At 49.5% G+C, this 106,068-nt stretch overlaps 1 protein-coding gene across 5 annotated transcripts; it reads left to right on the top strand.

Moving 5' to 3' along the window:
• The first annotated feature begins 42,557 nt into the window (after positions 1 to 42,557).
• On the top strand, positions 42,558 to 101,282 carry CDCP1 (CUB domain containing protein 1). 5 transcript variants are annotated; one of them, XM_073901749.1, is made up of 10 exons: positions 42,558 to 42,710; positions 71,881 to 72,090; positions 76,068 to 76,430; positions 77,358 to 77,726; positions 89,274 to 89,495; positions 90,498 to 90,878; positions 93,513 to 93,820; positions 95,597 to 95,781; positions 95,917 to 96,004; positions 98,015 to 98,262. In XM_073901749.1, exons 1-10 carry the CDS (start codon positions 42,629 to 42,631, stop codon positions 98,120 to 98,122), a joined length of 2,316 nt encoding a protein of 771 aa, XP_073757850.1. In that variant the 5' UTR covers positions 42,558 to 42,628; the 3' UTR covers positions 98,123 to 98,262. The 5 variants fall into 5 exon arrangements, with proteins under 5 accessions (XP_073757850.1, XP_073757851.1, XP_025741548.2 ...); XM_073901750.1 differs by having other exon boundaries at positions 98,012 to 98,147; XM_025885763.2 differs by lacking the exon at positions 95,597 to 95,781 and having other exon boundaries at positions 93,513 to 93,878; positions 98,015 to 101,282.
• The last annotated feature ends 4,786 nt before the right edge of the window (positions 101,283 to 106,068 follow it).

Below are 106,068 nucleotides of genomic sequence, written 5' to 3'. Positions count from 1 at the left end.
AGAGCACAAGTAGGCAGGCAGGCAGGCAGAGGCAGAGGGAGAAGCAGGCTCCCCGCGGAGCAGGGAGCCCGATGTGGGGCTCGATCCCAGGACCCTGGGATCATGACCTGAGCCGAAGGCAGACGCTTAACGACTGAGGCACCCAGGCGCCCCCGGTCCCCGGTCTTTGATTCGAAGGTGTTTGTTTTTCTCGGAATCCAGGGCGCCCCCACCTCTGCCCCCACCCTGTGATGCAGGAGACCCCAGCAGGACGAGCAGTGCGGCGTGGTTATGAGCTCCCGAGGAGACCCGGGCCAGTCCCTTCCTCTCTCTCTGCCTGGTTTTCTGTAGCTGGACAGAGGCTGACTTCCACACGCGCTACCTGGGGTGGGACACAGGTAGAATGGGGTGCAGTGGCCCATCCAATGTCCCCGACCTGTGAAAAATCTGGGGAGAGAGGATGATTATAAGGACTGTGGAATGGGGTGACTGTTGCTGAATGCCACAGGCTGAGGGCAAGTCATCATCAGTTCAAAACGTGAAAGCCAGAGGGCCTCCTCCCCTGTGGCCAAAGGGTGGAGGGAGCCAGGGGGGAAGCTGAGGACCTCACTGTACGAGCAGCAGGACTTCAGCCTAGAGAGACTCGGGATGGGATTCTGCAGGCAGACAGATGCGCTGCCAAGACTTGACCTGTGATTCTCCTGAAAGCCCGGTGCCTGCAAGAGTGGGTCACCACCCCCTCGTTAGAGGATGCTCCTCCGCCTCATGAGGGGGTGCAGAGCCTCCCAGGAGACAGAGACCTTAGGAGGAAGGGCTTGCCCTCCTTCCAATCTGTCCCACCTGCCCTCCGGCCACCAGACCTACAAGGAGGGTCAAGAGTCAGCTTAGCTTGAATGTTAGCAGAGCTGCTTTGTTTGCGCTGGGCAGTGAGGAGAGGGATTGTGGGTTGGGGAGCTACAGGTCTCTGCTGAGACACACGCCAATCTGGAAGATTGTGCCTGGAAGGAGATCCTCATGGTGCTGGATCAAGACTGTCAGAATATAAGCCCAAGAAGGAAGAGTTTTGTCAATGTGAGCATGGGATGTAACACCCAGAGAAGGTCCTCGGGGCTTGAACTGATACCCTGCCAAGATGACTCTTGGAAGCTTGGAAAAAGCAATGCCCACATTAAGTGAAACTGACATGCCAAAACTGCTGTGGAAGATTCTAGAGAAATGGATCAAAGGAAGTGAGCAGCTAGAATGGATCTGATATATGAGACCTTACCCCACTCCCCCCGTCCCCAGCTGATTATGTTCCTTGGGAAGGCGTGCAGATCACTCCCTTTACCAACGCAGTAAGAAATGCTCTGGCAGAGGCACCGGAATTGACGCTTAGTGCTGGCTGTCCACAGGAGGCAGGGGAGAGATGTAAGAGGTACCATTACAGAACTGGGCTCCCTAGTAACAGTGGGGATGATGGGATCTGGGGATGACAGAGGTCAGGTAATAGCACTCAGCCATCAGAATCAAGGTGGGAGTGATTACCATCATGGATGATGAATTTGGAAGGGCAACCAGGAGTGCCTGACTATGGATAGGCATAGTGAGGATAATACTCCTATGCATAATGAAGATGTATGGGCAGCTAACGAGGGTATTGCTTTATATATATATATATAATCAGAAGTGACCATGGATGAGCAGAAGGCCAAGGTCAGCCACTTCACATACAGTCACGATCCCTTGCTCAGCTTCCAGACTGGAGCCAGTTCTTAGACTCAGAACCCATCCGGGGATCAGGCATAAACAGGGCCAGAGGGCACAAGGGAGCCTCATGCGCAGGTGGCACAGACCTCAAGCTCCTCATCTCTGCTGTGCTGTGTCTCAGCTGACAGAAGAGGAAAGGCCTGAGCCTGGATCACGCGTGGGCTTGCTCGGAGTGTGGGGGCTGTTGCACTGCAGCCCCACGGAGGCGTGAAAGACACCAGCGGAAGATCTTCCTGATGGGCGGGGCTTGTGCAGAGTGGGCGGGTCATCCACCACATGTGGACCGAGAACACACACAGGTGTGTGAGCTGTGCCAACTGGCATCGCTGGTTGATCGGGTGTCTGCGAGGAGCGGGATTGGAAGATCGGGGACGAGGAGGTCCAGGGAGGAGGCATATGATGGGCCTATGGGTGTAGGCACCATTGTGAGGATTTCTGTGCCACACGTTCATGCCCGTCAGAGAACATCTGCCACAGGAGAGGCACCAATAATTAAGGTGGCAGAATGGCTCAGCCAGGAGATGTCCTTTAGTCCCTGTCCCCAACCACCCAGGGTTTGCACCGTGGGCTCATGAACACATAGCCACATGGCAGAAATGGGGTCTGTGTGGGCCGATAGCATGGCCTTCCGCTTCCCAAAGCTCATCCAGCACTTGCCGCGGCAGAGGTCTACCTGCCAGCAACAGGCGCCAACTGAGACCCCAAGGCGGTACTAGCCCTGAGGAAGGGCAGGCAGCCACCTGGGGGAAGTTAATTACCCTCCAGGGGGCAGTGACCCACCCCATCCAGGATGGACGTCTCAGCAAGCACCCCGGCTACACACAGCCCTTGACAATGTCCATCACAGGAAACCCAGGAAGGTTCTAACTCAGTTCCAAGGATTCACTTCAGGGGTATCTAGGGGACAAGAAATCAAGGAAGTGGAGAATTGAGATCCCAGGGGATCTTAGTACTGATTCCAGACCCTCCTGAAAGATACAAACTCTGGGGCGCCTGGGTGGCTCATTCATTAAGCGTCTGCCTTCGGCTCAGGTCATAATCCCAGGGTCCTGGGATCGAGCCCCGCATCGGGCTCCCTGCTCAGCCGTGAGTCTGCTTCTCCCTCTCCCTCTGCCCTTCCCCCCTGCTCATGCTCTCTCTCTCTCTCTCTCTCACCCTCTCTATAAAATAAATAAATAAAATTCTCAAAAAAAAAAAAGTGCTCAATGCCTACCCATGCATACGTATATACAGTGTTTGTAAAGTTACAGCATTGAAACTTGGCTGGACAGGACTGACACTGACTTTGGGGTGGTGGTTACCTCCGGGCCGGAAGGGACAGAAAGGGGTGTGTTGTGTACTTCTTATTTCCTAAATATAAATAACATCTGCAGCAAAGGTGGCACTATCTTAACTTCTGGGAAACCTGAGTAGCTGGTACATCATTTTCTGTATGTTGGAAATATTTTGTGATTTAAAATGTGTTTTTAAAAATATATCAAAACTCGCAGATGGATATTATGAAAATAGGGAGTCTTTCTGGTGGATGGGTAGAGCAGGACCCTTAATGAGGATTTCTTTCTCTATTCAACAGCTGTTGGTGGCTTGCTCACAGCATCTAGGGCTGTCTTTCTTTAATGCAAATCTGACCACATTAATTCCCTGCTTAACAACCTTCCATGGCTCCCGAAAGTCCTCAGGATAAGCTGATGCAGCCCTCGACCATGGCCCCCTGACCTCAGGAATGTCCCCTCTCACCACGATGCACACACACTGCGTGCTCCCCAAAGGCTGGCGCTCCCTGAGTGCGCTCTGGCTTGCCTCTGAGACCCGCTTGTGCTTCTCTCACCAGTCGGTCTCACCACCATTACCCAAGTCTTTCTCTCCATTCTTCAGCTTAGACATCCCCTCCTCCAGGATTTCCCCTATCACACAGGATTGTCCCCTGGGGAACCCTGCCTGGGAAGCCTCCCTGAGCTCAAGCCCTCTAAGCTTAATGCCCAGGCTCCGGTCACCTCACCAGCTGCTCCCCTCTCCCGACTAGGGAGCTGGCCTAGACCCTGGTGTGTGTGTGTGTGTGCGTGTGTGTGTGTGTGTATGTGTGTGTATGGAGGCAGATGGTTGTTGGTTTTTTGGTGTGGAGGGTTTTTTTTGAGATGAAATTTACATAATATAAAATTAACCATTTTTAAATGAACAACTCAGTGGCATTTAGTACATTCACAACGTTGTTCACCATCACCTCTATCTAGTTCCAGAACGTTTTCAAAACCCCAAAATAAAACCTGTACCCATTACGCATTCACTCTACCCACCCCCCACCCCACCCCACCCCCGGCAACCATGGTCTGGTTTTTGTCTCTGCAGATTTGCCTGTCCTGGACATTTCATATAAATGGAATCATATCAGACGTGGGGCCTTTCGCGACTGGCTTTTCTCACTCAGCACGATGTTCTCGAGGTTCACCCACCTTGTAACCTAGCGAAAGTCAGAGCCTCATTCCTTTCTATAGCCAAGTGATAGTCTGTTGTCGGGATATGCCACTTTGCGATCCTTTCATCCACCGATGGAGGTAGATGGAGTTTTGGGGGGTCAAAAACTGTCTCTGCCATTTCTTTAAGTGGCCTCCCAGCATTTGCGCGTCCCACGATGTCATCTAGAGGTCCAGCTACGCTTGGGAAAACCAGAGCTTGCAACCTGGGGCCCAACCGATGGCCAGGACAATCCTCGGGATCTGAGCAGCGTTCTCCAGCCCCTCCCTGCCAGGGCCCGCCTTCCTGGCTCTCATTCACAGTCCCCTGCCAGGGACCCCCTACAACCTGGCCCAACCCTTAGGGCACAGACCCAGGTCTTTGGGGAGAGAGACCAAAGGGGAAAGGCTTTTTCTTTCTTCTTTCCTTGCGAGGGGAAGACACAATTGCTATCTCCATGGAAGGCGGCCCAGCCTCCAAGCCACAAAAGCAACCCGCAGCTGGGCCCACAGTCCAGTCACCAGCCTCTCTTCCCCAAGGTAGGGGCTCTGTGGGGGCAGGGATTGCCCCACCCAAGCCTGGCCAGGGGGTCAGCCGTGTCCACATCCGTTCTGTCAACCGTGTCTTGTCCCCACAGCAGGTGGCACCCAGGTGTGGCCCTGCACTGGCTTCCGCGGGCCCCCAGCACCCCCCAGCACATTACGATTTCCACACTCCTGCTCTGCTCAATTCGGAGGAACGGAATAGGAAGGTCACCTTGTGGGTGGGGGCCCTTGCCCACCCCACCCCGCCCTTCCTTGGGGCCTCTCCCTTCATGTGCCCCCCCCCACACACACACACTGCTTTTCACACAGGCCTCCCTCCCTGCACCAGGTTTGGCATCACCTTTTCCCAGCTGGGGGCCGGGAAGGGAAGAATGTGCCCATATTATTAAGATAAAAGGTTGTTGACTGCTCTTCTTCTTCAAGAGGGAGGAGGCACGGAAGGAACTGGAAATCAGAGCTCTGCAGCTCAGGTCCTGATTCCAGCCGCAAGCCCTCATTGTGAAGTGAGCTCATTAACGGAGATCCCAGGAAAATCGGGCCAGCCCCTGGGAAGGGCTGGGCTGCCCCCCTCTAGGGGGAGGGGCTCGGTCCCCCTGCAGGCCCCTGACAAGCCCCTTCACCCATCCATCTCTTCCCTCCCCCAGACAACCAGGACCACACTTAGCAGCCCCCAAGGGCATCGGGCATTAGCTAATTAATGTGTTCACCAGCCAGAGATTTTCCACTCAGCAGTCTCTACAGCCCAGGGGGGATGTTTCTACAGAGACCCACTCAGAGCAGCTCACTTTTTAAATAAGAGCAGGAAATCGTCTGCCCTTCAGGGGTGGAGCTATGCCTGGAAAAAATAACCAGCACCGTAGAATTAGGGGTCCTTTCGTACTACCATGTTCTGAAATGGTACCTTTGGAGGAGGACTTGTGTATCTGTGACTTAATTTCCCAAAATGCACCCAGCAGGACCCCACAGAGCTCTTTATCCCCCTCCAGAATGGAGTCCCAAGATCCTGATCTTCACCTTCCTGGAGGCAGAGGGTAGCCAATCCCAGTGAGAGCCTGAGGACCTGGTAGCTGGCATACTCACCCCTGTACTGCCTGAGCTCTTGGGCCAACTTCTCTGAAGACAATGTCCCTACATTACTGGGAGGATGGAGGCTCAAAGATGGCCAGCAACTTGCCCAGGGTCTTGCAGCTGCTCCAAGTGAGAATCTGCCCCGTCCCCCCATCTACAGAGCCAACTGGTCCAGCTTGCAGGTGTCAGCCGTAGCCCCCAGCCACCTTTGGTTTGGGCATAAAAACTCATCTGCATTTTCACTAACTTTGTGTCTCATCTGGAAGCCTGGGATTTGCACTTGTGTCTTTTTCTTTCAGCAGGTGGATCCCCGTGCAAAGCCCCTCTGGGCAGATGGACCAAATATACCTGCTCAGAACTGAGCCTCTACTTCCCAGCCCCTTCCTTAGATCTGGAGATCCATTAAAAAAAAAAAAGTTCATGGCTATAGGGCTATAGGGTATAAGAACAGGGGCTTAGGGATTTCCGTAATGGAGGGCACGGGTCCTGATGCGACGGAGATGCTTCGGGCTCCTAGGCGAGCAGGATCACTCTGGCCTCAGCCCTGCCCGGCCTGTTATCCCATGCTGGGGGTGGCTCTGAGCCAGCAGCCCAGGGCTGAGGGCTCGGAGAGATGCCTGGACCGGGCTTCTATCCCTACCAGGCTGCCATCAGCATGTCCAACCAGCGCACTGCTAGGGCAGAAGCCACGGATGCCAGCACACAGGAGGGAAGACACTGGGACGCAGAGCCCCCTGCCCTCCACCCCAGCCCCATGCACCCATTCTCCAGATGGAGCCCAAATAACCCGCCCCACGTCACCTAGCCGAGGCTGAAGAGCAGGGGCTTGAAGCCCCCTGGGAAAATGGGAGGAAGGAGGCCAGATTCTTTCAACCTCAGGCAAATGTCCTATAAGACAGATCCTAAAATAAGGACTGGTGGCCTGGGTGTCTGGAGTGGCAGTTATCCCGATGGCCCCAAATCCAGTGCCTCGTGCAGGGCTATACTTCTCGGGTCTTCTGTAAGTGGCTGGTGGTAGACAGTCAGAAGGAAAGAGGCTGTGATCACTTGTGGCCGGGACACCTGTCCCCACAGGCTTCAGATGAAGCTCCATTGTCCATCTTTTTCTTTCCAGATTCCCCCGCCCCCGGGGCAGCCCTCCACCTGAAGAGAAACTGAGACATGGATGAGTCAGGACATTCCTTCCTTGCCCACTCACCCAGCCTGCCTGGGATCAGAATCAGCCAACACCCATTCTGAACAGACTGGTTACACCACCCAGCACCACCCTCCCGCTGATTCCCACCCAGCTCTGCCTTTAAGGGTGCCACCTGCCCGCCCTGCTGCTCCTCAGGGGCCCACACTCTCTCCACGGTTTCACGGTCCACTTCAACCCTCCCACAGAAGCTCAGCTCAGATGATCCTGGCCCCTGGAGAGCATCTCCAGTTCTCAGGAGTCAGGTAAGGGAGTTCTGGTTTCTACTCCATTTAATTCCAAAAGGACCAAAGTCGGCTGTCTACAATTATTACAGAACCTGGACTGGATCGCCTGAGGGAAGAAAAGAACCAAGTGGAGATCTTGGAGGATCCGAGGTTTATTTAACACGGGCGGGCTTGGAGGAGAGTGATCTCCAAAGGTCTGAGCCCCAAGCACAACCAAAGGGGGCAATTTATACACTTCTACTTCTGCATACTTGGCACTTATGGCGCATGCGCGAAGCGGGGCAGGGAGAAGGACCCGGATTGGTGCGCGCAGGAAGCAGAGCAGGGAGAAGAACCCAGAAGAGCCCCAGGGCAGGGAATGGGACTCTCCTGCTGGCTCCATCGGCCATCTTAGGACAAAGATTTTCCTTATCGTTCCCCCCTTTGATGCCCCTTGTGGAAAGCTAAACACCTAGTTTAGAGGGCATCATCTTCATCTTCTCTGGGGCAAGAGTGAGTAAGGAGTAACTGGAGTCTGATTTTAGCAATTTGAGCAGTGATAAACCTAGTAAGGGCATTAAGAATACAAGGACCAAATGCTACTATGAGGAGAAGCAATAGGAGGGGACCAACGAGGGGAGCGAACCAAGGCAACCATTGTGAGAGGGAATCCCACCAAGTTGTCCGCTGGAGAGATTCCCACTGGCGATGTACTCATTCCTGTAATTAGGTCAGAGTTTCTTGGACCACCCCGGACTCACTAGCATAGAAACAACGTTCCTCCTGTAAGAAGAGGCACAGCGCCCCCCTGCGCGGCCATAAGTCGAGCCCGTGCTTGTTTTGGAGGACCACTGAGGCCAGTGAATTGAGTTGGCGCTGCAGGGCCAGGGCCAACTGAGTGAGGGTGGAAAAGTCCACCGTGAGTTGTTGAGTTAACCCCTGGTACTAAACCTGGGACATCCCGACGCCAGTGGTGCCGAGGGCAACACCTGATGTGGCCAGCAGGCTCACGATAAGAGGGATGGCCATGGGGGAGCGTTGGGGGCATCTAGGAGGTCTCCATATGAGTGGGGCATTGCTCCCAGGGAGGACTGAAAGATCGGGTAAGAGACTGACAAGCGTGCATGATTGATTGCGCAGGGTGATGCAGATGTATACACCTTGATCACAAGCCAGAAATGCGTTGTTAGGTGCACAGACCCGACTGTGGCCCGTGATGGGAGAGGAAGAGTTGCCATACAGCGTGACCGGAGCCAGAAAGGGATAATCTGAGGTCCCCAGTGCCAGTGTGGGAGGTGACACGGTAGACTGGTTGAGGATAACACCTAGGTATTGGACGGGACTGGGCTTGACACAGATCCAGCAGTCAGATGCCAGGGGTGGATTTGAGCGGTTAAGCGCTTGGTGGGAGGCGTTAATCATACCTAACAGTTGTGCTATAGATGCTTGCTGCATGTGGATGGGGACCCAGGGATGCGCCAGGGCGGGTTATTTTCTGTCTGACTCTAGGGGTTGACTGTAAGGCTTGGAGTGAACATGGACTTAATCATAAATTTGGCCATGGGGTCAGTTCCCATAGGGTGATATTGGCCCAACAGGAGAGTGATTCCTGTAGTCCATGATGTGGCATTGGGTTCTAAGACTGCGAGGGTGAGCGGTATACAGTGATAGAGCAAGAGGATGGGGAGGCGTTGCATGCCAAGGAAATCTGGATGTCACTGCGCTGTTTGAGGTGCCACCACCTAGTGGACCATCGTTCCATTCCCGGCCAAGTCGCCACCCATGACTCACATCCCCAGGCTTGCGAACAGAACTGAGGGCAGGTGTTTGGCTGTTGAGGCGTAGGGCCCCCACAGATGTAGATATCTACCAGCCGGTAACCAGAGTTAGGGCCATGGTAGGAACACCGTCTGTGAGGTTCCCAGGAGGTATCAAGAAGCTGGCATCCACCAAAATGGAGGCTAACCTTTGGTGTGTGCCCATCCCAGGTGGAAGAAGTCAGTGGGGGCGCTGGTGCGGGATTGAGGGGGATAAGCTGGAAAGTCCATTTGCCAGTAATGGTGATACGAGAGTTTGCCCCCCTTGCCTGGCCGGGCAAGCTAGAGGCAATGAGGAGGAACCGCAAACCAGGTAGCAAAAGACCGGGAGTGACTGGGGTCAGGAAGACCATGGTGAAATGCGCTCAGGAGTAGACAGCAGAGGGCCAGTAAAAGTGGGATCTATGACCTTAGGTAGAGGGAGCCATCACGGCTAACCTGTCAGCAGATGAAACCTGTGGACAAGTAAGTGCAGTAATACACCCTAGGGACACCCAATAAGCAATGACAATAGTAAGCCTCTGGGGGAAAGTCCAGTCAGGAGGGGCAACAGTGTAGAGTCTGACTCCCAAGATGAGGGAAATCACGCCGATGAGGGCCAGGGACCACGGTGAGCAGGTGTCCATCAGTCGAAGTTGAAGCCAGAGTGCGTTCATGAAGTCTGGCTGGACTCTCCACTGGCGCAGCTCCTCGTCTGAATGATGAGCTTTCTTCACTCTGGAGTGGTGGACCCACGGGGTGACACCTGAGACCTTGAGGGCAGTAGGGGCGGTTAGAACAACAGTGTGGGGCCCTGTCCACTGTGGTTTAAGGGGGTCTTTCTTCCAATCTTTGACCCAAACTGAATCCCCTGTCTGGAAGGAGTGTACCTATGACCCTAAGGAGATTGGGGCCCTCCCGATGGTGTACTTTTAAAATTTATTCAGGGTGGCCCCCAGGCCCTAAAGCTGCTCCTGTGTCCCTTTATCTCCAACCTGATGCAAGTTTCCTGGAAGGCTTCCCAAGCATGGGGGAGGCCGTCCATATATTAATTCGAACGGGGAGAAACCTGATGTCCCGGGCGTGCAGTGAGCACACAGGAGAGCTAGGGGTAGCAGATCTGGCCATGGGAGGGTAGTCTCCTGACAAAACTTTGCTAAGGTTCCCTTGAGGGTGTGATTCATTTGCTCTACTTTCCCTGAACTTTGGGGCCGGTAAGTGGCATGGAGTCTCCAGGTGATGTTGAGAGATTTGGTCAAGACCTGTACAATGTCTGCTACAAATGCGGGTCCATTGTCACTATGGATTGTTAATGGCAGGCCGACCGGGGCATGATCTCCCACAAGAGGACTTTAGCTACTTCCCAGCTTTGCTCTGTCCTTGTTGGGAAGGCTTTGACCCACCCAGAGTATGTGCATACTATTACTAGGAGATATCTGAACCCCCTACTTGGCTGCACATCTGTGAAGTCTACCTCTAGATCTTTGAAGGGGGTTGCTCCCATCCTCTGGACACCTGGTGGGGGCTGTGGTGCAGACTGAGCATTATTTTTAGCACATGTTAGGCATCGTTCACTCGTTGCTCGGCATAGTTCTGGCCGCTGACTGATGTAGTAGTGCTTCTTGAGAAGGGCTCTAATGCAGTTTTCCCCAGATGAGTGAGTTGGTAGTGTTCCTTGACTAGATGCCCTCCAGTTGCTGTTGGAACAAAGATGTGCCCATCTGGCATTATCCACCATCCCTTTTCAGTCAGGGTGGCCTCCTCAGCCATGGCCCATTCCTTTTCCTTTTTAGGGTAACTGGGTGGAGGGACTTCTTCCGGGGGTGTGAGGGCCATGGTGAGGGAAGGGGCTCTGTCCATGTCCTCACTGGCTGCAGTCTTGGCTGCCTCATCTGCCAGATGATTTCTCCACGCTATGGGGTCGTCTCCTTTCTGGTGTCCCTTACAGTGTAGGATTGCTACTTCCTTTGGAAGCCAGATGGCTTTGAGGAGTCTCAGTATCTCCTCTTTGTTCTTGATAGCTTTTCCTGCTGTGGTTAGGAGGCCCCTTTCCTTGTAAATGGCTCCATGTATATGTACAGTAGCAAAGGCATACCGAGAGTCAGTGTAGATGTTGACTCGCTTGCCTTCACTGAGGGTGAGGGTGAGGACTAAGGCATATAATTCAGCCCACTGAGCTGACCATCCAGCTGGTAATGCCTTAGCTTCTAAGACTTCAGTGGTTGTGGTTACTGCATAACCCACTTCCGGGCACCCTCTTGTAGGTAACTGCTGCCATTGCTGAACAGTGTGAGCTCTGGATTCTTTATGGTTTGATCCCACAGATCTGGACAGCTCGCATAGACTTCATCAGTCACCTCGGAGCAGTCACGGTCTGGTTCCCTCTTCCATGGGGAGAAAGGTTGCTGGATTTAATGTCCTTACTATTTCGAGGGTGACCCGCGGGTTTTCACAGAGGAGCCCTTGGTATTGTGCTAGCCGAGAGTTGGAAAGGAAGCTGTATCCCTGTGTGTTCATGAGGGACACAACTGCGTGAGGGATCTTGACATTAAGTTCTTGCCCCAGGGTAAGTTTGTCCACCTCCTTGATGAGTAGGACTGTGGCTCCCAGCACTCTGAGGCATGGTGGCCATCCCACTGCCACGAGGTCCAGCTTCTTTGACAGGTAGGCAACTGGCCGTTGCCAGGGTCCAACAGTCTGGGTGAGTACCCCAAGCGCTATTTTTTCCTTTTCATGCACAAAGAGATTGAAGGGTTTTTCTACATCTGGTAGGCCCAGGGCTGGAGCCCGCCCAGGGCAGTCTTTATCTCTTTGAAAGTGGCTTCTGATTCCTCAGTCCAGGCAGAGGGTTCTCGATCTGGTCCCCCTAAGAGATTGTAAAGGGGTCTTGCTATTGCCAAGAACCCAGGGATCCAGATGCAGCAGAATCCTGCAGCCCCCAGGAATTCTCGTAGGCCCCTTTTAGTCTGGGGCTGTGGCAGGCAGATGTTGACCCTTTTCCTCTCCGGCCCTAGTTCTCTTTTCCCTCGGGTGAGGAGGAAACCAAGGTATCGGACCTGTTGTTGGCAGAGTGTGCCTTCTTCCATGAGGCTCGGTATCCCGAGTCTGACAGGAGCTGTAGGAGGGCCTTTGTGCCTTTTGTGCAGTCTTTTTGTGTGTCACTGGCAAGGAGGAAGTCATCCACATACTGGAGGAGGGTGCACCATGTGGCCTCTTTTGGGAAGCTGGCGAGGTCCGTGGCCAGCGCTTCCCCAAAGAGGGCTGGTGAGTTTTTAAACCCCTGTGGGAGGTGCATCCAAATCAGTTGCATCTGGCGCCCTGTATCAGGTTTAGACCATTCAAAGGCAAATAGTGGCTGGCTCCAGGGAGCTAAGCAGAGGCAGAAGAAGGCATCCTTCAAATCTAGACAAGTGAACCATCTGGCTGACCCTGGGATTTGGCCGAGGAGGGTGTATGGATTCGGGACCACTGGGTGCAGATAGATGGTCACCTTGTTGATGGCCCGCAGGTCTTGAACTGGTCGGTATCCCCCTCCTGGCTTCTTGACTGGCAAGAGTGGGGTATTCCAGGCCGACTGGCACTCAACTAGAATACCTGCTTCTTTGAGTTTGGTCATTTGTTCTTGGATGCCGATCTTAGCTTCTTGTGGAAGGGGGTATTGCCTTTGCCTCTGAGGTTGGGCTCCTGAGATCAGTTCAACAATGATAGGTGCCTGATTCTAGGCTAGTCCAGGTGGGTTGTTTTCAGCCCATACTGAAGGGAAGGTGAGTCTGAACTCTGGCAGGCTGCTTGGTTGGGCCTGGGCCCAGAATAGCCTCCATTCTTCTTCCCTTGGTGTGGTAATTGCTAGTATTAGAGACCCTGTCTCCTTTTGCCTTGGGTTCAATTAGAGACTAGTGTGTCCAGTGGGCTCAAAGGCTATCTGAGTCCTGAGCTTGGAGAGTGTGTCTCAGCCCGGGAGAGGGATGGGGCAATTGGGCAGATAAAGGAAATCATATCAGACCTTGTAGCCCCCAAGTTTGCACTGGTGAGCCTGGCAAAAGGGTTGTTGTATTGCCCACATCCCAGTGGCCCTGAGGATGGTCGCAGTCCTTTTGCTGAAAGATGCCACTGGGGAGGTGACAACAGAGTGCTCGGCCCCAGTATCAACAACCATAAAAGTCACTGGTTGGCCCCCCACCTTCATTTTGACCGTGGGCTCATGGGGGCCAAGGAGGACAGAGCCCGGTCCCCCTCAATCTGAGTCCATTCCCACAAGGCCTATGAGGTACTCCTCTCGGGGTTCTTCCTTGTAGGGGTTGGGCTTTTGAGCCTTTCCCCAGTTGGGACATTTGTTTTTCCAATGCCCTTTCTCTTTACAGTAGGCACATTGATCCCTTGCCAAGGGGGTTCTGGGCTTCCCCCTCTGGAGTGTATAACCTGTAGGCTTCACATAATCTTTTGTAGTGGTCCCCGGGGGACTCCCCTGGTTGTTGAGTGACCAAGGATACCTTAGTCAAGTTCAGGGGTTTCTTAGGTCCTGCCCAGATTCCCTGGAGGAGGACTTCCTGGTACCGGCGGATGTGAGCCTCTCCCTTGGTTGTGGTGAAGTCCCATGCTGGGCGCTTTTCGGGTGCGGCCGTGTTAGCCCAGGCAGCAGGGTTGATGACTCCCGCTGGTGCGTGCTCTTCCAGGTACTGCCGTGCCCCTTTCATTATTTTCCTCCTTTCCTCTGGGTTAAACAGGGTGAGGAGAAACTGTTGGCAGTCTTCCCAAGTTGGCCGATGAGTCTGGAAGAGGGATTCTGTGAGGTCTACCATGGCCTGTGGTTTCTCAGAGTAGGATGGGGTGTTATGTTTCCAGTTGAGGAGGTCGGTGGTGGTGAAGGGCTGATACTACATCATGAAACGGCCAGGTTGGACTATCTCGTCTTCATTGTGCCTCTTCGGTTCCCGCATCTCTCATACCGGCATTTAGAGGGTGCCTGCACTCAGCCTGGGGCACAGCCTGGCTGCTGGTCCTGGAGAAAGTGAATCTTTTGGGTCTGGGGGTGCCGGTCGATCCTCTGGGCCTGGGGGGTGCCAGTGAAACCAATGGCAGTGGAGTGTCTGGAGCTGAAGGGCCAGGTGTAGGCGGTCCTGGGGGTACGTGGGGCGGGGGCAGGGTCGGTTCATCCTCGGGATCTCTGGCTAGGATTTGTGGAGACTGGGGCTTTTGCTGATTTTCTTTAGGTCGCTTGGATGAGACGATTAAGACCCTGGCCTGTCCCTGCCTATAGCAAGCGAATTGCACCCAGCAGGGAAGGGTCCTGAGCAATTCCTAGCCAGGAGTCAATGTACAGAAACGGGCCAGGGTGTCCTGGTTCTCCTGTTACGATTCTCCATACTCAACGAATCGTTGGGACATCCAGTGTCCCTTCTGAAGGCCACCCGACATCAAAGGTGGGCCATTCCAATTCACATAGGGTTCTCAACTTGCCGGGGTTCATCCTGACTCCATAGTCTCCTGAAAACCCCTTCTTGAAATTTTTGATCATGGTCTCTAGAACTGTAGGTTTACTCTGCCCTGACCCCATGGTGATGTCCCCGTGTGTGGTGGCACAGAGACAGATAAAGGGGGGTGCCTCCTGAGATGAGGAGACCAATTAGATGCCCATCTGGCCATGTCCCGAAGGAGCTTAGGTGAGGCTTAGCCGTAGCGGTTTCAGCATTGTGACTTACGATCAGAATCTCTTCTGATGCCACCATACACCGTATGCTGTTCACCATGGAATCGCAGACAGGCCCACTCAGACTCCTTAGGCTTCTGGGACCTTAAGGTTGCCCGCCCATGGAGTCACAGAATCAGTCTGCTTGAGCAAGCCAGGTCGGACTGCACATTCACTCACACATTTACTCTCCAGAAGTTATTACATTCCCTCCCTGGGAATCCCTTCCTGTAAGACCTCTAAGAGGTCTCTGGGGGGTGATCAGGCTCCCCTTCCACCCCAATGGGGATGGGCCTGTCTGGGTCCTGGGGCCCCAGGTCTTACCAGAATCCAATGTCGGGACCAGGTCCTCACCTGCCAAGTCTCCTCCAGTCCGGCGGGAACAGCAGAGCAGGACCGGCCCAAAGGACCAGGGTGGGAGACTGCCGAAAATTAAGCAGGGCATGCCTTCTCCATTACGATCTCTCGTTCTGGCACCACCCCGCCATTGCCCCAAACCGGTGGCAACAATGGGCCAGCGCAGTTGGGTTTCCCAGTCAGGGAACCAAGTGTTACAGAACCTGGACTGGATCGCCCAACAGAAGAACCAAGTGGCACCCAGAGATCTTGGAGGATCGGAGGTTTATTTAACACCAGCGGGCTCAGAGGAGAGTGATCTCCAAAGGTCTGAGCCCCAAGCACAAAGGGGGCAATTTATACATGTGTACTTCCGCATATTTGGCACTTTTGGCATGTGCAGGAAGCAGGGCAGGGAGAAGGACCCTGATTGGTGCACGCGCGAAGCAGAGCAAGGAGAAGAACCTGAAAGAGCCCCAGGGCAGGGACTGGGACTCTCTCTCTGGCTTGGTCGACCATCTTAGGACACAGATTTTCCTTATCACAGTAAGAAACAAAGAGACCATCCACTATCAAGGCCAGGAATGAAACAACAATACCAATGTAGTGAAGTCCATCAGTGTTTGCTTGGCAGGAGGCAGGAATTTCTTGTATCAGAAATCCTGATTTAGAAAGAGCACTGCAACTTACAGGAAATCTTGCTCTGAGCCTCCTAGCAGGCAAGGTGAAAAGCGATTTGTGTTGCTTTCATTATCAAATTAAAAAAAAAAGTGTGCCCTATCTTCTCAAGGACCCAAACTCCTAGCAAATTTTTCTAACCCAGAAAGAGACTTCAAGAAAGTAAGGGGGGAGAGGAAGAAAGGAAAGCATACTTACTCCCAGCTTTGATGCCATGAGTTCAAAATTCTGACTACTACTAGATTAATAAGCATAAGCAGCTGCATTTGTGGGAAGTTTTATGAAATAAGCCAAGTTACTTTCCCTGTGCAGTTTCAAAATCAAGTCTGGAGCCTGGGAAAATGCAAATTGCTGACCCCAACCCTAGACCTCTAGAATTGGGAGATCTGGAGAGAGGGACCCACGAATCTACATTTTCCCTTGTATTCCCCCGTGGAACTCTCAGGCACCCTAAAATTATAGAACTGATTTAAAACTTCCTTTCCCTTAGAAACTGCCTTCTAAGTCGGACTCAGGGAGAGGAGCTCCCCTCCCCCCCACCCCACTACTGTGGCTTTGAGCAGCAAAAGAGGACCCCATTCCCAGGACCATGCCCGCTGTAAGGAAACCAGAACTTTTTAAGTCAAGCTGGCCCATACTGGGCTCCCCACCCCTAACCCCGCCCTGCTGTGTTAGTCCCCGCCCTCTGAGAAGTAGATGCCAAGAAGGAATTAAATGTGCAAAGATTTTATTAGAGGAATTGCATGTGGGGCAGAAAACAGAGACCAGAGGAGTCTGCAAGGTGAGTTGGACCCCAAGTAGGGTCACCAGATTCAGCAAATAGTCAGCAGGCACAGGCAAACATGAATTTCAGACAAACAGCAAATGCTTTTTTAGAATAAGCCTGTCCCATGAACTATTTGGGACATACTTATGCTAAGAATTGGCTGTCGTTTATCTGAGATGCACATTTAGCTGGGTGACCCGTATTGTTTCTGGCCACCCTAACTCCGAGTGAAGGAGAAATGTAGGTGGAGCAGCTTAGACCACTGTGCTGTCTACAGGATGTTCCCCAAAGCCATCTGGGAGTCCTTGAGCCAAAGTTAAGGGGCATCCAAGGAATCCGTGGGCCGGCCTTAGTATCCCTTTTGCACTCAGTATTGATGGGCACATGGGAAGCCTCGTGGCTTCGGCACAAATGAGGAGGTAGATTCAAGATCCAGGAGCTGGGGCCCTTGGTCAGTTAACCCCCCTGTGGTTGGAGGTCTTCCAAGGGCTGGCTCACAGCTGCCACAGCCCTGCACAAAGGACAGAGTGGCTTAAGGGTCAGCAGCAGCTGCCTCGGGACATCTGTCTTCTAGCCTCAGCTTGACCTCCTTGAGGGCCCCACCTCACAAGTACTCTAGAAAGAGAAATGGGTGATGTGGCTGAGTACTTCTTCACCCTCGGGTCAAAGAGTAGGTGTGCGCTGAGTTGATCAGCCTTGCCCAGAACCAAGTCTCTCCCGTGGACTAGATCTTCTGGGCAGGGATGCTGTCTCGGCCCTCAGCCCTTCAGAGACTTCCCCTCCCCCAGCATCCTTGGCAGATGTGACCACACACAGAGGTGAAACCCCAGGTCTGCAAGCCCTCACCTCCGTCTCTGGGAACTTAGATGCCCAAGGAAGCAGAGAAGAGATCCAGAGAGCAGAGCTGGTAGTGTTCCAGGCCTGAGGAAGGGTGGGGGCAGCAACAGCTGTTCTCTCCCGGGGCAGGGGTGAGGGGTGGGGGGTGGCAGAATGACACAGGGGGCCTTAGCCAACCAGGGAGGGGGTCGAGGGAAGCACTCTTCAAACACCTGCAGGTGGGGAGCAGCTGTACTGCACTGTGGTGGTTTTAAAATATGTCCCTTTAGGGGACATATACTTTAGTATTTGATATTTCTCCCTTTTAAAGGTACTTCTGGGGTGCCTGGGTGGCTCAGTCGTTAAGTGTCTGCCTTCGGCTCAGGTCATGATCTCAGGGTCCTGGGATTGAGCCCCACATCGGGCTCCCTGCTCTGTGGGGAGCCTGCTTCTCCCTCTCCCACCCCCCTGCTTGTGTGCCTTCTCTTGCTGTCTCTCTCTGTCAAATAAATAAATAAAATCTTTTTTTAAAAAATGGTTCTCCCCCTTCCCTAAAGTATGGCATACCTAGTAACTCTCTCCTAATAAGAGGTGGCAGGGGTGCCTGGGCGGCTCAGTCAGTTGAGCATCCTTTGGCTCGGGTCATGATTGCGGGGTCATGAGATACAGCCCAGTATCAGGCTCCATGCTCAGCGGGGCATCTCTCTCTCTCTCTCTCTCTCTCTCTCTCTCTCTCTCTGCCCCTCCCCCCTCTAAAATAAATAAATAAATCTAAAAAAAAAAAGAAGACGAAGTGATACTGTGTGAGGGCCAAGATTGGGGATAAAAGGCATTATGGCTTCCTCCTTGCTTTCTCTCTTGGATCGCTTGCCCAAGGGGACACCAGCAGCCATACCAGGGACATACTCAAGCAGCCCTGTGAAAAGCCCGGTGGAAGGGAACTGAGACCTCCAGTTGCCCCTGGCCTGAGTGAGCCAGCTTGATATTGCCTCCTCCAGCCCCAGTCAAGCCTTCAGATGACTGCAGCCCCAGCCGTCCAGTGTGAGAACAACCTCATGGGAGACCCTGAGCCAGAACTACCCAGGGAAGCTGCTCCCAGAGTCCTGGCCCACAGAAACTGTCATAATAAATGTTTGTTGCTCTAAGCCACTGGGTTTTGGGATGATGTGTTATGCAGCATTATATAACACATATCAGTACTATGGTCCCAAGTTCAAATCCCAGCTCTACTTGGCAGCTCTGTGCCCTAGAATGAGGTAGCTAACCCCTTATTTCCCTCTGGCTATCACCAAACAGCAGAGGGAAGCCACCATCTGATCCTCACGTCCTGGAGAGAGCACCAACCTGGAGGCAGAGCTGGCCAACTCGGATGCCCTGAGGGCAGGCGTCCCCCCAGAGACCGGCCAGTTCTCTTAGGGAAAGAAAAGAGATCTCATCTCTCTCCAAGTATCTTCCATCTTACAGCTGACAAAGTCTTTCAAACTTGAAAGTCAAAATGTTGTCAACTCTATTCTCTGATGAGGCAACGGGTCCGGGGCCCAGCTGCCTGGGCCTGGGGATGGTCGTTAGAACACAAGCGAGGCAATTCAAGTTCATGCAGGTCTCATCCAATCCTTTCATCAGCTCTGTGCCTCCTTCCCCTAGCTGCTGCATGCTTTGTTACTAGCCGCTGACCGCGACTCTCAGAAGATTGTCCCCAGCCCCAGGGCCACTGTGTCCTTACTCAGAGCGCGAGGAGCCTTCCTGGGTTCTCCTGAGAACACTCCCTTAATAAACTGCTGCCACACAAATCCTTAGCCTAGGTTCTGGAAGAATGTGACCTGAGACTGTGGGAATGCACTGGTCCAGACCTCCCAGGTGTCATGCCAAGACTTACCATCATTGGACACATGCTTAGGAGTTGGGCTGTGCCCTCCACCTTTACAGCCGAAGGTCAATGGGGTACCAGGCCACATCTGGAGAAACTGGGCATTCCAGGGTTTACGAGACCAGCCCAAGGCCCCACGGCAAAGCCAAGTGCAAGGACTCTGTCTCAGATCTGTTCCCCCAGAGCCACACTCCTGGCTGCACCTCGCCGTCTCCCCCACCTAGGCTGGTTGGGAGGTATTTCTACTCACTTGCTTTTTTAACCCAGAAGAAACACAGGCCCGCTTATCCGGTTGCCACTAAGACCACATACATTCCAAGAAAGAGGCAGCCCTCAAAGCTCAGCCCATTCGTAGCACTGCTGGGATCTCAGAGGGCGGGTTCCATCCCCAGCAGAGCGCTACCTGCAATGTGGTCACCGGCCCCCTCCGCAGCGGAGCCTGGTGTTAAATGTGGCTGCTGGGGATGGTGGGCACGCCAACACTGGGCCCCAAAAGGCCCTGGCTGGGCAGAGACGTGCGCTTTCGAATGAAGCAACAAATCCCAGCACCAGACTCCCTAGGGAGATGTTCTCAGCTGGAGGCGGCCCCCTCGGGCCCTGGAAATGTGTCAGGGGAGGGGCTGAGCCTTCTCTCCTTCACTGAGTTTCCCCTGGTAAGCTTGGCGCCCCCATGCTCATCTCCGTGATCCCCCTCCAGTGACTCGGCACACAGCACAGCCCTGCGTTCCCCTCTGCGGGCCTTTGGTGGGGCTGTTCCCCTTGCCTGCAGGGTCCTCTCCCGTGCCTCCCTCTGTAAACACCTCCTGAGCTGTTTATTATGCTCATGGTACTACGGTGTAGTGGTTGAGGGCTTGGGATCAGGCTGTGAAATCCTGTGGCCTGGTCTCTGTTGCAGACAAATGTGACTGTGGTTAAGTTCTTCAGTTTATCTACAGCGCTGTCCTGGGTCAGACGTGATGTGGGCAGGGCACTCGAGACACAAAGCAGGTCCTTAACGTTTAATTTTAATTGATATGAACTGACTCGCGTGTACCTCACCTCCAGTGGTGGAATGTGGTTTGTCAGATCAACAGATAATGTGTTGGAGTTAACAGTTCCAGCTGAGTGAGAGCTTCTCGGGGGGGGGGGGGGGCTGGGTTCAAATCCCGGCTCCTCCCTCTCCAACTGAGTGACTTGGGACAAATCTCTGATTTACTTTCCAAGGCAGTGGCAAGGACCGATATTGCTTTGGAAAACATAAAGCAAGTGCTATACACATGGGAAACGTAAGTGGCAAAGGAAAAAAGAGGCAAAGGAATTTAGCTGTCTAATGGTGCAATTTCAGGCACCTGCCAGTCAGAAGAGGCACAGCTTTGGGAAGTAGGGGTCTTCCCAGTGTGCTGGAAATCAAGTCCTGGATGATTCAACCTGGGGGGGGGGGTGTCTCACATAAAGCAGATTCTGGGCTCAGCCAAAGCTCTTCCAGTCCATCGACAAGGAATTCCATGGAACCTGGGCATTCAGAGTGAAGAATTCTTTTTTTTTTTTTAAGATTTTATTTATTTGACAGAGAGAGACACAGCGAGAGAGGAAACACAAGCAGGGGGAGTGGGAGAGGGAGAAGCAGGCTTCCCGCAGAGCAGGGAGCCCGATGCAGGGCTCAATTCCTGGACCCTGGGATCATGACCTGAGCCGAAGGCAGACGCTTAACGACTGAGCCACCCACGCGCCCCCAGAGTGAAGAATTCTTGAGAAAATAAAGCTTCCATTCAGGCAAAGCTGTATGGGGGAATATGCCAGGCACTTCCATGACATGTACAACTCTGCAAAGCAGATGCCATTATACCCATTTTACAGATGAGGGAACTGAAGCACAGAGGCGTGGGCTCCTGCCCAAGGATATGCACTCTGCTCCTGGCGGTGCCAGGACTCCAACCCAGAGTAGATGTTCCCAGGGTGAAAACTAACAACTGTGACTTAGAGCATGTTACAAATCTTCCTCTCCTGTGTCATCTTGTTTGATCTTAACAGCAACCTCTGAGGAAACACATGAATCCCTGACCTAGTGGATCCGTGAGGTCCAGCCCTGGAGCCAACTGGTGGTCATTTCATTAGCCCCCAAATGAATGACGTGAGTGGATATACTTGGGAGTAAGAGCCCTCATGGGTGCCCTGGCCTGGGGGGTGGGAGTTAACATGAAGGGAAAGGCCAAACGGAAGCCCCAGAAAGTGCCCCCCCACCCTCATCACATCCCCACGAGAGTCGCAGACTTGTTCTGCTCTTAACATCATAAAGGATGCAAGGATGGAGGTCCCCTACAAAAGCCAGATAAACCCTGGAAGATGACAGTAAACTTCCCCAAACTCAACCAAGTAATAGCCCTGACTGCTGTTGCCAAATGCAGGGTCTTGCTAGAGCATGTTAAGAAGAACTTACGTATGTGATGCAGCATTAATCTGGTAAATGCATTTTCTTTCTTTCCCTCCCCCGACCCCATCCTTATCAGAAACAATTCACTTTCACTTGGGATGGACAGCAGAACACATGATGCTCCCAAGGGCCACACGACCTCCCCCACCCTCTGTCATAATATACTCCAAAGGGACCTGCCTCACTGCATATCGCACAGAACAGTCCACTGCCTTGACGAGATCACGTAATAGGAACAGAGGATCGAGAAGCGACAAAGAGGTTGGAGACATTAATAAGGCACATGCACTCAGAGGGCGGGAGATCAATCCCATGAGGACTCAGGCCCCTACCAACCTGGGTCTTCCTGCCAACAGCCCCAGCTAGGGTGCTAGCCAGCAGCCAGTGTCAAGCCCCAGCCATGGGAGAGAGTAGGTGTCAGATAATTCCTGCCCGGGTCTTCTGACTGCCCCAGCTGTGGCCATAAAGGTAAGCAAAATAAAGATGGCGGTTGCTTTCCCCTCTGGGCTTTGGGATGGTTGGTTATGCAGTGAGAGGTAACCAGGGCACAAAGACGCAGCCCCGGTTCTGGGAGGATAGACTAACCCACCTTCTGACCACATGCAGCCGAGTAGAGTATCTGACACAGCCTACATGCTGCTTGGCTGTCAGATGTTTACTCTGTTTTCAGATGGAACAAGTCGGTTCCGAACTGGGTGTCAGGCTCCGAGCTGTGGGCACAAAGCCCAGGCAGGGCAGTGAAGGGAGACCTCCCAGAAGTGGAGGCATTTATTTGGGCCCCGTGTTGGAAGATGAGGAAGAGAATTTCAAGAGCAAAGGGCAGCCCAGATCACAGCCCCTGGGAACTGGAAAGGACCTCAGAGCCTGCTGCTCAGTCCCAGCATCCTCAGTTCGGTGTTGGCGGCAAGAGCCGGAGAACCCAATCTCTGGGGTCCGATCCTGGGGACCTCCCCTCCCCGGGCCACCTGGATGCTGCCTCGGGGGTCTACAACGGTGGCTTTTCTCTCCCTGGCTGATAGGCGGGATTTGACATTTGTCCACTGGAACTCATCTGTTGGCTGATTTTTTCAAACTGTGTGCTCTGCACTGCTTATCTCTCCATTCCCCACCTTGACGTTTGCAGGGTCCAGCAATTTCTTTTTACCTCCTCAAAGCAGAATCAGCCCTACAGTTAATTACTCAGATGTCTTCAGGCTTCCATTGAGGAACACTTCCCTCTTGCTCCACAGCCAACATCCAGCATTCCCTGTGGACCGTGGCTTAGGGTTTAGAACCAGCTTTCCAGATGAACAGCTACTTATTATGTTTTTTTAAGTCATAAAAGCGAGATAAGCACATTACAGAAAATGTTGGAAAATCAAGAAAAAATCACCAACCCCGTCATACCAGCTCATTCTGCTCATCTTAATGTATTTTTTTCCAAAACCTACAGCCTTTTAAAAACCTGTTGTAGGGGCGCCTGGGTGGCTCAGTCGTTGAGTGTCTGCCTTCGGCTCAGGTCATGATCCCAGGGTCCTGGGATTGAGCCCCGCATCCGGCTCCCTGCTCCGCGGGAAGCCTGCTTCTCCCTCTCCCACTCCCCCTGCTTGTGTTCCCTCTCTCTCTGTGTGTGTCTCTCTCTGTCAAATAAACAAATAAAATCTTAAAAAAAAAAAAAACCCGTTGTAGTCATCCTTTACATTTCAGTGTGAATCCTGAGTTTTCCCTTTTAATGGTGGAGTGCACGTTTTTGTCCTAATTTTCTTTCTTAATGGCATCAAGAGGCTGAGCCACGTTTTCTGTAATGTGCTTGCGCCACTGTTTGCCACTCGGGTGGTTGCCAGTTTCTGCCTGCAGTAAACTTCTTCCTGCCTAGAACTTTTTCCGAAAGCAGAATGACTTTCTCGGGCCCGACTCCTGGAAGAGAAATGACTGGTCAGAAGTTATGGGTATCTTTATGGCTCTGGATATTCGTCCCTTGTCAAATGATCAGAGACTTTATTTTGAATTGGGATTGTTGTAATGGAGGCCATTATATTTTTTTAAGATTTTATTTATTCATGTGAGAGAGAGAGAGAGAGAGCATGAGGAGTAGGAGGAGAGGCAGAGGGAGAGGGAGAAGCAGACTCCCTGCTGAGCAAGGAGCGAGACATGGGGCTCTCCATCCCAGGACCCTGGAATCATGAACTGGGCCAAAGGCAGACACGTAACCATCTGAGCCACCCAGGCGCCCAGGTGATGCCCTTATTGTTATGAAAGTACAGAGCAAATAAAAATCACCCATATTTCCCCCATCTAAAAATAACCACTATCAGTAACAGGTTGGTTTCTTCTCTTCCTGTGTCTATTTTTCTTTCTGTAAGTTTCAGGGTTTATTTCAGTGCATGCGTGAATTAACATTTAATTATAGTGATACTCTAAATAAATTGGAGATCACAATTTTCCTTGAGCGTTACAGCTGATCATTTTCCATTTATTGCAAACTCTTCGTCAACACCAAGTTTAAGAAATAGATAATTTCCCACTGGGAGACAAATCCTCATTTACTTGCTAATTATCTTATTTGGGGCACTTAAACTGATACCAAATTTTTGCTTTTAAAAATATTTCCTATGAACACATTTGCAAGTTATGACTTAAAAGGCAATTTGTAAGTTGGGTAAATAGAAACACTATGGAAACTCATAATAGAAGAGTTCACTAATTGGTCTTGATTGTGGAAAAGATTAAAACCTCTTTCTTTAGACTCACGAGTGGAATTTGAATAACTGAGGGTGGGGTTGTTTTTTAGGGGTTTTTTTTTTTTGTCTTATCTCATTTTTTGACAATCAAAGCAAAGCACTGATGGGGAGTCAGGACACCTAGTCTCCCCAGTGGCTGCACCTCCGGCTATATGACCTTGGGCAAGTCACAAGGCCCCCGGTGACCTGAGCAAGTGAGCAGATGAGATGGTGCTGGCCCTGAGACCTCGGCACACTCTCTGGCACACTCTCTCTCCTGTGGTCACACCTCCATAGACAGCACCTTCATGAAGCTCTCCTGGATGGCCACGTTTGAGCTGCCATCTGCTTCTGACCCCCTGGGACTCAGACAGCAGGCTGGGGACACAGGTGCCCCAGTCTGCAGGCCTGGGGCCAGATGGCGGTGGCGCCCCAGAGCAGAAAGCACACTTGATGCGCAAGTCATTAAAAATGATTCATGCTTCTTCCTCTTTACAGACGTGGAAAGATAAGCCAGAATCTTGTTATGCTGAAAGAAAGGAAAAACCCGAGGGGCAGAACAGGTGATAGCGTGCGATCCTTTGTATAAAAATAAAATAGAGCCGGGCGCCTGGGTGGCTCAGTCGTTAAGCGTCTGCCTTCGGCTCAGGTCATGATCCCAGGGTCCCGGGATCGAGTCCCACATCGGGCTCCCTGCTCCGCGGGAAGCCTGCTTCTCCCTCTCCCACTCCCCCTGCTTGTGTTCCTGCTCTTGCTGTCTCTCTCTGTCAAATAAATAAATAAAATCTTTTAAAATAAATAAATAAATAAAATAAAATAAAATAGAGCCGAAGGCACACATGTTCTTAAAAATGAGGAGCTCAGGACTAGGAAAGCAGCAGGGTGACACGTCACCAGCGACAATCACAAAAAGTGTGGGTACTCGTTCCCCAGGTAATGGCTTTATTTTACACATGGATGAGAGTGTGCTCACTGAAGGGGTCCCCTGGGAAATGACAGGCATGGTTTAAAACAAAAAACCCTACAATCAAAAAGAGCTGGAAGGAGGGAGAATGAGGAACAGGGACGGGGAGAGAAGGAATGGGTATGCGGAGGAAGGAGTGAGAAAAAGAGAGATGCCGGCCATCCTTTGAACAACCAGGAAGATCTTGATAAAGCTTCAATGATGTGTCATTTAGGATGAGCTTGTTACAGTTATATTCTTCTATTTTAAAGATTTATTTATTTATTATTTGAGGGGGGTGGGGAGCCGATCTTTTTTTTTTTAAGATTTTATTTATTTATTTGACAGAGAGGACACAGCGAGAGAGGGAACACAAGCAGGGGGAGTGGGAGAGGGAGAAGCAGGCTCCCCGCCGAGCAGGGAGCCCGATGTGGGGCTCGATCCCCGGACCCTGGGATCATGACCTGAGCTGAAGGCAGACGCTTAACGACTGAGCCACCCAGGTGCCCCAGGGAGAGAATCTCAAGCAGACTCTGCACTCAGTGCAGAGCCCGACACAGGCCTCAATCTCACAACCCTGAGATCATGACCTGAGCTGAAATCAACAGTCAGACCCTCAACCGAGTCACCCAGGTGCCTCTTAAAGTTATATTCTGTAAAGGCAACCTGCCCCTTGGGATGTCTTTCTATCTCTTAGCAGCTCAGTAAAGGCAGGGAATGTTCCTGGCTAGGATGGGACCAGAGGCCTCCAGGCCTGGTCCCTGTCCCTCCAACACAGCAACAGGGGGGCTGGCCCTGCCAGCAATTCAGCCTTGGGGAGAGCTCCACACGAGACCCCAGTTAGCTCACCTGCCCAAAGGAGCCGCTCCAAAAACCTCACAAAGCTTTAGAACAAAGCCACTGAAAATGCTAAGGCTCCCAGGGGGAAGATAAGAAGTAACAGAGTCAATATTCTCCAGATGTTTTTTTCTTATCGGCTGGGACTAAGCTCTGATGACAGAGCAATTAAACTGGACAGAACACGTGGGGCAATGAATATAAAGCAGCCGTCCTGGGGCGCCTGGGTGGCTCAGTTGTTAAGCGTCTGCCTTCGGCTCAGGTCATGGTCCCGGGGTCCTGGGATCGAGCCCCGCATCGGGCTCCCTGCTCGGTGGGAAGCCTGCTTCTTCCTCTCCAGCTCCCCCTGCTTGTGTTCCCTCTCTCTCTGTGTCTCTCTCTCTCTCTGTCAAATAAATAAATAAAATCTTAAAAAAATAAAAAAATAAAGCAGCCGTCCTGAATAATAAGGGCAGGAGGTGGGAACTGAGGGGAGAGTGTGTGTGGACAGAGTCCTGCCCTGGGCAGCACACCCCCAACAGGGACCCCGAAGAAAACCATTCTCTTGGGGCCTGAAAGGCACTACTTTTGAATCTTCTGGCTGCCATTTTTAAAAAAACTTTTTTTTTATATTTAAAGTTTTGTTGTTGTTGTTGGTTTTTTTTTTTTTTTTTTTGAGACAGAGAGGGCATGTGCAGAGGGTGGGGCAGAGGGAGAGGGAGAAGCAGACTCTTAACTGAGCAGGGAGCCCAGTGCGAGACTCGATCCCAGGACTCTGAGATCATGACCTGAGCCGAAGGCAGACGCTTAATGACTGAGCCACCCAGGCGCCCCTCTTCTGGCTGCCATTTTGACAGCCTCTTCCATTCAAGAGAATGGAGAATCACTTTCTTGCTTTCTCCCTTCACTTTCTGGCTAGGGTCAACTCGGCTGGGTGGTCCAGTGGGCCCAGGGTGAGAACCCCCAGCAAGGAAACGTTGTGTACCTCCTAGCTTGCTTGGGAGTTGGCCCCAACTGGCCATCCTGTCACTGAGTTGCTGCAGCTTGGAGTCAGAAGCAACGAGTGTGGCCTCAGGTGACGGACACCCTGCTGACGTTTCATATCCTTGGGAGATGGCCCTCTCCACTCTTGATTACCTCTCTTGACAGACAGGTCTTCCTTGAACGAAGCTAAAAGCCTCCTTCCTACAACATTCGAACCATGCCCAGAACTCTGCTCTGGAGAGGTACAAACAAGAATTCTAGTCTTGTCTCAAGAAAACGGCCCTTCAGACAATTAAACCAATCCTCACACATCCCAAACCTGCACTGATCTGGTCTAAAGCCCCTCGTTTTCCCAAGTGCTGCCTATGTCGCCTGCTCCATCCTCTCATTACCCTTTTTGGGTTCCTCCATGGATGATCATTACGCCACCACATACCAGAGTGACAGCCATGTGTCCACTGGCCCAGAGTTCTGTCTCTACCCCATAATGATTCTCTCAAGTCCTCACTATAACACTGAAAAACAGACATTGTGATGACCATATAAGGAAGCTAAAGCTCAGAACTATAGAGCAACTTGTCCAGAGCCACACAGCAGTGTGTCAGTGGAACTGGGATTCAGACCCAGGTCTACCTGACGCCAGGACTCAGGCTCATCTCACCAAACTTTCCCTGCCGATCCTTCCTGGGGCTTTCCGGACAGCAGACACTCTGAGTGTCCCAGGAACAGTGGAACCTCCCTTGGCCTAGAGACCCTCCTAACCTAATCAAACATGGGATTGGCATAATCGTTTCTATGATGGCTGACCTCATGAAACCCCAGAAGGCCCAGCCAGATAAATACGCCCAGAAGAAATTTTTCTTTTTAAAGATTATTTATTTATTTATTTATTTATTTGAGAGAGAGAAAGCGCATGAGTGGTGGGGCGGGGGGAAGAGGGAGTAACAGACTTCCTGCTGAGCAGGGAGCCTGACCACACAAGGTTCCATCCCAGGACCCTGAGATTATGACCTGAGCCAAAGACAGATGCTCAATCAACAGAGCCACCCAGGGACCCCACTCCCAGAAGAAATTAACACTGCCACCTATTGCCCCCATCTCCCCCACTCTACCTTGGGGGTTGTAAGGATTGTCTGAGTTTCCTCCCCAACACTTTCCTGTTTTTGCCACTTCTTTTTCCCGCACTTCCCTTGGAACTAGCCTCGGATCCTTCGAATATATTTTATTATTTGGAAAATGCAAGCCACAGCCCTAGAAAGAAAAACTAAAGCAGCCCCTAAAATGATGAAAATATTCTGGAATCAGATAGTGATAATTGATGCATAGCTTTGTGAAAATACACACACAGGAAAAACCAAAACAAGACCAAAACAAAAAAAGCCACTGAACTGTACATTTTTTTAAAAAGATTTATTTACTTATTTGAGAGAGAGAAAGTGAGGGACAGAGCACAAGTGAAGGGGGAGGGGCAAAGGGAGAGGGAGAAGCAGACTCCCCACTGAGCAGAGAGCCCAACGAGGAGCATGATCCCAGGACCCTGTGATCACCGACTGAGCCACCCAGGCGTCCCTGAGTTGTACATTTTTTTTTAAAGATTTTATTTATTTATTTGACAGAGAGACACAGCGAGAGAGGGAACACAAGCAGGGGGAGTGGGAGAGGGAGAAGCAGGCTTCCTGAGGAGCAAGGAGCCTGATGCAGGGCTCGATCCCAGGACTCTGAGATCATGACCCGAGCCAAAGGCAGACACTTAATGACTGAGCCACCCAGGCACCCCTGAGTTATACATTTTAAAAGGACATTAAAAAGGGTTATACATTTTAAATTACATTTATGTGAATTATATCTCATACTCTATGGTATATGAACTATATCTCAAAAGAGTTATTAGTCTGGTGTCTTTTTTTTTTAATAGCCCATTTTTTAAGGGATTAGAGTGAATTTGGAAAGGTCTGGAAGGAATGAATGAATATAAGCCTTGTGAAAGCCTTAAATACGGTTACACGGTAGACATGTTCTATTTGTAGAAGTTGACACTGCAAAGCTTGCCATCCTTAACATTCTCTCATTACACAAAGGAATGTTCGTTCCGGTCATTGTGTGAAGTAGAGCAGGCTGGGGCAGCATGCTCTGTGAATCTGGGCTCATTACTAAGCTCGGGAATACCTGAAACCAGGGAGGCAGAGCATCCAAGTAGGAAGAGGCGGGGTCTGAGGACCTGGCAGGCTGAGTTTCTTAATACAGTTTCCACTTCTCACTGGTCTGAAGAATATCCATAAATGTGCCGTGAATACTGCATTCTCAGGGTGCCTGGGTGGCTCAGTTGGTTAAGTGTCCGACTCTTGATCTCAGATCAGGTCTTGATCTTAGGGTTGTGAGTTCAAGCCCTGTGTTGGGCCCCACAAAAAAAAAAAAAATCGCGTTTCCTCAAATCTCAAATACTATGGATGTATCTGACACCATGATTGCAGGAACTTCTAAGAAAGAAAAAACATTGTTTTCTTATCTAATCAGCTGTAAGATGCATCCCAATTTCAGAAATGTTAACATGTGAGGAGAAACATGTATGTCTTTGAATCAATGGAATATAATAAAAGGCCTCAAGGTGAAATACATTTGGGAAACCTTTGAGTTAAATAGGTCTCCTTATTGTAGGACTTGTCAGAGCTTTTAGTAAGCTCACATGCACTGTGAGTCTCTACAGAAAGGTGAGGAATGAGCTAGTTTCTGCATGCATTGGTCCACAGAACCCTTTCCACCAGAGCATCCCAGAGAAGGGGCACTCTGTAAGGTCAACCCAGAAAAATCCTGCTTTAAGGAAAAGAGGAGTATATAGGGACTCAGCCAAAAACTTGAGAGTATTTATATCTGAAGAGAAAAACAATCAAACGTATGTTGGAAGAACAACTTCAGAAACAAGACTTTTGGAGGGCAAGGGAAGAAAGAAAAGATGGAGAGAAACACAGGAGACTGATACTTAAAAAGAAATCCAAGCTCCACCCTAAATGAGAGGGAGCATAACTCCCCATTTCCTAAGTGCAGGCCGAGCATAGAGCCTTCCTCCCAGAGAGTACTGCATGGGAAGGGTTGGGGCACGGAGAGAAACCTGACACACACCACCTCAGCCAGGCAGTCAAGATTAATAATATTAACAGTGCTAAGTCATGTTGACCACTTAGACCCTTGATAAGATGTGACGCAAATGTCATTTTACCGCTATGATCTTCCTCCCCCAAACTCACGAAGCCGATCTAATCCTTAGGGGGAGAAAACCAAACAAATCCCACCATAACTGTTCAGATTGTGTCACCCCGGAATGAATGACAGGTTGGTTCTGCATTTATGGAGTTTAATTACCATTGAAAATCACATCCTAGGGGCGTCTGGGTGGCTCAGTCGTTAAGCATCTGCCTTCGGCTCGGGTCGTGATCCCAGAGTCCTGGGATGGAGCCTCGCATCTGGCTCTCTGCTCAGCAGGAAGCCTGCTTTTCCCTCTCCGCCCCCCCCCCCTGTTTTTCCCCCCTCCCTGTGTCTCTTTCAAAAAAAAACTTTAAAAAAAAAAATCACATCCTAGCAGTGCCTGGATAGCTCCATCAGTTAAGTGTCTGACTCTCTTGATCTTAGTTCAGGTCTCCATCTCAGGGTCGTGAGTTCAAACCCCACATTGGGTTCCACACTGGGTGTGGAGCCTACTTAAAAAATAAAATAAAATAACATCCAAAAAATCACCACTTGATTCAGTACAGAAACAAAAAGTTGGTTATAAGCACAGAAAGGCATGGAAACAAGGCAGTGGGCCACAAGTTAAACAGCAGAGTAGCAAATATTTGTCTTTACAGGAATGACCACAATTCCTAATTTTCTTGTGGTGCTATTTTCTTTTTTTTTTTATTTTTTATTGTTATGTTAATTGTGGTGCTATTTTTCTAAGTGCTATGAGTCTTAAGAAACGGACCTAGAAGAAACAGAATGAGATTAGGCTGTTTTGTCACCAAGAAGTGTGCAAACGGAGAGCAGAACACACACCAACAAGGCGAGGGTGGGCAGAGGGAGAACTGACTCCGCTGGGATGGTGAAGGAACCATCAACTGAACACAACGAAGGCAGGAGCGAATGATGCCCCTGCAGCTCAGGTCACGTCAGATGATAAGCACGTCAGACATCCAGCTGTCAGAGGCCGCCTGCTGACTTTGACCGAACTCCCAGCAAATGCAAGCTCAACTGAGCACAGAGTAAACCTCTGGGTCAGTGAAAAGGAAAATGCTAACTTGACCTTGGTATTCTTCCACTTGCCTCAAAATTATACTGACGATGGAGAAGTTCCGAGCAGTAAGAAGCACAGCGCCGTAGATTACTTCTCAGTGGTTTTACCTTAGCTGTGTGTAAGATAGTGGTGTTTCAGGCCATGGATGGAGCCTTTGGTTTGCTGAGATCTGCGATGTGTGATGGGGCAGAAAACAAGCTGTCTTCATTTAGGAAATACCTTGATAGGGTAAGTCTTAAGAATCTAAAGGCATTGGTGCCAAGGTAACACAGTGAACACCAACAGCAGATAACGTCACAAAAAGGAGACAACTGGTGGCTCCTGACAGAAGTCCCATCCCCACCTGTAAGTCCCCATCCCCACCCCATCCTGCTGAGAAAACCAGCGGCGAATCAGGTCAGGCCCCTAGATCCAAATACCCATTTACAGCAGCTATCCAAAGCACAGGAAATGCTAAGACCCTGAGAAATGTTACTGGAGAAAGACCTGGTTTCTTCAAAAATAAATTTTGAGGAAAAAAAAACAAGAAAGATGGGGTAATTGATTGACTAAAATGGATTTTTTTTTTTTAAGATTTTATTTATGGGGCACCTGGGTGGCTCAGTCATTAAGCGTCTGCCTTCGGCTGGGGTCGTGATCCCAGGGTCCTGGGATGGAGCCCCGCATCCGGCTCTCTGCTCAGCAGGAAGGCTGCTTCTCCCTCTCCCACTCCCCCTGCTGACAAAGAGAGACACAGCGAGAGAGGGAACACAAGCAGGGGGAGTGGGAGAGGGAGAAGCAGGCCTCCCACAGAGCCGGATGCGATGCGAGACTCCATCCCAGGACCTTGGGATCATGACCTGAGCCGAAGGCAGATGCTTAACGACTGAGCCGCCCAGGCGCCCCTAAAATGGATTTAAAAGACACATCATGGACTTAGTGATTTGCTTTCAAGGAACAGAGCAGGGAAAGGGGAAGATAGTAACTTTTTGGTGGAGGAGTCTAGAGATGCCGTGTAGCCAAGCGATGAAGGGAAGCACCACTGGTGATGTCGTGTGGATGCCACCATCACCCCCCCATAGGGAATGATGAGAAGGGGGTTCCACCTCTGTGGTGTTCTTACCAAACATCCACATCCCCTGTCTAATCTTGAGACAGTCGTCAAACTCAGATTGGGGGACATTCTGCAAGATGCCTGGCCAGCACTCAAGGCTGCCAAGGCATGAAGAACGAGCAAAGACTCAAAACCACTCACAGATCAGAGGAGACTAAGGAGATGTAAGGACTAAATGCAATGTGGGATCCAAGATGGAATCTTGGGACAGAGAAAGGATATTAGTGGAAAACCCAGTTGAAATCCAAATAAAGTCAAGAGTATAGCTAATTGTAAAGTATTGGTGTTAATTTCTCAGTTTTGACAAAAGTATCATGGTTTGCAAGATGTTCACATGAGAAGAATCTGGGTGAAGAGTACATGGCATTTCTCTGTGCGATTTTGGCAACTTTTCTGTAAATATAAAATTATTCCAAAATAAACGGTTTATTTAAAAAAAAAAACATACCAACCAACTGCGATACAAAAAAGTGGGTTGTTGGGTGAAAACAGGACAGGAACTGGGCAGGAGTTGGAGACTTGAAGTTGGATGATGAGTGCATGGGGGTTCATAGTCCTGTTTTCCCTATTTTTGCATATTTTTAAACTTCTACGTAAGACAAAAAATTATAGTGACAAAGACAATGAGGCCAGTCTCAGTTTCCCCACTGGCAGATCAAAGAGGGACAGAGCCCGTGTGTGCATGAGACGGAGTAGAAGAGTCTTCCCAGGGGAGTGCACACGGATTGGATTCTTAGCCCATTCAGTAGCTGGGGGTGGGAAGGGACCGCAGGCAAGGACGTTGACTAATGGCTTCCGTGTTGTTTGGTTAACCCTGTCTTAGCCTGTTCTAGCCCAATCAGCCCAGTCTTAGCCCCTCGCAGCTCCTGAACTAGTCCTGGACGGGGCAGCAGGAACCTCAGAGCCCCAGCCACAACCCTTCCCCACCCCCTCATCCTTCTGAAGCCGTCTTCCTATCCTCAGACCTGGCGGGGACCAGGGGGAGGGGCTTGGGCCATTCTGGGGAGGAAAGTTTCTGCCCAGCAGTGGGGGATGGAAGCCAAACTGCTAGGCGCTGAGTGTCAGGGGCAGGGGGCGCCACGGTGAGTGCAGGCAGAGGGCAGAGGGATGCTGGCCAGCCCCAAGTGCCGGCAGAGCTGGACCAGGATTATTTGGAAAGAACTCATGGGCTCCTGGATGGACATCTGGCTTCTCTGCTGGGAAGGTCACTTGCCGGGTGACTTGTGGCATACCCCTCTCTGAGACTCCAGCCAGCAGGAGGTGAGAACCAGATGAGCTCCAAGGCCTCCAGCTCAGGGATTATATGACTCAGTCCCCTCTCCAAGGGGAAGAAAATCCCTGAAAGCATTTAGAAGGGCCCTTCCCCTCTGAAACTCCAAGCAGAAACGTAGAAAAGAAAGAAGCAAGCCTGGCAAGCACAGGCTTGACGGGGGTATGGGTCATATCCGAGGGTGGTGCTCTCCAAGGAAGGGCAGGGTGCCTTCTTGGCCCTGCAGGCAACTGACTTACAAGGAACCACTTGCACAAACTTGAAGAAGGGAGTAGAGGGGAGCACAGGCTCCAGGTCCACACTCCTCTCTTTCTGCCACCTGACGTTCACCTTAACCTCCTAGGTGCTACAATGGGGGGAGGTGATAGAATTATGTATCCCCGGGCTTCAGGTAACTCCAGGGTGAGCGCAACAGTGCTCCTCGCTGCCTGCTTGTGAGTCCCTGAGTCACGGCCCGGTCCACAGCCCCGTGACTACCTGCTCCTGCTCGAGGATTTTTCCTTCTTTGTCTTACTCATCCCAGGACTGAAGTTGTACCACGTGGTTTCCCTCAGGCAAATTACTTGGCCGGCTAAGTCATCCCCCCACCCCCGCCCCCCACTCCCGCCCACGAAACACCCCTCTCATCCCGGGACCACAGCAGACTCCTCTGTTTCAAGACTCACAAAGGGGCTTCTGCCCAAACTGTGCCTGGACGGTTTTCTCCCTGAAACAGTAGTCGGTGTTGCAATGATAGTTAAGGGTCGTTTGTGCCGCGGAAGAATCTCCACTTTGTTAACTGGCTTCATCGCCTGGAAAGCAAAGTCTCAGAGAAACTGCCTAATTCAGACAGATGTTCCTCCCACCCTCTGTTCACACCAGATGAAGTCCTGGCACACCAGACCCTGGCCAATCCCACAAGGCCAGACACCTGGCGTGAGCCACAATGGCCTCATTCTGGAAGCCAGGGACCCTGCCCCTTTTCCCCATGAACTGTGCATTCATCCTTTCAGGGTCCCAGTTTCCAGGAGCTCCCCCCCAGGCTCAGCTGGCTGGGTTCCTGGGGCAATCCATGCATTCACTGGCTTGACGAATCCATTCATTCCTCAGCTATTTGTTGAGCGCTGATTAAGTACCAAGCGCTGTTTTGGGGGGCACCGGGAACATCCAGATGAGTAAAGCAGAGACACCTTCCTGCCTTGGGGAGCTGACACTTTCATGCTTGAATAAGACCGGAAGATGTTGGTCTCCAGACCTCTCTTTCCAGAACTCTCTCTTCCACCCCCATAGCTTCCACTACCACCAAGCAGAAACTCACTTTCCTGCCAAACCCCAAAGCAAAGGCAATCTCAGCCAGCTTCATTATGCATTTACCACGTGCCAAAGACTGTGCTGGACACATATTACAGGCACTGTCTCACGAATCTTTACAACACCCTAGGAAGGACACCCCCTCATAGCCCCAGTGTACAGATAAGGAAACTGAAGCACACAGAGTGGCACATGCTGGTGAGGAGCAAAGCCTGTATTTGAACCCAGGACACCTGACTGCAGAATCCACACTGGTAGTCGCTGAGTCATTGAACTTCACCCGCTTAGGTCAGGTTCTTTTTTGGAGCGAATCGCTTGGGTCTGCTCTCCCTTAAACATGCCACAGCACCAGAAAAATCTGCTATGCTTGCCTTAGGATGGGGTTCAGTTACAAGAGACTGGAAGCCCAAACTCACAGAAACTTTAAAACGAAAAGTTGATTCCTCTCTTGTGTAAAAACCCTGGTCAGTGTCCCGGGCTGGTGGGTCACTCCGTGGTACTGGCTCCTTGTCTCTTGTTGCTCAGTTGTCTGTGGATCGGGTGCCCCTGGAAAGCACAGGTACGCCGAGGTGTGAGGTGTACACGTCTCGGCCAAACACCATTAGTATTTGAGGATCTCATCCATAAAAGTAATGCTCCATTTGACTCCATTCTGTCCATCTGTTCCCTTGGGAGTGACCCCCACTATCCTTGGCCATGCATTTTACAACCTGACTCAGTCTGAACTCAACTCTGTGTTCTCTAAGCCTGGGGCACATCACCCTGGGGATTTCTTGCCTCTCCTTCCCATTGGGTATTGTGCTTCCTGTGTCCTGAGGCAAATAGACCACAAGCGAGGAAAGCTCAAAGGTCACTGTGCAGCCCCTTCCAAGGGCCTGTGAACCTGGTCAGAGGTTTCCTGTATGATTTGCAAAGGCACATATCTCAACCTCAAAAAAGTTCTCCCCACCTCCCCTTCATCACACTTCCCCTGATGCAGTGCAGCACTGAATAGCTGTGGACATCTGGGGATCTGGCTAAGGAGAAGTTGAATCAGAGATACACTTAATTGGGGTTTGGTGAGATATACTGTAACTGATTCAAAGTCACTTCCCTGTATAGTTAAATCATTACTTACCCTCATGTAGCAGTGACTTCCAGGAATACTCCCACATACTTGGCTGACTCAACAGGTGAGGTGACCAAAAGGAATAAGGTCAGAGTTGGTGTCCCATGATGAACCTGGCCTGCAGTGCCCAACAGGAAGTATGTGGATGGGGAGGAGGAGTCAAGTTTGACAAGCACAGAGCTGGAAGCCTGTGGAAAATTCTTCCAATTATCAAAACCAAAATTTTAAGCAGAATATTCAATTCTCATTATGCCTTATCAAAAAATTAAAAAAGAGGGGCACCTGGGTGGCTCAGTCATTAAGCATCTGCCTTTGGCTCAGGTCATGGTCTCAGGGTCCTGAGATCGAGTCCCACATCGGGCTCCCTGCTCCTCGGGAAGTCTGCCTGTCCCTCCCCCACTTCCCCTGCTTGTGCTCCCTCTCTCACTGTGTCTGTCTCTGTCAAATAAATAAATAAAATCTTTAAAAAAATGAAAAGGTTTTTTTTTTTCTGTCAAGAAAAAATGGTTTCTGCAGCAGGTAAACTTATAAATGCACCATACTACTTTGTTCTTTATATTTAATAGAAATCACACAAATAGAATTTGTAAGAATTCCTGTATTTGTAGGGCACCACAGTGTAGAGCTTCTATGAACAGTGAGCATTTCTGTGTGAATTCAACACAATACACCAAGATGGTATCTTAGCTGATGCATCTTGTGATGAAGTCTGGCCGTTCCAGAAGAAAGAACACAAGTATCGCATTGAGGAAGCAAAAGGATTTGAAGAAACGAATGATATCAGGCTGTACCTGTGAGTTCATTGTAAAGACACCAGGTTATTTTGCTTGATCTTGTGATGTTGGTGGTATTTTTCCATTTTTTTTTTCAAGTTTGTAATTTGTGGTGATTTCTTCCCTCGTTCTAAATAAATAGTCATTTTTCACCCCTGATTTGCTGGTAACTCTGTATTCTCTTTCTTAGGGTGATTAAGCTCAGCTCCACAAACCTATATCTACTCCTCTCTCTATTTTATGCATTTCTTCTCTTTAAAAAAAAAGATTTGATTTATTTATTTGAGAGAGAGAGAGAGAGAGCAAGAGAGAGCACAAGCAGGGGCAGAGGGAGAGGGAGGGAGAAACAGACTCCCCTGCTGAGCAGGGCGACCGACGAAGGGCTCAATCCCGGGACCTGGGATCATGACCTGAGCCGAAGGCAGACAACCAACTGAGCCTGTGTTTCTTCTTTTAATGGAACACAGCCTCAAGTATTCTCCTGACAAAAGGTGTGTGGGAGGGGCACCTGGCTGGCTCAGTCAGGGGAGCGTGTGACTCTTGATCTTGGGGTTGTGAATTCGAGCCCCATATTGGCTGTAGAAATTACTTAAAAATAATAGAATCTTTTATTTTTTTGTAAAAAAAAAAAGGTGTGTGGGAGTTTGATGTTTGGGGTTGTTTGTTTATTTTGTTTGTCTTAGATCTTGAATATCTAAAAGTGCCCTTTTTCTACCTTATACTTAATTGGGAGCATAGCTGGGTATAGAATTCTTGATTGGAATTTATTAAACCTTCAGCATTTGGAAGGTATTGCTTCATTATCTTCTAGCTTCCAGGGCTGCTGTTAAGAAATCCAAACCCATTTTGATTTCTGCTCCTTTGCATGAGACCCATATCTTGCCTCTGGAAGCTATAGAATCTTCTCTTTGTTCATAGGTTTCTGTGCCTTGATGTGAGCCTATTTTATCCATTGTGCTGGACACTCCATAATCTTTAAATCTAGAAACTCAAGTCATGCAGGCTTGGGGGATTTCTTGAATTATATCACTGATAATGTCTTCTCTGTTTCATTTGCTCTCTCTTCTTAGAGAAAGAGCATTATCATTATTCAGATGTTGGGTCTCCTGAACTGGATCTCTACTTTCTTAATTTTTCTCTTCTATTTTTTTGTTGTCCTTTTGTTTTACTTTCTGGGAAATCTTCCAATGCTTCTCTTTATTTGTTAATATCAAATATCATTTTGGGGGGCTAATTTCCAAGAACTCTTTTGTGAATCCCTGAATCTTCATGTTTCATAACATCCTATTACCAGTTCATAGATACAATGTTGCCTGCTATCTCTCTAAGGAAGTTAGTAATTGTTTTTGTTTTGCTTTATTTTCTTCTCCTTATATAGTTGCTTTCCTCTAAGTTGCTTTTTTTGTGTTTGGCTAGCTGGTTGACTTTGACTCTATCATGTTAGAAGCTTTCCTCAGATGTCTGGAAATCCTAATTGGTCATATTTGAAAGAGAGTTTAAAAAGCTGAGTTGGTGGGGGTTATCCACTGGGAGCCTCATACCTGTGCTCTGGTTATCCTGCTGTTGGGGACAAATGTCCCCATATTTAGCTCTCTCCTCTTGGGCTGCTCAGAGTCTCCAGGAGAAGACTCCATCTCCAGTATGGATGATAAAGCCCTCTATGCTGCATTCTGGGAGGCAAGTTGGGGCCAGGCAGCTGGGGAATTCAGCATTTAGAATGCATATGCTCCTTTTATCTACCTGTTTTTCAGAATGATTCCTAGGCCTTCAGCTATGCCTGGCACTCGCGACCCAGATTCCTTGGGTTTTGGGGGGTTTTTTTTGTTTTGTTTTTTTATTTTAAAGATTTTATTTATTTATTTGACAGAGAGAGAGAGAGACAGCGAGAGAGGGAACACAAGCAGGGGTAGTGGAGGAAGGAGAAGCAGGCTTCCCGCCGAGCAGGGAGCCCGATGCTGGGCTCAATCCCAGGACCCCGGGACCATGACCTGAGCCAAAGGCAGACACTTAACGACTGAGCCACCCAGGCACCCCCCAGATCCCTTGGTTTTTAACCTCTCCAGAAAACAACACTTCAGACTTCTACTGGTACAGAAGGGCAGTGGCCCAGCCAGGAGGAATGGAGGAAAGGTTCCAATGATCCAACTATAGCACTTCTCAGATAGTTTTCTCCCAGTGTTCCTTGCTTTAACCCTTCCTTTACAGTCCCATTCCATACCTTGTGCTACCAGTTCCTAAGTTGTTTTTTTTTTAATGGTTTTTTTAGGTTTTTTGCTTTGTTTTATTTTTTAGTTTTGAGAATTCCATGGTATAAATCATGCTATTTCTCACTACCCCCCCGACCCGGCTTAGGGTTCTCCTGCCTCCAGGCTCCTAAGGCAGTTAGTGCTTGTCTCGCCTTCCAGCTTCCGAGAGGATCTTGCTGTTGTCTTCTCTCTGTTCTCCCTGTCTTTGTGCACTTACGTCTTTTTAAAAAGCTCTATTTCGTAGCTTTTGTAGGGTTTCCAGAGGGTCAAAATTAGATGGAATAGTTTGTTTTAAAATTCACCCTTCCATCTGTCATTTGTCTCCGACAACAGACGGTGACTGCTTGCATTTCTTTCCAGCTCAGAAATAACTTTTTTAAAACTGACTCCTTCCATTCAGCCACGTTCATAAGACAAACCATATCCATACCTTGACACTGCTTTGCTCACATTCCACTCCAAGAACCAAGACATCACCTCAAGGCATCTTGACTTCAACTATGTAGTTGGGTTGTCACGCAGAGGATGGAGGAGTGCCTTCTGCTTTGCTTACCTCTTTCCCTTTGCTGCTGCTGCTGCTGCTGTCTGGGACCATTGCCAACTCTTCACATCTGAGCATTACTGACTTGCACATCATTTATAGAAAGTTGGTGTCAAGATCCCAGGGAAGACAGGTAAGCAAACTTCAGAGAAATAAGACCGTAATGAAATAACTTGTTCCTTAGGCTTAAACGTGTCAAGCAGTAATTCTGATATTTGGAATTCAACACACTGCCATTCTATTATTATTATTATCATTATTATTATTATTATTATTATATGTGGGTAACAATGGTGTTATGGATGCTAGGAAAAGATGCTGGGGTATATATCCTCACTTAGAATTAGAAAAACAGACAAAATCTGCTTTTAACTCTCTGGGTCAGCATAAACCTTTTTTTTTTAAGATTTTATTCATTTATTTGAAAGAGAGTGACACTGAGAGAGGGAACACAAGCAGGGGAAGTGGGAGAGGGAGAAGCAGGCTTCCCGCGGAGCAGGGAGCCCGATGTAGGGCTCGATCCCAGGACCCTGGGATCATGACCTGAGCCGAAGGCAGACGCCCAATGACTGAGCCACCCAGGCGTCCCAAACATAAACATTTTAAAAGGGTGTTGGGGCACCTGGGTGGCTCAGTCGGTTGAGTGTCAGACTCTTGGTTATAGCTCGGGTTATGATCTCACGGTCATGATATCAAGCCCTCTGTGGGGCTCCTCACTCAATAGAGTCCCCTTCAGATTCTTCCCCCCGCCCCTCCCTGTTTGTGCCCACGCGTGCATGCATGCACTCTTTCTCTCTCTCAAATAAATAAATAAAATCTTTAAAAAACAAACTAGGGGCACCTGGGTGGCTCAGTCGGTTAAGCGTCTGCCTTCGGCTCAGATCATGGTCCCAGGGTCCTGGGATCAAGCCCTGCATCGGGCTTTCTGCTCAACAGGAAGCCTGGTTCTCCCTCTCCCACTCCCCCTGCTTGTTTTCCCTCTATCGCTGTCTCTCCCTCTCTGTCAAATAAATAAATAAAATCTTTTAAAAAATAAATAAGTAAATAAATAAATAAAAATAACAAACTAGAGGTACGCCTGGGTGGCTCAGTCAGTTAAGCATCTGCCTTCGGCTCAGGTCATGATCCCAGGGTCCTAGGATCGAGTCCCGCATCGGGCTCCCTGCTCAGCAGGGAGTCTGCTTCTCCCTCTCCCTCTGCTGCTCCCCCTGCTTGTGCTCTCTCTCTCTCACACACACACAAGTAAAATCTTTAAAAAAATAAAAAAACTACAAGGGTGTTTAGATTTTTCTCAAGATTTCTTTCTCTCGATGAGCTTGCCCTCAGTTCAGTGGGGAGAACCAAGCCCCTCCCTACTTTTCTCATCTTCCTCCTTCTCTCTAGGCCTCAGTTTCCCCACCTATCTGCCTGATGAGGAAAGTGGAGCAGAAGATGAGCTCACAGTTCAGGCCTTTCTAAGGCCTTCTAGGGAAAGGGTGGGTCCTGCCCTCAGTCTGGACATCTCTGCCTCCCTTGTGGACCATGGGCTCCCGAGTGCAGAGTTTGCTTTATTCTCATCAGGGAAGACACAAAGAAGGAAGGGCAGGAAGCTCCTAAGAGACGACTTCTCACCTGGTGCACAAGGAGCTCAGGGGCTACTGGGAGATGTTCAGTGCCCCCCAAGAATTAGACAGAAGTTGGGGCTGGACAGCAGGCTGATGCTCGTGCATGAGCTCCGGTTCCTGTCCCAGCCCTCCTAGGCTGCTCTGGGTGACCCTGACCCAGTCTCTGGCTGCCCCACAGGCACAGGTAGCCCCAGGGGGCCCCAGGGAGTCATTCTGGCAGACCCCTAGTCTGCCAGCTGAGTCCCCGAGCCATCTACTATCTTTCCCTGTGGCCCTGTTGCCCTAGGCTTGGTGTGTGGCCTATAGGGTGGAAAGAGAACCCACAGGAGCACCCAAGCCAGACACACAAAGCACAGAGGCGGCTGGGAGGAGGCAAAGAGCCCAAGCCGTGGATTTTTACAGCCCCAGACTGGCTTGGATGCTACATGTCCAGACCACACATACTACTCCACACACAAGGAAGGCGCGCTTGTGGACATGTTTGGATTTCCAGGCTCTTGCGTTCATTCACTCATTCATGGATTCTTCAAAGCAACTCTGCTGGAGGGAAACCCTTCCTGCGCTGTGAAACCCTGCCTCTGTGAATTCCTAACTGGCCTTGGGCAGTGTGTCTCCTCTGTAATGTGGAAGGGATGCCTTGAGCATTAGAAATGCTGCAGATAGGGGCGCCTGGGTGGCTCAGTCGTTAAGCGTCTGCCTTCGGTTCAGGTCATGATCCCAGGGTCCTGGGATGGAGCCCCGCATCGAGCCCTGCATCGTGCCGGGCATTAAGCCCCATATCGAGCCCCACACCGAGCCCCGCATCCGGCTCACCGCTCGGCGGGAAGCCTGCTTCTCCCTCTCCCACTCCCCCTGCTTGTGTTCCCTCTCTCTCTCTGTCAAATAAATAAATAAATAAGCAAGCAAGCAAGCAAGCAAGCAAGCAAGCTGCAGGTAAAGTGCCTGAGGCTGCAGACACACAGTTCTCGCGGCCCAATCAGGTAGGAGTCGAGCGAGCCCACGAGAAATCAGGGCTTGGCTGATCCACAAATATGATTCCCTTGCAAAATAGGGCTCACATGGGCTTTCTTGTCGCCCGGACGGTGAAGAGAAAGCTGATCGGCTTCCCCAAGGGCGACCTTCGCGCCTGTAGGCACAAAGGTTTGATCACTGTCCGGCTGGAGAGGGAAGACTAGCCCGGGAAAGCGGCGACAAGTCCCAGCACCCTGGGAGGGAGGGGCGGGCGCTGCGGCAGGAAGGGGGGGAGGAGACAGAGGAGCGGACAGGCAGGGCCAGCTCTGGCTCCCGGGCGCAGGGCGGAGTCCGGGGCGGCCCGCCCGCACGCAGGTGAGCTAGCCGGGGCGGAGCGCAGCGCAGCGCAGCGGGTGCCAGGCTCGGGCGCCCGCGGCCGCCGCTCGGAGCCACCGGCCACAGCCGATTTCCCCAGCGAGGCCGAGGCGCCCCGGAGCCATGGCCGGCCAGAACTGCGGGGTCACAACCGCGCTGCTCGGGGTCCTGCTGCTGGGTGCCGTGCGCCTGCCGCGCGGAGCGGGTGAGTGCGGTGCGGCGGTAGCGGGTGGCGCGGAGTGGTGTTGGTGGCCCGCGAGCAGGGTCCCGGCGGAGGGTGCGGAGGCGCCGAGGGTCGCCGGGTGCGGTGGTTGCTGAGTCGGGACGGGGGCGATGCAGTTGGGATGCACCAACGGCGCGGAGTCCCCGGGACCGCCCGGCTCCAGGGCGCGCGGCGTTGGGCGAGGTGGCCGTGCCCTCCTGGGTTCCAAGCGACCTCGTCCTGGGCGCAGGCCGTGGCACCTAGGAGTGTCCCCGGAGCGGGGGGCCCGGCGGTCGGGGGATGAGCCCCGCGCCGACGGCGCAGGAGGAAGTAAGAGCGTGCCCCGACCGATTCCCGGGGACCTGCGGCGCCCTGGGGGCCTCCCGCGGGTGCTTGGGGGCGCCGGGGCTGGGCGTGGGGAAGGAGCTATGCCCTCCTGGCCCACCCTCTACCTCCTCGCCGGGCCAGGGAGAAGGCGCAAGAGTACAGTGGTTTGGCGCTCGACAGCTCATCGGATCACCCTTGTCCCGGTCCGCACGCTGCATTCTAGCTCTCCCGAAGTTCCGGAACATTAATTTGAAAATGAAAGCGCCGGGCGGGAGAAGGCCGGTAGGATACCTCACCGCCAGGCATCTGCGCCGCGGAGGCGCAGCAGTCCGGCTCCTCGCGCCTCTGGGTAGAGTCTGCACTCGGGCCGCCGAAGGGGGTCGGCGAGGGGGCGTTCCAGAGAAGTGTGTGAATTTCCAGTTGTTCCGGTTGTGGGGAGGGACTGCCACCTCCCCGCTGCCTCTGCGCTGCGGGTGCCTGCGGGGAGGTGCCCTGCGGATCCTGCAACTATCAAAACACAGAAATAAGCAGGTGTACGAACCTGACTGGAGGCCTTTCCCGAAACTAGCACAGGTTTTGTGATTTTTTAAAAGAGCTATCCAGGAAGCGATTTGATTATTCTTTGCTGCAGCTGGAGGGCGGGGAGTTGTATTTGGCAGGTAGGTAGATTGTGTGAATTAAGTTAAGGAATAAAGCCAAGCGGGTGCGTTGAACTTTGGCGTTGTGGCAAATGCCACCATTACAAACCCACAGGAAAGCTTCCTTGTTCCTTCCTCCAACAGTGTCCGGTAACATTGCTGCACAGTTCATAGAACATTTTAAGACTTCATTTAAAACCTTGTACACGTATGCATATTTACTGTAGAACACATTCACTGTCAGACTGAATTTTCCAGATTTCCTTTGGGGAAGAAAAAAGTTTAAGAATAGAGTGATTTCGTGAGCAAAAATGTGTGTAAATGTGTGTGAGAAAAATGCGTGTCCAATCACACTTGGGAGCTGTCTGGAAATTGGAATTGTTTGAGATGTTTTGCATTGTCTGTGATACCCAGAACAACTCCAGTAAGAATACAGTGTCAGTCAAGGCATTAGTCATGACAAGGATGACAGGCTGGCCTGAACTGGCCTCTGTTAATGCGTCTGATTTCACCCGGTGGCTGCCATTTTGGTTCCTGGTAGCTCCAGCAGAGTCCCTTCCTTCCAGGAAGTGCCTGACTCTGGGAGCCATGTCTCATGGTACAGATATAAGTATGGGGAAGCCTAGCAACTTCCCATCTCACTTTCTTAAATCCTTCCTGTGGTCCTCAGAACTGGCTCTGTCCGGCCACATCTCTGGCCTGAACTGAGGACCGTGTCTTGGAGGTTAGAGCTGTTACGGAGTAAAGCTGCTTTGCCTGAAGTCTTGGGGGTGGCCTAACGGGTATGGGCCTTTGAAGAGTTACTAGAGTCTGTCCAGAAAAGATGGAGACACAGTGAACTTGTTTTTTAAATCTCTGAACTCGGGCTGGGGTGCCTGGGTGGCTCAGTCCTTAAGCGCCTGCTTTCGGCTCAGGTCATGATCCCACAGTCCTGAGATCGAGTCCCGCATCGGGCTCCTTGCTTCTCCCTCTCCCTCTGCCCCTCCCCCTGCTCATGCTCACTCTGTCTGACAAATAAATAAATAAAATCTTTTAAAAAATAAATCTCTGAACTCTGTTAACAAAGACTCGGTAGCGTGAAGGTGAGGTTGGCATCTCTGCAGAACTGAACTGTAAAGGGAAGTTTGTGTCTTAGTGTGGTGTGTTGGGTGGGTTTGATGTAACCACCCGCCCTCCCACTTCCAAGAGTGAGGGACTACTTAAGTTGGAATCATAACTTTGTTAAAACCTCAACTTGGTGACTTTTTAAGAACTGCTGAGATACCAGAGTCTGGGTCAGTGACCCCATTCTTGCTGCCATTGTTTTTTTGCCAGAACTGTGAGCAGTCATCAAACAATGTGTTCACTCACCCTCGATGAGTGTGTGTGTTCATCGTTCTTCAGATTCAAATGAGGAGCTGGCGGCTGTTGTCTGGAATGTGTAACTGGCAGGACTGAGGATTCTTCCTCACCCCCACAGATTTTCATGACTTAGGGTCAGAGAGGGGTGCTCTGCTGACTGTAGGGAGCTGCTCTGGTGCTGGCCCATCAGCCTCAGTGTTCACCTCAGATGCTGCCATTTTGTCTGTGAAATCTGTACCCTGCCTGCACACACGCTCTTCTGGGGGTTCTCCCAGGCTCTCAAGGTAGGGGAAGGAAGTGGAAAACATCAATTAAAATGTTTCAAGTAATATATAGTTATTGTAGAAAAATTGGTAATAAATATAACCAACATGAAAAAAATTAATCTGTGAGCAAAGCACCTTGGTCATTTTGGTGCAGTCTTATCTCGGGTGTGTGTGTGTGTGTGTGTGTAAAACCAAATATGGGACCATCCATTGTATGGCTTTCACCAGTCCCATTGGACATTTAAGTTGCTTTCCACTTTTCCTGCTAAAAAACAGAACATGTCCGACAATAGGGGACTGCTTATATCAATTCTGATAGGTCCGTTCAGTGAAAAGTAATTACATAGCACAGGGACACCTGGGTGGCTCAGTCGGTTAAGCGTCTGCCTTCGGCTCAGGTAGTGATCCTGGGTGGGACTGAGTCCCGAGTCGGGCTCTCTGCTCAGCGGCGAGTCTCTTCTCCCTCTGACTCTCCCTCTGTACTCTCCCTCCCTCTCTCTCTCTCTCAAATAAATAAATAAAATCTTTTTAAAAAATCTTTAAAAATATTACATAGCACAGATTCTATACTGACATAAAATGATGTTATCTTTGTGTTGTCGAGGTTATAAAATAGTATAAGCTGGATTAGCTCATTTGGATATATCTGAGAATGTGTTCTTGTTCACTGTATTGTTCTGCACTTTCTTGACGATTCTGTCTGACTAAAACTCTGGAAATAGAATTGCTGGCATGAAGAATAGAGAAAATGTTCGGGCGGTGGATCTGTCCTCCCCCGTGGCCCCGTGGAGGGCTCATCCTGTGGTCCTGGTGTACATTCCAGCCGTCATGTGTAAGCAGCTGGTTCCCACACTCGCAGGCTGTCCTCGCTGTTTCAGTAACATCTAGGGAAGAAGGTTTTTCCTCCCTCTAGTTCAGCAAGTAGGGTCTAAACAGTGTTCTAAGAATCTTAGGAACACCCCAGCTAGATGGTACTAATAGTCCAACAATGATTTTTTTTTTTTTTGGCCAAAAACCAACCAACCAAACAAAACAAAACAAAACCCAGGGGGCACCTAGGTGGCTCAGTCAGTTAAGCATCTGCCTTCGGTGAGGGTCATGATCTCGGGGTCGGGAATCTAGCCCTGCAGTAGCGGACTCCCTGCTCAGTGGGGGTCTGCTTCTCCCTCTCCCTCTGCCCCTCGCCCCCACTTGTGCATAAATAAAATCTTAAAAAAAAAAAACCCAGAACTGAATCACTTTGCTTACAACACAAGCCTCACCTGGGATTCTGCACAGCAGTGCTGACTTGGGTTTGGATAGGGGAGGGAGTGGAGTTTGCTGGTTGGAGGGATTCACGATTGAGCTCAAGGTGGGTGGGGCAGAGGGGGATGACGAGACCCCTGCTCTCGGAGACCCGGTGGCTAAGGCTCTCCACCTGACTGATTAAGAAAAGTTCATACCCTTTAATTATGATTCTAAATTATAAAAATTATCCCACAATCAAATTATTTCAAACCACTTCCGACAGCCTTGTAATTAGCCCTTCACCTTCTCCCAGGCAGCTGGCAATGTTCTTGACAACCAGGCCAGGAAAGCCAAGTTTCCTACCTCACCTCCTTGTAGCCTTGAGTTTGTATTCAGTACATCATTCTTAAAAATCACTAATTACTTCTTGTCATAGTTAACACATATGGAGCATCTGCTCTGGACCAGCCACTCTTCTGAGTATTTTATATGTAAGCATGTCTCACTTACCATCAGTAATTCATTCTTTAATTTTTTTTAAGATTTTACTTATTTATTCATGAGAGACAGAGAGAAAGGGAGGCAGAGACAGAGGGAGAAGCAGGCTCCCTGTGGAGCAGGGAGCCTGACGCCGGGCTCGATCCCAGGACCCTGGGATCATGACCTGAGCCAAAGGCAGACGCCTAACTGACTGAACTACCCAGGCGCCCCTAATTCATTCTTTAAAACCAGACATTCTGCATGAAACACAAACTGATGCCCTACGTCTCATTATTTCATATGGGAAAAACTGTAACAACCCAAACCCCCAACCATTTCCAAAAGCATAAACACAGAAAGACACCCATCTGTAATTAACCGATTCTATTCAGTGTGAAAGACATAGGATGTCACTTCCAGATTGCCAAACCGTTTATGTGGTTCTTGGCGGACAGCTGCTTTGTGTGTAGTAACTTGCTGAACCCCCCCCTTGTCGACACTCGGGGCATCTCCACCAGATCCTGACACTCCACCTATTGTATTTGCAACTTAAGTCGAGACCTTCTATTATTTTGTTTAAAATGTTGTGTTATGTTTGGAGCTGTAAATATTCCTGTTTCCTCCCTTTCCCCCAGAAAGAACTATGATAGGTGAAACAAGGTTTGAGTCATAAAAACTAAGCTAGGGGCGCCTGGGTGGCTCAGTAGGTTGGGCAGCTGCTTTAGGCTCAAGTCATGATCCCAGGGTCCTGGGATTGAGCCCTTCATCGGGCTCCCTGCTCAGCGGAGAGCTTGCTTCTCCCTCTCCCTCTGCTGCACCCCCTGCTTGTGCTCTCTCTCTCTCTGTCAAATAAATTAATAAAATCTTTTTAAAAAATAAAATAAATAAAAACTAAGCTGCTTTCTCCTAAGAAAATGTAAATTGAGGAGGTGTCTTTGAGGAAACCTGCTAGCATTTTACCTGTCCATCCTTAAGCAAGTACCCCCACGAAGACCCCTGTGTTGAGGGGCACAGGCAGGTGAAGTCACTTGCCCAGGGTTACCCAGCTGGTAGGGAATGATGCTAAGATGGCGGCCCAGGTAGCCTGACCGCAGAGCCCGGCTCCTGTCACCAGTGCCCAGTAATAACCCCGGTGCGCAGTGGGACTCCTGAAGACTGCGTTTGCTAGTCCTCTCAGAGACAATGTCTGTGCTCCAAACATGTCCTTTCATTTAAAACAAAACAAGCAACACTTAGTGCTGTGCTCATATTTGTTCTCTATGTGCTTTTAATATTCAAAGAATTTCAAGACTGCGCTTCGAAAACACCTGGACGCGGTAACAAAAATTCAAAGAGTAGGAAAGGGTGTGTGGGAGGAAGCATGCCCCTGTCCACCTCTGACCCCAGGTTTTCTCCCAGAGGCAGCCATGGTTTCTTAGGCATTGTTCCTGAGCTGTTCTACACATGTCCAAGTTTATAAACGTATGTACCTTCCTTCTTTACACAGCAGGAGCGTAACCATAGTATACAGGATAGGATGTTTCTCACACGTGTCTTGATTTTGTTCACTTCTTGTGATTTTATCCATCTGGGGCTCACTCCAGATTGGAACATATGGGGGCTGTCATTCTTTTTGACGGCTGCCTGATATTCCTTGCTGTGGGCACAACATGTTACATTTCACCAGCCCCTTACTGGTGGATTGTTTCCAGTCTCTTGTCTTTATTTATTTTATTTTATTTTTATAGGATTTTACTGATTTATTTGAGAGTGAGAGAGAGAGCATGAGCAGGGGGAGGGGCAGCGGGAGAGGGAGAAGCAAGCTCCCCGCTGAGCAAGGAGCCTGATGTGGGACTCGATTCCAGGACCCTGAGATCGTGACCTGAGCCAAAGTCAGACCCCTTAACCCACTGAGCCAGCCAGGCACCCTGGTCTTTTATTTTTATAAACAGAGCCTCAGTGACCATATTTGCAGTTGACTTCATTAAGCATATAGGCAAGTTTACCTGTGGGTTAAAATTCCTGGAGGAGGGAATTACTGGATCAAAGGATTTGTACAGAAAGTAACAAAGAACAGATGGAGCAAAGTGAGTGACAGAAGTGAGACAACTTGCCCAAGGTCACAGCTAATGAGCGGTGGTGCTTATCTGTGAATCCGGGCAGACCCGTTTCAGAGTGCAGGCTCTGCACCTCCCCACACTGCGGTTTACTCCTTCCTTTCATCTTTCCAGCTGAAACTAACCATACATTTTCAGCAAGAGAAACGTTTTGAACTTCCTTTTAAATATTTACTTTTGGCTAAGGGCTCAGTGTGCCTGGAGTCCTGGGTGTCAGGAAGACTGAGGCCAGGCATGGGTTCTGGTGGCACCTCACGTTGATAGTGAGGAGTCATTTGTTCTTACTGACTTTTTACATAGGTGAGTCTCATGGTTAAGGTGTAACACACTCTAAGGTGCTGTAGCACACAGACTCAAGTGTGGGTCATGGCTCAAACACAACAGATGCATATTTCATGCTTATGTAAGCTCCCAAACAGGGGATCCCCTCCAAGCAGTGATGAGGACCCAGGCTCCTTCCGCTTTCTTGCTCTGACATCTTCAGTGTGTGGTCATCCACATCAAACTGACAGAAGACTGAAGAACACAAAGGGACTCACGTGGGAGGTTTTTATGGCCCGAGCATAGGAGTCATTTCAAATCATTTGTGCTGCCATTCTTTTGGCTAAAACTCAGTGGCATGGCCCCAACCCACTGAAAGGGAAACTGAAATGTAGTCTAGATGTGACCTTGGAAGAAGTTAGCATTGTCCAGTTGGCAAGGCAGTGGGCAGAGTGGGCAGAGCACCAGACTTAAGAGTCAGGACACGTGGTGGTAACCTCAAGTCTCATCAACCATGAGCTTTAGGACGTGGGAAAGTTGCCTCGCCTCTCTGGGCCTCGGTTTTTCCAATCTTTAATGTAGGGGCTTGGACCATGCAGAGGAAGCACCAGCCCTCATGTTTTATGAGCTGATTTTAAACCAAAGATGATCTGCGGGCTTCCTGGAGACCCCTGAGCTAGGAGAACAGCTCAGGCAGGTTCATATCCAATTCCCATGAGCTTGGTGGCCAGAACGGACCCTGGCACTTAGGTAGCATGTAATAAATTATACGTGGAATGAACAGATGGGGACTCCAGGTCAAGCCTCGAGCCGAGTCTTTTTAGGAGGGAACGAGCTCAGAGGAGGTAGGTGACTTCTTTGAGTCACACTGTTGGAAGGGGCTGAGGGCCCGAAGTTCTAAACCTCAGGTCTTCTGGCTCCAGATCTGATGCCGATCAGACAGAAGAGGAGGGAGAGGAAAGCTCAGTCCTGGAAAGTAGAAAAAAAGAGAATGTGGATTGACAGAGGGGACCACGGCTTTCTGCTCCTGCAGAGGGTGGAGGAGACCTCTCTGACGGTCCAGGTTCTAGGCGTCACACCAGGACCTGGGAGCGTCACCGCATAGAAGACGAGCTCAGTCTCTGCTGGTCCCCTGAACGTGGGTTCAAGAGGCAGTGGGTGGGGGTGGGAGTGGGTCCACAGGAATGCAACCCCACTGCTGGAAACTTTCAAGGGAATCACCAGAAAATGATGAGGACTTGCTTGAGATACAGCGAAGGAAGCAGGGAGTAAAGCCATGTGTGCGCGTGCGTGTGCGCATGTTCAGCTGGGCAGCACGACTCTTGTCATCCTGCTATCTTTGTGACTCACATGAGCTCAGGAAAAGAGGCTAGAAGAAAGGAAGTCCCACTGCAAGCACCCAGCCTTGCAGGTGCTCAGCAGAGTCCCCCTGTGTGGAGGACTGTTTCTTGGTGGCAGGAATGATCGTGACAAGGACTCTGTATTGTCCTGCGTGATCTCCCCCATTTGAACCACATTGCCCCCACAGCATCCTGACCGGGTTGGCATGGTTTGGTTTGGTTTTCTCTAAATAGTGATGCTGAATCTGTGAGAGAACACAATAGAAAATCAGATTTTGCTTTACAGACATTCACTTTACAACTTGTATGAAATGAAAAGTTCTTTCTTCAACTACTGGACTTAAAAAAGTAATCGGCGCTTCTCAAGTCTCTCCTGAGCAGAGGAACCCAAGACCAGGGCACCAGTGAGAGCCTAGCTGGTCTGACTTTGCTGGGGCGGGTCTGTCCTCTCGGACCAGCCGTCCATGCCGCCTGATGCCAACACACCTCAGCAATATGACTCCAACACCAGTAAACGCCTCACTTCAGAGTGGGAGCATCTTTAAGTAATGAGTTGGGAAATATCTCAAAAGAATGAATTAAAACTGTTCCATAAGCACAGATGATGTAGCTTTCTTTAAGTTTTAAGTGAAATGCCGATACTCCTGACCCTCCATGACAGAAGACCAGAAGATTCTGGGTGAAATGTGCCATTTCTGCAAAAACATACAAAGTACCGATCTGCTGTCTCTGTCTGGGATGATAAAAGATAGTCTCCAGAAATGAGTTTCATCAAAGTCTAATGAGTCCCCAAATTACGTGGAGTTTAAGCTGTCGTTTGGGGGGTGGGGTCCACCATGTGGCCACGCACGATGCCACACAATGCTTGGAGCCCTGAGGAGCCTTCTGTAGCCCTTGACGATGTGTGGTCCAGCTGGGAGCTGGGCAAGGATGGTGTCCATCCTGGCACACACCGATCCATCCAAACAGATGCCTTATCTTCCGGTACTCGTCTGGGGGCAGGAACATCAGGCAGTTTCAAACAAAAATGTTTGGCTAAAGCAGTGTTGAGCCTGAAAACAACTCACAGATGTTTGGTGAGAGGTCCGGGGACACCATGAGGGCTGCGGAGATAAAGCCCCTGAGTGTGAAGGGCTCGGGGCATCTCCTGGACCCAGACAGACATCTGGCTCTTATGCAGAGTGGCACGCCACAGTGGGGGAGAGGCCAAGAGCCAGAAGCATGGAGGTAGGCACTACGGTATGCCGCTGCTCCCGCTGGAGGCCCCGGGCAGCTGGGAACACTGTCTTCGGGAAGATTCAGCAGCGGTGATGGGCTATCCTCCTTGCTGAGCTCCAGGGAGGGGGGCGCAGAGAAATGGAAGGAGTTGAGCCAGAGGTCTAACTGGGCTCACGGTTACCTGCTAGCTTTTTGGAAGCAGTCTCATTCAGACAAGCGTTGGGATAGGGCAGAGCTTGGTTCAAGTCCTGACTCCCCCACCTCTTAACTAGACGACTTGGGCTAGTTACTTAGCCTCCCTACGACTCAGTGTCCTCAGTTCCAAATGGGGACATGGCAGCACCTCATGGGTAGCTGGAGGTCTGTATGAAATCGCGTCTGTAAACCACTCAGCACCCGGTCTGGCCGAGAACAGATTCCTCAGTTAATGAGAATTGCTATTTCTTTGATTATTTGAGTTGAGCCCACGAAGAACTTGGAGATTTTCAAGAGCAGATGGTCTGGATGGAGGTGCCAGGTCATGGTCTGCATAACCAGGTTGCTCGTGGGAGACAGAGGTTGTTCTCCGGTCTCTGCTACCACACGCTGTGCTTCAGTTACTGTCCCCGTGCAGGTGACTTTGGGCAGGTGTGAGGACATCTCATGGGAAGTTTCTAGAAGTGAAGCTGCTGGATTAAAAATGGCAAGAAGTCGGGGTGCCTGGGTGGCTCAGTCAGTTAAGCGTCTGCCTTCAGCTCAGGTCACGATCCCAGGGTCCTGGGAACAAGCCCCACGTCAGGCTCCCTGCTCAGTGGGAAGCCTGCTTCTCCCTCTACATCCCCCCACCCTGCTCGTGCTCTCTCTCTCGCTCTCTCTCAAGTAAATGAATAAAATCTTAAAAAAAAAAATGGCAAGAAGTCATTCTCAATGACACTAGAACAAATTTTTAAAAATTGTTTGCAAGTGAGTCCCTATGCGCGCGCGCACACACACACACATATTTTCTGTTAGCCAAGAAACTGACTAGACCAGTTTTATGTAACTTTAATGCCATGCCCAATTTATCTGCGAAATGAATGAGAACACCCAGTAGGTTTCTGAGGGTTATAGTATTCTTGTGAGCAGGTGTCATACACCAAGACTAAGCTAGAATGTGCCAAGCCGTGGAAACAGAGCTGGACCCCTGCCTTTAATCCTCCCCCTCCACCCAGAGCTGAAGAAGGATTACCCAACCGGCCCAGAAGTTGCTGACAATCTTATCAGGCACTTCAGCCTTGGGCTAAATCTGTGGGGAGCAAGTTCTCAACTTGTCAGAACATAGAAGACGTTTTTCAAATTGTAAACAGTAGGGCGCCTGGGTGGCTCAGATGGTTAAGCGTCTGCCTTCGGCTCAGGTCATGATCCCAGAGTCCTGGGATCGAGTCCCGCATCGGGCTCCCTGCTCCTTGGGAGCCTGCTTCTCCCTCTGCCTCTCTCTCTCTCTCTCTTTCTGTGTGTGTCTCTCATGAATAAATAAATAAAATCTTAAAAAAAAAATTGTAAACAGTGCTTGGGTCATCTTGCAGAAGCCCATCACCACCCAATGCAGCCGAACACTGCCATCCAAATCTTCCAGCCTCCCTGGTCTGTGCCTGACCTGTGTGGGGAATACGATACAAGTTCTAGCCAGGGACCTGGGACCCAAGGAAGGTGTGTCCCACTGGCACCTGGAAGCTCTAGATAAGCATCTTCTGCTCCTTGTCCTGGTAGTTGGAGACTGGAAACAACCCAAATGTCCTTCATTAGAAGCCTGGTTAAGTAGATGATGATACATCCCAACAGTAGAATGCTACATAGCCATTTAAGGCAATTGGGTAGCTTTCAGTGTACTGATATGGAGTAACCCCCAAGATATATTACGGACAGGAAAGTGTGAAGTTCAGAACAGTGAGTATAGCGCATTGCCTGTTGGCAAAAGGAACTGAAATAAAATCAGGGTGGCATACAGATATATACTTACATATTCAGAGAGTACCTGTGTGAGGACACACAAGCGGACATCACTGGTTGCCCCTGACAAAAACCCCAGATGCAAGATAAAAGTAAGACTTTTTACTGATCAAAACTCTTTTTTTTTTTTGCTTTGTGCTTCATGTATTACTTATCTAAATGTAAAATATATTTTTCAGCTCTATTATGCTATAATATACAGAGCACAAGATTCACCAATCTCAATGGCACTGTTCAACGAGTCTTGTCAAATGCATGATTCAACATTCCCACCACCCTGCAAAGTTCCTCCAGACCCCTTTGCAGTCAATCCCCAGGCAACCGTTGATTTGCCTTTTGCCTTCTAGCACCAAAGTTTTGCCTTAAAAATAGTCTTAAATTTAAAAAAAATTTTTTTTCAAAGCCAGGTATGAGGATAGCAATCAATACTTTTGTTAAAAAACAGATTTTGAGGGGCGCCTGGGTGGCTCAGTCATTAAGCGTCTGCCTTCGGCTCAGGTCATGATCCCGGGGTCCTGGGATCGAGCCCCACATCGGGCTCCCTGCTCCACAGGAAGCCTGCTTCTCCTCTCCCACTCCCCCTGCTTGTGTTCCCTCTCTCGGTGTCTCTCTCTCTCTCTGTCAAATAAATAAATCTTAAAAAAAAAAAACAACAACAGATTTTGTGAATGTAAATACTGTCTTCAAAAAGTCTACAGTTGGTTCCTGCAAGAATTTGGTTGTGTAGAAGGAACGGAGTAGAAGGATCAAGTCCCTAGGAATTGGAGAACTCATGACCAAAGCTGCCTTCTCCACGTGGAGTAACTTTTCTTGAAGAGGAAATTGCTGCATTTCTCGCCCTATCCACTCTTAGAGCCTAGCACTGAGCAGGCCTAGAGAATCTGATTTTTGGCTAGGAAGTCTTTGAAAGATCTAGCGCAGTCTTAAGCCATTAGGTAATAAATCCCATCCATTCCACAGATCTTGGAGGCCCCCTGTGCTAGACGGTCAACATACAGAGGTAGGAAACCCCAGTCCCTTGCTCTCCAGGGACTCACCATCCAGAAGGGATTCAAACAGGTACACTGAGGGCTACAAATTAGAGGCCTAGAGGCCTTGACCCAGTTCTGTTTGGTGTGTTTTGAAAAAAGAAAAAGCTGAATCACAAAGTGTTTAGTAAAGCATGCACTTCGGGTTCAGCAAATACCCTCTGTTGGCCTTTCTCGTTTACATTGCCTGCTTGGGCCCCAAAAGCATGAGTTTGAGACACTGTCCAATGTGATAAATACACTTAAAAGATACATGTATAAAAACTGCGGTTGGAGATGATGGAGACTAGCTTTTGTAGGCAGGAAAAGAGGAGGAGCAGCACAAGGTGTTCTCCCGGTGTCTGATGTCCGTGGGACATCGTAACGAACCATGAGGTTGACTCTGGGGTGGAAATGTGGCTCTGTCATTCATTACCAATAATCCCACAGTGTTGTTCTGATATTTCCAGAGCATTTTCCCATCACCTCTGAAAGGACAACTTGCTAAGTGATCCACTATCCGGAAAAATGTAATTAAGGGTGATCCTTCAACTCCAGATGGCCAACACAAAAAGATGCTCAGCATCGCTCATCGTCAGGGAAATGCAAATCAAAACCACAATGAGATATCACCTCACACCAGTCAGAATGGCTAAAATCAACAACACAAGAAACAAAAGGTGTTGGCGAGGATGTGGAGAAAGGGGAGCCCTCTTGCCCTGTTGGTGGGAATGCAAACTGGTGCAACTGCTCTGGAAAACAGTATGGAGGTTCCTCAAAATGTTAAAAATAGAACTACCCTAGGATCCAGCAATCATACTACTAGGTATTTACCCAAAGAATACAAAAGTACTAATTCAAAGGGGTACGTGCACCCTGATGTTTATAGCAGCATAATCTACAACAGCCAAATTATGGAAGCAGTTCAAGCATCCATCAATTGATGAATGGATAAAGATGTGGTATATACATATACACATATACATATTTATACTACATCTTATTTATCTATATATGATACATATATATCATAGACACACATGCACACGCATACAATGAAATATTAGTCATAAAAATGAATGAAATCTTGCCGTTTGCAACAACATTGATGGAGCTAGAGAATACTATGCTGAGTGAAATAAGTCAATCAGAGAAAGACAAATACCATATGATTTCACTCATATGTGGAATTTAAGAAACAAAACAAGCAAGCAAAAGGGGGGGGGGGGAGAGAGAGAGAGAAACCAAGAGAGAGAATAAACTGCTGGTCACCAGAGGGGAGATAGGTGGGGGATGGGGGAAATAGGTGATGGGGATTAAGGAGCGCACTTGTCGTGATGAGCACGGGGTATAGTATGAAAGTGTGGAATCACTCTATTGTACACCTGAAACTAATATTACACTGTATGTTAACTAACCGGAATTTAAATAAAAACTTTTAAAAAATAATGATCCTTCGATATACGGTTTATAACTGGAGATGGGCTATAGGAGCAAAACAGAACGTAGTTGAATGAGGATTAAATGCCTCCTTGCTCTGGGGTTTTCTAGCTGGTTTTGTTCCCATCCTCCTCTTTCCTTGATAATAGCACTTAGCAGTAGGACCAGCTCCTGCTGTAAGGAAGGAATATGGTTCATGAAAAGGAAATTGCTCTGAACTACAGTCTCCTCTGTCCCTTTCGGGAATAACCATCTGCTGTTTTCTTCCACCTGCCAACACCATGTGCTTTGGGGCCAGGCTCCTCAAAACCCTCGTCTTAGCATTCTTGGTTCCCCAACCTTGTTTTTTATCTCCCTGAATTTTTAGCATAATGACCTTGAGATCACCGGCTGGTCCCAATACTGGCACTGTCCAGGTGCCAACATGACCATCCTTGTTGATGGAATTTGTTCCGTGATGGTTGAACCCCCTATAATATCCATTCTTGTTGATTTAAGACCCTCCATGTCAATATCTTCTGCAACATCCATCCTCATGGACATAACACCTTCCGTAACAACCGTTCTTCTCTAGTGGCCCTCCTCAGTGAGGAGACATCTTCCATAACGGTTGATCTTGTTGACATAACACCTCCCATAATCACCATGCTCTAGTGTAACGTATTCTTTAATGGCCCCCCTCATTGACGTAACACCTCTTGGGAACTGTCCTAGCCCCTGTGGGTGAGGAAAGCATGTGTCTGTCTGGCCCCAGAGATTTCCTGAAGTGTGCAGCCTTCCTTTGCTGACCTGTTTTGCCCTAGGTTTGCCAGAGAAATCACTTTGTTGACCTGGCCTGTGGTTGTTTGAGAGAGCTTCATTTGGAGACTTGTTGTCCGAGCCAGGCTGTGTGGGTTGACACCCCCCTGCCCTTTAAGAATGCTGGAAACATCGATAACAGCAAGAGGTACTGATCCCTAATCCCTAAAACAAGAGATTCAAACAGTTGGCTGTCTTGGCTCCTGCGAAGGTGATATACCCACCCTCCCCCGTTATGTCCCCCCAAGTAACCAAGAGTTTGGGTCTTTGCAGTCAAGAAACTGGCAGCCCTAAGGCCCCCCACAAAGACGCATTTTGCCCCTCTTTCGGCCGCCACTTGGTGAAGGCTGATCCCCTGGCTGCAAATGCTGCCATCTGTCCTTCTGGTTGCAGCAAGGCTGGAGTGAGGGGTGAGTCATCCGGTGGTCATCCTCCAGACAGAGTATCAGGAACAAAGTTATGGAGGGAGTGGGGGAAGATGTCAGAGGTGACAGCAGGAGCGGACGTCATCCCTTGCCCAGGACTTGTCGTTCATGAGGAGAGTTGGGATCAGGGCTCTGAGGCGGGCAAGATGACAGGCCAAGAGAGGGGCTCAAACTAGGCAAACAGGCTTGTTTTGGATGGCTAGGCTCCCTGCCTCCCTACCGAACACAGTGTACCGTCACAGGGGCCTCTGTCTGCACTAGGGCGAAGGGCAGCGTTGATACTCAGAGTGGGTGTTGGAAAAGCAAACAGGATACTTTCTCTCTGCATTGATGTTGAGTGCTACACACTGAAGCGGGTCCCTCCCTAGCTGTGGCTGGGGCAAACGCTTGGGCCCCGGCTGGCTGCCCAGCAGCCTGTGACCTTGAGGGTGGACATCTTGGAGCAGCAACCATGCGTGGGCTTTGGAGTCAGGCAGTCCTGGGTTTGGATCTCAGCCATGCATCTTCCCAGCTGTGAATGTGAACAGTTTACCTAAAGGATGTGTATAGGAAGTACCTGGCACGTGGCAGACGCCGAACACATCGGGGTGGTAGGTTATGGCCATCATTCCCAGAGGCCACCTCCCACCAGCCCCCAGCTTTGGCCAGCCCCTACACAGCCTAACACTTCTGGACTCTTGGGGTGTTAAGGCCAGGCTTCCCACTGGCTCTCTCCCTGACGTCTGGTTTTCATCCGAGGACCCACTTTTTACTCTCGCTCTGCCCACAGGGCCAGGTGAGATGACCAGCCATGAGCTCTCTCGACCACGGCATGAGCTTCCTTCTGATGCCCTCCTCCACCTCCCTCCCCGTCACCTTCCAGCATCTGGGCACTGAAGTTTTACAGTAAATACAATGAGGTTAGATATCCTCGTGGATGTATACTTCCAGAAAAGCTGTCCACTTGACATAACACCATAATGGTAACTCAGCTCAGAAGCGAAGGCTCCGGAGCGCCTGGGTGGCTCAGTCAGTTAAGCATCTGGCTCTTGATTTCCACTTAAGTCATGATCTCAGAGTCGTGAGATCAAGCCCCACGTTGGGCTCCGTGCTTAGCAGAGTCTGCTTCTCTCCCTCTGCCCCTCCCAGCACACTGTCTCTCTCTCTCTCTGTTAAATAAATAAATCTTTAAAAAAGAAGGGAAGGATCCATGTCCTAGACAATACCATATACTCACCCAAACCCCTTTCCTTGAGCAGCTCAGCAGGTCCTGCCTGGTACCCCATCTGGTTACAAGTTCTATACTAGTTTTCTACTGCTGCATTACAAATTAGCACAAATTTAGTGGCTTCCAACAGCACCCATTAATTCGCTCATAGTTCTGTAGGTCAGGAGTCCTGATATGATGTGGATGGGTTCTCTGCTCATTCTCCCTAGGCTAAAATCAAGACATTGGCCAGGCTGTGTTCTTATCTAGAGTTCGGGTCCTCCTGTAAGCTCATAGGGTGGTAACAGAATTCAGTTCTTTGTGGCCATATGTCTGGGGTCCCCCTTTCCTCAGTAGCTGAAAACTGAGCCTGCTCACAGCAATTAGCTTCCCACACCCACACTCCCTGCCACCTGGCCCCCTCCATCTTCAAAACCAGCTACAGAGAATCCACCTCTACCAGTCGAATTCCTTTCACACTTCAGTTCTCTTTCTCCAGGAAAAGCCCAGACTTTTTTAGGTTGCTCAACTGATTAGGTCAGGCCCACCAGGATAGTGTTGACCTGGCCCTACAACACCATCTAATCACATGAGTGATATCCCATAATATTCAGAGTCCTTCCCACACTCAAGGGGAAGAGAACACACACAGCACATGTCTTTGGGGCCATCTTGAAATTCTGCCCACCAGAGGGTTCAGAGGCTCAGGGGCTTTGTCCCCTCTCGGGGGGGATGGAGGCGATGGTGGCCATCTCTAGAGGAGGGCCTACCACCAGCACAGCCTTGTTCTTTGCACTTTACACATATAGTATCACTGCAACACTTGTAGAAGTCCCGCGTAGTCAATGTTTGGGGCCAAATAGTACAGATGAGAACCCTACAGTTTAAAGAAGTAAGATGGCTTTTCCCAAGCAGAGCAGCCAAGCATGGCCCCAGGGATGACTGGAGAGACTTGGCTCATGAGACAGAGAGTGTTACGCACATCAGGCTGAGTGGTGGAGGCAAGACTCGAGTGGCCCCGAGCACAGGTCAGGCCTTAATAGAACCTTCCCTCCTGCTGCCCCTCCCTGCTCCCCCAGGATCGGCTCTTCAAAGCTGCAGGCTGAACTAAATCAAATGTGGATGTCTTAATAATGAAGCATTTCCCCATTGCCCTCCCGACCCCATCTCTTAACATTAGCTTTGAGGGATGGTGAATAATAAGGTAGAAATGGGCTCATACAACCTTCTGGAAAAACCCATTTGAAACTAAATTTATTTTTAGTTTAACCAATTCATGGTTTATGTTCAGACAAGAGAGTTTTCTTGTCTATTGTTCCTAATCGCCAAGGAATGCAGGCCTGTTAGAACGCTGGTCATGGTAGCCCATCATTGGGTCTGCAGCACCGAGAAGGTCAAGGTCACTGAGCGCTGATGGCTAGCAGGCTGAGTGACTTTCTGACCAGCTGCTCACTTTGCAGAGAAATGCCCCTGCTTCTTTTTCATACCCTTCTGCCATCTTTTGAGTTTTCTAGTTATTGACATCATTTTTCGCTTAAAGAAAAATTTCTCCCCCTTCTCAAAAGCAAGTATTGTGTGTATGTATGAATTGAAGACTATGTGCCATTTTGCTCAATTTTTTGGTTGATGTTCAAATCAGTGGTTAGCAATTCTCGGGTTTAGAAGTAAAGCACACCGACGTGATGCTCCATGAAATAAGCAAGACACGAAAGAACAAATACTGAATACCTTGTATGAGGTCCCCAGAGGAGCCACATACATAGAGACAGAATGGTGGGTGCCAGGGGCTGAGGGAGGGAAACAGGGAGCTGGTATTTAATGGGGACAGAGTTTGGGAAGATGGGAAAGTTCTGGAGATGGATGATGGCAGTGTTAGCAGAATAACGTAATTATACCTAATGTCACTGAACTGTACACTTAAAAATGGTTACTGTGGTAAAGTTTCTGTTATGTATACTTTACCACAATTTTTAAAATGGGAAAAAAATATTTGTGGGGTTTATTTGTGGGTAGTGGAAGGATGAGTAGTCTCTTCTCTTTTTTCTTTTTTATCACAAGAAAAAAAATCAGTGAAGCGCCTTTTGATCCCAAGGCTTGCTTTGTAAATGTCCTTACCAGTGGATCTGCTTCTAACCCTATCCTCAGAAGAAGCCTTGCCACACCCCACAGGGTCCCTCGGGCAGGGTCCCACAAGCCTAACTCACCGCACGCCTGGTTCAGACCCCTCAGGCTTCAATCCGAGGCCAACAGGATTTTGTCTGGGCAAACACAGTTGGTTGTAGCCAGAAGTGTGAGGCTCTGCAAGAGTCTAGGACCTGGAGGGCAGAGATTTTTGAATCGTTTGTGAATGAGACCCTGTGCCCAGCACTCTGCAGGCACAAAGTGGGACTCAGGATGGGTTCGGTGCATGCCCAGAAGGACAGAGAAGGGGGGTTGAGCCTCTCATCAGGGCAAGTTTCAAGTAAACTTTTTTTTTTGAGTTTTAAAAATTGTTTTATTGAGGCATACAAGAAAATATATAAATGTTAAGTATACAGCTTGATACATTTTCCATATGTATATACCTACACATATATACGTGTGCATGTGTGTATATCCTTCTAGTACCCCAGAGTTGTTCCTCTTACCCCTTCCTAGTTAATACCTGTCTCCCTGAGGATCACTGTTCTGACATGTAAGCACAGATTGGTTTTGTCTTCTGGAACTTGGTACAAATGGAATCCTACAACATATAGTCTTTTGTGTATGGATTCTTATGCAACCATCTCCCTGCCAACTTTGTATCCAAAGGACCTGAACAGCTAATCTCTACTGGCAAGGTGGGGGCCATTGGAACAAAGTGCTCTAGGGCTGAAACACTGAAGAAATTGGAGATCCAGCGGCTTCTAAATGTGAGCACACATACAGAGGGGTTTTTCGATCTGCTCCTCTGATTCTTCCCCCACCCATCCTTGTGATCTTTAGTGACTTTCACGGTCCTGGTAACTCACACTTCAGGGTCTGACAAAATGAATCCTTTTAACATTTCATAAAATGTAAATGTGATTTAAGCCGGCCTTATAGCATGTTAGCATATCATGAATTATTCACAGCGGTCATCAGCTGAGTTATGTTGTTGTTTAATTCTGCAATTTCCACGTTCAGTCCGTTATGATGCAACTTTTTCTCCCTCTGTGGCCCTCTTTGAAATCATTCCTTCATCTGGTGCAGTTTGATTCGATCTGAAGTGAAATGTGAAAGTCCGCATTTTGGGTTGGCCACAGTCCCAGAGATTTATACAACAATGTATCCATTTGCTCCAGACTCTGGCCCTGACAGTTGGAAGCCTGGTTGTGGGTCTCTAACTTGCATTTCTAATAGGGTGTGTTTTCTTTGATCATAAAAGGGAAGGATACAGCAGAAAGGTTTGGATTTGCACACGCATCACCACTTTAGAGAAATAATTCAAAACACAAGCCCTGCAGACAGTTGCTTGCTAGTGTCCCCTTCAGAGGATCATTCAGTTTCTTTAGAAAATAAACAACTTGCATCAGTGAGCATCAATTTCTTTCCTAAAGAGTTTGGGGATTTAGAGTAGGAAGTGAATGGGTGGACCTAACAGTCCCCTGTTTTGATAAACTGTTCCAGCAAGTTGGATTGACTAGGAAGACCCGTGGGGTTGCTTTTAACATTGCCCTTTGAACTTTAGGTTACCATGTCCTCTAGGATTGCTCTCAGAGCCATGGAAATGGTAAACTATTTTAAAGAGAACTATGGGTCTCTTTCACCCAGGGGGTGGAACGTGACTTCCTTGGAACCCTGAAATCCCAGGATGTGACTCAGGAAGGCGGGCCCAGCCTTGTTCTTCTTTGTAGACTGGCATCTGCTGGACAGCAGCTCATCATTACCTTGCGTCCTGTGGCCGGAATCCGCCTTCTTCCCTGCCCTGACCTCCCCGGTGCGGTCCTGTGTCTCAGTTCCACCCTTTCCCTGGTGGGAAGTGGCACGTATTCATCCCCAGTCCTTTTATTTTTAACTGTTGTCAATGTCCAGGTAGGCTAGCTGATCACTGCAGCATTTAGCGCATGAGGTTGAAGTGTGACCCTTACCTTTGGAGAACCCATAAACTCTAATGGGAGCATGGTGGGCAAGTTCTTGTGGCTACCCGTGGTCCAGCATCCTCAGTTGGGAGGTGCCCGTGCTATTTGGAGCTGGAGAATGGCCACCTGTCCCGTTACCCACCTCTTCCTCCAGACTTCCCACAGTAGCCTGAAGCACCCCCCCAGCCTGGCCCCGACCACCACCCTTGCCCCAGCGTCTTCATGGGGCTGCCTCGTGGGCGGCCATCATTCCACATCCCTTTGTCCTGCAGCAGGCTGCTTTGTCCCAGCCAGGCTGGGGAGGGAGGCCGGAGGCGTGGAAAGGGAGACAAGGTGGTGGTGGGCAGTGTTGGTGTGCCTTATCAGGTCCTGCTTGATTTCTACACCACTGAAGAATGGGCCAGAGTCTCTACCCAGGAGCATTCATTCCCTGCCACGCCAAACTGGAGGCCTGGGTTGAGATTCATCCACTCCAACTAAACGAGAAGGAAGTTCAGTAGATGGGGATTTGGGAGCTTCTCCTCAACTGAGGTCTGATTTTTGCCTCTTGAGTCTCACTGACAGTGGTCTCAGGAAGTGAGCCCACAGGTCAGGACTTCTGCAGGTGCTTTCCCTAAAGACCTGGCATTAGCCCTTTATTCCCGGTGCTCTCTACCAGAATCATGGCCGCTCTTCCTTTGCCCCCAGCTTGGCCACGTGCCTCCCATCCCACAAGCCCCAGGCAGACCCCCCCAAAGCAGCAGAAGAACCGTTAGCACCTAAACGTGCCAATTTCCCTTCCTCGCATCCTTGTGCTGGGACCTGTCCAGAAAGATGCACAAAAAAGGAACCACACCCCAAACATTTCGAGTTCCAGGGAACTTTAAATCTTAAGTTTAAATTCAGGCGACGGTTGCCAATTATTTTGACATGACAAATGATTTCGGTTACTGCAGAGTGCCTATTTAGCCATTTTAAACAAACATCTTTCTTTGCCTGTTGACATCCCGGAGATCCCTGGAGAGCCAGCATCTGGGACATGCTTTATTCCGTCCTGATGGACCGGCGGTGAGAACAAACCATTCTCATCACGAAGTTCGTGGCTGAGTGTGGAATTCCTCGGGCAGGGCCAGCTCTGCGGAGTGGTCAGCGGTCCGACTGCTCGGACACAGGACCTGGCCCTGTCTCTTATTAACCATATACGCCTGGACAGATCGCTTAAGCTCTCAGCCTCAGCTCCTTTGTTTGCAAAATGGGCATTGATATTAGAACCCACTCTGTGGTGTGGTGGTGGTGTTTAGAAATACTTTTACCGAATACAAGAATGGAGACTGCACATGGCAGATCATTCATTTGGTGTTCATTGTAATTATGATGGAGGCATGCCCAGTGCCTAGACTCCAGAGGCTTCTCAGCCAAGCGAGATGGATTAGTTCCTGAAACAGCAACTTGTGTCTTGTTCTGTTTTGTGTGAATGTGAGCAATTAATTCTTCCCAGGGAGGCAGATGGGCGACTCCCTGCCATTGTAAGACTTTCCCTTCAGTTCACCAGGATGTAAATAAACCTGGCCAAGTCGATGCCAGATGGGCTTAGGGTGTCTAAACTAGGTGTCCCGCCTCTGCCTGCAGGCTTCACTGCCCCAGGCCCATGAGATGAGTAAGACTCTGAATTCGGTGGTACGACAGTCTGGCACCCCATCCCCACAGCAGACCCCACTGAATGGGTTGTGTTGGTGGTGATGCCCAGGTGTAAATCAGGAACTCCATGCACCTCCTAAAAACAGGGGCACTTCCTCCCTTCCTGCTGGCTCACTTGACCTTGGCAACTTTTTAGAGGGCAGCCTAGTGTGGGACCTAGGAGAGTGGCCAGAGCAGGGGTGCTGGGGTCAAACCAGAATGTCCCCTCTGCTTCCTGTGCTCAGCAAACGTGGGGAAGTGAGGTCACATCTCTGAGCCGCAAAGGGTTGCTGGAGTCCCATGAGTCAACACAAATAGAAAGGCTTTGATAAGCAGTGAATAGGGCCAGGCCAGGGCAGGGAAGCCTTGGAAGCGCTAAGGAGGCCTCCAAGCTTGCACAACCCTGAGAGTAAAGGCCTCCTTCAAGTTTGCCCCAGGGGAGCCTTACCTGCCTCCCCCTCATCCCTGCCCAGCCCTGGGCTTTACACGATCAACACTACTAACAGCTAACCTTGATCGCTACCTGGCACCATTCTAAGCAACTTCATAGGTGTTAACTCTTTCAGTCCTTACAACAACAACGCCAGTATTATCCCCGTTTGCAGACGAGGGAAGGGAGGCACAGAGAAGCTAAGGAATTTGCCCAAGGAGACGTAGCTGGTGAGTGGTCCAGCCAGAATTTGATCCCAAACAGATTCTAGAATCTAAGCTCTTAACCATTATGCAAAGCTGCTAAGTTATGCTTGTTCCCCGGGGAGGGGGGCCAACTCCAGGGCCGTGACCACACCCCTTCCCAGCCCGTCCCCTGCCTCTGTCTCCCGCCTCTTCTACTGCATGTTCCTTGCCCTCCAGCCAAAACACCGCCATGGAGTGGCTCCGAGGGAGCCATGTTCTTCATACCTCTGTGTCTTTACACTTGCTGTTCCCTCCACCTATCCACCCTGAAACCCATCTCACTAGCCCTGGCTGGCAAACTCCTATTTATTTTTCGAGACCCATCTTAAGTTAGGCCTCCTATGCGAAGCCTTCCTTGACCACCACCCCTAGACAGTAAATAGCAGACCCTCAGTGCCTTCAGAGGACCTTGACTTTCCTTGGTGCCTTCAAGTTGCTGACTCTCAGGTGGGGTCTGGTGGGGCAGACCGGCAAATGTATACTGAGCTTACATGAATTCAGCAACTGCTCTCTGCAAAGACTAAAAGCAGAGGAGATCGTATAAGCGGCATGAGTGTCCCCCCAGGGTGGACGTGACTTGGACAGGTGAAGCGCCGTCCCTTGTGTCACTTCCTCAGGCTCTCATGGTCTGAGCATGCCATGCTCTGAGGGATCACCCACAATTTAACAAAATGTATTTTGCAAACCTGGCACCTAAAATTGAATCACTGCTTTGTCTGGTGCTCAACCTGAGAAGCAGGGATCCACTCCACGGATGAGCAAACAAAACTACTGTAGCCAGTAGACTTGAGAGAGGGATGTTGATGTGCAGTGAGACATCTTCCTAAGAGAGGACGGGCCTGTTTTGGCGAGAAGGACTCTTCCCCTTAAAGATGTGCTTTGGAATCTGACTCCCACCCAGGCAGTGACTGATCAGCCATGCTGATTCACGATTATACCACTCGGCTTCTGCGTTCTGTCTCCCTCGACATCCTGGGCTCTCCTGCAGGGCATCATCCGTCTTAATAGGTGTCTCCGGGTGCCCAGGCTGGGCCCAGGCCCTGCTGGGAACTGTTTGGTCCATTTTTGGTGGACAGAGAGTGCCTGGAAGCCAAGCCCCCCGGGGAACCACACCCAGAATTGAGGCAGCTAGTTCTGACCCATCTAAAAATGTTTAAATCCTGTGTGTCGGTCTTTTAAACTGTACTTGGCAAATCTGAGAGCAAATGTGTATCTGGTGGAATCCCCTTCTTTGAGTTTCTTTTCCTTGCATGTGCTTCCCTTGCAAAGAAATAGGATGGCAGGGAGAAGAAATAACAGGGCTATTTGTATAATATCCTGTGCTATGGTGATTAATGAATGGTGAATAATGAATGGTGATTAAAACAATTGGAAATTCCCGCCACTGGTGAGGCAGAAACTAGCAAAGTTGTCCTAATAAGGAGAGGTCGGAAGGCAGGAGAATGAAGAAGAGAGGTGTGATTCATGAGCACCAGCTTGGTGCCTGGGAGCCTGCCCGAACACTCAGAGCCTGGGAGCCCACGCGCTGCTTCCACAAGGCTTGGCTTGGATTTCTTTCCACCTGGAAGACCTCAAAATCACACCAGAATCTGGAGCTTTGTCTGAGTTTCTGGGAACCCGGGTAACGGATCTTCCAAAATACGACACCAGAGAAATACCAAGTTCCTGGGGAGGCAAAAGCAAGAGATGCTAAAGGAGAAAACACCCAACCACTTTCTTTAAATTACAGTGCATTTGTCAAGCCCTCACCTGCGCTGACTCGGTTGGGGGTGGCTGTGGTGGGCAACTGAGATTTATTCCAGTGTTGGGATTTCCAGTTTCAAGGTATGATTAATGATGGTGAGTGTACAAGAGGGAGATGTGCAAGCAACATGTTCGTTCTCAACCTCAGAACATCTGCGATGAGTTACAAGTTATTTTACTCAAGCAATGAGGGTCTCTCTGCTACTGAGTGCTAGAGCTGGGGGGAGGTGGGGAAGGGGAGTCCAGAAATCAAGCATGTCCATGGTTGGGTCATTAGCCTCTCACCCCCCATCCACCCGCTCTGCTAGTATATACATCATTGAGGATGAGGGGGGCAGTCCTGTGGGTGATGTGTCCTTGGCTGTGACCCCAGGAAACAGCCCATCATGTAAATCATCCCCTCCTGCTGCAAAGGTGGGTGGGCTTGGGCTTTACTGCGCATGTGTCTCCTCTGGACAATGAGCTGGGAAGCTGGGTGGGGATTCTCTGGTGCCGGGTACCGAAGGAGACCTGTGAACTGTGTGGCTGGGCAGTGGAACGTCCTGGGTTGGCTACCTGGGAGCGGAACAACGGAACATGGTGAGATGATAAAAGTATGCTCACCTGAAGTGAGCCATCGCTCCCTTTCAAACATTCATTTTCTTGGTTTGCAAAATGAGTTAGAATGAAAATCTGGGTTATTTTGACCCAAAATAAAAAATATAAATAACAGGTAGCATTAGCGATGCGTGAAGGAAGGATTGGTATGTTCAATCACCAGAGTTGGGACAGTTGACTTTCCATATAGGAGAAAATAGTAAAAGTGAATCCCTACCTCCCACCAGAGACGAAACAAAGTGTTTCCAATACAGATTCCCAGATCTCATGGTGGGCATCCTGGACCTTGGGACCTCATCATTCCGGAAGCCCTCCAGAGACCATTTAGAAACTCCTTGCCTGGGGGCACCTGGGTTGCTCAGTCAGTTGAACATCTGACTCTTGGTTTTGGCTCAGGTCATGATCTCAGGGTCCTGGGATCAAGCCCCTCTTCGGACTCCGCCCTCGGCGGGGAATCTGCTTGAGATTCTCTCTCTGTCCCTCTGCCCCTCCCCCTGCTCTCTCTCTCTGTCTCTCTCTCAAGTAAATAAATAAATAAATCTTTAAAAAATGAAAAAACAAGAAGAAACCCCTCGTCTGGACTATTAACTCCCTGGGGGCTGGGACCCCAGCGATTTTTGTCATTAAATCATTTGCACCAGGTATGGTCCCCTAGAACACATTATGAACCCTGACAGTGTTTATGAAATGAATACACGATTTCAAAAATTCTAAAAGAAAAAAATATTCTAAAAAAGATCATCCATTTTTTCTTTGACTGTCATCAAGAATAGAATAGATTGTTTGGGGGGTACCGACCTGCCTGCAAGCAGGAGGGAAAGCTGAGCGGAGGCATCGTGGTGAGATCAGCCTTGTTCCCGAAATCTAATTTAAAGATATCTGAAAATATTACACACACCATGAGAGAAACAAGGCCCACCCCAAATATTAAGCCATATTTTAACTATGGTCGTGACAACTCCTGTTTCATTTATTAAGTGCCTACTTTGTGTAGAAACACAATCTTCCTAACACGAGTCCTTCCCTCTTTTTTGTTTATTAAGGCATAACTTACATTTAATCAACTTCACCAATTTTAAGTGTACAGTTTGATAAATTGTGGCATCTGTGTACAATGTGTAATCACCTCCACGGTCAAGATACGGAAGGTTCCCTGGTCCTACAAAGGCTCCTCCACCCCCCCCCCCCCCCCCCCCCCCCATCCCCTGCCCCCACCTCCCCCACAGGCAACCACTGATCTGCTTAGGGTCTAACACTTAATTAAAATAACAATAATCGGGGCGCCTGAGTGGCTCAGATGGTTAAGCGGCTGCCTTCAGCTCAGGTCATGATCCCAGGGTCCTGGGATCGAGTCCCGCATCGGGCTCCCTACTCGGCGGGGAGCCTGCTTCTCCCTCTGCCTCTCTCTCTCTCTCTCTCTCTCTCTCTCTCTCTCTCTCATGAATAAATAAATAAAATCTTAAAAAATAAAATAACAATAATCATCATTGTAGAGTCAGGAATTTTTTAATTTATTTTATTTTTTTATTTTGAGAGAGCCATTTATGCACATGGGGGAGGATGGGGGGAAGGGGCAGAGGGAGAGGGAGAGAGAATCCCAAGCAAAATCCCCGCTCACTTGGAGCCTGATGTGGGCTCCATCTCAAGACTGAGATCATGACCTGAGCTGAAATCAAGAGTCCGACGCTTAATTGACTGAACCCACCCAAGTGCCCCCTGAGTCAGGAATTTTTAAAAAAACGCTGTGGCCAATGGGTGTAAACACAGAGGAGCAGTAAGAATGGGGAAGAAACTGATAACCTAGCTAGCCGGGCTGCAGCCCTGAGACTGGATGCAGCTTCCCTTGACCGTGAATTAGCCCCACTGGAGCCCCAGGGTTGGAGGCCACGAGGGAGCGTGCCACACTTTCCGAGACTGGGTGTTCCAAGAATTTTATAGCACAGTAAGACATTTTGACGATTGCAGAAAGAGAACATAAGGTTGACATAGACTGCTTGGCTAGCAGTCTGACAACTGGGTTTCTGAACACGCAGCTAGATTCTTTTTTAATCTGTTGTCTTCAAGAACCCCCGGGCCTCCAGCTCTCTCTCTCTCTGAAGATTTTTAAATGGCTACACTGCTTGAAGATGAAGCACTGGAATAAATAAGCTTCTGCCTGGGAGAGTGTTTTCTCTCTCTGAAGCTGTTAATTGAGAAGCTCGGAGCCCCTGGTTCCCACCAAGATTGATTAGCCCAAACTGAAATCCGGGGGTGGTGGTATGTCAGTGAGATATATCCAAAGGCAGCTGAGGCAAGAATATGGGGAGGAGAGTTTTCCTGGAGCCACTGAGAGGCTTGTGACTTCTGCCTCCACACAGGCACCAGGCACTGTCTAGATCCCGAGGCTACCACTGAAAAAGGCAAGCAAATTTCCTGCTGCCTTACGGTAGGAATTCTGATCATGGGCAGCAAGAACAAATGAACAAGGAAGACGATGCGCTCAGGCAAGGACTAGAGCAGGGAGGGACACAAAGCAGGAAGACTGGGGGTGGGAAGTGAGGGGAGCACTTTAGGGGGCTGCTCAGGGAAGGCTGCTCTGAGGAGATGACCTTTGAGCTGAGACTGGAATGACAAAAAGGACTCAGCTCTTGCTAGAGAAAGAGCGTTTTTAGAAATCAGGACCAGCATGTGCAAAGGCCCTGGGGATGGGAAGGAGGTTAGTGTGTTCAAGAAGGAAGGCAAAGGAGGCCTGAGCATAGTGACCAAAGCAGAGAGGGGTACAAGCTGAAGTTGGAGAGATAGGACATTTTGCTCCAAAAATGCAAACTTAAGCCAGCTTGAAAGCCAAATTGGGAAGGCAACTAAGCGGGTATCCCAGTGTGTCACTGCTGGGCGGTAGTTGGGAATGCTGATAGTTGCAAAGTCACTTCTTCCTCAGTCAGGTACTGATCATAGACTGGGAGCTGGCAGGAAATGTAGAATTATTCTAGCCCAACCCCCTCATTTTACAAACGATGGAACAGAGGCCCAAAGAGGGTAAAGGTCTCACTGATAAAATGGAGAAAATATTTGCAGTTCATTATCACAGACTGACGGATCAATTTCCACTACTATATAAAGAGCTGCTGGCTGGTCAGCCTAGAGCAGAGCGAACAAGGGGAGAGAGAGGTTCAAGAAGAGGTTGACAAAAATCCCAACATATGATCACACACAGCTGCTGGCCCGGGGAACGCAGGTGCGCCCATACCTTCCTGTGGCGGGGGTGCGGGAATGCACAGAACTTTCATGCCAGCTAGCAGTTTTGATAAAATTAAAGCACATGGCTGGTCAAAAACTAGAAGGCACTCAGATGTCACTCAACAGGTGCGTGGATAAATAAAGCGGAGTTTATACAGACAATGGAATACTACTTAGCAGTAAAAAGAAACGCATTACTAATCCCTGAAGGAACATGGATTAAACTCACAAACATGCTGAGCAAAGAAACCAGGTACAAAAGAGAATATGCTGTAGGATTCTGTCTATATGAAGTTCTGGATCAGGCAACGGATAGTTTTCTGGGACCAGAAGCCGAGGTTGACTGTAAAGGGACATTAAAGGAACATTTAGGGGTGATGAAAATTTCTTATATCTTGACTGTTGTGGTAGTCATGTGTATATCTTAAAAGGAGTGGGTCCTTTTTAATGTATGTAAATTATCTCAATAAAGTTGATTTTAAAAAATAAATTGTTAGGGGCGCCTGGGTGGCCCAATCAGTTAAGCGTCTGCCTTCGGCTCAGGTCGTGATCCCAGGGTCCTGGGATCCAGCCCCGCGTGGGGCTCCCTGCTCAGCGGGGAGTCTGCTTCTCCCTCTCCCTCTACCCTTCCCCCCTGCTCGTGCACGCACTCTCTCTCTCTCTCTCTCAAATAAATAATATCTTTAAAAAAATTTTTTTTCCCCAGCCTCCACTATTGTATATATGTATATACTGGGCATGTGAAGTGCTCAGGGGAAAAGACAGCAGCTCTTTGCAAACAAATACGTCCCTGTAGAGAGAGACGGTTTCTGTATGTGGACTTTTGTCTACAGTCATATTGAAAAGGTGTGGCAGTTTCTCTGATTGCTATTTAATGCTGCACAGGTGGGGTACAAACACATACTGCTCAAAGCATCTAGGCTGTGGTCTAGTGGTTTTAAGTTTTAGAAAAATTAATACAACCGACGCAACACTTGTCAGCACCCATCAGCAATAGGCTGCTTCTTTCCCATTGGTAAGAACAACACTGTCATGTTAACTTCACACCCCCTGCCCCCCCCCAGACCAAGGAGGGACAGAACAAAGGTGTCAAAGAGGGCATCGTTCCTGGCCCAGCAGAGGGGACGGCAGCAAGTTTGGAGACCTAAATAAATCATCTTGCTCACTCTGTTTTTCCTCCTTCCTCCAGAAGCTTCTGAGATTGCCCTGCCACATGGAAGTGGCATCACGGTTTTCATAAAGCCTGGGACCCCACCTCTGCCAGTGAAGCCCTGTTACATCATCAGTTCTAAAAGATATAAAACCTCGTTGACCATCAAACCTGGAGAAAAAGAAGTCTTTTCCTTCAGCTGCCACAACCCAGAGAATCACTTTGTCGTTGAGATCCAGAAGAATATTGGTAAGTACACGCTCACGAATGTTTGGCCTCCCTGCTTCTCTTTCTGGTGCTAAACCAGCCTCTAACGCCGAAACCCCACACTCTGTTTAGCTGTGATGTGGCTGTTCGTGGTTGTCAACGCTTTACACAGGTTACGTTGTTGACTCTCCAAAACAGCCCTATGAGAAACTCGCAAAGACGGTGACTTGCCTAAGATAGCATAGCTAATAAGTAGCAGCAGGACAAAAACCCAGGTGCTCTGCCTCCAGGCATTGCCTGCCAACCACTGTGCCACACTGTTTCTTGACGGAGCTATGGATCTTCCTTCAGGTCTGGGATGCTCCAGCTGATGTGCTAAGTTTTTAAACTGAAGTTTAAAGTTTTTAAATTAAAACTTGAAAGCTCATTTAATTCAAATTTAAGCTAATTAAATTTTAAGCTAAAATGTTGCTGATGAGGAGCAAAAAGCAAGGGAGTCGGAAGACAAAGAAATTGGAGGAACACCTAGGTGGCTCAGTCGGTGGAGTGCACGGCTCTTGACCTCGGGGTTGTAGGGTCGAGTCTCACATTGGGTATAGAGATTACTTAAAAAAATGCTTGGAAGGAAGGAAATTGGATGGTTGACGACATAAAGGTGGGGAAGTGGGTCCAGGAGGTATAGTGGTGAAAACAGCAGCTTTGAGGCTGAGGGAGCTGGGTCTGGCTTCAAGCTCCAGGCTCCTGATCATGTAAGCTCATCATGTGGCTTTAACTGAGTCACTTAACTGCTTTGCGACTTGGTTTTTTTCTTCTGTACAATAAGAGTCATTGTACCAACCAACAGGGCTCTCTTGAGGGTGATATAAACTAATGGACTAATGTTTGACACACAAGGTAACAAACTATGGTTATTTGGGATTAGTGTTATTCCTCATAATTTTGAATTTGGGATAGGAGATTGACATAAGATATAATCACCAGGCAGAAAGAATTAAACGTAGAATATCCCAATTGCTTTTAGGTGGGCATGCCAACTAGTAGCCTGGATATAGTAACAACGAGGAGAACACGATCTGGGATCCAATCAAAGCCATACCCAGAAAATTCTTTTGCCTTTCATTGAAAATAAATGAATTGGGCAATAGATAAGCAAGAAAAGGGAGTAAAATGAACCTTAGGAAGAAGTTCAGAAAAACAAAAGGAGGGTGCCTGGGTGGCTTATTTGGTTAAGTGTCTGCCTTTGGCTCAGGTCATGATCCCAGGGTCCTGGGATCAAGTCCCGCATCGGGCTCCCTGCTCTGCGGGAAGCCTGCTTCTCCCTCTGCCACTCCCCCTGCTTGTGTTCTCTCTCTCTCTTTCGCTCTCACTGTCTCTCAAATAAATAAATAAATAAATAAAATCTTTTAAAAAAGAGAGAAATTAAAGTACTTATCAGCAGCTTTAAAACTACATCTGATAACTAAAGCTAAGGCATGGTTCTCTATAAAGACAAATTAAATAGACAAATCTCTGACTAGTCCCCTGGAAAAAAAGAAAGAGAACATACAGATATACAGCATTGAAAGGATAAATGTTGATTGAATGACATTTACAGAGGCAATTTCCTTTTTTTTTTTAAAGACTTTATTTATTTGACAGAGAGAGACACAGCGAGAGCGGGAACACAAGCAGGGGGAGTGGGCGAGGGAGAAGCAGGCTTCCCGCAGAGCAGGGAGCCCGATGTGGGGCTCGATCCCAGGACCCTGGGACCATGACCTGAGCCGAAGGCAGACAGACGCTTAACAACTGAGCCACCCAGGCGCCCCTTACAGAGGCAATTTCTAAAATAGACTATGTACAATATTATGATAATAAGTGTGAAAATCTGAATAAAAGGAATAATTTTCAGGGAAAATGTAATGAGCCAGATTGACTCCTAGAAAGTTAGGAGACCTGAATAAATAACCAAGGAGGCGATTGGAAACCATGTCCAAGATGGAGGCAAGCAGGGTTTGGGTTAATTAGACATGGTTTCATAGAGGATCCTATAAAACTTCACGGAGAAGAGAAGTTCTTATATTTAAACCATTCCAGAGGAGGGTTGGGAAACCTTTTCCGTGAAAGTCTGGGTAGTAAATATCTCAGATTGTCTCTCTCCCAACCACTGATCTGCTGTTACAGGATGAAATCAGCCACAGATAGTAGGGAAACATCTGGGCAGTGATGTCCCACATGTTTATGCTTGGTGGCAGGGATTGGGCTGGACTGGGCCCATTCGCTGTGATTTGCTGACCCCTGTTCTAGAGCACCAAAGGAGGTGGATTTACATAGTTCATATAATAAGGCTCTTACAACCCTAATATCAAAATGTACCAGAACATTAAAAAAAAAAAACAAACCCCACTGTCTAAAGAGGGTTAAGAGATCCCACGGGAGCCCAGCAAGAGCTAAACCATATGGCCCTGGGCACATTGGAGGTGTGGCTAGAAAGCCCTGGCAGGGGTGGCTTTTTTTTTTTTTTTAAGATTTTATTCATTTGAGAGAGAGAGAGCATAAGCAGGGAGAGGAATACTGAGAGAGGGAGAAGCAGACTCCCCAGCTGAGCAGGGAGCCCGATGCGGGACTCGATCCCCGGACCCCGGGATCATGACCTGAGCCAAAGGCAGACGCTTAACCGACTGAGCCACCCAGGCACCCCAGAGGTGGCTTGATATAATGAAGTTTTTGTGAGCTCCTACAAATAGGTCCTATCTTTACCCACCCACAAACTCTAACTTTAACCACTTTTGTCACCTTATCATCTGACCCCATTTCATGGATTAATCAGCACGACGTGTTGGCAAGAACTCTGATGGACCAAACACAGCCTGGGCTTTCGTCCTGGGATTGCAGGCACTGCAAACACACTTGTCACCCAGACTCCAGGACCGCCTTGCAAAATTGAGAGCTCGGGTGGGAATGACCTTGGAGGTCCCAGCCAGCTCCAAAATTCTCCCATGATCCCACTTTGCGTTGGTGGTCCTTCCAGACCCCCCACTGGAGCAGCACTAGGGGTGAGAAGATTTCCTATCCAGTGGCCAGAAGGCACTGCACATTCAGATTCCCTGCCTGTATACAACAAAGTGTCCCTGTTCTGTCTGCCTTCTATCACTTCTTCCACAGGCTCATTTCCTCCTTGAGAGCAACGTTTTGTGCTTTGTTTTAAAAGGCTTAGGAAACAAAACACATCAAAGGATGTCATTAGCTGTTTGTCTTTAAAAAAAAAATTTTTTTTTAACTGCACTGGTCATAAAACAGCAACATTACAGCCCCGAGGCAGAACGATAACTGCCTCCGGGTTCCAGCCATGAAGGGGGTTGTAAGTTCAGAGTACTAGGTATGTTGATGGGTACGTTGATGGAAAAACCAGTCTTGAAAGGCGGAGCTGGGCACCGTGCCTTCGCAATTGTGAAACCGTGACTGTCTCAGACCCCGGGGTGGGGGGGAACGTGGGGTATCCTACAACCTGGGTTCCACTGCAAAGGGCATCCATCTGGCTTACTCCAGTCTGGAAAACACAGTAGTTAGGAGGTGTCTTGCGTCTGGTTCCCTGGAAGCAGAGCCTGACATGGGGATTTTTTAGTCGTTTGTCCAGAGGGTGCCCTTGGAACGAGGAAGCCATGAAAAAATAGAGCCAAGGGAGGAAGTAAGAGAAGGTGTGGTCTTAGCTGAAGTGTAGCCACAGGCCGATGCGGACAAATGAGCGGCATCACCAGGTTGTGTCCCTTGAAACAAGGAGGTCAGACTTGTTCACCCCTGCCTTGGGGAGCAATGATTGGCTGTGGGCTGCTACCCAGCCTGGGAGGGGAGGAGGTGCAGTTGGACCCTTCAGGCTCTCTGGGCCAAGGGGGCTCCCCCTAGCCCCCCAGTTCCCCTTAAACACCCACACTGCCAGGAGATCATGCCTCGGGTGGGGGCAGCATCTCCTCCAGGGGTCAGGAGAGGCCCCGAGTGGCCTGGTGGCATTTGTGACCAAGCTTGCTTTTGTGACTGTGTTTCAGACTGCATGTCAGGCCCCTGTCCGTTTGGGGAGGTCCAGCTTCAGCCCTCCACATCGGCGCTGCCCACCCTCAACAGAACCTTCATCTGGGACGTCAAAGCTCACAAGAGCATTGGTCTAGAGCTGCAGTTCGCCATCCCTCGCCTGAGGCAGATCGGGCCAGGGGAGAGCTGTCCGGACGGAGTCACCCACTCCATCAGCGGCCGCATTGATGCCACCGCGGTCAAGATTGGGACCTTCTGCAGCAACGGCACTGTGTCCCGCATCAAAATGCAAGAAGGGGTGAAAATGGCATTACACTTGCCCTGGTTCCACAACCGAAACGTCTCCGGCTTCAGCATCGCAAACCGATCTTCTATAAAACGTGAGCACGCCCCTCCATCCCCACTATTGGCCGAGGCTGAAACCTACAAACCCCACCCCCTGCTCTAGGTCAGAAATGGGCAGATGTCCACACTATTGTATGATTCAACCTGAATACCTCGAAGGAAGATCCCACTCTTCCGGAGGTGGTGCGGATCTTCTGGTGTGAACCCACCCTTCTCTATTAAATGAACTGTGTGGCCACTCTCTTTCCTCGGTCCTCTGTGCCCGTGAGGTTTGTTTTCAGAACACGAATCGGCGTTGGCTCTACAGACCTCCCTTGATTACCCCGTTGCTGACGACTTTGTCCCGTCTTCTAGCCCTTTCACATTTCTAGTAATTGTATCCTTGGTGTGCCGAAGCTGGTTCACACCCGTTCATGACAGCTGATGGTTGAATGTTCCAGAATTTTGTGGGCTGCCGCTAAACATTCATAGAAATCAAATGATGTAAACTTACAGTTAAGATAAATTCATTTAGAAACAAAGGTAATAGACACTTCAAAACTCATCACTCCCTAATTATTTCGCTACATTTACTGTTATCTGTGCTCTTGAGGTTATTGATGTCGGTAGTACCTCTGTAGTGGGAAATGCCATACAACCGGGGACTACTGCCCATCTGCTCCAAACTCCACATTCATATCATGTTGGTGGCTTGAAATCAGCCATGTTGGGTGTATTTACAGCAAGGAAATGGGCAGACACTACAAATTAGGGCTCTGTTTTCCCCCTGCTGGGTGGGTCATTCAACATTTAGTCCACCCACCACTGATGTATCCTTATCGGGGGTAAGACCACACCCAGAGCTCAGGACCTGAGCATTGCTCTCAGGTTCCTCTCTAAGCCTGCTGCCTCTCAGCCATGGACAGCAGGGGCAGGGTCTAATCACCTCTTCTTCTTTCTCATTCGGGTCCTACTACCGACAGGACTGTGCATCATCGAATCTGTGTTTGAGGGTGAAGGCTCGGCAACTCTAATGTCTGCCAACTACCCAGATGGCTTCCCGGAGGACGAGCTCATGACGTGGCAGTTTGTCATTCCTGCGCACCTGCGGGCGAGCGTCTCCTTCCTTCACTTCAATGTGTCCAACTGCGAGAAGAAGGAGGAGCGGGTTGAGTACTACATCCCAGGCTCCACCACCAACCCCGAGGTGTTCAGGCTGCAGGACAAGCAGCCCGGGAACATGGCTGGGAACTTCAACCTCTCTCTGCAGGGCTGTGACCAAGATGCCCAAAATCCAGGGATCCTCCGGCTGCAATTTCAAGTTTTGGTCCAACATCCACAAAATGAAAGCAGTAAGTGAACCCCACTTTCCTTTCCCCTCCTCCTCCAGCTCCTTCTTTCCTTCCTGGGTAGTTGGCTCGGCGTGAGGTTCCCCTCCTATTCCTCATCTGTGGCTTCGGGAACACTTGGACTCTGGACTCTCTTAAGACTTTCAGGAAGTGCGTTGCCAGAGAGTAAGACAGGCTTATTGGTGAAGGCCTGGCATGCCGCTCCATTTCAACACAGTAAGAAGCAAATGGGAACTTGCATTCAGGCTGTTGTTTTTAACAAAGGTGTTGGAAGGTTACTTTCTTTCTTTCTTTTCTTTTCTTTTTTTTTTTTTTTTTTGAGAGAGAGAGAGAGAGCATGAGCAGAGGGGGTAGGTGGTGCACAGAGGGAAAGAGAGAGAATCTTAAGCAGGTTCCACGCCCAGCACAGAGCCTGATGCGGGGCTCCATCTCACCACCCTGAGATCATGCCCTGAGCCAAAATCAAGTGTTGGACGCTTAACTGACTGACTGAGCCACCCAGGCATTCCCCAGAAGGTTACTTTCTAGATCACATGTCTTGACCCTCAGTGTGAATCAGAATGGCACCAGCACCGTCATCGATAATGACAATGAACCCTGTTTAACTGGCCGAGTGCCCCACACCATGCACACACGCTCCATGCCAAGCCCTGACCTAGCATGCCACTTAGCTTCAGCTAATCCTTATTACAACCCTATAGGGGAGGCAGGAGGCAGGAATTATCCTCAATTGCTGGTGAAAAACCAGGAGGTTCAGAGAGCTTTTAGAACTAGCCCAACGTCACATAGCTTGTCAGGAGCAGAGCAAGCTCAGAACCCAGAGCCTGTGCTCTGGACCATTCTGAACCCCAGGTGGGTTATGAGAATGTGGTTGCACGTCACTCTACACACATTTACTGAGATGCCATGAACCCAGAAAAGGTGAGTCAGGGCCAGGACTCGGGCAAAGTGCCCAGCATGCAACACTGAAGGAGGCACCCCCTCTGAGGCGCTTGCTCTTCTGGAGGTGCTCACCCTCAGGGTCGTGTGAGTACAAGGTCAGCCCCTGAGGGTGAGTGCCTCCTTGAACTTTGCTCCGTGGGGACCGGTGTGGATCTTGAAATCAATGGTACGAGATGAGTTCAGAGTGGCTGTTCCTGGGGCCCATCTGTAAACTGGAGTGTGCGAAGGAGCAAGTGTGTGACTAGTGGTCTTGAACCCGTCACATGGGCTCAGGATGAGTTCTGTCCCGAGGACTGATTCTCAGCCTTGGTTTGGTTAGTATTTACTTATGGGAAGTAGGTGGGGCCAGGCAGACATGGTTAAGTGGAAACATGACGTTTATTTAAGTAGAGCTGATAAACATCTAGAAATCGACAGTGTGGGACCCGCCCCAGGGGTTGCCCAGCTGGTGCTGCCTCGGGAATACTTTCTGGGTTTTTACAGAAGCTGCAGCCCCAGCATAACCAGACTAAGACGCCTTTTGATTTACAATAACCCTGTAGCAGGTGTCAGTCTGTGTGTGTGTGTGTGTGTGTGTGTGTGTGTGTGTGTGTGTGTGTCCGCTGACACATTTTTATGATTCTGCTGTCACAATTGCATCATTACAATGTTGAAAACAGCCACGCAAGCATCCGGAGATGGTGTGGGTTTGAGTTTAGGAGACCGAGGGATTTGTTTCTCATCTCCCCTATGGTGAGTGCTGCCAATGTATTGCATCTCCTGGAATAAGAGCTGAGTTCATTTCTGCAACTCATCAAATTGTTAAACAGGCTTTAACCAGTGTCAGAAAGGGTCTGGCTTTAGTTGCCAGGTAAGTAAAGAGCGGTTAACTGTGTTTAATGCTGTTTGGTGGTATCACGGCTTCACATAAAGTGTAGGGTCTGCCCGCGGGGATTTGAATCCCGGTTCCCCTACTTACCAAGTGACTGTGGGCAAGGCACCTAACCTTTGTGTGACTCGGTTCCTCATCTTAAAATAGAGAGGATAGGCCCACCCTCATAGGGGTGTTTTAAGGAAGAAATGAGGTACACGGTGCCTGGCAGGTTTGTAAGCGCTCTTTGAGTGTTATCCAGCAGGGTTCTAGATCAAGGAAGGGATACAGGGTTGAAAATGACACAGTGGGGGCGCCTGGGTGGCTCAGTTGTTAAGCGTCTGCCTTCGGCTCAGGTCATGATCCCAGGGTCCTGGGATCGAGCCCTGCATCGGGCTCCCTGCTTGGCCAGAAGCCTGCTTCTCCCTCTCCCACTCCCCCTGCTTGTGTTCCCTCTCTCGCTGTGTCTCTCTCTGTCAAATAAATAAATAAAATCTTTAAAAAAAAAAATGACACAGCACTTGTCCTTCAAGGTGGACTACAACCCAGAGAGAGAGGCAGGGGATCACTCCCCAGGAGTTTCACTGGTGTGGTATGGGACTTCAAGGCAGGGAATGCACAGCAGGCTGACAGGGATTCCAGGGGGAGACTCTTGGCAGAGTCTGGCGCTTTCCAACCTACCTGGGAGGCCCGGATGGTTGATGCCCCTCATTGCCACAGTCAGAGGCTCTGTGTCCTGTTTCTGCTCTTTCTTGGCCTTGGAAATGAGAAAGAAGATGCTTTGGAGTGGGGGGGGGAGGTGCTTCAAGAGACTGAGTCCCTCAGGTAGGAGCCTCTGCCCTTCCTTCCCCCAAGAGTGTGGAGGCAAACTCCTGCAGCTGGTTCCCCATGGAGGCCTCCCTCCTGCTGTGCCTCCCTGAGCAGGGAGGGCCTCTTGCCCCTCGCTTACCCCTTTGCCCCCAGCAGAGGAACAACTGCCCAAACCAAAGCCACTACTCCGAGAGCGCACTTGGGGGCAGGGTTTGCATTCATCACACACCATGTTGTATTTATCCGTCTGCAGGTCTGTGTCCCGCCAAATTCCTCCCAATCAGGAATCTGTCTTATTCCTCTCTCTTCCCACACCCACCAGTTTCTGGCACATTTCAGGCCTTTTGTAAATCCTTATCCTAATCTCAGGGGGCAGCCTCTTGCCCAAAGTGGCTCAAGAACCAGATGCACCATCCAATGGCACAGCCCATTAGAAGGGGCAGGTGGCTACGCCTCAGTGGGGGCACCCAGGAGAGTGGCTGTTCCAAGAAGTCAGATGAGGGGAAGAGCATGAGAAAGAAGAGCAGGAGACCTTCTCAAGCCTAGAGATTGGCTGTCAACAGCAACCATGCAAAGCCAAAGCCCCGGCAAGGGTGGAGGCAGCCATCAGAGCCCCAGCCAGTGCCCAACACCCTCATCATCCACAGCAGGACCTGACGACAGTGGGCCCACACTGCAGAAAAAAACAAAATAAAAACAATCTCTGAAGGTGAGACACAGTCAGGGGTTACCTTGAACCTAATTGTCTGCTCCCAAAAACCCTACTATCAACCTTCTCTCTACTTTGCTCAAGAATATCAGACAGGCCCAAACTAGACCCGGAGTAGACCCGGAGGAGTCCTCCAGGGGTGTCTTTCCATGACTTGACCACAGACATCCTATGTCGTGGGATGAGGAACGAGCGCTGCCCTGGGCCTGAGGAGTGACCCATCTGGCCTGCTGTGACCGTGTTTGTGAGCACTGACAACTGATGCTGTCCAAAGCACGCAGCTCAGCCAGGTTCGAGAGCTCGATTCACGTTCATCTCTACCAAACAGATCTTGTTTTTCAGTGTTCTATTCTGCACTCTCTTTTTTATTCTTTATTATTTGATAGTACAATACAGTTGACCCTTGAACAACACGGTTTGAACTGCATGGGGCCACTTATACACAGACTTTTTTTCCCAATAAATACAATATAATACCTTAAAAGTATTTTCTTTTCCTTATGATTTTCTTTTCTTTTTTTTTTTTTAAGCTTTTATTTCTTTATTTGACAGAGAGACACAGCAAGAGAGGGAACACAAGCAGGGGGAGTGGGAGAGGGAGAAGCAGGCTTCCCGCTGAGCAGGGAGCCCGATGTGGGGCTCGATCCCCGACCCTGGGATCATGACCTGAGCTGAAGGCAGACACTTAACAACTGAGCCACCCAGGCATCCCTCTTTTCTTTTTTTTAAAGATTTTATTTATTTGACAGAGAGAGAGCAAGCATGAGCAGGGGGAGGAGCAGAGGGAGAGAGAGAAGCAGGCTTCCCATTGAGCAGGGGAGCCCCTTACCCGACTAAGCCACCCAGGCACCCCCCCCTTATGATTTTCTTAATAACAATTTCTTTTCTCTAGCTGACTTTATTGTAAGAAACAGTATGTCATACACATGACATACAAAATATATGTTAATCGACTATGTTATTGATAAGGCTTCTGGTCAACAGTGGGCTATTAGTAGCTAAATTTTGGGGGGAGGCAAAAGTTATATGAATATTTTCAACTGTGGGAGGGGATCAGCACCCCTACCCCCTCACTGTTCAAGGGTCAACGGTACTACCCTGTCATACCTGTTATTAGTGTCCCATCACTTCCTGGAACTATACAAAATAATTTTGTCCCCCTTGGAGTTTCATCCTGATAGTCACAGTAGAGAAACAACGTCTCTATCGTCCCCTGCGGCCTGTTCCTCTTTTTATATCATTTCTGCAAGTGGCCCTGCGGCTACTGATCACACAAATTAATAGTAGTCTGCCCAAATATATGGTTCCGTTTAGCCAGAGCGGACCGCTAGCCTGCTGCTTTCTGCATCCTCCTCCAGCTTTTCGAAGGTATTTTCACTTGCTCTGAAAATACCAGACAGACGAGTATCTTCAAAACCCATGGGCTTCTGGGTTATCAACCAAGGTAGATGAACAGGAGTTTCCAGCTTGTTATACTGTGTGCTTCCGTTAACCAATCTGAGTAAATGCTGGTTGGGGAAGCAGTCGTATTGCTTCTTTTTCAGCTTCTGTAGACCCCCAGAAGCTACCTGGAGCCCTTAACGAAATGTTCACTTGGTTTTTGTTTTTGTTTTTTGTTGGGTAACTCAAGCTCTGTGAGTCTTTTGTTTGTCCTGGCAGAGTCGACATGTACTGTAGCCTCTGACTTATTCCCATGGAGCCTGTTCTTATTTTAAAGTAAGAAATCTGGGGCTCCTGGGTGGCTCAGTCATTAAGCATCTGCCTTTAGCTCAGGTCATGATCCCAGAGTCCTGGAATCGAGCCCCGCATCGGGCTCCCTGCTCCACGGGAAGCCTGCTTCTTCCTCCCCCACCCCCCCGCTTGTGTTCCCTCTCTCACTGTGTCTCTCTCTGTCAAATAAATAAATAAAAATTTTTTAAAAAATAAATAAAGTAAGAAATCTCGGGGACGCCTGGGTGGCATAGTCGGTTAAGCATCCAACTCTTGATTTCGGCTCACGTCATGATGTCAGTGTAGTTAGATCAAGCTCTGTATCCGGCTCTGTGCTTCAGTGTCTCTCTCGGGGTGCCTGGGTGGCTCAGTCAGTTGGGCATCTGCCTTCGGCTCAGGTTGTGATCCTGGGGTCCTGGGATTGAGTCCCACAGCGGGCTCCCTGCTGGGCAGGGAGTCTGCTTCTCCCTCTGCCTCTGCTTCTCCCCCTGCTCCTTCTCTCTCTCACTCTCTCTCTCAAATAAATAAATAAATGAAATCTTTAAAAAAAAAAAAATCCTCTCTCTCCCTCTGCCCCTCCTCACCCCACTCGAACACACACACTCTCTCTCTCTCAAAAATATTAATTAATTAATTAATTAATTAATTAATTAATTAAATAAATAAATAAGAAATCTCTACAGATTCCACAAAAATCATTAGGGGCCTTTCAGAAACTTCAGTCAATAAGCTAATTCTGTCAAGGGTTTCCAGTGTCAGTAAGTAGCAAATAGTGAAAGGTTGTCTTTTTGCGGGGGTGGATGTCTTTTCAAATCTCTGGCTCAAGTGTTTATTACAGGAAGGAAACATGTGCAGTGCTGTAGAAAGCATATGGGATTCTCTTGTGGTAGGAAACCATCAGTTAGGTTCCTAGCCCTGAGCAAGTACTTGGAGCCTCTCCAAGGTCTCTTTCAGCTGTAAATTGGTAACTGTCACACCTACCCCTCCTCCTCCTCCTGGTGAGGGTAGGATAAGGCCACTTGTCAGAGCACACAGGAGACACTGAGTAAAATCTGCCTTATCTTTCCATAGATTTACGAATGTAGATAGTGACATTTCCCTTTAAACCACCCCACGTGTGACAGGTGAGGGCTGCACACTTTCCTCTTACCTGGACAGCTGAAGCCTTAGGCATCATGGGAATTTACCGTGTCTACCCTGAGAGCCAACCAAAACTGTGGAAAGAAGCCACATCAAATGACTAATGAATGGGATGTGTCTGCAGAACTGGAAAGCCAGACACCTGGGGTGTGTGAACACGGACGCCAGGGTCCTCCTGACGCTCCCCGTGGAGCCTTGCCTCAGAATCAGGATTGTTTTCCTCAACAAACTCCACTCTCTGTTTTGGCTCAAGTGCGGGGTGTCTCATCACCATCCCTTGATCGTTCTACAGTGACCTTCAAAGGAGATATGAACCGTAAAACCACAGTACCATTCGACACCCACCAGAATAGCTAAAATGAGAAAGACTGGCAACACCAAATGTTGGTGAGAATGTGGGGCACTGGAGCCCGGACACACGGCTGGCAGGGGGGTACAAAGGCTCAATCACTTGAGAGAATCATCTGGCAGAAATTTTCCTCCTAGGTAATTACCCTAGAGAAATGAAACTGTAATCTACTCAAAGATCGATAAAAGAATATATATACAGCAGTTTTATTCATCATTGGAAACAACCTAAATCTCCATCAATCTAGGAACAAACGAATGTGGGATATTCGTCCCGTGGAACACCACTCCGTGATGACAAGGAAAAAGCAACTGATATCCATAACAACATGGATGAGCCTTAAATACATTTTCCTGAGGGGAAAAAGCCAGACAGGAGAGTACATACCATATGATTCCATTTATAGGAAGTTCTAGAACAGGTGAAATCTGCAGTGATAAAAATCAGAAAGTCATGGCCTTCGTGGGGCCATTCAAGGGGAATTGATGAGAAAGGGGCACAAAGGACCTTTCCGGGATAATAGGAATGTTCTAGATCTTGCTCTGGGTGATAGATACAATGGATATATAAAGTTGACAAAACCCATCACACTGAACACTTAAGATCTCTGCGTTTCATTATATATAAATTTCATGACCAAAACGTCAAGGGAAGCTATAGCCAGTGGTTAGCGGATTTGGGAGCCGGACTCTGCTACAAGCAAGCTGTGTGACCTGGGACAAGTTACTACCTTTCTAAGCTTCAAATTTGTAGTTTATAAAAATCGACATGATGAAAGCAGTATTACCTTAAACACATCTAAACGTTGAACTTTCCAAAGGAAAGTTCCATTTATGGTTGTAGACCATCCCTGGAGTACAGTGTGGGTAGTAAAAGCAGGTCCTCCATCAATATTTGAAGAACTGTCCTTGAACTAAAGCAAGTCTGACAAATTCGGTGCATTTCTAATGCACATCAAGGGACAACTTTGCTCTCGTCTTGGGATCAGATGGCTTTTGGTGGTTTTTTTCAGAGGGAGCATCATCCCTATACGAGCTTCGGGAAGCCAGGCCCAGGGTTCCCACGGTTTCCTGTCTCCTCTGCACAGCCACCGGCTAGAGAAGAGGAAGCTGGGGTCCACAGAGGCCACGAGCATTATAGAAACAGCACAGGCTTTGTAATCCAGAAGATGTGGACTTGAATCCCAGTCCCGCCACCATCTCCTGGCCTTAGGTTCCCTGTCTGTCAAATGGGGGTGAGGAAGCCTACTACACTGGATTGTATATTTGTTCCAAAATCTTCACCATCCCTTTTGGGGGAGGATTAGATTCGTTACCCCACTGGCTACAGGGTTGGCCATGTGAGTTTTCTTCTATCAATGAAATATGAGCGGAAGTGAGTGTACACCCCTTCTAAGCAGAAGCTTCAGCACCCATCCTGTGGTTCTCCTTTCAAACTCTGTCAGGAGACTGATGTGTCACAGACCCTTCTCCTTCAGCCTGGATCTCAGAATTAAAAAGACATGGGGCCCCTGGGTGGCTCAGTCGGTTAAGTGTCTGCCTTTGGCTCAGGTCCTGATCCCGGGGTCCTGGAAAGGAGCCCCATGTCAGGCTCCTCGCTCAGCAGGGAGCCTGCCTCTCCCTCTGCCCCCCCCCCCCCACCCCCTCCCCCCCCCGTGCTCTCTCTCTCAAATAAAAAAAAACTTAAAAAAAAAAAAAAAAAATAAAAAGACATGCCGCAGTGCTACAGCCAACTCACAATGCATGCAATAGGTGAATGAAGAATGAATCTTGGTTATTCTAAACCTTCAGATTTGGGGGACCATTTGTTACTGTAGCATAATTTAGCCTGAGCTGACTGGCACACTCCCTCTCCAGGATGTATGAGGATTAACAACCCAACACATCATGGACTCTTGACTATGTGCCAGATAAGCAGGTTATGGAGATCCCTGAAGTTCACTTTCTGATGAGAAAAACAGACAACTAATTGGAAAATAAGGGCTTCCCATTAAAGAGACATTTGCTTCCTTCTTAAACCACACTGTAATGGCATTTAAAACATTTCTAAAAGCATAAATTCCAAGGGAAATGATAAATGGAAAGGAGACAATATTCTTTTTTTTTAAAGATTTTATTTATTTATTTGAGAGAGAGAATGAGATAGAGCATGAGAGGGGGGAGGGTCCGAGGGAGAAGCAGACTCACTGCTGAGCAGGGAGCCCGATGTTGGACTCGATCCCGGGATTCCGGGATCATGACCTGAGCCGAAGGCAGTTGCTTAACCAACTGAGCCACCCCGGCGCCCAGGAGACAATATTCTAACATTTCCCGGCATGGACATACAGGGTTAACTGATTCAGCAGACCCAAAAATGCAGAATCTAGGGCGCCTGGATGGCTCAGTTGGTTAAGCCACTGCCTTCGGCTCAGGTCATGATCCTGGAGTCCCGGGATCGAGTCCCGCATCGGGCTCCCTGCTGAGCAGGGAGTCTGCTTCTCCCTCTGACCCTCCCCCCACTCATGTGCTTTCTCTCTCTCATTCTTTCTCTCAAATAAATAAATAAGATCTTTAAAAAAAAAAAAAAGTGCAGAATCTAATCCCACAGTGGGAAACACCAAGAAGAATCTTTCAAAGGCAGGAATTGGCAACACGTCACCTTCAGAACGAGGGCTAAAAGTGGGAGAAGCCACTCCAGCCGCAGATCCACCAAGCAGCCCGGGGATGCTCCTCCCGCAGGCAACAGAAGATAGGAGTTCCTTCCCTGGAAGGGGAAGTTTTTGAACCAAAGATCCCAGTTGCACTGAAGGTGAAGGCGCTAAGCTGAACACAGGCCGCTTGAGCTTGAATGAGGTTGATGTGCTGACTCTCGAGGCCCCAGCCTACTTCCTTCGTGGGAAGCCCCAAGTGTGTTTCCTCCGTTTGGTGAATGGCGGGCTCTTTGAGGGAATCCAACCAACCCAAGAGAAAAGGTTGAACATGAAGATGTTGCGGGTTCCACAGGAAGCAGTCTGGTCAGAGCACCCTCCAGAGAAGCTCAGTCAACAAGCAGAGGTATTCCAAATAGTGTGTGGCGCCCCGCTCTTGGCTCCTTTCCTGGGGTAACCACAGTTATGGATTTGTTGTATTTCTCTCCAGATCTTGTTTCTCTTCATTTACATACATAAGTATATACACATAAAAAGAGTGATTACATTTGATGCAGAGATCGTATAATCGGATGGTGTCATAGTCTACATTTGTTCTACACTTGCTGTTTTAGTCAACACTGTATCTTGGAAGTTCTTAGATCAGTATATTTAGATCTCCCTCTTTTTTTTTTTTAAGATTTTATTTATTTGAGAGAGAGAGCCCTTGCGCATGCGCATGCACACAAGTAGGGGGGAGGGGCAGAGGGAGAGGGAAAAGCAGGCTCCTTGCTGAGCAGGGAAGCCCGTCGTGGGGCTCGATCCCAGGATCCTAAGATCGTGACCTGAGCTGAAGGCAGACACTTAACTGACTGAGCCACTCAGGCCCCACCCCTAGATCTCCCTCTTTCTTTCTAACTGCTAAATAATATGCCACAGAGGCCACGAGCATTACAGGAACAGCATAGGCTTTGAATGTTCATGAATGTTCCACAGAGTATTTAACCCTTCCCGTATTACCTGGTGTCTGGTTTGCCACAGTTCCAGAGCTGCGGTACAAACATGGGCTTATATTCCCCAGTTACACCTCTGGGGTCCCAAGGGTGCAGGCTTTCATCTTCACCGTCTACACTTTGTTTTAATTTGCTTTTCTGTGATGACAAGTGATACTGCAAGTGATACTAAGAACTCCTTATATTTTGAATATGTGAACATTTCAGTTTCCCTTTTTTGTGAACCGCTCAATCCATCTTTCTTACAAATATTTTCTCCCGATGTGTCCCTTGTCCTTCAACATTTCAGTACCTGTTATCGGACAGATACCTAAATTTTTTTTCTTTTATAATTTGCACTCCACATTTATAAGGATATTCTCTTTGCTTTGAAATACCAGCCTAATTTTATTCTTTCGCTAATGGGAGAGAGAGTTCTAGCCGAGCCAGGAGTGGTTCGTCTTTTCCTCACTTATTTGAAATATAGCATTTATTAGAGACTAAATTATAATATCGATGGATATATCGGTGAATAATAATAATATCTATGAAGAAATGTAATATCTATGAATCTTCTATCCCCACGCTAATACCACACTGTTGCTAATTACTATTCATAGCAGGAGAATACTTGAATAAACAATGGCAAATCTCACTTGTTAACTATCACGCAGCCACTAAATTACTGAATATTTTCAAAGACTCGTGAATATGAAAACTGTATGGAAAAATAAGTAAACCTGTGTAAAGTAATAAAGTAAAAGCTGAGTATAAAATTATATATATACTATACTTTTAAGCAGTTGAAAATATGCATGCATACGAACAAGGACTAAAGTGAATTTGAAGAAGTAAAAGCGGTTAAATACGGGTGGTAGAAATTCAGTCCATTATTTTTCCTTTTAAATTTCTCCTAGAGTTCTTGTATGTTCTTTTTTTTTTTTTTTAAGTTTTTATTATTTGAGGGGCACCTGGGTGGCTCAGTTAAGCATCTGCCTTCAGCTCAGGTCGTGATTTCAGGGTCCTAGGATCGAGCCCCGCGTCAGGCTCCCTGCCCAGCGGGGAGCCTGCTTCTCCCTCTCCCTCCCCCTGCTTGTTCTCTCTCTCTCTCAAATAAATACATAAAATCTAAAAAAAAAAAAAAAGATTTTATTATTTGAGACAGTGAGAGAGCAAGCACAAATGGGGGAAGGGGCAAAGGGAGAAGCAGACTTCCTCAGCTTCCCGACATGAGGCTCAATCCCAGGACCCTGAGATCATGACCTGAGCCGAAGGCAGATGCCTAACTGACTGAGCCGCCCAGGCACCCGCTTGCATATTCTCATAATAATAAAACATATTTCCAATGCTCCCCAGCCATGAGACTTTTTATGCTAATTTTTGCCCCTTCACAGGGTGGCTGCTGATCCATGCTTCAGACCTATTTTCTCTTCGTGGTTTCAGACAAAATCTACCTGGTCGACTTGAGTAACGAGCAAGCCATGTCGCTCACCATCGAGCCACGGCCCATCAAGCTTAGCCGCAAGTTTGTCCCTGGCTGCTTTGTGTGCCTGGAGTCTCGGACCTGCAGCACCAACCTCACCCTGACGTCCGGCTCCAAACACAAGATCTCCTTCCTTTGTGATAACCTGACTCGCCTGTGGATGAACGCCGAGAAAACCATAAGTACGCCCCCTTGGTTAGCACAATCCTCCGGGGCCATGGGCAGGTCTCGCTGCCCTGCCCTATCTTCTTAGTGGGGTCCGCTGGGTAGGCTGTAAATCGTATGATCAGAGCTGTCTCCCGCCGTGCGGGGTGAGCAAGGGCAGGCAGCAGACAGTGAGGTGGAGATGTGCCCCTCTAGGACCAGAGCCTCAGTGAGAACGGGCGTCCTTCAGAAGTGCATTGCACTCCCAAGCTCATGCCTGCGCCTCTGCCCAGCCTTCCAGCATCTCTCCTGAGATCCTCTCCTCTGTGTAGCCTCCCTACCCCCCAACACCCCTCACCCCCGCCTCCGGGCTCACCACACACTTGACTCCTCTTGCCTGACCCTGAGAGTCTTGAGGTCAAGAACTGCAGCCTGTTCTATTTTTTTTTGGTCCCTTTAGCCCCTGGGGGTGCTGGACATGTATTAGTCACATACTAAATGTTTGATGAATGGAGGGCAGCAAAACCCCTAGTCCCCTCCCCGCTGGGCCACCATGACCTCCGACGTGGATGCTCTTAGGGTTTCCACAGATGCAACAGCTGAGGCCACAAGATGCGAGGCAGCCTGCCCACTTGGAGGTGGCAGATACCTCCCCAGCTCCATGCCTGCTCTGACCACTGCACCAAGCTACTTCCCCACAGTTGGGGACACTGGGAAGCAGGGCGAAGGAAAAACCTACGCCCTGCCCATACTGAGCATTTGAGACTCAGAGCCACAGAAGAGAGGCTGACACACAGGAAGAGGACATTTCAACCCTAAGTACTCCCCCAGAAGTCGGTCTGCCAATTTAGGGTGGAGTAAGAACGTGAGAGAGCAAGAGGGGCAGCTGGAAAAGAAGCATCAGGGAGCCCAGAGTGGGGGACGGAGTGGGAGAGGAGAGACCAAAGGGAAAAGCAAGAAAGCCTGGGCGGTCTCTCCAGCTGGGGAGGACACAGGGCCGGTCCCCTCCCTGCCCGGTACCACGAGCCCCTCTTTTCCAGGCTGCACGGACCACCGGTACTGCCACAGGAGGTCCCACTCCCTCCAGGTGCCTGGGGACATCCTCCAGCTGCCTGTGCAGCTGCATGACTTCTCCTGGAAGCTGCTGGTGCCCAAGGACAGGCTGAGCCTGGCACTGGTGCCCACCCAGAAGCTGCAACAGCACACGCAAGAGAAGGCCTGCAACACGAGCTTCAGCTACCTGGTGGCCAGTGCCGTCCCCGGCCAGGACTTTTACTTCGGCTTCTTCTGCCCTGGAGGCTCCATCGAGCAGATCCAGGTGAAGCAGAACATCTCAGTGACCCTCCGCACATTTGCCCCCAGCTTCCGACAAGAGGCCACCAGGCAGGGCCTGACCGTGTCCTTTATACCATTCTTCAAAGGTAAGGAGGTCTCCCTCTGTATCCCCATCTCCCTGCCCCTTTCTTGGCGGGGCATCCCTCTTATTTTGCTTCTGGGATCATCTTCATTAAGTTGTCAACTTGAAGAGTAGGGAGAGCTGAGTGGGCTGGTCTTCTCACAAGAAATCTGAAAGATGTGTCCTGATCCGGATTCCACCATTCACCTAGTGTGGAAAATCCCGGGAGTTAGAAATAAGACTCTGAGGGCGCCTGGGTGGCTCAGACAGTTAGGCGTCTGCCTTCGGTTCAGGTCATGATCCCAGGGTCCTTAGGATCGAGTCCCACCTTGGGCTCCCTGCTGAGCAGGGAGCCTGCTTCTCCCCCGCCCTCTACCTGCCGCTCCCCCTGCTTGTACTCTCTCTCTCTCTAATAAAAAATTTAAAAATCTTGGGGCGCCTGGGTGGCTCAGTTGGTGAAGCGACTGCCTTCGCCTCAGGTCATGATCCCGGAGTCCTGGGATCGAGTCCCACATCAGGCTCCCGGCTCAGCGGGGAGTCTGCTTCTCCCTCTGACCCTCTCCCCTCTCATACTGTTTCTCTCTCTCTCTCTCTCTCTCTCAAATAAATAAATAAAATCTTTAAAAAAAATTTTTTTTAATCTTAAAAAAAAGAAGACTCTGACAATGGGAGGTAACAGTTGGCAGGCAGCAGGACAAAGAATCAGGTTCAAGCCTTTTTTGGAAGCAGGCAGGGGCTTCAATGAGAGCTAACCAAATATTCCTGAGTCCCAGATGTTTAAGGCGGTAGCATAAAAATCCTTATTCAGACATTTTTGTGAGTCAGCTTTGACAATTTAGAACATGGCGTGGAGTGCACAGAGGAAGGTGGACTGGGGAGGGTCTCCAGAGCACCAGGGTCCTGTTCTCAGCACAGGGGCTCAGCCCCTCCTGCAAGGCTAGTGTTTGATCTTCAGGGTGCTGGGCAGTGAGCAGGGTCTGAATCCCTCCCAATGGTGAGCTCTCCATGGTTGGTTTTCAAAGTCACAGTCGCCATTACAAGTGGCTCAAAGTCAGAGGCCGTTTAAAAATTGACCAAGACTTTTATCTGAGGTTTACTTCGTACTTTGTTCCCAGAGACCTGAGTGGGGAAGGAGAAGAATCTTTGGCCATAAGATTAAGGTCAGTCCAAGCTGCCTGATATCCCCACAGCTCCCCAAGAAACTCCTCTGGGGAGTCTTGGAAAACAAGACATACCCTCCTCAGTGTGGAACATTAGAGTTTCATCTCACCTGAAGGTCAGGTGACATGTCTATCGGAGGTCTTCAGCTTTGCATTTCTACCATTTTTCCCAGAAATGGAAGCAGTTTAACCTTGGGAACAGAAATTGATCTGTACCAGTCCCACCATGAAGCAGACCGTCAGGTGAATCTCAGCTATGTCGAGGGTGTTTCTGAAAGCAAGCTTTCAGAGATAACCAGTGGTTTGGTGAACTAGCCTGGGTTTTTTTGTTGTTGTTTGGTTGATTGGTTTTGTTCAAAAGACCTGAGCACGTAACCTGAGACTCTAATCTTTGTACTAACCAACAGTCACTGGCCATGTGTGGCAATTTATACTTAAATTAATAATAAAATTTAAAATTCAGGGGCGCCTGGGTGGCTCAGTTGGTTAAGCGACTGCCTTCAGCTCAGGTCATGATCTCAGGGTCCTGGGATCGAGCCCCGCCTCGGGCTCCCTGCTCCGAGGGAAGCCTGCTTCTCCCTCTGACCCTCCCCCTGCTTGTGTTCCCTCTCTCGCTGTCTCTCTCTCTGTGTCAATTAAATAAATAAATAAAATCTTTTTAAAAAAATGCTTTGTTCTTAAAAAAAAAAAATTTAAAATTCAGCTCCTCCGTCACATTTGAGCACATTTTGGGTCTTCCACAGACACACCTGGTGATGGCTACGTGCTTGGGCAGTGCAGATATGGGTATCCAGGAGAGTTCGGTTTTATTGCAGGTTCGGTTCCAGACCACCACAATAAAACAAGTGAAATGAGTTTTTTTGTTTCCTGGTGCATATAAAAGTTCTCTTTACACCATACTGTAGTCTAGTAAGTGTGCAATAGCACCGTGTCAAAAAAAAAAAAAAAAACAATGTACATGCCTTATTTTTAAATTCTTTATTGCCAGAGTGCGTGGCTCCCTTTGTTGGTAGAGCATGCGACTCTTGATCTCGGGCTTGTAAGGTCGAGCCCCATGTTGGATGTAGAGATTACTTAAAAATAAAATCTTTGTAAGAAAAACAAAACAAAACAAAACAAAACAAAAAACTTCCTTGCTAAAAAATGCTAACCTTCATCTGAGCTTTCAGCAAGTTGCAATCACTGATCACAGATCACCATAACAAATACAATAATGAAAAATTTGAAATGTTGGGAGAATCACCAAAATGTGACAGAGACACACACACAAAAAATGGCAAATGCTATTGGAAAAATGGTGCCACAGACTTGCTCAATGCAGGGTTGCCACAAACACTCAATTCTTAAAAATTCGCAGAATCTGCAAAGTGTAATAAAATGGGGTGAGCCCGTGGAGAACTTTTCTGTCATCGCAGAAAACTCTAGAAAGGCCTAGACAGGTTAACGTCCATTTTGATTCAGTGAAACATCTTGTGTGGATTCTCTCCCCTTTCCTGCAGAGGAAGGTGTTTTCACAGTGACCCCAGACACAAAAAACAAGGTCTACCTGAGGAGCCCTAACTGGGACCGGGGCCTGCCGTCCCTCACCTCAGTGTCCTGGAACATCAGCGTACCCAGCAACCAGGTGGCCTGCCTGACCTTCCTCAAGGAGCGGACCGGCGTTGTCTGCCAGACGGGGCGTGCGTTCATGATCATCCAGGAGCAGCGGAGCAAGGTGGAGGAGATCTTCAGCCTGGAGGACGAGGTGCTTCCCAAGCCAAGCTTTCACCACCACAGCTTCTGGGTCAACATCTCCAACTGCAGCCCTGTGAGTGGCAAGCAGCTGGACCTGTTCTTCTGGGTGTTGCTTACCCCAAGGACTATGGGTAAGGGCCTGCAAGGTCTTGGGGGGGCCGGGGTGTGGACAGCAAATTGGCAGCTGAAGGGTAGGGGGCAAACCTGGGAGGCAAAAAAAAATCCAGAAAACATGGATTTGAGTCCTGGCTGTCCATGAGTCAGCGTTTGCATCAGTAATGCTCTATAACAAACCACCCCAGGACTTAGTGGCTTAAAGACAGCCATTTATTATTGCTTACATCTTGACTAGGCAATTCTGGTCTGAGCTGGGCTTATCTGGGTTCACTCACTCATGCACCTGTGGGCAGCTGCAGGCAGCTAGAGGACTCTGATGGTCTTAGCCATGCACTCTCACACGTCTGGGCCCAGCCGCAATCAGCTGAGATAACTGGGTTCCTTGGCTCTCCTCCCCACGCTCCCTGACACTCCAGCCTGGGCCTTGTTCTCATGGCAGAGGCAGAGAGATCCAAGAGAGTCTGGAAGAAGCATACAAGGTCTCTTGATGCTTGGGTTAGGAACTCATAACATCCCTTCTACAGAATTCTTTGGGCCTGGCCAAATTCAAGGGGTGGACAAATAGACTCCACCTCTTGGTGGGAGGAGCTCCAGAGTCACATAGTCTAAGACATGGTTGTGGGGAACTAGGGCAATTTTGTCATCCATCTATCACTGTCATTTACTATTACTCTCTCTCTGGCATAGGGGAAGGTTCTTCACTCTCTTAACCTTCCTCGTCTTAGAGGGTAAATGGTAATAACGACCTCATAGAAGTATCATTGGGAATTCAAATGCGGGGACCTGGAAAGTGTGACACAGAACTTGGCACTGGCATTTTTTTTTAAAGATTTTTATTTATTTATTTATTTATTTGAGAGAGCGAATGAGAGAGAGAGAGAGAGAGCGCATGAGAGGGGGGAGGGTCAGAGGGAGAAGCAGACTCCCCGCCGAGCAGGGAGCCCGATGCAGGACTCGATCCCGGGACTCCAGGATCATGACCTGAGCCGAAGGCAGTCGCCCAACCAACTGAGCCACCCAGGCTCCCGGCACTGGCATTTTTTAAGATTTTATTTATTTATTTGACAGAGACACAGCAAGAGAGGGAGCACATGCAGGGAGAATAGGAGAGGGAGAAGCAGGCTCCCCGCTGAGCAGGGAGCCCGATGCGGGGCTCGATCCCAGGACCCTGGGACCATGACCCAAGCCGAAGGCAGACACTTAACAGCTGAGCCACCCAGGTGCCCCAAACAAGCAAGAACTTCTAAATCCCTGTTTGGTGCAGGGCTCCCTGTCTGATTTATTTCCTTTGTCCTTTGTACAACTATAAAAAAAGGACAGCACATATGAAACAACCCTGTCCTTAGCACCCTCACTTCTGACTTTGCCTCCCTGCTTTCCCCTACAGCCCTCTGCCCCTCTCTCCCATGTAGGCGTAGTGCCTGGGTGGACACACCCCACGGTAGGCCCAGAGTAGACTTTGGAAGGGATCTGGTAGGGCCTGTAGTTTGTTTTAGTTCTCTGTCACCACCTAACAAATAGCCCCAAGATTCAGTAGCTTAGACAACAGCCATTTTGTTTGCTCACAATTCCATGGGTCAGGAATTTGGACAGGACACAGCCACATGGTACTTCTCTGCTCTTAGATATCTGGGGCTGCCACCGGATGCCTCAAACAGCTAGAGGGTGGCGGGGATGGGTCATCTGCAGCCTTGGTACTTTCAGCCAGGTTCCTGGGTCCATTTCCTCACAGAGTCTCCACGTGGTTGGCTTGGGCTTCCTCACAGCATGGTGGCCTCAGCATGGGCAACCTTCTTACACACTGACTGACTCGCTGCCCCTCAGACAGAAAGTACAAGAAGTTACCAGGCCTCTAAAAGGCCCCAGCACCGGCAAGTCAAGAAGAGTGAAGAAGAAGGGAAATTGGCTCCTCTTGATGTGAGGAGCAGCATGTGTGTCTGGGGAGGGAGGGGAGGGATGGCGGCCATCTCTGGAGACTGTCTGCCCCAGTTCATCGTCCGCCTGACCACCCCCATGTCTCCTCATCCCTCTCCCTCGTGTCTCTGCTCACAGACCTGACTGTCATCATCATCGTGGTCGTGGGAGGTGGCGCCTTACTGCTGTTTGCCCTCGGACTCATCATTTGCTTTGTGAAAAAGAAGTAGGTGGAATTTCTCAAACTGTCTTCCTCCGATCTGACGCCTCCTTAGATCACACAGACCAGAGCTGTCGTTAATTACTGACTTCTTTTCTCTCTTCCCATCCCTCTCTCAGGGATGGGTATTAAATAATATTGCCAGATGTGAGTTATGCTTGGGTGGGGGTGGGGACAGAAGACGCAGCTGGTGACGTGTTAGCCTGCGGTTTTTACGCGGCTGTCTCAGCAGGAGTCCCCTGGAAATCATTTACTGCCTGCCCATCAGACGGTGGTCATCCGGAGATGATCTTAGCAGGAAAATGCTCACGTCAGACCCCACCGCCACCCCCAACCCAGGCCAGGGCTCTGAGCCTGCGTCCTCTGTCACTTGGAGAGCAAACACATGCCACCCCAGCTGGTTCTCCTCCGGTTTCTTAAATTTTTTGCGCTTCTTTATTGGACTCCAGACAGGCACCAAAAAGCGAGCCCTGTGGGCGAAAGGAAGGAAGACCCAGTTACCTGACTCATCTCACCTTCCACCCCCTCACGATGAGAGCTGCTGTTTTATGAAGGCAGAGGCTTGACCTTTTGAGACAGAATAGGGACGCCAGCAGATTTTATCAATTCTGCACGTATTTCTGATTAAAGCCGTGAGGGAGAAGGAAATTGCTTTCCTTAGCGCGATTCAACCTTGGAACAAGCTAAAGAGAATTTTTTCTTTTTTATTATTAACTGGGGCTGTGAGCAAACAACCAAAATTCCCGACCCACAGTGAGACTGTCTAGAAATGTCTCCACTGATGAGGAAGGGGCTGCCCGCGGCAGATCCAGGGAGAAGCCTTTTCTCCGTGAAATGGAATTTCCCCACACAGCGGGAAAGGACTTCTTTCAACAAATTATTTTATGGTTTCTCTAGGAAACTTTCTTGTCTGGGGTGCAGTCTCTGCCACCCAGATCAGAAAGCAACAGTGTTAAGCACACACTTCTTCCTCACTGGGAGGGAACCAGGCAAGGGGAGGGTCCACCTCTTGCCTCCATCTCTAAACTGCCCCGGTTCTGGCCTGAGAAGAACAGTGGTGGAGAGAATCAAGGCTCCATGGAGCACAAAGGAGGGGCATCCATCTCAGGGCTTCAGGCAGGAGCCTTTGGAACCCATCACCGCAGCCAGAGACTCAGTGTTACAAGCTAAATGTACTGCATTATTTTTATCTCAGAAAAGGACAGGAAGCCTGTCCACAATTAGTCAGCCTGTGCATTATAGTGTCCATTATGTTAATTGAACTAATGTCCTCCATTTGAATCACTGGTCAGCTAAAAAGCCAGCATCCCAGGCTCTTGGCTCATGGAGATGGAGGGCGCAGCTTTGTTTTCCGTGGCGGAGAGTGCTAATACCCATCCACACCCAACTACCAAAGAACATTACAAAGCAAAGGTTAATGGTGTTATTGAGGAGCTCTGGCATGCCCCAGCCTGAATGCTGTCTTCTTTTGAGCTCTGTCCCTTTATGCAGGATGTTCCCCTTATGCAGGCTACTGCGTGAAGGGACTGGATACCTCTGCTAATACTGAGTCCCACTGTCCCCAACTCCAGCTAAAAACTAAGATACAGCCTCGCATCCCGAGTCTCCTCTGTTACATCACTTAGAATCCAGATGGTCAGAGCTTCTACCCATGCAAAAGAGGGATGAAGCATTAGCTATGGGAAAGACTGCATCCTAGAGCGTTGGCAGGGGCACGACCACACCGGATGTGGTCGGGCTGGGGCAGCACCCTTTCTCATAGGAAAGAGGGGCTGGTTATCAGCTGTTCCCACCCCTGGATACCCTGCATCCACTGTGAAGACTGGAGACAGAGCTAGTCCCTTCTAAATGCTCCCAAAGGACAGTAGTTTCAGTTCCAAGGGCTAAGGGATTTGAGGGCCTTGGGGGAGACGTGCGAGAACCCCGAAGTGCCCCAGTTCCTGTAGGGCTATGCCAATGGAGCACAGCTAGGATCCTGCTTTTCCTGACTCTGTCTTGTTCCCCTTCTTTCAGTAGGAAAAAGAAGAAAAACAAAGGCCCACCTGTAGGCATCTACAATGGCAACATCAACACCCAGATGCCGATGCAGCCAAAAAAGTGTCAGAAGGGACGAAAGGACAGTGATTCCCACGTGTATGCTGTCATCGATGACACCATGGTGTATGGGCATCTGCTACAGGATTCCAACGGCTCCTTCCTGCAGCCAGAGGTGGACACCTATCGGCCCTTCCAGGGCCCCACAGGAGACTGCCCCCCCCCCCCCCCCCCCATATGCTCCAGGGCCCCGACTGCAAAGTTGACCACAGATGAGCCATCCCCTGGCTTCCCTGCTGAGTCTGAGACCAAACTATATACCTTCTCCCACCCCAACAACGGGAGCACAGACATTCCCTTGCTGGACACCCATGAGCCAGAGGAGCCTGGGGAGTAACTTGGACCCATCCCAAAGACTTTGCCTAAAACAGGGCATTGAGACACCCTTTAGGGGTCTCAAGCAGAAATCCTAAAGAGGAATTATATGGAAGGAACAGCAGGAGGTTTTTCAGGACACCACCGACCTCTGATTTCCAAGGGGATTCATTCCAATGATGGGATGTTGGAAAGTGATGAATTCTGACCTGGATACAATCGTCACAGTTCATGTCCTTCTAAACTCGGGTTGGGTTGTAAATCAGCCCATAATGAGAGGGGAGGGCTATGAGTCACGACATACAAGGTTGCAACAAGCTCTGGATTTGGATTTGGATTTGGATTTGGATTTGGACTTGGACCTCTTCAGGGCAACAATTCCAATCCCTCGGAGCCCATCCAAGGTCCTGTTCCCGCTGGAGCCCACCGGATGAAAATGATAATGTGCCTTATTATTTTTATTATTATTATTATTATTATTTATTTGGTGGTCCTGTATATTTAAGGAGTCGAATGCATAACCACGTAGCTCTTTTTACCTGACATGGTGACAACTCATGCGAACTGGTTGGATGGCTGGGTTTTGACTTCTACCGACCACTAGATAAACATGTGCCTGTCCCCTGGAAGGTGGGAATAATTTGCAGTCTGTCCAGCCAAAACAGGGTGTGTGTGTTTGAGGGCATTGATAAGCGACTTCCTGGTTCTCCTGCTCCGCGTGTGGTTATCCCACTGCACAGATTTATCTTGAGTCCTAGAAGTAAGAAAAATTTCCTTGAATTGCTGTGTGGCTGTCCCCGCTCCAGCAATACTTCGGCATTTAAAGAGAAATCTAGAGAGTATTTTCAAACTCTAGCAATGTCTAAAAATACACCAGAGAATGGCCACGTGTTTAGCTCCTTGTTGCTACTGTAACCAATCACCTCAAACATGGCAGCTCAACACAACATAGATTTCTTATCTTAGGGTTCTGGAGAGCAGAAGGGCAAAGTGGGTCTCCCTGGGCTAAAATCGGGGAGTCAGCAGAGCTATGCTCCTTCTGGAGGCTCGAGGGGAGAATCGGTTTCCTTGCCTTTTCAAGCTTTTAGAGGCTGCTCACACTCCATGCCTCTGTTGGCTGGTCACACTGGGTCGCCCGTGCTGCCACGTGACATTGATGCTCTCCTTCCTTCTCTGCCTTATATGGACCTTTCGCTTATAAAGCCCACTCACTCAAACAATCCAGGAAAATCTCCCCATCTCCAGATCTGTAATTTAATCACACTGAAAAGTCCCTTTTGCCACGTAAGTTAACACAGCCTCAGGTTCTGGGGGATCAGGACATGGACATCTTTGGGGACCCATGATTCTGCCTATCACACCGTCCTGCCGCTGCAAGAGAGACTGGGAAACAACCCAGCCCGCAGGTGTGTTTTGTTTGGCCTGCAGAATCTTTTTGGAAGAATTTGTTACTAACATTTAAAATTATACAATTTTTGCATAAAAATCCAGATCAGGAGATCTGGCCGTTGCTGGGGCTCACACTGTCACCTGGCGGAAGCGGGTGGGGTGCCTGGTTCCCCAGTTCACCCCAGTCCCCACCACTCCCTCTTGCCTCCCTCACTGATGCTGAGCGTCTGTGGCTGTTGATCAGTGCCCCCTCCCCACCCCCGGGGGGTTGCTTTGTTCATAATGAAAGGGAAAGTTTAGGACCCGTATGTGTCTCTTATCAAAGGATAAGATGGGCCTCAAGGCTGGTGTGTGTTTCACGAAAGTTTTTTCTCATACGCGGCCCACATCCCTCATTTATAGAAATGACCAGCCCAGCTCCCACGAGGCGGAGTGTTTGCCTCTGTGGGCCCTGATCAATTCTGGGAGGAGAGGGATCCTCTTCTGTCTTGTCGGCATGGTCCAAACGTCAATGTTTCTGTGGCCAAACCTCCTTTAAAAAATAAATGCCCTTCACTGTGTTCAGTGAATTCACCTTGGAAAAGCACTGCCTAGACTTGCTTGCATGTGCCACTTTGCCTCCCTGAAAAGGAGTTTTGCAATCTCCTAAATGGTGTGTATTCCAAGGCCTCTTGAACTCTTTCCAGAAGGAAGAGTTTGTTGTTTGGCTGACACCCTGGCTGCAGCCCCTGGCACCTTTCCCTTATAAAAGGCGGGCTCCTGCCCAGTTACCTTCGGACTCTTGACCCCCTTCCCATGAAGGGCCAGAGGAGGGCTGGGGCTTCCTCCCCCCAACTGCCATTGTATCATGACTTAAAACCACTGCTGGAGACCTGGCCTCAGTGCTCTGCATCCCACGGCCACGGAGTGTGGCAGGCCACCCTTGGCCTGGTGTCACACGTTCTGCCCTTACTTACAAGGGCCCCATGGGGCCATTTGCTTTTAACCGAGAGCTCCAAACTCCAGGCCCAGTTGCTACCTTCCTGAGACCTCAGGCGAATTTCATGTTTTCTGAAGCTATGCCTCCTGGAGGTGCCAGCCCAACATACTTCTGACTCTTCTCTTTAAAGCCCAGACCCTACTTAGGTAAAATACGTCAGGGCCGCTGGAAACCACTTGGACACATTTGCTGACGCCTACTGTGTGCCCTGCCGCTGGGTCTGTGGACCCCTGGGCTGCCTCCACGCCCGTCCACAATGCTTGTGGGGAAGCCCAGCTCATACAGGATGGGGCTTAATGCTATAGTCACTTCGCACAGGAGGGGAAAAGTCTCAGGAAGAGTCAGAGGGGGGGAAAGCATATAAGTCCTTGGGGAATGTAACCTTGGTCAATGTTAGAGGACCGGTTTGTGTGGATCTGAAATGCGTAACTGGGAATAATTTATTTCGTTGTAGATACTTTTTAGGTACCATTTTATTCATTTCCTACACTTTTTTAAATAAACGAATGTACAGGAAAGAAAAATGGGCATCGAGTTGTTTAAATGATTGGGCTATTTGTCCCCTGGTTCGGCTGAGGCCCAGATGCCCCAGTTCATTGTGACAGGCTCAGCAGGGGCTCAGCAGACATTTGTCTTTTCTATGTGTTTATGGTACCAGATGCCAGGCTTTGGGCTGCCAGTGGGTAGCTCAGAGACCAGAGCCTGTTCTGTTCTGTCCTTGTTGAGTCACCATGAGCCTCTCTGTGTGGCCACTCCCAATACCCCCCTAGAGGTCTTGGGCCACCGTTGCCATTGACTGACATGGAGCCCTAAGCCCCATGAGGGTCACCGACCACCAGAACAGAAGCAAAGGGAGGCTGGGGGGAGAGGGACGCTCCAAAGGGCCCCCCACCGTTCACCTTGCCCTTGGAGAAGAGACCCAAGTGCACCGAGGAGACAGGATATTGTTGCATAACAAACCACCCCACACTTTAGTAACTTAGGAACAGTCTTTATTTTGCTCACAAATCTGAGAACTCATCAGGGATGGCGTACCTCTCTGGGCACCTCACCTGGACTCTCCTTTCAAGGTGGTGGCATCACACAGCTGGAGAGTCAATACTATGCTTTGACCAGGAGCTCTGATTCTTCCTCCCTTGGACCATTCTACAGGACTGGGGCCTTTTTCACAACACGGTGGCTGTGTTCCAAGAGCGAGTGTTCTCAGAGCAGAAAGTTGGACCTGCCAGTGTCTGGAGACTTGGGCCCGGAAGCCGCATGGCGTCACTTCCATTCTAGTCTCTGGGCACATTCATCACAGAGCCTGCCCACATTTAAGCAAAGACTCCGCATCTCAGTGGGAGAAGGGGTAAAGAGTTTGCAGCCATCTACTTCAGTGGGGCTGGGGAGATCGGAGCCAAGTGTCTAAGCCCCTAGACAGCACTAACCAACCCCTTTTCTCTTGATCACTGCGTTCACGTCTGGGCCACATCCCACCTCTCTGGCCGCCCTTTCTCCTGGATCCTGTTCCTGGACGTCAAGCTTCAGTCTTGGGACTTCTGGCCTTTTGTCTCAGCACATTGCCCCTTGGGGTTCTAACCGTGTCCTCCGTTCTATGATGAGAATGCCCACCCCCCCAAACCCTAGCTGATACCTCCCTGGGCCCCAGACCCACATTTTCAGCAGCCTGCTGGATTCATCAGCTCATACGTCCCCGTGTGCCCCAAACCTGATCACCCCAGAGGCAAATTCCTTCCCCATCCCCTTGCACTAAACCTTTAACATGAGTTCATTTCCTGACTCGGCCCCTAACTAGTTGGGTGGCCTTGAGTTGGGTTCTGTTTCTCAAATGTCTACATAAGAGTAAATCGCCCAAGGTCACGTCCATCTCCAAAATGCTTTGACTCTTCCAGTCACCCAGGCCCGGATATTGGACCAGACTTTGGTTCATCCCTGTCACTCACCCTGATTGCTTTAGATTCTTCTCCTCTACCTTCCCACTCCCTCCCACCATACGTCATTGTGTAACGCCCTTGCTCTAACACCTGTACCTTCAGATTTGTCCCTCAGAATAAAATCCTTGATCTCCTGCTGAGGTATGGCACCTCCAGTTTCCCACCTGGTCCTCCTCAGCTCTCCAGGTCTCTCCCTCCATTGAACCCATGACCTCAGAGCTCCATCCCAATGGCACTCAAAGCCCTCAGGGGGCATCATGGGCACTCCTGCCCAATTGTTGGCTCATGCCACTGTTCCCAGACAACACTCTACAAGAAGCTGTGCTACCTACCTCCCCTCTCTGTGAAAATCCTACCAGCACTTCAGTCTATCACAGAGCCCACTTCCTCCAAGAAGCCCTCCAGCCCCACCAAGCTCTCCCTCTAAATGGCAGTCGTCCTTCGGATGCCTGATACTCGGCACTGAGGCACATCAGTCTCATTAGTTGGGAGTTTGTACTTGCCAATGTCTTGCTCAGCACGGTTGTGCTTTTCTCGGAGGTAGGAGTCCATGTTTTTGTACTTAGTTCATCCTCCTCGTGTTGCCCAGCACAGCGGGTGCCCGGCAAGAACATCTGTTACGTTCATGGTCAGAATAGAGACATACTGTACTTCAGTGACGACATTCGGCAGGTATCATACTGGAGACGGCCAGACGGAGGGAAGGAATTCAATGTCAGGCAAAGACCTTATGCTAGAAGCTTTCAAGCCTTCGCTCACGGTAGCCTCTGAAGATTGCAGCGGCAATGTTCCATCTCCAGTTTACTGGTAAGAAAAGGAGGCCCGGTGAGATGGAGTCACTTACCCAGGGACGCAAACACGCAAGAGGCAGGGCAGCAAATGTACAGCCTTTCCACCTGCTGTGTGGCTCAGTGCAGGCCCGGGGGGTGGGGGGTGGGAGGGGACAACTCCTGGGATCTGGGAATGAGGTAAGGGGCCACCAAAGTGGCTTAGGGCTCCCATGGGATCCTTTCGTCTCCTCCATCTTTTTTTTTTCTCCTTCCTCCAGGAGGCCAGGAACTTCGGGGGAAGAAGGCTCAGGGATGCTGCACCCACCCATAGGCCCTCCCTGGGCTTGGTGTCAGCAGTTCCTCCCTGGGTCAGGGTCGCCTGGGGGTCTGGTGTTAGAGCCACAGAGCAAAGCACCTGCCAGGCCCTGCCATATCTAACTCCCCGACACTCAGCGCTGCCCTCAGCCACAGCCCTGATGGATTCCTGCTCCCCGGGGAAGAGGGGAGTCACACTTTACACTCTACACCTGCATGGCTTCCAAGATCAGCACCAGAAAGCACCACATCCAGGTACTCTCGGCCTGAGCTCTACTCCAGAGGTAAGTGAGCAATTCGCTGCCCAGGGCTCACTGTCCTCTGTTTGGGGGTTCGTGGGGCTGTTTTTTGGCTTTAAAGGTCCTTATGAGGGGACGCCTGGGCAGCTCAGTCGGTTAAGCATCTGCCTTCGGCTCAGGTCATGATCCCAGGGTCCTGGGATGGAGCCCCACATCGGGCTCCCTGCTCAGTGGGGAGTCTGATTCTCCCACTGCCCCTCCCCCCTGCTTATGCTCTCTCTCCCCCTCCCCTCAAATAAACAAAATCTTTAAGAATAATAAAATAAAATAAAATCTTTTTTTTAAAGGTTCTTATGAGAAAACAGGATGACACGGAACTAAATATAACCCCCAAATCCCCTCCTTTCCTCTGGCCTCTTAAGACCCTGCTGCCGACCCATGAGCCACAGGACTGAGCCCATACAGCCTCTTGGCCAACCTTTGATGGAGGTAATTACCAGGAGCTAGACTGTGGTCATTTCAGACCCACATAACAAACAGGCCTAGAAAAAAATTGGCTGCAAAGTAGCCTAAGGCCACGGGAAGGGAGAAGACCCAAAATTGATGCCGGGAAAGATCTCCCGCCCCAGCCTTCAGCCCAGCCCAGCCCAGCCCAGCAGCAGCGAACACTCTGGTTTTGGCTCAGGCCCGGTGCCCACTATTATTTTCAACACCTGGACCAGCCAACAGCCCTTCTCAGACCCTAGAGACAGCTTCACGTGTGTGCCCCCTTGCCCCTGCATAGGCCCCGCGCTCAGGAGGGCCCACCCATAGCTCAGTGCTCCCCTGGTGCCGGTTTGAAATCCTTAATAATTGTCGAACATTTATATGCATGTTTTTATTTTGCACCGGACCCTGCAAATGAGTTAACCACCTCTGCTGGAGGTCAGGGCTGCTACCCGCCCCCCACCTCGGAGGATGCAGCAGGCTTGGAGAGATTCAGGAACTCGTTCGGAGCCCGCAGCTAAGTGACAGAACCAAGATTTGAGTCCTGGGGTGTCTGGAGGTCAGTCCCACTTTCTTCAAGGTTCTGACCTTTGCTTGCTCACTCATTGTCCTCTCCCGTGCACCTGACTTCTGAAACTCTACCGAAGGGCCTTTCTGTACCAACTCACTTATTAACTGGTTAAAACACATAGTGATTAGGCTGATTATCTGAAAAGAAAACATTTATAATAGGTCACAGGATAGACTATAGATCCATTCTGTCCCATACAGTAGCCACTAGCCACATGTGGCTGTTTACATTTTAATATTAATTTTAATTAAGTTAGGTACGAATTAATACATCAAAATATATTAGGGCTTCCTTTTTCAAATTAAGGGTACATGGTTGTGTGTGGAGGAGACACTAAGGTCGGGGGGGTGGGAGGACTAGGGAAAGGGGTATGGGGTTCCACACCTGACTTAAATGTGCACCTAAGGGTGTTTGTATGAATAAAGTACACTTCCGCATCTTATTTTGTTTGAATTGAGTTTCGCTCTGCTACAATGTTTCAGTCCTTCCCATAGGGTAGTTTCTACACTAGGCACATGTTCAAGTGCTCAGTAGCCACCTGTGGGTAAGTGCTAAGTATGGGACTGCACAGGTGGACAACATTTTCGTCATCAAGGAAAATTCTGCACGGCGCTAATACAGTGTGTGTGTGTGTGTGGTGTGTGTGTGGTGTGTGTGTGTGTGTGTGGTGTGTGTGCGTGCGTGTGTGTGTGGTGTGTGTGTGCGGAGTGTGTGTGGTTGGTGTGTGTGTCTATGTGTGTCTGTGTGTGTGTGTGTCTCTGTGTGGAGTGTGTCTGTGTGTGTCTGTGTGTGGTTGTGTGTGTGTGGTGTGTGTGTCTGTGTGTGTGTCTGTGTGTGTGGTGTGTGTGGTGTGTGTGTGTGGTGTGTGTGTGTCTGTGTGTGGTCTGTGTGTATGTGTGTCTGTGTGTGGTGTGTGTGGTGTCTGTGTGTGGTGTGTGTCTGTGTGTGCGATGTGTGTGTGGTGTGTGTGTGTCTGTG

The sequence above is a fragment of the Callorhinus ursinus genome, unplaced genomic scaffold (assembly GCF_003265705.2).
Source record: "Callorhinus ursinus isolate GAN/ISIS: 27379988/994484 unplaced genomic scaffold, GSC_fseal_2.0 scaffold15, whole genome shotgun sequence".
Classification (NCBI taxonomy): Eukaryota; Metazoa; Chordata; class Mammalia; order Carnivora; family Otariidae; genus Callorhinus; species Callorhinus ursinus.
The sequence above is the reverse complement of the archived record's forward strand: the minus strand, read 5'-3'. Positions and strand labels throughout refer to the sequence as shown.

Excerpts from the sequence above, each read along its gene's own strand:
- CDCP1 (XM_073901748.1), top strand. The coding sequence starts at position 42,629 with ATGGCCGGCCAGAACTGCGGGGTCACAACCGCGCTGCTCGGGGTCCTG. Across the intron at positions 90,879-93,512 it reads CTTTATACCATTCTTCAAAG|AGGAAGGTGTTTTCACAGTG; the intron begins GTAAGGAGGTCT and ends CCTTTCCTGCAG. Across the intron at positions 93,879-95,916 it reads GCTTACCCCAAGGACTATGG|ACCTGACTGTCATCATCATC; the intron begins GTAAGGGCCTGC and ends CTCTGCTCACAG.